Genomic DNA, 144,179 nt, shown 5'->3' with positions numbered 1-144,179 from the left:
GTCCGTGCATGAAAAACTAGATTCTTGGCCAACTGTATGCTGCTCATGTTGTCACAATGAATGACAACCTTGCCATCAATAGGCTCACCCAAATCAGCCAAGAGACTCTTTAACCATATTCCTTCACATGTAGCAATGGGTGCACCCCTGTATTCAGCCTCTGTACTGGATAAAGCAACAGTAGGTTGCTTCTTGCTACTCCAACTCACCATGGCACTTCCAAGTGTAAAGGCATAACCACTAGTAGACCTCCTATCATATGAGCTACCTGCCCAATCTGCTTCTGTGTAGCCATGTATATCCAAGCCTTTACCATGCTCATAAAGAAGACCATAATATGCAGTGGTCTTTACATATCGCATAATGTGTCTCACTGCATCCAAATGAGGTTTTTTGGGGCTCTGCATAAATTGGCTTACTAGTCCCACAGCATAACTCAAATTCGGGCATGTGATAGTCATGTAAATGAGACTACCAACCATCATTCTGTACATAGATGGATCATCCAACTCCGCAACTTCACATTCTGCTCCAAAGGTGTACTCATTGGCTTACACCCTGTCATCCCATATTTTTCCAACATATCCAATGTATATTGGCGTTGCACTAACCATGTACCTCCATGGTCTTTGATCACTTCAATTCCAAGAAAGTATCTCAATTCACCCAAGTCTTTCATGTCAAACTGCCCACTCAACGCTTTCTTGACATGTATCACATCTGTACCATGATCTCCTGTGATAATCAAGTCATCCACATAGATGACAAGTAAAACAATCCCATGATCTGTTTTCTTCACATAGAGTGAAGAATCTGCTGTAGAAACGTGAAATCCAAGGGAGATAAGATATCTGCTCATCTTATCACTCCAAGCGCGAGGTGCTTGCTTCAAACCATATGAGTGGGATACATATAATGCCTTCTTCAATCTGCATACATGAGTGGGATACTTTGGGTGTACATATCCTTCTGGCTGTGCCATATACACTTCTTCTTGTAGATCACCATTTAGAAATGCATTTTTCACATCCATTTGATGCATTTCCCAACCATTTGTTGCAGCCATAGCAATGACTGCTCTCACTATTCCCATCTTTGCCACTGGACTAAATGTTTCATCATAGTCCAAGCCTTGGGTTTGTGCATAACCCTTACCTACCAATCTTGCTTTATGTCGTTCAATGGAACCACTTGCATTTCACTTTGTAAACCCATTTACAACCAATAACATTTTTGTCCTATGGTAATGCAACCAAATCCCATGTGTCATTATGAACCAATGTGTCCATCTCAACATCCCTTGCTTTCTCCCATACACGCTTTCCAATAGCTTCTGTATAGCATGTAGGTTCCACATGCTTCACCAAAGAGGTCATATATGCATAATGCATAGCAAAATCATGATATATCAACCTGTCAACTGGATACGTGACCCTTTGGGATCTCCGCAATGCATGCGGATCACTCTGAACACCTGTCACTCTAGCATGTGGTGGCACATATCTATCCTGCCTAGCACCAGGTGTGCCTAAAACGGGTATGCCAAGCTCCTCATACAAACTCTCTGAACTTGACAACTCATAACCTGTAATTCCAATTCCTTCAACCTTCTTCTTTCCTTTATCCACAGCACTACTCCCAGTGCTCACACTCTCATGCCTCAAATGTCCTGACCATGGACGTACAGTGCTACTCTCTGACTCTGTTGGCCCAGACATAGAAGTAGAACTAGAACTTGCTTGTGGCAAGTTCACATGCACATCAGCATCAAGTGACTCAATGACACCCTCATCCTTTGCTTTGTACTACCAACTAGCAAGCTCATCAAACACCACATCTCGTACAGTGCTACTCTCTGACTCTGCTGGCCCAGACATAGAAGTAGAACTAGAACTTGCTTGTGGCAAGTTCACATGCACATCAGCATCAAGTGACTCAATGACACCCTCATCCTTTGCTTTGTACTACCAACTAGCAAGCTCATCAAACACCACATCTCGTGAGATAACCACTTGCCTAGTTTGTGGATTGTAACATTTGTATGCCTTGTGATCCTGTGCATATCCAACAAACACACGCTTTTCTACCTTAGGATCCAAATTTCTCCTTCTCTCATCAGGCACATGTACATAAGCTATGCAACCAAATACTTTGAGGTGTCCAATGTCTGGCCTAAAACCTGTAAGCCGCATCTCTGGCATACTTCTATGTATGGCTGTTGTGGGTGTCTTATTAAGTATATACACCACAGTGGCACATGCTTCTGCCCAATAATAATCTCGCATGCTCTTTTCATTGAGCATCACCCTAGCCACTTCACAAATGACTCTATTCTTTCTCTCAACAACACCATTTTGCTGAGGTGTATACCTGCAAATTAATTGTCTTCTTATGCCATGCTTTCTCAAGAAATGCTCAAAAGCATGTGAGGTGTATTCACCACCTCCATCTGTCCTCAAACATTTTATCCAAGAGCCATATTGCTTCTCTGCAAAAGCTTTGAAATCCATAAACTTTTCCAACACTTCACTTTTCTCTCTGAGAAAGTAAATCCATGTCATTCTACTGAAATCATCAATGAATGTCACAAAAATATAAACTGCCTTTAATGGATGGGTTTTGTGCAAGACCCCATACATCGCTATGTACTATCTCAAGTGGCCTGGTACTCATGTTGCCTTCTCTAGGAAACCGCAACCTTGCTTGCTTTCCAAACTGACAAGCTTCACAAACATGCATATTCCCATCATACTTGAATCTAGGCAACCCACTAACAATGCCTCTTGCCTGCATGTTCTTTAACCTTTGTATATTCACATGCCCAATCCTTTTATGCCACATGTCAATGTCCTGTACCACATTTTGGCTTTTAGAGAACATGGCTAACTTCAACTCAGGAATTGCAGCATCCAGCTTAAACAATCTGCCTTCTTTCTTGCCTTTGGTAATGACTCTACATCCATTTTTGAAATCCTCAACGAAGCAACCACAATGCTCGTTGAAACGAACCTGTAATCCGTGTTCCACCATTTGACCAACTGAGGCCAAACTTTTTGTAATAGAAGGCACATACAATACATCTGACATAGATTTTGTTTCACCATTGTGCATAACCAATGGTACACTTCCAACATGTGTAATGGCATGCTGGGTATCATCTCATGTCTCCACATAGCCTTTCACATCCATAGGCTTCATATGCTCAAACCATTCACCATGACAAGTCATATGGTTTGATGCTCCAGAGTCCATATACCAAGTGTCATCATTTTCAGCATTTGTCATCATAGATCCCACAACATGTTTCATGGCAAACAAGTGATTTACTCTGCCATCATTACTGCTTGATGCATAATTTCCACCATGTTGTGCATAATGTCCACCATGTTGTGCTCTACCCCCTCTCAAATCATTTTGTTTGCGGAAACAATCACGTGCCATCATATGACCAAATTTCCCACAGTAATGGCATTCCACATCATGCATAGATGTTTATTGACCTTGCCAACGTCCTCTACCACGAGGATTACCTCTGCCTCTCTGAGGTGTATATCCACGACCACCTCTAGCACCATATGAAGGCTGAAAATTCTGTTGTGGTGACCTGTCCTGCCATCCACGACCATTACCACGGCCACGTGATGCAAATCTCCCCCTGCCTCTAGATCCTCTTTGTGAATAGAAAGCCTGATTTCTGCCATTATCATCACTCATGGCTAGTAGATGCATCATAAAAAGTGTCACTGAGTTTGATTTCCTCAACAAGCAAGCGTGAAACCAACTCATCAAAGTCTGGTAAACTTGTACTCCAAACCGAGATGGATGTATCAAATGACTTATACTCCTTGCCAAGACCACGCAAGGTAATGTCTACCAAATCATCATCAGGCATGGGGGCATTGATTGTTGCCAATGCATCTGCATACTTCTTTATCTCTTGTACATAATCATGGATGCTGCTTCTATTCCGTTTCACATTATGAATCTATTGTCGCATAATTGAGACTTGCGAGCACTCGTCTGGTATCAAAGAGCTTTACCAATGTATCCCATGCATCCTTGGGATTCTCAGCATCATGTATATGTATGAGTATAGCATCCGAAATACATATAGACAGATAATGCAAGACTTTGTATGCTCTTTTCGACCATTGCTTATGAGCTATAACCTGCTGTGGCTGTGTAGGTTTTTGGGGTAGTTCTAGCTCTGGCTCTGCACCTGTAATAAGATTCCAAAAACCTTTTCCCTTCAGAAAACTTTTAATCCTGTACTTCCATGCCTGGAAGTTCTTCCTATCCAATTTTCACCCACAATTTGTACTGGATTATCCGACATATTTGCTCAATGCAAATGCACCTTCCGCACACGTCCAAATCTGTAAACGAGCCTTCCTCAGCTCAACCACACTCTAATGAGTGTTCTAGATACTCCAAAGTAGTCAACAAACTTCAATTTTGATGTAGAAAATCAAACTGTATGCATCCAAAATGAACTGGTTTATGCAGTCCAAGATACCTTGCTTTGATGCGCTTTCTAAGGCTCCAAATTGCAATGTAGTGGTTCAATCAAGTGTGGATAACTTGCACTGACACCTAAACAAGCTCAATGTTGAATATCAACACCAACCAACATGTGTACATACCAATTTTGTCAAACCCCCTTCTCTGTTTTGAGAAAAACCAAAAAAACCAAAAAAACCAGTAGTAAAATGGCTCTAATTTCTTCAATCCTTGTCCAAATTGAGAGACCAGGCATTCATTAGCTTAGCAATGATGTCCACTAACTCCATGTAAAAGGAATTAGACCAATTATTTAAGATGAGAGAGTAATTAGTCGATTAATCACACTCTATTACACTGCAACCAGTAGATAGCCTGTTTACTCAGCTCATTTCCAGCTCCATAGATCATAATTGCTCAAACCAATCATGTAGCCTCCTTCTCAGGTATATGTATCAACCAATTGCTAAGGCAATTTTGGAATTAATCAAGTAGATCTGCGCCGCCTGCTCCTGAGGGTTTTTGGGCTAATAAAAGTGTCAATTGATGGCATATAATGTTGCCTAACACTCCAATGCAAGTGTACAACCCATCAATGAATTGATTTTTGCAAAAAACCAAGTTTAATTTCATAAAAATTTGACCTCTTTTTCTCTGTTTTGTGAGAGCTCAAAAACCAGTAATTTTCCACTCATTCAAATGCATCAAATTTTCTCCAAAATCAGTGTAGGGCTTGCACATGAGTTGCCAATACATTCATCCTTGTCACATACATGTTTCTTTGCCAGATTTGCATCTATTTTCACCATACATCATCGCTTCCAAGCTCCAATGGAAAGCTTCCAAAAAACCAGAATTTTCCTTTGCTTTGGGCAACCCTAATTTGCTTTGGGCAACCCTAATTTGCTTTGTTTCTGCTTGAATCACCTGCAATCCGCTCAAGGGTGTTTAGTAGACCTTACCCGGTAGGCCAAGCTCTTAGATCTGATAGAAATCAGTGTGCTCCAAGCTTCACAGCATCAATAGCAAGCTTCACAGCTTCTTCTCAATCTTCTTTCACTCACTCATAAACCCTAATAGAGAGCACCAGGCTCTGATACCATTTTAAAAAATAGGTAGAGGGAGAGAAGACACACACACAGGAGCAAACCCTAATGTATATTGCAAACTCTAATCATAGAGGGAAGCCATCTCCCTTCTCACACAATGCATAAAGCCATAATCCATAATACACAAGACACACTATAAGTTGTGTCCACACACTACTAACCCTAGCTAATGTCCACACACTATGAACAGCTGGACACGGTCATTTATGTTTCACACATGCTACTACCTAACATGCCAGCACATAGCATAGCTCGCACACGCTGACATCGAGCTTGAATCTCAACAGATCTAAGGGATGACAAATTGAAAACCTGCATAACTGAAATTCTCGTGGATAAATATTCAGATAAAATTTTCGGTCTGATGGACCAATTATTGTGTTAAGAATATGAATGAATTATTCTTTGGTAATGAGTTTTGTATGTTCTTCTTGTAGAGGCGATCTTTATCCCAGGATTCTGTTGGGGGCTGACCAAACTATAAAGAACCCCAGAATCAGTTGGATCACCTGAGCGTCTTGGTTAATTTGGGAAAAAGGGACTTAACAAGAATTTTCGTATTGATAGGATCATGGATCGAGATCGTCGTGGTAGGAATGTTAACCCCCATCTCGAGATGAGAAAGAGCTCAACCCGGATGTTCATAAAACTCTTCATAGATCGTAGCCTAGACCTTTCAAGGTCAATGGGAAAACTTGGGTGAGGCTATGGGGAGAAGTGGGTCAAAGCAATGGAAGAATACTTCGATGTCACTCGGTACAATGACAAGAGTAAAATGGCTCTTGCAAGGTTGAAGATAGTAGAAACAGCTAGAGTGGCATAGAGAAACCACTGCGAGACAAACCATCTAGATCGGAACACCCAGACATGGAATGATCTCAAGATTTACCTAAGGAAGAGATTTTGTCCTCCTGGCTTTTTAGAAACCAATTCTTAGAGTTAACCCAGGGGAGCAGAACTATTGAAGTGTATCACCAAGCATTCGCTCTCCTCCTCAAGTACTCGCCAACTTATGGCCAGGTTCATTCGGGGACTGAACGAACCTTTGAATATCCTAGTGAAGGATTTCGCCAAGGCCTCTAATGTCAAGATCCCACCAAAGCCAACACCATCATCTTTCAAAAGATTTCTAGCTCTGCAAGAAGGTGATTCCAACTTTCCACCGCCTAAGAGACAACAAGGTCAAAATGGAAGAAAGGTGCTTTTCTCGGCTCTAACCAACCCTCAGTTTTAATCGAAAGTACAGCAAGACCTTCACCTAAGAATAGGGGAAGTCAAAGAGAGATGTTTCCAAATCGGCCGTCCACTTTCAAGGCAGTAAGGCTGGAAGTGATTAAAGAGGAAGAAGATGAAAGAGATTATACTCCACTTGCGAGATGATATCTCGCATTTTTTAAGTGGGGTAGGAGGTATTACTATGATGGAGGAAATGTTTAAGAGGGATCTCAAGAAGCGGTTTGCCATTGAAAGAACGCATGTTCCTTTGGATATGCATGCTTTTAAGATATAAAGGCGTAAAAACCTCCCCCTCTCTGAAATAGAAGAAAGATCTTGTTTTACCCTGTTTTGGCCTCCTAGAGAGGGAAAATGTCTAGAGAGAGATAATCCAAAATTAGGATATCTTTGGATATAAAAATCCTCCTAGTGTCTAAAATGGATTCCCCTATATAATAGAAGTTCAAAATGGATTTCCCTATATAATAGAAGTTCAAAATGAACTTTCCAATGTGCATTAGGAATTAATTGAAAATGGTATAAGGGAACTTAGCCTAAGGGTCTACATTTTTCAGAAATTTTTTGATTCTGGTCCAATTAAGGTTCCAATGGGCCAACTAGATTAATCCAAGTGTTGGGATGAGATAAATCTAAGAGAATAAAAGAAAATACCCAAAAATGAGTAAATTCTCACATAAGATGAAGAGTTAACTGAGTACAAGATTTATTAATTAAAAATTATGAGATATTACTAAAAAATGAGATATTTTAGAATAATGATGCATTTTTGACACCTTGGTAAGGAAAGGGGGACTCTTGAGGTGTGCACCTCTTTCACATGTGTGGAAGGGTTTTTGATTCAAAAAAATTGTGATATTTTTATCTCTCCTCTCTCCTGGATCAAACCAAATCAAAAAGGGAGCCAAACTAGTCCAAATCTTGTCCAAATTGAGTCAAACTGAACTTGGAAAATTCTAGAACCCAGTTGGACTTGGTTAGTGGCCTCCCTCACCTATAATATACCCTTAGTCATTTGTAATAAAATATGGAAGCTATACCATGCCAGTATTATATTGAAATAATCATATTTTCTTTTTATCCCTTAAATTTTCCTCTCTCTTGGGAGCTTGGAGCTCTCTCTCTCTACAACAACTCTTGGAGTTGCTCTTCTCCTCTTGGTGGACCAATTGATTAGTCGGGGGCTTCACTGGCAATTAGAGAATCAAGCCAAGCTTGGAGGTAAAATCAATTTTTATGGTTTTTTCAAATTTTCTCAATAACTTTCTTCTTCTCAACCCCTCTCAAGCTTGAGAAGCTTTCTAAATGATTGTTTTAATTCAAATCAAGCTTTCCCTTAAAGTCTTAATGTTTAATTAAGAGAAAGTTAATCTTTATGCTTATTTGTAATGCTTTCTTTAAGTAAATCTCTCTCTCTCTCTCTAAAAAATAGCCATCTTTATGGCTAAATCCCTTGAAAAAGGATGCTTCTCAATGATAGTCTCTTAAATCAAAGCTAAACTCTAGGCTTGATAAGCTAGAGATTAAGAAAATAATATTTTCATGATTTTGTGCGATTAAAATAATGGTAAATTCTTTTAGATTATTTATGAGTAGTCAAAAACTACTCTAATTCCTTCTAAATGAGAAATGGATTATCCTAACAAATTGGGAAAATAGAAATGTTGAAATTAGATCAATCTAGTGAGATAATCATAGTTATGTTTACTTTTAGGGTTAAAATTATGATTTAAATTCATAGTTTGATTTTAAGCATAAAAGAGGAACTACTATCATATTTTCATTACAAGCTTTTATTCTTTTAGAAAAAAATTGAGAATTATCAGTAATAGCAGCGAAGCTATGGCAAAATTTTTAAAAAATAATACATATCTTATTTTTATGCATAATGCTAAAAGAGGACTTCCTACCATATTCTAGGATTGGACATCCTATGCAAAAAGAATGATTTTCATCATATTCATGAGAAATAAATTTTTGTAATTATGCATAATTAATTGATTATGGTAAAAGAGAAATTTTTGGTAAACTTATTTTTATTCAAAAAGAGGAATTTCCATTTTATTTGAGATCCAAGTAATTAAATGGTAAAAGAGGAATTTTTGGCATAATTCAAATTATGAGTATTTATCAAAAGCAAAATTTTGAGTATTATTAAGTTTATTGGAAATTATGGGTAGAATTGAATTTTGTAAATCCCATGAATCTTTTACTCGAAAAGAAGAATATTGAATATATTTAACTTGAGAAATTTGAGAAAGAATATGAAAATATCCATCGAGAAAACTTGGATAATTCTTATTTAGAAAAGAGAATCTGGAATCCCTGGGAGGATCGAGGATCCAATGAGTAAACGAAAGTTTAGAATTAATTCTCATTAATGAAGCTTAAGGAATGAAAATACAATACTTAAATGCTCTTTCTGAATTTTTACTATTAATTTCTTATAAGGTTTATTTTCCCTTTTTAAACCTTCAACAACACTCTCATACGTAGATTCAATGGGATCGAGAGAAAGTACCTTTAACTAGGCCAAGCAATTGGCAGAAACTTAGAAAAGTCCTATCAATATCGAAAGTAGAAAACGGTACTAAAAGTGGATACGATAAGATGTGATGTGGATCTGAACGAATGTAAATGAATGTGAGAGGATGTAAATGGATGCGATGTGATTAGATAAGATGTGAATGTGATAAGAGGAGATGTAAATGTGATGTGATAAGATGTGATGTGGATATGAACGAATGTAAATGAATGTGAGGGGATGTAAATGGATGCGAGATGTGAATAGATAAGATGTGAATGTGATAAGAGCAGATGTAAATGTGATGCGATAAGATGTGAATGTAATGTGATAAGATGTGAGTGGATGTGATGAGATGTGGATGAGATGTGATGTGATGTAAATGGACATGTGATGTGATAAGATGTGAATGTAATATGATAAGATGTGAATGTAATGTGATAAGATGTGAGTGGATGTGATGAGATGTGGATGAGATGTGATGTGATGTAAATGGACGTGGATGTTAATGGATGTGATGTGATTATATGAGATGTGAATCTGATAAGAGGAGATGTAAATAAGATGTGATAAGATGTGAATGTAATGTGATAAGATATGAGTGGATGTGATGAGATATGGATGAGATGTGATGTGATGTAAATGGACGTGGATGTGAATGTGATGAGATGTGGATGAGATGTGATGTGATGTAAATGGATGTGGATGTGAATGTGATAAGATGTGATGGTATGTGAAAGGATGTGATGTGATGTAAATGGATGAGAATGAGATGTGATGTGATAGATGTGCATGTGAATGAATGAATAGATGTGGATGAATGTGGATGAGCTTTGAATGAATGGATGAATGGATGTGAAAGGATGTGATGAGCTGTGAATGGATGTGGTGTGATATGGATAGATGTGGATGTGATGTAATGAGGATGGAATGAATGTGATGTGATGTGGATCCTAATTAGATCCTAATCCTAATCTAATCCTACACTAATGACAACACTAATCTAAGGTGGAAAAAAATTTACAATACTCATGGTAATGAGTGTGTGCTTAAATTAAGTTTAGACTCATGTTCAGTTAGGTTACAAGATGGAAACTTGTACTCATAGAAAGACTTGAGATGTTGTGCTTGTATTTCAATGCTTCAAATGTCCTCCTTTTATATTAGGAAAGTACAACAAAGCTATGATAGCTCATGTGGGATAACTTGGCTAGGTGACTTGGCACTCTAGCATCACTCATTTCAACACCCCCCTTGATGCTAGACTGGGTACAATTTTTAGGCTTTCACTCTTCCTCTCTCTCTCCCCTTGTGCTAGGCTACTTTGGCCTTTATGCCACTTTGGTATTATAGCTACTTTGGCTATGAATTTCAGCTTGAGTGTATCATATGGCCTCAGAGGCTAATTACATCACACTTTTTGTAGAGACAAGAGGGATGAAAAGTACAATGGTTCTTTCTCTAGAAGAGTGCATCTTCAGTTGGGGGGGGCAGCTTTGACCTGGATGTAGTTTGCCTGCTTCTTTTTGTGATAGCAATCTTCTTCTAGGTGACCAATTTTTCCATAATAGTCACAAACAAGCTTTGGTTTATCTTTACGACATTCATTCTTGGTATGACCAAGTTTTCCACAATGTTATAGCATCTTAAAAGTTGATTAATTTGTCCTTTGAAATCTCCCACACTTTGTATACAGTGCTTGCTCACTTGAATGTGATTTGAATGACTTTGTATTTTTGAATTTGGATTCTTGTTCAAGTAGAGATGATTTTACATCTTGAAGTTTAGTGTTGGGCACTTTTTTAAGTGTAGCAACAATTGATTCATTAGTTCTTTGTCAACACTTTTTAGCAATACAGCAATAGATTCATCTTCCTCAATGACTTTCTTTAATGCACTAAGTTTTTGTTTGATACCTTTAAATTTACTGATGTGTTGTGCCATGGTCTCTGTCTCCTTCTTGTCGAGCTTGTAGAACTACATGAGAAGGTTGATCTTTGAGCTCTTTAAGTCGGTGCCAAAAATCTTGTTAAGTTCTTGCCATACGAACTTGGCATCCTTGATGCCAGCAATGTGACTAATCACATCATCACCAAGATTTTGAGCGATGAAGCCCAATGCTTTGTTGTTTTGAAGTTGCTCAACCTCCACTTCTTTATCCTTAATAAGGTGCCAAAGCCCCTTACGCATAAGCAAGTACATTGTCTTGCTTTGCCATATAAAAAACCATCAAAATTAAATCTTGAGACGACTTATACATGCTCCATGATTGGAAGGGGGTCAAGGGTGGGTAGAGAATAAAGAGTTCTAAAAGCTCTTCCTTGTTATCCAAGATTGTAGAGTTCATCACTACTCTACACCATGATCTAAAAATAAGAACTAAAAAATGCATAGCATATATATACATGGCCATATAATTGGCAAGATAGATATCATCATGAGAAGTGGCCCTTATTATAGTAGGGCCGATATCCCTATCAGAGTTCTATTGTATTAGGGCAAGGTCAACCCTGGTTAGGGTAAAATTTTGAGGAGGGCTCCTAGGAACCCATTGGCTGGCAGTGAAGCTAACTACGAGGTGTGCTCCATGAGGTTCTTCAACCGTATGCTAGGTTCTGAGTGGTTGTGGGGTTGAAGCTGTTGGCTTAACTACTATTAAAATGAGTGATGCTAGAGTGCTAATTCTCCTAGCCAAGTTATCCCACATGAGCTATCATAGCTTTGTTATACTTTCCTCATATATATAAAAGGAGGACATTTGAAGCATTGGAATACAAGCACAACATCTCAAGTCTTTCTACGAGTACAAGTTTCCATCTTGTAACTTAACTGAACTTGACTCTAAACTTACTATAGCACACACTTATCACCATGAGTATTGTTCATTTTTATCCACCTTAGATTAGTGTTATCATTAGTGTAGGATTAGATTAAGATTAGAATCTAATTAGGGGGCCAATAATATATATACTTACCTAAATCTTCATGAAAGTACTTTATACCACCCTTATGGTATGTCAAAACTCTATCCAAAAATCTATAAACATCTAGAACAAATGTTGATATTAGTGGTATATGACTTTTCACAATAGCATATTGAATATCCTACTTTTGTATCTCATGAAAGTACTTTATACCACCCTTATGGTATGTCAAAACTCTATCCAAAAATCTATAAACATCTAGAACAAATGTTGATATTAGTGGTATATGACTTTTCACAATAGCATATTGAATATCCTACTTTTGTATCTCATGAAGAACAATTAGAACTAAATACCACTAAATATATTTTTAAATACCACAAAACATTTTTAGATTCCTCCCTCTAGCTTTTGAGGTATAAAGGTGTAAGAACCTGCCCTTCTGTTCTTGTAATTATCCCCCTCTCTGAAATAGAAGAAAGATCTTGTTTTACCCTGTTTTGGCCTAGAGAGAGAAAATGTCTAAAGAGAGATGATCCAAAATTGAGATATCTTTGGATATAAAAATCCTCATAGTGTCTAAAATGGATTCCCCTGAAACAGAAGTTCAAAATGAACTTTCCAATGTGCATTGGGAATTAATTGAAAATGGTATAAGGGACCTTAGCCTAAGGTCCTACATTTTCAGAAATTTTTTGATTCTGGGTCCAATTAAGGTTCCAATGGGCCAACTAGATTAATCCAAGTGTTGGGATGAGATAAATCTAAGAGAATAAAAGAAAATACCCAAAAATGAGTAAATGCTCACATAAGATGAAGAGTTGACTGAATACAAGGTTTATTTGTTAAAAATTATGAGATATTACTAAAAAAATAAGATATTTTAGAATAATGATGCATTTTTTATACCTTGGTAAGGAAAGGGGGACTCTTGCAGTAGGCACCTCTTTCAAATGTGTGGAAGGGTTTTTAATTCAAAAAAATTGTGATATTTTTATCTCTCCTCTCTCTTGGATCAAACCAAATCAAAAAGGGAGCCAAACTAGTCCAAATCTTGTCCAAATTGAGTCAAACTGAACTTGGAAAATTCTAGAACCCAGTTGGACTTGGTTAGTGGCCTCCCTCGCCTATAAATATACCCTTAGTCATTTGTAATAAAATATGGGAGCTATACCATGCCAGTATTATATTAAAATAATCATATTTTCTATTATCTCTTATATTTTTCTCTCTCTTGGAAGCTTGGAGCTCTCTCTCTCTCTACAACAACTCTTGGAGTTGCTCTTCTCCTCTTGGTGGACCAATTGATTGGTCAAGGGCTTCACTGCAATTAGAGAGTCCAGCCAAACTTGGAGGTAAAATCAATTTTTATGGTTTTTTCAAATTTTCTCAATAACTTTCTTCTTCTCAACCCCTCTCAAGCTTCAGAAGCTTTCTAAATGATTATTTTAATTCAAATCAAGCTTTACCTTAAAGTTAGAAAGTTAATCTTTATGCTTATTTGTAATGCTTTCTTTAAGTAAATCTCTCTCTCTAAAAGAATAGCCATCTTTATGGCTAAATCCCTTGAAAAAGGATGCTTCTCAATGATAGTCTCTTAATTCAAGGCTAAACTCTAGACTTGATAAGCTAGAGATTAAGAAAATAATATTTTCGTGATTTTGTACTAATAAAATAATGGTAAATTCTTTTAGATTATTTATGAGTAGTCAAAAACTACTCTAATTCCTTCTAAATGGGAAATGGATTATCCTAACAAATTGGGAAAAGAGGAATGTTGAAATTAGATCAATCTAGTGGGATAATCATAGATATGTTTAATTTTATGGTTAAAATTATGATTTAAATTCATAGCTTGATTTTAAGCATAAAAGACGAACTACTATCATATTTTCATTACAAGCTATTATTCTTTTAGAAAAAAATTGAGAATTATCAGTAATAGCAGCAGCGAAGCTATGGTAAAATTTTTAGAAAATAATACATATCTTATTTTTATGCATAATGCTAAAAGAGGACTTCCTACCATATTCTAGGATTGGACATCCTATGCAAAAAGAATGATTTTCATCATATTCATGAGAAATAAATTTTTGTAATTATGCATAATTAATTGATTATGGTAAAAGAGAAATTTTTGGTAAATTTATTTTTATACAAAAAGAGGAATTCCCATGATATTTGAGATCCAAGTAATTAAATGGTAAAAGAGGAATATTTATCAAAAGTGAAATTTTGAGTATTATTAATTTTATTAAGAATAATGGGTAGAATTGAATTTTGTAAATCCCATGAATCTTTTACTCGAAAAGAAGAAGAATATTGAATATATTTAACTTGAGAAATTTGAGAAAGAATATGAAAATATCTATCGAGAAAACTTGGATAATTCTTATTTAGAAAAGAGAATCTAGAATCCCTGGGAGGATCGAGGATCCAATGAGTAAACGGAAGTTTAGAATTAATTCTAATTAATGAAGCTTAAGGAATGAAAATACCATACCTAAATGCTCTTTCTAAATTTTTACTATTCAATTCTTATAAGCTTTATTTTCCCTTTTTAAACCTTCAACAACACTCTAATACGTAGATTCAATGGGATCGAGAAAAAGTACCTTTAACTAGGCCAAGCAATTGGTAGAAACATAGAAAAGTCCTATCAATATATTGAAAGTAGAAAACGGTACTAAAAGTGGATGTGATAAGATGTGATGTGGATCTGAACGAATGTAAATGAATGTGAGAGGATGTAAATGGATGCGATGTGATTAGATGAGATGTGAATGTGATAAGAGGAGATGTAAATGTGATGTGATAAGATGTGAATGTGATGTGATAAGATGTGAGTATATGTGATGAGATGTGGATGAGATGTGATGTGATGTAAATGGATGTGGATGTGAATGTGATACGATGTGATGGTATGTGAAAGGATGTGATGCAATGTAAATGGATGAGAATGAGATGTGATGTGATAGATGTGATGGATGTGAAAAGATGTGATGGTATGTGAAAGGATGTGATGCAATGTAAATGGATAAGAATGAGATGTGATGTGATAGATGTGCATGTGAATGAATGAATGAATGTGAAAGTATGTGATGAGTTGTGAATGGATGTGGTGTGATATGGATAGATGTGGATGTGATGTAATGAGGATGGAATGAATGTGATGTGATGTGGATCCTAATTAGATCCTAATCCTAATCTAATCTTACACTAATGACAACACTAATCTAAGGTGGAAAAAAATTTACAATACTCATGGTAATGAGTGTGTGCTTAAATTAAGTTTAGACTCATGTTCAGTTAGGTTACAAGATGGAAACTTGTACTCATAGAAAGACTTGAGATGTTGTGCTTGTATTTCAATGCTTCAAATGTCCTCCTTTTATATTAGGAAAGTACAACAAAGCTATGATAGCTCATGTGGGATAACTTGGCTAGGTGACTTGGCACTCTAGCATCACTCATTTCAACACCCCCCTTGATGCTAGACTGGGTACAATTTTTAGGCTTTCACTCTTCCTCTCTCTCTCCCCTTGTGCTAGGCTACTTTGGCCTTTATGCCACTTTGGTATTATAGCTACTTTGGCTATGAATTTCAGCTTGAGTGTATCATATGGCCTCAGAGGCTAATTACATCACACTTTTTGTAGAGACAAGAGGGATGAAAAGTACAATGGTTCTTTCTCTAGAAGAGTGCATCTTCAGTTGGGGGGGGCAGCTTTGACCTGGATGTAGTTTGATGTAGTTTGCCTGCTTCTTTTTGTGATAGCAATCTTCTTCTAGGTGACCAATTTTTCCATAATAGTCACAAACAAGCTTTGGTTTATCTTTATTGTTGCGACATTCATTCTTGGTATGACCAAGTTTTCCACAATGCTAAAGCATCTTAGAAGTTGAGATGTTGATTGATTTGTCCTTTGAAATCTCCCACCCTTTGTATACAGTGCTTGCTCACTTGAATGTGATTTAAATGACTTTGTATTTTTGAATTTGGATTCTTGTTCAAGTAGAGATGATTCTACATCTTGAAGTTTAGTGTTGGGCACATTTTTTAAGTGTAGCAACAATTGATTCATTAGTTCTTTGTCAACACTTTTTAGCAATACAGCATAAGATTCATCTTCCTCAATGACTTTCTTTAATGCACTAAGTTTTTGTTTGATACCTTTAAATTTACTGATGTGTTGTGCCTAAAAAGATGCAGGGGGGAAGAGAGCTTGAGCTCTTGCAAGCACACACACACACTCACAAAACCCTAATAGAGAACACACAAGGTGAGAGGCTGAAATCTTCTTCTTCTCTACTCAACACTCAACACACCATATACAAGATAAGAGTACACATAATATGAAAGGTACTCAACCAATACATACACGGGTTCTCTATAGTGTGAACCCGACTAAATGAGCTGGCGCTATAACTATGCCAGTCTCTAGAATGGCTGTCATACAGCCTGTCATCCCACTAGCCGCATATCTCCCATGATCTCACCAACCATGCCAGTGGTGTAAGTGTGGGGCCTATCCCCCAGGCGGGTCATCATCAGTGGCCACCGCCTCACTAGACGAGCTCGATATCTCAACACTCCCCCTCGAGCTCAACTCCATCTCATGTACACCAAGCGAAGCCCTGAATCTGCGGAGCTTCTCTGTACCCAATGCTTTGGTGAAGATGTCAGCTACCTGATCCTCTGTGCTGACATAAACAAGGTCAAGATCTCCTGCCAAGACCTTCTCTCTGACAAAGTGGTAGTGGACCTCTATATGCTTCGTACGAGCATGAAAGACTGGGTTCCTGGCCAACTGTATACTGCTAATGTTGTCACAGAAAATGACAACTTGTCTATCCACTGATAGACCCAAATCTGCAAGTAGCTTTCTCAACCAAGCTACCTCACATGCTGCCATAGCAGCTCCTCTGTACTCGGCCTCTGTACTCGATAGAGCAACTGTAGGCTGCTTCTTGGCTGCTCCAAGTCACAGCAGCACTCCCCAAAGAAAACATGAATCCACTGGTAGACCGTCTATCTGAGATACTACCAGCCCAATCAGCATCTGTGTACCCATGTACACATATCTCTGTCCCAGTCTCATAGAATAGTCCACAATGCAAGGTAGACTTCACATACCGCAGTATGCGTCTCACTGCATCCAAATGCGGTTTCCGTGGAACCTGCATAAACTGACTCACCAACCCAACAGCATAGCTCAAATCTGGTCTAGTGATCGTCATATAGATCAAGCTTCCTACTATGCGCCTGTACATAGTAGGATCCTCCAAGATCTCTCCTGAATTTGCACTCAACTTGCCATTCTGATCCAATGGCACAGAAATAGGCTTACAGCCTATCATACCATACTTGGACAACATGTCCAAGCCATACTGTCTCTGCAGTAATCCAATACCATGTGGTGACCTAATCACCTCAATGCCCAAGAAATATCTAAGCTCCCCCAGATCCTTCATCTCGAACTTCTGTCTAAGCAAGATCTTTACATCAAAGATCTCTACATCATGGTCCCCCGTAATGATCAAGTCATCTACATAGATGACAACAAGCACAACCCCTCTATCACCATGTCTCACATACAATGAGAAATCTGCATTGGCTACATGAAAGCCAATAGTGACAAGATATTCAGAAATCTTGTCAGACCATGCTCTTGGTGCTTGCTTTAAGCCATACAAGGCTTTCTTCAACCTGCAAACATGCTCGGGGTGACCCACATCCTCATAACCAGGTGGCTGCAACATATACACCTCTTCTTGCAAATCCCCATGCAAGAATGCATTCTTTACATCCATCTGATGTAAAGACCATTGCTTTGACGCAGCCACTGCTATCACAACTCTCACCGTTGTCATCTTGGCAACTGGGCTGAAAGTTTCCTCATAATCAATCCCATATGTCTGCGTATATCCTTTGGCTACCAATCTAGCCTTGTACCTATTTATGCTTCCATCACTGTTATGTTTAACTTTGTACACCCACTTGCATCCAATGGCTTTCTTGCCTTCGGGCAATTGCACTAAATCCCAAGTTTCATTTCCATATAGTGCATCCATCTCCTCATCCATAGCTTTCTCCCAACACACATTTCTAAGAGCCTCATCAATGCATGTGGGTTCAACAACCTGCACAACCTTTGCCATATATGCATAGTGATGTGCCACATAACCATCATATGTAAATCTCTGCACAGGGTTCTTCACTCTCCCTGATCTTTGCAGCTTTTCATTCATGGCCTCCAGAGCCTTCTTTACACCAGGTGTTCTCATAGCTGGGATCCCAAGCTCCTCATCAAGGCTCATATCTGAGCCACTAGACTCTCCATCAACATGAGAATGCCCTGCAGAAATGTCGGGCATACCAAGGGGCTCAACCACTTTCTCTTTTCCTTTACGTGATGTACTAATCACATTTGCAGGACTGGTATTATGACGCAGCCTACCACTCCATGGTCTATCAATAGACCCACTAGATAAGAACTCTCCTGGTCCACTCAAGGACTGTGATTGCTGACCTGCATTCTGTGCAACCACACTTCCACTCACATCAGCCCCAACAGCTTCTTTTTTCAGCAGCATACTAGCTGCTCATCTCATCAAAGACAACATCCCTGCTTACCCTCAACTCACGTGTAGCAGGGTTATAACACCTGTATCCCTTTTGCTCAAGGGAATATCCAATAAACACACATTTTTCAGCTTTCGGATCCAGCTTAGTTCTCAGCTCATCTGGCACATGCACATATGCAATGTATCCAAAGACTTTCAGATGAGACAAATCTGGTTTTCTGCCAGTAAACCTCTCCTCTGGAGTTACATCATGTATGGCTGCAGTTGGAGTCCTGTTCATGATGTATACTGCTGTAGAAACAGCCTCAGCCCAATAGCAATGCGGCATATTCTTCTCTTCCATCAATGCTTGCGCAATCTCAGCAATGTGCCTGTTTTTTCGCTCAGCAACTCCATTTTGCTGCGGAGTGTATCTGCATGTGAACTGTCTCCGAATACCATTCTTCTTCAAAAATTCAGAGAACTCATTGGAGAAGTACTCTCCCCCTCCATCTGACCTTATGCACTTTACATATTTCCCTGTTTGCTTTTCAACCAAAACTCTGAAATTATGAAAGTGAGTGAACACCTCACTCTTCTCCTTCATGAAATATACCCACACTTTCCTCGTGTGGTCATCAATGAAAGTCACATAATACCTGCAACCTCCCATATATATGGTCTTCGTAGGACCCATACATCTGAATGCACAAGATCTAGTGCATTTTTGCTCACATATCTGTTACGTGGAAACACATGCTTTGTTTGCTTCCCAAATTGGCATGCTTCACATATTTTCTGCATACCTTCCACTTTAAATTTTGGCAGCCCTGTCACAATTCCTTTTGTCTACATAGACTTCAATCTCTGCACATTTACATGTCCAATTCTTTTATACCAAATGTCTGTGTCTGCAACAATTCCTGAACCATTTGCAAATATCGCAGCACTCATTTTAGGCATGTCTACATTCAACGTAAACATTCTGCCCACTCTGTTGCCTTTTGCAACCAACCTGCACTTGTCTCTAAAATCTTCAACATAACACCCATCAGGGTTAAGCCGAACCTGCAAACCCTGCTCAATCAACTGGCCAACTGAAACCAGATTCTTTGTTATGTTCGGTACATGAAGTACATCTGCAAGGTACTTCACTTTGCCATCCTGCATAGACAATGGCACATCTCCAACGTGGGCAATTGGATGAGCAGTGTCATCCCCTGTTTCCACAAAACCTGGTCTTTCTGGGTTTTTCATCTCCTTGAACCACTCCCCATGACTTGTCATGTGGTTCGAAGCGCCTGAATCCACATACCATACATTATCTTTTTGTGCTGCATCAACATTTTCAGACATGGCATTCATGACATGCTGCATAACAAACAACCTTTCATTATCCTCATTATTTCTGCTTGAGGATGCATAGTTGTTTTGCTGCACTTTCCCATTTTGCATGTCAGCCTGCTTCTTATAACATTCTGCCTGCACATGTCCAGGCTTACCACAATAATAGCATTCACGTGCATCATTATATTGCCTTTGCCAATTTCCATGGCCTCTTTGACTCCCCTTGCCTCTGAATTTGCCTCTTCCACCTGCGTGTTGTTGTTGTTGTTGATTCTGGGACTGTTGCTGCTGCTGCTGCTGACCATAATTCTGATTACCTGTTTGGCCACCTCCTTGACCGCGTCCATGGCCTCCTCTACCTCGTCCTCTTCCTGAACTCGTGTAGAAGGCTGTTGCTCTGAACTGTTTTTGCTTTGTGAAGACTGTTGGTCTTCACCCAAGTTCTTCTCTTCGATAAAATCAGCATCGACACCAAATCTGTAAAGTTGGGAATGTTTTCCCGAGTCTGAATAGACGTCTTAAACGCCTTGTATTGTGGCCCGAGACCACGTAGACAGACTTCCACCTTGTCATCATCATCTACTGACACACCAATAGATGCAAGGGATTCCACAATACCCTTTATCTTCAGCGCATAGTCATTCACAGACATGCTCTTTTTCTCCACAGTATGAAGTTCATTCTTCAACTGTATCTTACGTGCCTTGGTATTTGTTTCATAGAGCTTTACCAAGGTGTCCCACGCCTCCTTGGGGGACTTGGCATCCTGAATGTGCCCAATCAAGGTGTCCTGTATACTAATGGAAAGCCAATACATAACCTTCCTGGCTCCTTGGTTCCAGTCTTTAAACTCTTTCACATCTGCAGCAGTCGGATTTATATCCGGTATCTCTGGTGCCTCTTCATGCTCACCTTCTATGTAGTCCCAATAGCATTTTTCCATCAGGAAATTCGTCAACCTGAACCTCCAAGCATGGAAGTTATTCTTATCCAGCTTCTCAGCCACAATCTGTGTTATGCCATCATTAGACATCTTGCCAAACACACAATTTTACCAGAAACTGCACTCTGGTTTTTCCTGCACAAATGCTGTATTTTCTGCACAACGGTACTGTAGTACTCTCAAATGTCACAACCAGTGACTTCAATGTGCATACATACACCCAATGGCAACTGTAGACCTCTTTGCAGCACCCACAGTGTCTGCACAGTCAATCTATCTTCCTGCAGTTCTTAAAACAGAGTTCTGCAGAGAATCGATGACTTACCCGCAGTGCTCGAAATCGCCTGCTTTCTGAAAAATGGAGGTCCAGACGTGCCCGAAACGCGTTTTTGGCTCGAAAAATTAAGTCTGATAAAATTGTATAGTTGCCCTATAGCTTTACTCCTGCGAAAAAAGCTCCTCAATCAGAGATCGTTTGCCGGTGCCTCCCGTAGAGCTCCTGACAAGGGTGTAGTCACCAACACAATAGGGAAGAGTAGTTGAAGCTCTTACCCTCGTACCGCTTCCTGTGGTTCTCTTGCTTGCAGCTCAGCCCTTAGCACGAACCAGGCTCTGATACCATGAAAAGATGTAGGGGGGAAGAGAGCTTGAGCTCTTGCAAGCACACACACGCACTCACAAAACCCTAATAGAGAACACACAAGGTGAGAGGCTGAAATCTTCTTCTTCTCTACTCAACACTCAACACACCATATACAAGATAAGAGTACACATAATATGAAAGGTACTCAATCAATACATACACGGGTTCTCTATAGTGTGAACCCGACTAAATGAGCTGGCGCTATAACTATGCCAGTCTCTAGAATGGCTGTCATACAGCCTGTCATCCCACTGGCCGCATATCTCCCATGATCTCACCAAGCATGCCAATGGTGTAAGTGTGGGGCCTCTCCCCCAGGCGGGTCATCATCAGAGTGGCCACCGCCTCACTAGATGAGCTCGATATCTCAACAGTGCCATGGTCTCTGTCTCCTTCTTGTCGAGCTTGTAGAACTGCATGATGAGAAGGTTGATCTTTGAGCTCTTTGAGTCGGTGCCGAAAATCTTGTGAAGTTCTTGCCATACGAACGCATCCTTGATGCCAGCAATGTGACTAATCACATCATCACCAAGATTTTGAGCGATGAGGCCCAATGCTTTGTTGTTTTGACGTTGCTCAACCTCCACTTCTTCATCCTCAATAAGGTGCCAAAGCCCCTTACGCATAAGCAAGTACATTGTCTTGTTTTGCCATATATAAAAAACCATCAAAATTAAATCTTGAGATGACTTATACATGCTTGATGATTGGAAGGGGATCTTACCTTGAGCCTTGATTTTAGTGCTCAGGCAGTGTCTTACCCTTTTACAAGTGATTTGCAAAACTAGAGATAAACCCAATGCAGTGAAAATTCACTTAAGTTTGAGCAATGAAAATGATTGAGATGAATATTGATGCAACAAAAGTTTCCCACAATGGAATAGCACTCTAATTTTTTAATTTTGCCTTTGGTAGTTCAGCTCAATTTCTGGTAATACAACACTAATGATGGTAATTAGTGCTTAATCATGATGATTAGCAACCTGATTTTTTGGAGGCTTCAATTGAGCTTGTGGAAGCAACCATTGAAGGGGATTTTAAGCAAGGCTTATTTCCCTTAGCTAGAAGCAAAGATTTGACTAGGCCAATGAGCTCAAAAAACACACAAAAAAAGGCGGATTTATGCAGTTAGGTGGCAACTGGTTTGTGGGCTCTCCCGCGTCGTATAGTGCATCAATGCTCACAAGATTCAAGCTATAGGATGCTTATACTATGCTCTAAGCTTGTCTAAGAGAATTTGATTCAATTCGAAGCGTAGAGGTGCGGAATGGCACAAAAGACCAAGTTGTGAAAATGCACCGATTTCGGCCAGATTATAATGAAATCGATGAAACCCTCTCGGCCATGGTTTAGCCTAGGGTTTGGCAACACTCTCCTAAGAGGACTTGGCTAATGATTGAGATATTAAGGAGAACAAGCTTGAGCAAATTTGGACCACAAGTAGAAGAAGAACATAAGGATGGGATTAGTGACTAATGAGATGATTTGTGACGAGATTAGACTAATGTGGTGTTAGGGAAGATGGATGCTAAGCTATAGGGAGCTTAAACCAAGCTCTGATACCATGTTGAAATCATGGATCAAGCTCCCTAATCAACTACCTAATTAGATCCTAATCCTAATCTAATCCTACACTAATGATAACACTAATCTAAGGTGGATAAAAATGAATAATACTCATGGTGATAAGTGTGTGCTAATTAAGTCTAGAGTCAAGTTCAGTTAGGTTACAAGATGAAAACTTGTACTCATAGAAAAACTTGAGATGTTGTTCTTGTATTCCAATGCTTCAAATATCCTCCTTTTATATGAGGAAAGTATAACAAAGCTATGATAGCTCATGTGGGATAACTTGGCTAGGTGAATTGGCACTCTAGCATAACTCATTTCAATAGTAGTTAAGCCAACAGCTTCAACCCCACAACCATTAGAACCTAGCATACGGTTGAAGAACCTCATGGAGCACACCTCATAGTTAGCTTCACTGCTGCCAATGGGTTCCTAGGGGCCCTCCTTAAACTTTTACCCTTTTTTGCTACATTAACCATCTCCTTATTATAGTATGATATTAGCATTAATGAGAATCTAACCAGGGTTGACCTTGCCCTAATACAATAGAACTCTGATAGGGATGTCGGCCCTACTATAATAAGGGTCATTTTTCATGATGATATCTATATTGCCAATGATATGGCCATGTATATATATGCTTTGCATCTTATAGTTCTTATTTTCACATCATGGTCTTGGATGACAGGGAAGAGCTTTTAAAACTCTTTATGCCCCCTAACCTTTCCTCCACCCCTACTAATTTTGAAACCCTTTCTAACTCTTTTTCTTGGTTCCAAACCCAAGGGTGGGTAGAGGCCAATGATATATATACTTACCTAAATCTTCATGAAAGTACTTTATACCACCCTTATGGTATGTCAAAACTCTATCCAAAAATCTATAAACATCTAGAACAAATGTTGATATTGGTGGTATATGACTTTTCACAATAACATATTGAATATCCTACTTTTGTGTCTCATGAAGAACAATTAGAACTAAATACCACTAAATATATTTTTAAATACCACAAAACATTTTTAGATTCCTCCCTCCAGCTTTTGAGGTGTAAAGGTATAAGAACCTCCCCTTCTGTTCTTATAATTATCCCCCTCTATGAAATAGAAGAAAGATCTTGTTTTACCCTGTTTTGGCCTAGAGAGGGAAAATGATTAGAGAGAGATAATCCAAAATTGAGATATCTTTGGATATAAAAATCCTCCTAGTGTCTAAAATGGATTCCCCTAAAACAAAAGTTGAAAATGAACTTTCCAATGTGCATTAGGAATTAATTGAAAGTGGTATAAGGGACCTTAGCCTAAGGGTCTACATTTTCAGAAATTTTTTTATTATGGTCCAATTAAGGTTCCAACGGGCCAACTAGATTAATCCAAGTGTTGGGATGAGATAAATCCAAGAGAATAAAAGAAAATACCCAAAAATGAGTAAATGCCAGTATTATATTAAAATAATCATATTTTCTATTATCCCTTAAATTTTCCTCTCTCTTGGGAGCTTGGAGCTCTCTCTCTCTACAACAACTCTTGGAGTTGCTCTTATCCTCTTGGTGGGCCAATTGATTGGTCGAGGGCTTACTGCAATTAGAGAGTCAAGCCAAACTTGGAGGTAAAATCAAATTTTATGGTTTTTTTGAATTTTCTCAATAACTTTCTTCTTCTCAACACCTCTCAAGCTTGAGAAGCTTTCTAAATGATTTTTTTAATTCAAATCAAGCTTTCCCTTAAAGTCTTAATGTTTAATTAAGAGAAAGTTAATCTTTATGCTTAGTTGTAATGCTTTCTTTGAGTAAATCTCTCTCTCTAAAAGAATAGCCATCTTTATGGCTAAATCCCTTGAAAAAGGATGCTTCTCAATGATAGTCTCTTAATTCAAAGCTAAACTCTAGGCTTGATAAGCTAGAGATTAAGAAAATGATATTTTCATGATTTTGTGCTATTAAAATAATGGTAAATTCTTTTAGATTATTTATGAGTATTCAAAAACTACTCTAATTCCTTCTAAATGAGAAATGGATTATCCGAACAAATTGGGAAAAGAGGAATGTTGAAATTAGATCAATCTAGTGGGATAATCATAGTTATGTTTAATTTTATGGTGGTTAAAATTATGATTTAAATTCATAGTTTGATTTTTAGCATAAAAGGAAACTACTATCATATTTTCATTACAAGCTTTTATTCTTTTAGAAAAAAATTGAGAATTATCAATAAAAGTAGTGAAGCTATGGTAAAATTTTTAAAAAATAATACATATCTCATTTTTATGCATAATGCTAAAAGAGGACTTCCTACCATATTCTACGATTGGACATCCTATGCAAAAAGAATGATTTTTATCATATTCATGAGAAATAAATTTTTGTAATTATGCATAATTAATTGATTATGGTAAAAGAAAAAATTTTGGTAAATTTATTTTTATACAAAAAGAGGAATTCCCATGATATTTGAGATCCAAGTAATTAAATGGTAAAAGAGGAATTTTTGGCATAATTCAAATTATGAGTATTTATCAAAAGTGAAAATTTGAGTATTATTAATTTTATTAGAAAATATGGGTAGAATTGATTTTTGTAAATCCCATGAATCTTTTGCTTGAAAAGAAGAATATAGAATATATTTAACTTAAGAAATTTGAGAAAGAATATGAAAATATCCATCAAGAAAACCTGGATAATTCTTATTTAGAAAAGAGAATTTGGAATCCCTAGGAGGATCGAGGATCCAATGAGTAAACGGAAGTTTAGAATTAATTCTCATTAATGAAGCTTAAGGAATGAAAATACAATACTTAAATGCTCTTTCTAAATTTTTACTATTCAATTCTGATAAGGTTTATTTTCCCTTTTTAAACCTTCAACAACACTCTGATACAAAGATTTAATGGGATCAAGAGAAAGTACCTTTAACTAGGCCAAGCAATTGGCAGAAACTTAGAAAAGTCCTATCAGTATCGAAAGTAAAAAATGATACTAAAAGTGGATGTGATAAGATGTGATGTGGATTTGAAGGAATGTAAATGAATGTGAGGGGATGTAAATGGATGCGATTTGATTAGATGAGATGTGAATGTGATAAGATAAGAGGAGATGTAAATGTGATATGATAAGATGTGAATTAGATGAGATGTGAATGTGATAAGAGGAGATGTAAATGTGATATGATAAGATGTGAATTAGATGAGATGTGAATGTGATAAGAGGAGATGTAAATGTGATATGATAAGATGTGAATGTGATGTGATAAGATGTGAATGTGATATGATGAGATGTGAGTGGATGTGATGAGATGTGGATGAGATATGATGTGATGTGATGTAAATGGACGTGGATGTGAATGTGATGAGATGTGATGTGATGTAAATGAATGTAGATGTGAATCTGATGAGATGTGAATGAGATGTGATGGTATGTGAAAGGATGTGATGTGATGTAAATGGATGATAATGAGATGTGATGTGATAGATGTGCGTGTGAATGAATGAATGGATGTGGATGTGGTGTGATATGGATAGATGTGGATGTGATGTAATGAGGATGGAATGAATGTGATGTGATGTGGATGGATGTGAACGAGATGTGATAAGATGAGGATGGATGTGACGAGATGTGAATGAATGTGGGATGTGAATGGGTGTGATGGATGTGAATGGATGTGATGAGATGTGAGTGGATGTGGTGAGATGTGGTGAAATGCGAATGTAATGTAATGAGATGTGAATGGATGTGATGTGATGTGGATCTGGTTAGATATGAATGGATGAGATATGATATGGATAGATGTGATGTGAACTTTGGTTAAATGTGGAGTGATGTAAATAGATGTGAACGTGATGTGATGATATGTGGATGTGATGTGGATTTGAATGAATGTAGATGGAGGTGATGTGATATAAATGGATGAGATGTGATGTGGATATGTTGTGATGTGACGTGATGAGGATAGATGTGATGAGATGTAATATGATGTGATTAGATGGGAATGGATGAAGATGATGGGAATACATATGACTGGATGTGGAATAAGCAATGTGATAGATGTGGATAGATGTGATGAGATGTAATATGATGTGATTGGATGGGAATGGATGAAGATAATGGGAATACATATGACTGGATGTGGAATAAGCAATGTGAATTGATGTAGAAGAATGTGGATTCACGAGAAATGATGGGAATACATATGACTGGATGTGAAATAAGCAATGTGAATTGATGTAGAAGAATGTGGATTCACGAGAAATGATGGGAATACATATGACTGGATGTGAAATAAGCAATGTGAATTGATGTATAAGAATGTGGATTCACGAGAAATGATGTGGAACAATGTGGAAAGATGAGAGTTCATTTTAGAAACTGTATTTATGACCTGTTTTTAAATGACTGTTTTATGTCAAGAATGCTGGGGAAGCATTTTGACCATCTTGTGAATGAGGTCATTGAGACCTAAGTGATAAAGTTGCAACAGCTGAGGGAGAGTCAATGGAGAACGTCTCCCGTAGCAAGGTCGACGGAGGTCTTGACTAGCCTCTGTTCGATTTAAATGGTGAGCTTCCGAGTACTATGGATGAGGGACCGAGGAAGCGGCCTATGAGAGTGAAGCGCTAGGTGTGACCTACGCGAAGGAGCCTAGAGGGTGCTGACCATACGGTGCTCGGGCTCTAGGTCACCGAAGATACCCACGCGTGCGTCGGGGAAGAAAATGGAACAAGGAGTTAGAGTTGCTTTCTAAACTCGGGTATGGATATGGTTGATTGGCCTTGCTAGTCCTCAAACGGATGAGTCCATGACTCTTTTATATGGATCTGTTGGTTGATCTTGCTGATCTTCAACGGAGAGTCTATCTGGATTTTCTTAAGTGAATATATTTCCAGGTACTATGAGCTAGGAACTATTAAAAAGGCCCCTAAGTGAATAGGTGGTGAGCGTTCTGGTTACCAATGATGCCATAGGTACGCCGATGGAATGATTGCAAATTGGAACTCAAGCTAGATATTTTGGAGGATTATGATCAGTGATACTATGGTTTTCTTAAGTAAATATATTTCCAGGTACTATGAGCTAGGAACTATTGAAAAGGCCCCTAAGTGAACAGGTGGTGAGCGTTCTGGTTACCAATGATGCCATAGGTACACCGATGAAGGAATGATTGCAAATTGGAACTCAAGCTAGATATTTTGGAGGATTATGATCAGTGATACTATGGTTTCATTAAAAGATTGTTTTAAAGACAGCTGAATCTATGAAACATGCAATTTCATATTGGGTGTGTAAGTGGTGTGACTATCTTGAAGTTTGCTTGAAGCACCGGCGGCTACGGGGCCTGGGAACTCTTTTCCCTGGTACCCGGGGAAAAACATAACCAAATTTCAAAATGGATCCTATCACTACAGTGGTTGGGCGGTTGGCTAACCCATGGGATTGGATGGAGTTAGGCTAGACTAATAGATCCCTAAAATGAGACTCAAATCTGTTAAGTTACGATAGTTGAAGTAAATCCCAGATAACCCTTGTTCTATGGAAAAGAATCAACGGCTGTGCCTCTTGATGAGGAGAAAAGAATTGGACTCTATGATCCAAGTGCAAGTCTTTTCCTTGATCTGACCATGAGACTTACGGGTTCGGTCGGATTAGTTTGGTTAGTGAAGACCTTGACTATGTTAGAATAAAATTATCCTGGAAGAATTGCCCATGCTTTCTGGGTGAGGAAAGTTTTTCTGGATTCGGTTTTGGAAGAACCGAGGGATTAGTCTCCTGTTCGGATATCCATGGTGGTGGGCGAGGCCCCGAGTAAGGTGCTCTGCCCTATGCAAGAAGTGCTACTTTTGCTGCCAGTGAGAATTGATGAAATGATTTGGATTCTGATTGAAAGATAATGATTTCTGAATTCTGGTTAAAAGAAGATAAGTTGAACAAAGCCACAATGAGGATGAATGGGACAAATCCCAGTGATGATGTTAGTAACTGGAAGACGATTATGACTTCAGCAAATCACTATGAGATTAGTGGATTGTGTTGACAGATTGCTACTGTTTGACCTTTCACCTAGTGGATCTAATTAAGGGATGACAAATTAAAAACCTGCATAACTAAAATTCCCGTGGAGGAATGTTCAGATGAAATTTCCAATCTGATGGACCATTCTTGTAGAAGGGATCTTTATCCCAGGATTCTGTGGGGGGCTGACCAAACTATAAAGAACCCCAGAATCAGTTGGATCACCTGAGGGTCTTGGTTAATTTAAGAAAAAAGGACTCAACAAGAATTTTCATATTGATAGGATCATGGATCGAGATCGTCGTGGTAGGAATGTTAACCCCCAGCTCGATGAGAAAGAGCTCGGCTCGGATGTTCGTAAAACTCTTCATAGATCGCAGCCTGGACCTTTCAAGGGTCAAGGAAAAAACTTGGATGAGGCTATGGGGAGAAGTGGATTGAAGCAATGGAAGGATACTTCGATGTCACCGAGTACAATGAGAAGAGTAAAATGGCTCTTGCAAGGCTGAAGACAGTAGAAACAGCTAGAGTGGCATGAAAAACCACTACAAGACAAACTATCTGGATCGGAACACCCAGACATGGAATGATCTCAAGATTTACCAAAGGAAGAGATTTTGTCCTCCCGGCTTTTTAGAAACCAAGATGAATGAATTCTTAGAGTTAATCAAGGGAGCAGAACTATTGAAGTGTATCACCAAGCGTTTGCTCTCCTCCTCAAGTACTCGACACCGCTGGTGGGTGAAGAACAACTTATGGCTAGGTTCATTCGGGGACTGAACGAACCTTTAAATATCCTAGTGAAGAATGCCAAGCCAGTTTCCATGGCGAAAGCAGTGCTGATGGCGAAGGATTTCGCCAAGGCCTTTGATGTCAAGGTCCCGCCAAAGCCAACACCATCATCTTTCAAAAGATTTCTAGCTTCGAAAGGTGATTCCAACTTTCAACCGCCTAAGAGACAACAAGGTCAGAATGGAAGAAAGGTGCTTTTCCCGAAACTCAATCCCCTGGAATTCAACTTCAGAAGTTCCACCCTTGAACAAAGAAGTGAAATGCTATAACTGTCGAGGATTTGGACATCGCAGTATGGATTTCCCAACTCCTTTTGGATCAAGGTTTGCGGGCAGGGAAGTCATGGACCAAGATTCCAGACTCCAGCTCCTTCCTTCTAGAGTAATCAGGTTCCTTTCCATCAAAATCAGGGAAATCCTAGAGGTAGACCCTCTAACAATTGAACTTTCCAATGTGAATTAATTGAAAATGGTATAAGGGACCTAATTGATAAAAGAGCGAATTTTGGTAAATTTATTTTTATACACAAAGAGGAATTCCCATGATATTTGCGATCCAAGTAATTAAATAGTAAAAGAAGAATTTTTGGCATAATTTAAATTATGAGTATTTATCAAAAGTAAAATTTCGAGTATTATTAATTTTATTAGGAAATATGAGTAGAATTTATTTTTGTAAATCCCATGAATCTTTCTCGAAAAGAAGAATATTGAATATATTTTACTAAAATTTGAGAAAGAATACAAAAATATCCATCGAGAAAACTTGGATAAGTCTTATTTGAAAAAGAGAATCTGGAATCCCTGGGAGGATCGAGGATCCAATGAGTAAATGGAAGTTTAGAATTAATTCTCATTAATGAAGCTTAAGGAATGAAAATATAATACTTAAATGCTCTTTTTAAATTTTTACTATTCAATTCTGTTCTGATAAGGTTTATTTTTCCTTTTTAAACCTTCAACAACACTTTGATACGTAGATTCAATGGGATCGAGAAAAAGTACCTTTAACTAGACCAAGCAATTGGCAGAAACTTAGAAAAGTCCTATTAGTATCGACAGTAGAAAACGGTACTAAAAGTGGATGTCATAAGATGTGATGTGAATCTGAACGAATGTAAATGAATTTGAGGGGATGTAAATGGATGCGATGTGATTAGATGAGATGTGAATGTGATGTGATAAGATGTGAATGTGATGTGATAAGATGTGAATGTGATGTGATGAGATGTGAATGTGATGTGATGAGATGTGAGTGGATGTGATGAGATGTGATGTGATGTAAATGGACGTGGATGTGAATGTGATGAGATGTGGATGAGATATGATGTGATGTAAATGGATGTAAATGTGAATGTGATGAGATGTGAATAAGATGTGATGGTATGTGAAAGGATGTGATGCGATGTAAATGGATGAGAATGAGATGTGATGGTATGTGAAAGGATGTGATGCGATGTAAATGGATGAGAATGAGATGTGATGTGATAGATGTGCATGTGAATGAATGAATGGATGAGGATGAATGTGATGAGCTGTGAATGGGCTAATTAAGGTTATGGTCCAATTAAGGTTCCAATGGGCCAACTAGATTAATCCAAGTGTTGGTATGAGATAAATCCAAGAGAATAAAAGAAATTACTCAAAAATGAGTAAATGCTCACATAAGATGATGAGTTGACTGAGTACAAGGTTTATTAGTTAAAAATTATGAGATATTACTAAAAAAATAAGATATTTTAGAATAATAATGCATTTTTGACACCTTGGTAAGGAAAGGGGGACTCTTGAGGTAGGTGCCTCTTTCACATGTGTGGAAGGGTTTTTAATTCAAAAAAATTGTGATATTTTTATCTCTCCTCTCTCTTGGATCAAACCAAATCAAAAAGGGAGCCAAACTGGTCCAAATCTTGTCCAAATTGAGTCAAACGGAACCTGGAAAATTCTAGAACCTAGTTGGACTTGGTTGCTGGCCTCCCTCACCTATAAATAGACCCTCAGTCATTTGTAATAAAATATGGGAGCTATACCATGCCAGTATTATATTAAAATAATCATATTTTCTATTATCCCTTAAAGTTTCCTCTCTCTTGGGAGCTTGGAGCTCTCTCTCTCTCTACAACCAAGGTTGTTAGAGGCGTTAGAGGCGTTTGGTACGAGACGGGTATGGTACACACCTCGAAAGACTCGTATTTTTTCGAGACATTAGAGGCGTGTTAGAGGCGTCTCTTATATATATACATACATACACATGAATTATGATAGATAGATATATTATGAGAGAGAGAGAGAGAGAGAGAGAGAGAGAGAGAGAGAGAGAGAGAGAGAGAGAGAGAGAGAGAGAGAGACTAGAGTCAACTTTCAAGACCTTAGATGACGGTAGAGTCTAGACCATAGAGTGAGTCGTGGCGAGTCTAGATGATATCACCATTTAATTTTACAAATGATTAAATGTTTGACTCATTTCAAATTAAGAGGTGCAAGTAATTATATGTGCAATTCTCAATTGAGATAACCATATTATGAAATAATGATTAAAAACTTGGCTTGTTTAAAATTCAAATTAAATTCTTCAAATTCAATACCCTGATAATCACTTGAGCTTAAGAGGTGCAACCAATTATATGTGCGATTCTTAATTGAAACAATCAAGACCATATTCTTGTTAATATAGTCCTTTTCCATGATCTGTGTGCTTAGTTTATGTTAAGATTTTTTGGGAGTAAATTTAGTTCAAAATGAGATATATAATTTTATTCACTTGTTTAAATAGTAATATTTACGTGGTCTGGAAAATTTACTTTGAGTTGATTTTGATAGCAAGACCATCTTGTGGTTTGATCTCGCCTCTCCACTATTTTAGATTTTAGAACATATGTTTATTGATTACACCATCGCCATTAGATAAAATGTTTCCTCGTACAAAAAGTAACTATATACAATATCATAAAATGGGAGTATATCATCCAAAACACTTATACAATTTTAAGTCAAAGAAAAAAATGACTCTGTTTCATGCTATTAGCACGAGTTTCTATAATTCAAATGTTTTGATGGCTCTTCTTTCCACTAGCTTGCATCTCAAAAATTTCCATTATAAAATTTCAAAAATAAAAAGTTAGCCCAAGACCAAAGCTAACAATGAGCTCACAACCTATGATATATAAGACCTCTATATGGCATGCTCAGAAGTCCCCAACCCTAGCATTCTTTTCTTTAATAATGTCAAGTACTTAGTATAGTTGTTTTTTATCTCATATTTAACCCTTCATTTTGCTAAAGCAGGAGCTAAAACATAATAGAGACCTTATTAAGGTTTGTAGCAAACTTGCATAACAACTTACATAAAGACTGCTTATCAGGTTCACCACTATTAAGACCGAAATGATGGAAAATATGATGATTGTGGAAAAAAAGGTTTTACATTTCATTGCTGTACTACTTGAAATATTAATGAAAGAGACAAGATACTCTATAGGCCCTAGAACTATCACTAGAATTTATTATTGTAGTGATGCATCACATTGAATTTCAAAAATGAAACCTAGTTGAGATGTAGATATGTTTTGAAGAAGATAAATTTGTATAATTTACAAGAACACATTTTTAAAGTGCTAAAAATGACATTTTTAAATGGGTTATGAGAAAAAGATATATTACGAACATTGCAAGGGGCAAAGTACCAAGTTCCTATATAATGGTTTAACCAGAAAAAAATACTATTAGTTTGGTCACTAGTTAGTGGCATTCGAATGTGTGGCAACATTAATCTCTTTATTAATAAGCTATCATATAATCCTATGTTAGCCCTAGTTTCCTCACAATTATACAAGCAAGTGATTGAAGGAGCATTTATTGCTAGCTTGCAATATATTTTTCATGTTTATTTGAGAACGATTTTCTTTCTATCACACTTGGCTATAGGATTATAAGAAGGAACTTTTGCACTTAGCATAGACTTGCATATATTTCACAACCATTACTATAGAGACACCAACATGGTAGAAAGAGTTATTAGTAATAATTTTGCAAAATTTGTTACATTGACAATATCACTTTATTGACCCATGGAATCATTCATGCTTTCAAGAACACCTACATCAACCAAGGGCATCATTGAAAAAAAAAGTACAATATCACGTGCATGCATACGAGACCCATTTTTTATTAGGTCTACATGTAGAACTTATGTATATGAAGGTATCCCATTTATTAGTAGCATATGTATTTGACTTATAGTAGAGGTGCTAAATATTAGGGATCCAATTTTTAATACCCTTTGCTTGTATATGATATGGGGGGTTGTGTTAAAAGTAAGGCCCCCGAGCTACATCATCATTAAATTTATTTCTACTTTGACTCATATTAGGTCCTCAAAAGATTATTGGAGGTTGTTTAAGAGTGCTTGTTTGAAATGGTTGGCTAGATCAAGTTAAAGAACCAGAAATAAAATTCTCTTACTTAAGACCATTTAGAAAACACCTCTCTTTTTGAATCATATGAAACCTTGAGCGTACACCTTTTCTTAACTAGAATGCAAGTGAAGTCTTATGACAATGAATAAAAATTATGGTAAGGTAATGATTTCAAGAAGAAGCTTCATAAAAAACAAGCAATCTTCTAAACAACATGGGATGTTGAAGGGATTTTGCAAGTGGTTGTGTAAATTAGGTGAGCAGTACATTGCATGTGGAAAAAGTGGTAGCTAGGGATAATTGATTTTGAGGCTTTGTGAAAAAACCCTTGATATCAAAAAAATGTGTAGATCAATAAATAACTAAGGCAACTACTTTGATGCAAAGTTTAAAAGTACGCAAACCTTTTTTCCCTTAGTTGTATTAATTTTAGCAAAACATTCACACAAAATATTCACACAAAACATTCACACTAGTAGCCACAATATTCAACTACATTAACTCTATGACTTGTAGATAGCCGCTCAAATTTACAAGGATGACTTCAGCTGATGTATACTCTTGAGGGGTAACAAAGTCCTCTCTATTTTGCTTGTAATAGTTAACAATCCACTTTACATAAAGAACACTCTTCCATTTCATGCAAACTTTGAGCATCCAACTCTCTTCCTTTCATGAGAAATGTAGCTTAGAGCTATGTTTTATCCAAGTAATCTTTAGGAGGATGTCAATGGAAAGATTGACAAAGGTCACATGGGGTATTTTACATGAAGCTAGTGTACTTTGATTATTTCTCATTCCACTCTATACAACTTGCTCAATTTGAAGGTTTCTTTTAGCTTCTTGCATGTGACATTCAATGCAACATTTACTCTCAAGGTCCTCATTTTCATAAGGGATGTAGTTTAGACTACCACTTCCTCAAACTTCCTTGGTACAATCTCAAGGATAAGGCATTGCAAGGCACAAGGTCCCAAATGTGGACTCAACAACAATGAAGAGGGTGTTTACACACTTACATGCCTTGGGCATGTCTAGGCACTGTGCACTGGCTAGGTTGCTTTTAACCCACTTGCATGCTATATTTACACAAAGTTTCAAGCCTAAATTTTTACAAAGTGGAGAGTTGCTCCATGATTATTGCATAGACATACATGTAGTCATTCCACTCCTCTCGCCAAAAAGAAAACCCCAAGTGGAGGCTCCAATAGAGCCATGTGATTTGTGTAGGTGATCATGTGTTGACCCCCCATGCACATGGCATTAATGGCCAACCAACACCATGTAGAACATTTTAAAAATTACTATCTTTTAAAGAAAACCATATGAACACAGAGTTCAGGTAGTCATGGTGAGAAGAGTGGGACTCTCATATGCCAGGTATCAACAAACACCGAGTTTTCAAATAAAGGAATATATGAATATCAAGCACAAACATGTGTCACGTATAAGATACAACTTATTTTGGTGACGGCCACAAATCACATGGATGTTTGTCATAGATGAATGGATGACCTCTTTGCTCAAACTGCTAGATCCAAATGGCTTCTTTGCTACTACAATGGAATGTCGACATTGAATATTATGTATCATCAAACTATTATAGAATGACATACTATGAATGTATCATGAAACTACAAGAGAACGATGCATGAATCATGATCGACGATGAGAAGCTATGTATCATGAAACAACAAGGAAATGATGCATGGATCATGAGAGGCTATACATCACTAAACTAGGGAATACTAGATAATAAGAAACTACAAGGGGATGCCACATATCATGAAATTACAAGGAAATGTTATAAAGCCACAAAGGAAGGTGAGATGATGAAAATCACATATCATGAAACTTTAGAAGAATACAGATGATGCCATTTACAATGAAACTACAAGGGAATGATAGAGGATCAAATGTTACATATCCGAAAACTACAAATGAGTGGCATATTATCAGATGCTAAGCATCATGAACCTACAAGGAGATCACGAAACTGCACGAGAATGGTAGATGATTTGTTTTCCTTTGCATTTAAGGAAAGAATGAAGGCATAATAGTTCATCTTGGTATTTCGAGGATCTTGCCAAGTTTGTGTTAGATGGAGCAAAAGGGCATAGCTCAACAAGTGCCAAAAGCATCATAACCCATCTCTTCAAAATCAATCAAGGAAGGGCGGGAGAGATTTTGCATACACAAGTAGCGTGTGCTTGTGTTGTTTGACTATAAACTTGGAGTCAAAACAAAAACAAGCTTGCCAACAATGCAACCTGCAGAGAGAGAGAGAGAGAGAGAGAGAGAGAGAGAGAGAGAGAGAGAGAGAGAGAGAGAGAGAGAGAGAGAGGGACACACTTATTAATACTCGGTCACGGCGAGACGAGGGAGAGTGTAGGGACAGTCCCTTACGACCCGAGAGATAACAGTAAGGGAAAGAAGAAGGAGGGATGAACATCTTTCATTAATTGGCCTCCAATTAGGGAGTAAATCAATGAGCCTTCCAAGACGGAATCCTAGGGGGTGTGAACAGCCGATAATGGGAGTGACCTGGCAAGCTGTCCATGCTTAGGTGTAAAGTGACTTAGAGGGTAGGGTTTTCATGTTCGCACAAGCCTGCAGAGAGAGAGAGAGAGAGAGTGTTTTCTCATCGCTAGCAAAGGTCGACCCTGCTTCGCTATCGCCATAGCCGGAAAGCTCGGTTTCTTGACCCGCCGTCGTCATTTCCATCGTGAAGGCCAAGAAGCTCGACCGGCCCTGTCTTCTCCTTTGCGCTATAACCAGAGAATTCGGTTTCTTGGCCGCCTTCGCCATTGGACCTCTTCACGACGCTTGACAGGTCTCTTGGCCACAGCCACATCTTCTTAGCCCGCCAGAAAGTTTGCCATCGTCATTCGGTTCTTCTCTCGGCAGATCTTCACCTTCTGAGCCCACCGCTTGGCATTCCCTTTTGAAATGAGGTCTTCGCTTTCGGCCTTCATCTGAAAATGAGGTCTTCGCTTCATGACAAGGCTCCAGATAAGGCCAAATAGTAGGGTTCTGGATCCGTCTTTATGTTTCGGTTGAAGTAAGCCAAGATCAGGGTTTCTTTCCATTTCTCTAGTAGAGCAAGTGGGGTCTCTATCATGGGCCATTGGTGCTATTAACTTATGCAAATCGAAGAAAATACACGCTTGCATTTCTACCCTCGTTGTTGTGAAGAACCTCAGTCTCGTCAGAGATTCTTAAGGCCAGAGCCTAACCATCCGTGAGGCATTTGACACTGGCAGATCGGGCAGGCTTGACAAGAAATCGGCTGGTAAACAATTGATGCTGTAAGGATGTACGTGACGCCTAGTCCTCAACTCAGCAACTCTTTCCATGCTGATCCAGGCAAGAATGTGGCAGGCAAGCGAGTGTATCAAGTCTGGAAAGGCAGTAATGTAAGTGAGGATCTCTTTCTTTTGCCCATTGTCGGCTTTATATTTCCTGTTTTGCTAACCATGAATCACTGGAGGAAGGTCTCAGTAAAAAGGTGTTGACGCCATGCCATGAAATTTTTTTTGATAGATTAGAAAGTTCAACAATTAGTTTTATTTCCTTCTTCAGATCTGTATGACATAGGCATTGAGCAGTCTGTTAAGCACAGTTTTACCAAGTTTTGAGCCTCTTTTTTGAGTTTCAGAATGTTTACATTGTCACTCACTTAGTACATGTCTCTGCGCGTTCCATAAGTAGCCCACTAATTGATTCAAGTAGTTGTCGTTGAATGAGACCTTTTGTCAGCAAATGAGGACTTGTTGATGCTTTGATTGTTGATTGATTGCGTGACTTGTGTACACCTATGCACAAGTGCAGTTGGGACCCATTGGGGCTTCAGCAGCGTTATCATACAATTCATGTGCGTAACGATGCATGCACTTTTCTGTGTGTAATCACTGTTGCTTGTCTTAAACTCACCATTAAATTTCTTGCTTTTATGATTTGCATGATTCTGTCGTTTGCTTTCGCATTTGAATTTGTCAAGAGTAGTTGGAACAATGAATGTATAAGTGAGTGGGCAAGAGGATGTACTTCTATATTTTGTGGTTGATTCAATTATTGTAATCCATGTACTTTTCAATGAAAAAGGGTATACTTCTACATTTTGTGATTGATTTAATCCTTGTAACCGAATGCTTGTACGATGAATGTACGAGTGAAGTGGGAAAGAGGATATACTTCCATGTTTTATGTGGGTGATTTAATTTTTGTAAGCACCACAGTTCCTTCTAATGTTATTTTCATCTACCGTCTACATAAGTATCATAGAGCAGATGTGTGTAAGCATGTACATTTATTACTAGTAAATTCCATAAGCTGCATGTTTAGAGCATTAAGAAGACGCATATCAATCTGCAGCCTGCTCTGTGTACTAGCTTATGACACAAAAGTTGTACAGAACACATGCATGCCCGTACATATGTACATGTACATGCGGTATGTTCTTTCATATTGCATGTTATCCTGTGCAGATCAAGCATGTAAATATGCCATTATATTTGACACGTAAATTGAATTTAGTCTTTATGCTAACAAGTCATCGCTGTTTGTTGCCAAATTTATTGAAAAGTCTGAGGTTTTGACATGATGAGTTTGTGTGTTTTAAATCCAAACAATAACAAAGAAAAGTGACATGATACTGGTGGGCTATGTTGGTAAGACCAGATAAGCACCTGATAAGTAGAGGAAGAACACTGGTGCAGAGAATACATAGAAGTGAAAGGTAAGGGGAAGAGCTGGTATTTGGCTCTTACCTGCTAGTCAGGCATGTGCAGTGCCTGAAAATGTTACTCAACCAACCAGCCTTCTTCTCTGGAAGCAGTCCATTTGGTTGGTTAGTAGGGTTGTTTGGAATGATGTGTTCTCTACACATTGAGTACTAGAAACTGTTGTATGAACTGCAAATGCTAGGATATTGGAGACATAAAGTGCGCCCATTTTCATGCATTATGTCATGACATCTTAAATTGTGCGCTGAGGGATATCTCAATGGGACGTGCATATGATTTTTGATAGGAGATGTAGTGACTCTGATGTTTGGATTTGATTGGTTATGTTGTCAGCTCAGTCTTAGTCTTACATGCTTTCCTGGTTTTCCAGAGGTTTTTTCTTGGTGGAAGGTTGATATTTGGGCCAGACGTTCGATCACTCCTGGTGACTCTTGTCCTTATTATGGGTCCTATAGCAGTTTTCTGTGTTTTTGTGGCAAGACACCTTATGGAGGATTTTCCCAAGCATGCTGGCATTGCAATTATGGTGGTGGCTGTGGTTCATACATTTATTGTAAGGACCTGGTGCCTTACCTCAAATCTTTATAATTGTTGGGCTCTTGACTGACTCATGTCTTCACTCAGCTTGCACATTTGAGTTCATGTTTGTATTTTTATTAAATTGGACAATGGCACGCCGAAGGGCATCCACTGACTTGGGTTTTTTGAAAATCTTTGCATTTAGGTCTTGGTGCTTCTATTGCTGACATCTGGCAGAGACCCTGGTATCATTCCACGTAATGCACATCCACCAGAACCTGAAGAGGAAATCAACTCGCCATCTGATTGGAGTGGAGGGCAGACACCCAAATTGAGACTGCCACGAACAAAGGATGTTGTGGTTAACGGGGTTACGGTGAAAATAAAGTACTGTGACACTTGCATGTTGTACAGGCCTCCTCGCTGTTCACACTGCTCCATATGCAACAACTGTGTGGAGCGGTTTGATCATCATTGTCCATGGGTTGGACAATGTATTGGACGAGTATGTCCCTTTAATTCGTTGCAAGACATTTCTTAACATTTCTCTATGTGTGTGTGTGTGCAGTTCCTTATCATATGACTATATATCTTACATTGACTTTTTTTGCAGCGCAACTATCCATACTTTTTTATGTTCGTCTTTTCAACCACATTATTGTGCTTCTTTGTCTTTGCAATGTGTGTACTGCGAATAAAGAAGTTGATGGAAGGGGATCCTCCACATACTGTATGGAAAGCCTTGCAAAGGTCACCTGCCTCTGCGTTTCTCATGGCTTACGCATTTTTGGCTACCTGGTTTGTTGGTGGGCTCACTATGTTTCATATTTACTTGATAAGTACTAATCAAGTAAGCCCCCTTGCCACTGTTGACATCTTTTGGTATTTTATATCTCTACATTTTTTGTGTGTTTTTTGTCTTTGGATAAGAGTTTTGTGTGTGCATGTGTGTGTGTGTGTCACCTGTCTCTCCTTTTTTCATGGCGTTTGGCTACCTGGTTTGTTGGTGGGCTCGCTATGTTTCATATTTACTTGATATGTACTAATCAAGTAAGAAGCTATGCCCTCTCTTTGAGGATTCCATGTGTGCTTGGGGACATCACGTCTCTGGCTCGGGGTGTACTCCCTTGATGAGATGATGAACTGCCTCTTCCATGATCTATCTGTCCCCTCTGATGTTGTCTGGACTGAGCATAAGTAGTGGCAGTCTGATGAGTGCCAAAGAAGTTTGTAATAGGCGTCTGGTTTCTCGCTTCGTTGCATATAGCCTCACAAAATATTGGGTATAGTCCCAAGCTTTGTGTATCTTTGTAATGTGTCACCAGGTGGCAAGGGGCCAAACCCCTCTTTTAACAGAGTTTAATCTCCCTCCCTTGTATCCTGTAACAGACTGGGCATTTAAACACACACACACACACACACACACAGAGAGACAGACACAGAGAGACAGACACAGAGAGAGAGAGAGAGAGAGAGAGAGAGAGAGAGAGAGAGAGAGAGAGAGAGAGAGAGAGAATCAATGTTTTTGCTTGGGCAGACGACCTATGAAAACTTCCGGTATCGGTATGACAACAAGGTGAACCCATACAATCAAGGAGTAATTGACAATTTTAAGATGGTCCTTTGTAGTGGCATTCCACCTTCCAAGAACAAGTTTCGTGCTAAAGTCCAACAAGAAGTGCCAAGCACTGTGGTTCCCAATGTCCAGTCAAGGGAAAGTGTAGACATTCTAAGTCCCAACAGAAAGGCAATTGATGATATTGAGATGGGTGATAAATCTGCATGGACATCTATGGTTGGTGGTGAAGCTTATCAAGATCTTCATGCACGGAATAGTACGAATGGGGCTGGTAGTAAGATAGTGAAGCAAGGATATGAGGATGCCTTTGCTGAAGCTCTTGGTAAGCCCCTTCCTCATGAAAGCCGTGACATCCGAAGTGGGGTCAATGCACGGCGAAGCAGTTGGGGTCGCAATTGGGAGATTTCACCTGATATATTAGGTCTTTCTTCTAGCACTGGGGGAGAAGGCAGCCGTGGAGATGGCCTTTGCACTTCAGCTACAGGGACGAATAGGTAACCTGAGGAGGCATTGGCTGTGTTTGCTGGATATGAGAGATGATGCAAAGTTGCAGACCGTGGCATGCCTGTAATCGCGTTTTATGATCTCCAAGGAGGTATGTTCTTGCTTAGAGTGATGACATAGTAATGGGTGAGTCGCAGGAGATCCTTGTGTTGCAGCTGTGGCCACGATTGTTCTTTTAATAGAACAATACAGGACGAGGTCGATCATCAAGATATATTTGCTTCTGGACATTGGCTCTGGAAATCTGGCACCTTCCTGTAGCTTACCAGACCAAGCTCAGAGGAGGTTGATCTGCTGTGATATTTACAATCTCTGTCTCGTGTTGCTCTTGAGGCATGATTCTATCATTCTGTGCTGTTTTTGATTTGGTGACATAAAATAGCCTTACTTTTCCATTGGTCAAACTAGGAAGCAAATGAGTTGTGGACTGTATGACTCAATGATACATGATTCATATTTTTTTTATAGAAATCTTGGCTAACAGTGATCATTGCATATAATTGTGGAAGGTAGGAACACCTTCTCATGTTACATAGATTGGGAAAATGCAGTCCTTTTGACGAGCATAATTTTTCCAAATAGAATTGCACAAAGAAACTCTTGTTGCAACTTTTCTTGAAAATCATGGTGTTCTCTCATCACCAAAAAAAGAAAGAAAGTTGGTGTTAGATTTGAACCAAGGTTTAGGAGCTTGACTTTCTTCAGGAAATGCAATTTCTCTCGATATCTTGTGTTCATCAATTCATTGTTCATCTATCATGTGGTCCTTTGTCGAGACAGATGCTCTCATGTTAGCTCATTGGGTTTTGTTGGGTTAATGGCTGAGAAGGTGGATAGCCTTGGTTGATGGGTTTTTTAGAGGAAGGGTGTGTGTGTGTGTGTGCTTCTGTGTTCAAGTATGTAGTAAGTAACACTGAATGAGAGACCTCTGATGGGCCCGTTTAGATTTCCTGGCTGCCATCTGTTATGCTATTTTTGTGTTTGGAGGGTCTGTAAGTGTTTTCAAATTATTAAGTTTTGGCTAGACTTCTTAAATCAGAGGCTGTCTGTTGGTCTACTTCGTTTCTTGTTCCTCCGGTTAATGAATAGAATTATTGTCTTCCCATATCAATAAATGTAATTCAGAGTGTTCAATGATTCCGGAACATTTCGGTGATCTCCTGGCAGTGCATGCTCAAGTGTCTTCAGTTGTAGGTATTGAAAAAGAGGACTGGCTTCGGTTGTTGGTATTGAAAGAGAGAATAAACCTCTAGCCAGTGACATGAATGGAAGCAGTTTACATAATTGTAGTTGTGAGCATTCCGATGGTTAGCATCATTTTCCAGAAGGATTATTGATGCTCTTCTTCAATCCTTCACAGGTTTTTAGACTCGTGGGTAATTGACAGGTTGAGTACTAACAATAGATAATACAATCCTTAGTTGCTTGGCCTCACAACCAAGACGTGAGAGCATTCACTATGCAAGTTGCCAGATTTAGATTGCAGGAATGGTGCATCAAGGTTGAGTGCATATTGCGATAAAGCACTCTAATTTCATTCTGATGATTTATTTGTGATGGCGACGCATCAAGGGCGTGCTTTCATGCTTGCTGATCCTTAAGAGATAAGAGGGTTGAATCTAGTAAGGAACCTTCTGTAACTGACTGTCAATAAAGATAATGAGAGTGCTCAGCCAAACAAACCTTTGTGTATTTTACATTGGTGCAGGTGACTGACAGTTGGGGATGTTTTCTTGCCATTCTTCTTTTTCTTCTTCCTTGCCCTTCCACAATGAGTCGTGCTGCTTCTCCATATGAAGATGCTTCCATGCAACCAGAATTTCCTGTAGAGCACCATCAAATCAAGTATTGCAAAGGAGAGACAAATGTCATTGTTGACGCTCTCTGGAGGAAGTATAATATTTAAAAAGCTCAATTATACACTCATCCTCCTACAGTCACTGAACTAGCATCTCAACCTTTTGAACTTGCAGCTCTTCATATCAAAGACGACCAAATCTTGAACATAATCATTACTTTGACAATTAACTCCTCATCCTGCTCACAAAACTTCCACGGTCCAAAATGCTTTATTTCCAAAACCCACCTAGTCCGAGCCTAACCAGCAAGGTAATTTGTACTTTCACTCACGCCCATGCTGTCTTTGGCCATTTAGGGTTTTGCAAACTTTTGGATTTCTCAAAACGAAATACTATTGGCCTATAATGCACCCAACCGTCTCCAATAGATTACAACACTGTAGAACATGCCAATCATGCGAACAGCCAGTAGGAAAGCAGGTCAGGTACTTAGCTCTGATAGAGGTTTAGTTTGCTCTTCATTTGGTGGGTTGGGACTCTTTCCTCAGTTGCTTGTAGGTAATAGGTACATCATTGTATTGATAGAATACTTGACATAGTGGGGTGATGCCTACTCCATCTTGGATTGCTCTCCACCAATGGCCATAATTCTTGATGGAGGATCTCATTGTCTGCCATTCCCACCCTCATGTGTTGGTGCTGTCATATCAGAAAAAAGAGGTTATGTAGCAAAGTGATTTTAGGGTGCACGTGCACATGGGGCATGGGCCTAGGCATGTGGGGCTTGGGGCACATTTAGCATGTGAAATTTGGGCATACGGGGCTTTGGGGACTATAAAAGGCATCGGCTTTAGGATTATTGTATCCTTTTGACATGATATACTTTCTTGGAGCTATTAACTCTTATCCAAGCCTTCATGGCTTTCTTCATGAACCCATGGCTACTCTAGACATTGAGGAGCAACACTCTAGACATTGAGGAGCAACATGTGTGGACTCCAATCACATTGAGTCTAGTTGTGAGGATTCTAACCATTGAGTTCTAACCTATCCCTTGATACCTTTCTTGCATTGGAATTAGAGCTTTGTTTTGATTTTGGTAGCTTTTTGACTTTGCAACATTTTTAGATTAAGTTTTGCATAGTTTTTCAAGAATGCTTTTATCTTGAATTGAGTAGATTAGCAATCAGTGTAAGCCCAACATAGTGTGCAGTGATGACAGATGCAACCACGTGTAAGAGATAAAGATAGAGAGAGAGAAGGGGGAGAAAGATGGGAATAGAGGATTCACACGGTACACCACGTTGAGCGGGGAACATGCCTCATTCCCTCTTCAAGAATTTATTTTAGGAACAATCCACGGGCTTTTCCAAGCCAAGACCAATACAACAAATGAATACAAATCAAACAAAGTGTCGATGTCAAGATCTGGTTGAGGTCAATGTCGAGGCACAAGATAGCTGATGTTGGCCTTGCAACGAGAATGACCCACAAGAGTTTTACACCGGGCTAGTACCGAAATCCAAAGAATCCAATTGATGTTCTCAAGTATCCACAAAAAGCTCTTTCTTCTCAATCCAATCTTTTCATCACTAATAAAGGAGGAGGTTCTTCAAATGGAAGTAACCCCCCCTCCCAAAGAAGGCGGCTGAAAAGAGGTGCTGATGGAGGAGCAGCTGGGTTGGTGCTGCAAAGGGGACTGCCTGTAGAGGGGAGGTAGAAAGGTGATGAAGATAAGGCTCTTGCTTTTCCCAAGGGAGTTCTTCCTCGTTCTTCTTCTATGAGCCTCCAAGAGTTTTTCTATGATCCACCAAGAGGGTGCATGGTCCTCTATATACTTGAGGGGTTGCCTGCTTTTATCCATGCTTTGCTTTTGCCTTTATTCCCTAGCTTTTGTTTTATTCTTGTGCTTTTGCTTTAATAATAGTCAAAGTTCTTGATTTATGCTTTTACAACTTCAAGGCCTTGCTTTTTGGCCCTGGAGCTTATAGCTTTTTGACTCTGTTCGACGAGCTCTTTCCAACGGTGCCCTCAACTTTTTGGTCAACAAAATTTGACTTTTGCTTTTTCTTGCTTTTTGACTCGAACGAGTGCTTTTTTCGATTCCACCTTTAGGAATCGTGTTTCCATATGTCCATCATCTTGTCCATGTGTCCGGGCATGAGTTCTATTATGTGTAAAGAGCATGGAGGACCAAATAGTTACATTCCCTCCGTCTTATATCACAGTTGTCCTTAACTATGGCATAGATATGGTACTAGCCCCATCTGATGCTCTTGTGCATCTAATCTTTCCTGATATATGTGGTGCCTTATGCTCCTCTAGCTTTGATCGATGTCCTTGTTCTCGATGGTACATATTCTTCATAGCCTATAGCAGGTGTTGGAAAATAAATGCATACTCACCTTTTGCAAAAACTAGACATAAGCTGGTCAACAAACAAGTATGCATCATTCGCATCTTTTGGGTATTCTAGGTACTGGCCAGGTAGTCTCTAGAGCCCAGTGGACTATCACATGCCATAAATCCAAGCATTGTCCATGCACCAAAAACAGCACACAAAGTCGAAGAAATTCAGACATACATCAGTATGCAATGCACAAATATTGATTCTCCTGTTTATGGATTGTTTTGTCTGGTTTCATCGAAACCATGCTGAGCCATCTGGTCACTAGGGCCTCTCAGACTTCCCCTCAGGGCCATCTGGTCTCTTGGACCGCCCGAGAGTTATAAATAGTCATCTGGGCCATCCGGTGGCAAATGACTACTCGATTGTGAAATCCAATACAGTCATTTGGCCATCTAGTCACAAAAATGACCGCTCGACTGCAAAGTCCAATACATCTAGCATTGTTGCCGTCCAATGGGTATTCTAGCATCGTTGCCTCCCATATACAAATGTTGCTTATTGGGCCTTCTGGCATCGTTGCCACCCAAACTAGAGCATGTCCAATCAAAATCATTACATAAGCAAGATAATGATCAATTCCATTTTAGTATAAATATATATACAACGAAGAGGGTTAGGGCTACAATCCCTCCCTCTTAAATCTGTCTTGATCTCAAGACGCATCAAGCCTGTACTTTAAATACATCTGGACTAACTGCTTCCTCATATGCTCGAAGAATATCTGGATAGTCCTTGAAGTACTCTTTTGGCATCCATAGGCGAATAGTTCTTAAAATTCAAGAGGAATTTCCTAACCACACTGTTCTTCCTCTTTTTCTCACGGAATGGAATACAATATGTTCTGGCTGTAAGATTTCTTCTTGTTCTTCCACTTCTAGTGGATCCTCCAACACAGACTCCTCTGGGGGGCAGTCATGTATATGGCTTCAATAAACTGACATGGAAGGCATTATGAATCCTCCAATGATCTGGAAGGTCCAAACGATAATATACATTGTTGATGTTCTTGGTAACCTGAAAAGATCCATAATACCTAGGGGCAAGCTTGGGTTCCTTGAGCTCCTTAGCTTTTGACTTTCTAAGTCTTGCTTTTTCAAATCGCAATAACACCCAATCCCCTTCTTTAAAAGTGACCTTCCTTCTATGCTTGTCTACAACTTTCTTTTGTTTGGCTTGAGATGTCTCAATAGCCTTCCGAACATGTGGAAAGGCCATATCCAAATCTCGAAAACGAACTCGTCCACATGGAAAATCTTTTCTTTGGTCTTCAAAATAGGCAGCAATAATGGTATGCCATAAATAATCTCAAAAGGAGCTTTGCCTGTCGAAGAGTGAACAGTGTTGTTATAGGCAAACTCAACCAATGGCAAGTACTTCTCCCATTGATCCTTTGCTTTGAGAGCATAACACTTTAGCATATCCAATATAGTGAGGTTAGCAATCTCACTTTGCCCATGTGTTTGAGGATGATATGCCGAATAAAAATTCAGATTTGTCCCCATGTTGTCAAAAAGTGCTCTCCAAAAGAAACTGGTAGTCCGAGGGTCTCTATCCCCTACAATGGATTTGAGTAATCCATGATGCTTGAAGATCTGCCGAATAAACAATCTTGCCATATGATCTGCACAAATGGTCTTCTTCACTGGAATGAAGTGAACTTGCTTACTGAACTTGTCAATAATAGTCCATATTCCATCATTCCCAAATCCTGACTTTGGTAATCCAAAGATGAAGTCCATAGCAATACTTTCCCATGGAATGTTGGGAATTGGCAAAGGTTGTAATAATCCTGTGGGTTTTTGTCGATCAAACTTAACCTTCTGAGACAAATCAAACATTCTCGAACATATTGCTCAATATCCCTTCTCATACTAGGCCAAAAGAAATAACTTTCCAAAGCTTGAGTTGTTGTCATAATACCTCTATATCCCATATAAGGTGGGGCATGGCATTCTTCCATTACTTTGGGTCTCAAATCCTTGGTCACACATAAACGGGTTTGCATCATAAGAAACCCTTCCTTGATGGCATAAGAAGTCACCAAATCTCCATTCTGCAACCTGTCCCAAATGTCTTTGAAATCTTCATCTGTAGCATAAAGATCTTTCATCATGGTGAAGTCCAAATGATATCCCACGAAAACTGCATGGGTCATGGGTCTTCAAGATAGAGCATCTGCTACTTTGTTGTCTTTCCCATGAGCATGCATAATCTGAAAATGAAATTGGGCCAAATAACTAGCCCATCTTATATGCTTTTCGGAAGTCTTAGGTTGAGACATAAAATACCTAAGACTTTGATGATCTGTCTTAATGACAAACTCAACACCCATAAGATAATGCTTCCAAATCTTTAAAGCATGTATGATAGCCATCAATTCTTTCTCGTAAGTGAGTGGAGTCTTCTCGGCTCCTTGAAGTCTTCGACTCTCATAGGCCACGGCATGGCCTTCTTGGTTCAAGACTGCTCCAATGCAATCTCCTGAAGCATCACATTCTAACACGAATGGCTTCGACAGATCTGGAATAATTAATACTGGTCCTTTGCTAGCATAGAATTTTAGTGCTTCAAAGGATTCTTTTTTAGCTTTGGTCCACCAAAATTCCATGGCTTTCTTTGTCAAAGCATGAAGTGGACTTGCTACCATAGCAAACCACTTGACAAATTTCCTGTAATAAGAGCATACGCCAAGGAAACTTTAAACTGCATGCACACTAGTCAACTCTGGCCATTCCACAATAGCCTTGACCTTTTCTGGATCCATCCTGTCCCCTTCCTTGGATACTATAAGGCCCAAGTAGTGAATCTCTGACAAAAAGAACTCACTCTCCTTGCCATTCACATACAACTTGTTCTTCCACAATTCTTGGAATACCATATCCAAGTGCTTTCGATGCTCCTCTTCATTCTTTGAATGTACAATAATGTTCTCAAAGAAAGTGGCGCAAACTTTCTATGTGCTCGAAATATTCTTTCTAGGGCATTGGTAAGACCAAAGGGCATCACCAAATACTCATAGAGTCCAAAGGTAGTCCTGAATACAATCTTGTGAATGTCCTCTAGAACAATCTTGATCTTTCAGTCTCTCTGGAGGTAGCTCTCCTGGAAGAGTATCTGCAAACAATCCTCATACTTCCTTAAGAAGTCTTTCCTTTCATGACCAAGAGTTGAAAGTGATTCATCACCCTCAGATTCCTTTGGATCTCTTACAAATATCAAGTACAAGGAAATAGATTGCTTTATTGCTTTAGGAACTTGTACATGACTAATGAGTGAAATGAAGTTTCCCTCAACTCCTACATCAAAAGTTACATTCTTGCCTTAAAAGGAAACCTAATCTTATTTCCAACCCAATCAATGGCTGAATCTATCTTCCAAGGCATACCCAAATCACATCACAATGTCCAATTTTACTAACTACAAAGTTCTCATGATCCACATAATCCCCAATCTGTAAGCGGAGCTTTCCCAAAATAGGAGTCACTTCGGCTCACATTCCTTCAAAAGTGCCACCTGCTGTAAAAGGAGTTTCGAACCTATCCGGAGGGAGGTTCATGGCTTCAACCACTCATGGATGGATGTAGTGGTGGGTAGCACCGCTATCGAAGTGGATAAGTACGGGCTGGTTCGCCACTTTTCCCCACGATTTGAAGAGTTTCCTCTTCTCTAGTGGAGTATCATGTTGATTTTGAAGTTCTTTAGGTAAAGCATTACTTTGGGGCAGTTTGGCTACTTGGCTTGGTTTATCAAGACATTTTGTAGCCATATGTCCTTTCTTTCCACATTGGAAACATTTACCTTCTTTGACATAATCCTCAAGTTGCTTGCGGGATAGATTCTTTTGGTACAATGGGGGTTTATGCTCATTTTTAGTCTTCTTTTCCTGTGGCTCATTTCTTGCTTGAGATCCCCCTTTGAATTTCTTCTTTTGGAACAAGTCTCGAGTCTCACTCTTTGATTTGCCCACCATCCAAGGCACATATATAGAGCTTCGGCTTGCAAGGCTTTGTCTTGGGCTTCTTCCAAGGTTTTGGGTCCCATCATATAGACTGCTTGATAAAGCTTTGGTTGTAATCCATTTACACACTTTTGCATTTCCATCAATGGTGGAATAGGAGTATATAAGGTAAACTTTAATGAGACAGTTGAAAAGTTATTGAGATATGTTGCCACACTTTCTCCCGTTTTTTACTTTACCTCGTCCCATTCCTTCTGTACATTTGCTTCAGAGTTAGCGAGAAGAAAATTCTTATTGAACATGGTTTTGAAATCAATCCATGAGGTAGGCTCGGTCCCTTCTTGGACCACCTGTAGCCACCAATTCAAGGCGGCATCTTTCAAGTGCATACAAACCGTGCGGTTTTTGGAGAAGTCCTCTCCTCCAAAGGCAGCATCAAACTGTTTGATGAAGGATAGAGCTTTCTGAGTGTCCCGCTTTCCATAGAAGGCATCAAAATTTACGCTTTCTCTCCTAGCTTAAAGTCTGCTTTGCCGATTGAAGGCTCCTTTGCCTTCTTCTCTTTTGCTTGGTCGGAAGAAGCTATATCTGATAAAACGGGTCTAGGGGAAGCTTCTCTTTGTCCTCCATAATTGATGGATCGGGTGACTTTGGATTCTTCTCTAAAGGAAACCCCTTTACCTCGTAGGTAGGCTTTGGCGGCTTCCACACCTTCGGCTTCGGTGGTCTGATCTTTAATAAAGTCTTCGAACATCTGGGCTCTTGTGTAGTCTTGTTCCTTCTTGGCTCTCCAAGCTAGGAAATCTTCATCTTGAAGATACCTTTTGAACTTTTGAAATTCTTGATATTCGGCTGATGTCATACTACGGTCTCATGAGAGACAAACTGGTGGCCTTGGATCTCTTCTGGATGTCCTGGGGGGCTGTCTTCAAAATTGTTCCCTTCTTGAGGCCCTTGGTCTCCCTCAACTCTTGACATGTCTCTGTCACTCCAGAAAAGATTTCTTCAAGAGAAATTGTGCTTTGATACCACTGTAAGCCCAACGGATTGTGTAGTGATCAGATGCAACCATGTGTAAGAGAGATAAAGATATAGAGAGAGAAGGGGAAGAGAAAGATGGGAATAGGGGATTCACACGGTACACTAGGCTGAGTGGGGCACAGGGCCGCCCCCTCTTTAGGAATTTATTTCAAAAACAATCCACGAGCTTTTCCAAGCCAGGACCAATTAACAAATGAATACAATATCAAACAAAGTGTCGATGTTGATATTTGGCCGAGGTCGATGTCGAGGCACAAGATAGCTGATGCCGCGAGCTCACCACCACGAGAATGACCCATTGTCATGGGACCCGTTAATCTTCTTGAAGAAATAATTAAAAACTCATAAATTATATCAAAAATTAAAACAAAGACTTGAATTAAATTGAAATCAAATCACCTATGCATAAAATACAGGAAGAGAGAAAGAATAACATCACCATCAAGACAAGATTGGGTGCAATCTCCCCCCCCCCCCCCGACGTGTGTGGCTCCACTCCCACACGAGGTATTTAAATTATATTAATGAATTTAGCCCTTGGAGCAATAAATAGCATAGCTTTTTCAAAATTGGGCTTAAAAAAAAAACAAAATTGAACCTTAGTCCAATGATTTTAAAGCATTTTATTAAAAATAAACCTTGTCCAATATATAATTGCTAGTGGGCCTTGTTACATAAATGACTATGTGCACATTTACACCTATACATTAATCTCGTGCCAACTTGCACATTCCATTAAACTAAATCCTGCACAAATTAAATTAAACATATTTTTGTAAGATTAGAATATTTTATCATGGGAGTGAATCCAATTAATTATGTGTGATGCATGATTCATGTGTGAAGCATGGTTATAAATGATTTTCATTTGTTATAATTATTTTTGTGAGTGATTTCAAAGTAATTGTGATCTAACATTGTGGACTATGTTGAGTATAGATCATGGGTTCAAGACAACCAAGGTGGACATTGGACGAGATTATCTAGCATAAGCACATGTGTGCTAAATATTAAGTTTTGTATGATTTGGCCCATTGTACATATATTGGGCAAGGTTTATTTTTGATAAGATGCTTCAAAAGCATTGGACTAAGGTTCAATTTTGTAAAAAAAGCCCAATTTTGAAAAAGCTATGTTATTTATGGCTCCAAGGGCTAAATTTATTAATATGATTTAAATACCGCGTGTGGGAGTGGAGCCACACACGTTGGGGGGGAGATTGCACCCAGTCTTGTGTTCTTTGATTCTTATGTTCTTTTGATTCATGCTCTATGATAAAATATATACCTGTAGTAACACCCATAAGAGTTTTACATCGGGCTAGTACCGAAATCCAAAGAATCCAACTGATGTTCTCAAGTATCCAAAAAAATCTCTTTCTTCTCAATCCAATCTTTTCACTAATAAAGGAGGAGGTGGCGGTTCTTCAAATGGAAGTAACCCCCGGCTGAAAGGAGGTGCTGAGGGAGAGTCAAACAACAGCCAATAGGTGGTGGTGAGGGAGCAAACGGGCAACCAACAGGCGACAGAAATCTAATAAACACAGGAGAGGCAAAAATCCCGACTCTAGGGCAGTAGAGGCAGCGATGCCCGCCCCGCCGGCTGGTGGCGAAGGCAGCATCACTTTTTCATAGGGGGTGGAGCAACGAGGGTTGGTGCTGCAAAGGGGGCTGCCTGTAGAGGGGAGGTAGAAAGGTGATGAAGAAGATAAGGCTCTTGCTTTTCCCAAGGGAGTTCTTCCTCCTTCTTCTTCTATGAGTCTCCAAGAGTTTTTCTATGATCCACCAAGAGGAAGCATTGTCCTTTATATACTTGAGGGGCTGCCTGTTTTATCCATGCTCTGCTTTTGCCTTTATTCTCTAGCTTTTGTTTTATTCTTGTGCTTTTGCTTTAATAATAGTCAAAGTTCTTGATTTATGCTTTTACAACTTCAGGGCCTTGCTTTTTGGCCCTGGAGCTGCTTTTTGAAACAGCGACTTAAAGCTTTTTGAGCCAGTTCGACAAGCTCTTTCCAATGGTGCCCGGTCAACAAAATTTAACTTTTGCTTTTTCTTATTTTTTTTGTGCATGAGAGTTGTGATGAACACAAACTAATAGACCTTTTGTGTGCCATCATTGAGCTTGAGAGATCTAGGCTGTTGATGGCCATAGCTCTCACTTAGAGAGAGAAGAGGTAGCATCGTGAGAAGAAGACAAAGATGCAACCGTGCATGAGAAGGAGAAGAAGAAACCTCTTTTGCAATGTTCACAAGCTATAGGGTTTCCAACCCTTTTCACATCTTTTCCCTTTGACCACTTAAGTAATTGGGCTTTTCAAACTCTAGGCAGCCACATGTGTAGCAAGTTGACATTTGCAACAAGTGTGCAGTTCATGCATAGAGGCATGTAGGAGAGATTTCCATTGATTGTTTGGGCTTGTTCACACGGGTGTGAGATTTCATACACATTAGGCATTTGTTACCATTCTTAGTGCTTGCTCACACGCGACCATAGTCTATTATTTCTATCCTTATTATGATCGCCATGGTGCAAGCTTTGCTCATCATCGACATTACTTTGTTTCCATTTCAGATCTCGATCGTAGGAGATTCTCACCTTTGTTATCATGGCTCTACGCTCTTTATCGTGAATTGCCATTTCATGTCATGGATCACATTTCTTTTGCTGAGTTCAGACATACTTTGGTACTTTGAGGCTCAGACCTCTAGATTCTCATTCGCTGACTTCATGCTATGATGAGGTGGCTACTCATGTCATGGTTGGATGTTCAAGTTTGAGGGTTTGATGCCTAGCCACTTGAGGAACTTTTTTGATGAGAGGGATGAATGTGCCCGCCGATGGTCTGTATATGGTGACTTGATTCATTGCTTGGCTACCTCGACACGGATGGTATGATTCTTCTTTTTACGACTTGCATGAGTGTCCTGCACTCTTAAGCCATCATGATTATGTTCATGAAGATGTATACTCTGACAGAGATTCAGATGGTCATGATGATGCATTGCACACACATACACATGATGTTGTATAGCACATACACTCATGACGACTACACGTGCACATGATAATATTGAAACACATGCACATGATAATGACATTGACACATATGTACATGATGATGATGTATGTGGTATTGATGTGTGTGAGCTAGAGCATGTGGACATGATCTCGACGGAATTTATAGCATCAAGTATTATGGGTACCACTATGTCTATCTACCTTACTAGGGATCATGGAGATGCATTAGACGTTGATGAGGGTCTATTAGAGGATCATGAGCATTTGATTAATAATGCATTCTTTGTTACATATGGGGTTGATGATACATCACATGATGGATAATATAAGTGTGTGATGGACCATAAGGAGTATAAACCTGAATTATGTTAGTTGTGTCAGGCTATTCCTTTAGAGTTTTCATATGTGGAGACATTCCTGACTTGGCCACTACTCCTAGGTCTCATAGCTTTTCTGAAGCATTCACGTGGTGGATAGAGTTCATGTATATGAGCAATCAGGCATACTGCATGAGAGCAGTGATGACTTTGTTGAGGTGAGACCTTGTAGGAGAGACAAGACTATGCATTGAAGAGATCTTCAGTGGATTATATGATTTGGATTCACACTATGGTTGGATGGGGTTGCTAGTTTTTCATTCGACGTTAGATGGGATAATCAGACATTATTATTATTACCATGCGAGTGTAGACATTTGGGCCATGGATTTGATGGCATCTCTAGTGGCCATTTCACCTTGGATGAGGAGTATGGATACTATCCTTTCACTCTAGCGAGTCACACATTGTTTCATGGATAGGTATGTACTACGACTATCCATTTGACCCAAGAGGATTTATGGCTAGCCTCATCATTGACATTGATTTCTTATATTTACCATTCGACCTAGATGGCTGGAGAGCCATTCTCTTGGAGTTTGTATGGCTCGAACTCCCATTTGATTGAGGTCGTTACATGATTAGCATTCGATAACGTTCTACCTTTCTTTCCATTTGATCATCTGAGGGGTCATGCGACTTTGGCATCAATATTGCATGGCTTATGTTTTTGGCATCCATTTGCCTCGACATCGACACCTACTTATAATCGATTTTCGGCTTTTATGTATAGCCTTTTGTGTATGTTTATTTATGCACGACACCACCCTTTGATTTCAAGGACGAAATTATTGTAAGAGGGGATGGCTTGTAACAAAGTGATTTTAGGGTACACATGTAGATAGGGCATGGGCCTAGGCATATGGAGATTTAGGGTACATTTAGCATATGAGATTGGGGTATATAGGGCTTTGGAGACTATAAAAGGTATCAACCCTAGGAGTATTGTACCTTTTTAACATAATATACACTTTGCCTTTCTTGGAGCTATTAGCTTCTTACACAAGATTTTATGGCTTTTTTCATGAACCTATGGCTACTCTAGACATTGAGGAGCAACTTGTGTAGACTTAAGACATTGATTCTAGTTGTGAGGATTCCAACCATTGAGTTCTACCCTATCCCTAGATCCCTTTCTTGTAGTTTAAGTTAGAAGTGATGGAGTTGTCAAACAGATTTTCACCTCTCCCTACCCTCCCCAAACCAATGGCCTAACAAGAAGGTCCAACAAAACTACAAAGGAAATGATTTCCATGTAAGCAGAATGAAGAAATACTTCCGCGAAGACGCGACAACACCTTCTCCCGCAAATTGAAGCTCTCAACTTGCATCAGTAGAAGGTCAAGTCATCGCCCCTCTGAAGCCAGCAGGCCAGCAGACGAGAGAACCATCAAACAGAGCTCGGGCCTCATCATACCAGTGGATACTTCCCCAAAGTCTCTCTTTCCGGTTCCATAGCCCAGCACCGCTGCTATACCCCAGAAGGAACTCGTGGTTCGCCATTGACTCCTGCAGATATATCTTCTTCAGAGGTCGGTCCCCTTTGCAAAATTCGACTTGCTATGGCACCACGTACAATCACATGCAGAAAAATTGCACTTTCGAGTGTTGTCTACACACCACCCTTAATTATACATACATATACATATACATATACGCATACATACACACATTTATATACACATATACATATACACACATATATGGAAGACAATCACGACCCCACCATGACCACTGAAGCCACGCAAGCATTGTATCTCAATCATTATAGCCCAAGTCATTGACTTAGAAGAAGAAGAAGAAATCTTGATCTGCTTGAGAGAGACTTGCTTGAGAGAGACTGACATCGATGGAAAGGACCAAAAGATTGCACCATGTAGCTCATTCACTGCCGCTGTCCACAACTCATGCATGAAAGCACTCAATTATACAACTCTATACATAAAATTGGCAAAGTTGTCAGTTTCACCTAGCCATGCATGTTCTTTCACCTAGCCATACATGTTCCTTCACCTTGCCATGCATGTTCTTTCATGAAACTACGCACGTTCCTTCACCTAGCCATGTACGTTGTCATGCCACGGCACGTCTATGGTGTGAAACCATGTATGTGAGGCTATTAAATGCAAATCCAGATGCATGGGATTAAGTGCCTGTGTACATATGAGATGTATGGCGTGTGGAGGGTTTTGCTTTTAAGGGCGTCGCTAGGTGTTAAGGGTTGACGGTATTGGCTTGAGCTTGTTTGCAGCCTGTCGGTGAGAGGTCAGATGCTGGAGAAGATGTCAGCTGCTCAGTCATCTTGAATTGTGTGCGTGTCCAAATGATGTGGGCACTGAAGGTTGTGTTTGAAGGTTGTGGAAGCAAGGGCAATAAAAGATAAAGGGGGCCATGTGCCATGAGATTGGTGTGAAAAGGAAATAACATGGTGCTTTTTTTCTTCCAAATAAATAAAATAAAGTAAGAATTTACATGGCCTTCTTCTGGAAAGGTGGCGTGAAGGCCTTATGGGCTGCCAACTCGCCATCTAGAAGAAGGGGTGGAGAAGCGAGAGGGGAATAGGAAGCGGCAGCTGCTGCAGGCGATAACTGGGGGGGGCGCCAAACTGACTGCAACAAAGAGAAGCAGGTCCTTGTGAGAGCCTGGCTAAGGGTTTTGGAGAGTACAGGCGACAGCTGGCGAAGAGGGAGGACCAGCCGAAGGCGCTCTGATGCGTGGCTAGAAGCAGAAGTACTCGGGTGATCGAGTAGAGGAATGGTACAGCGTGGACAGAGCCGCGGGTGCAGTGAAGAGGACTGCTGAGGCGGCTCAGAGGCGTGAAGAAAAAGGTTGAAGGCTCTGATAGAAGGGCAAAGAAAAAGACGTGGGAAAGAGCGCTGCAGCAGCTGCTGCAGAGAAGAAGAGGTGTGTGTGCAGTTTTGGGGGAAGGTTGTCACAATCTTTGTGACTGAGAACAAGACGGCTGATATTGCAGGAAATCTTAACTTGCCTTCCAATGTTATACGCGTGAGGCACTGTAAGTCGCCTAGCAAAAACCCATAACATGCGTGCGAGCTTTTACATGTCTTAGCAGCAAGTCTGCTGGCAACATCCTTTTATGCTGGAATACTGTCTGTTTCTTCAGCATCATTAGCTGCAGCAGCTGGTGCACTTACAGCTGCAACAGTGGGATCCATTGTATCTGACCCATCGAGAAACCTGCTGGGTATGGCAGGGCATCTTCAGGTCTTCGCCTTTTCTCAATGGTTGGCTGACAGCTTGCCCATCGAATATTATGAAACAACTAGTGGACTACAAGGCTGATTCCGCACAAGATTTGGGTGTTCTCTAGATGATCCATGAACCTGGTTGGCTGATTTGGCAGTGTTGATTGACTGTATGTATGTTTCTTGACTGTTCAAGGTGGATTTTGTTGGTTCTTGTTCCCTTAGGCTGAGATGGATTGTTTCCTTCCTGGGACTAGTTCTTGTTCTTGGACAAGAAGCAGATTTTGATGCTATGTTGGCTAGGGTTTATGATATGTGCTGGGTGTTTGGGCCTTTGGAGCTCCATATTTGAGGATATAATTTCATGTGATTTTGGCAATAACTGGGTATTGAATCTATGATGGTTCCAGCTTCTGCTGGTGGTGTCTCTTGAAGAGTTATGTGTTTTTGATTCTTTGCTGGGATTTAAAAACTACTCTCACAGCAAGAAGCCCCGCGCTTTCCCAGCGACACCGCCCACGTCACGACAGCTTTTGGTGAACCCGACGTGAAACCGCTGGGGTGAGAGTACGTAGAGATGGCTAGCAAAATGGAGCATTTATATGCAGAGATGAAAGAGCTTGAAGAGCGGTTCAGGAAGATTGAAGAAGAAAAGAGAATCCAGGAAGCAGTGGAAATTGCAGTGCAATTGGTATATGACAGGGTCAATATATTTGATGGTTATGATCCAGAAAGCTATCTAAGGTGTTATGAGACAGAGATGAAGGATCAAGGGGTTCCAGAAAACATGATGATTGCATCTTTTGCATACCTTGTAAGTCCTGATTTAAAAGATGAAGTGCTGGAACTAGCAGAGTATCACTCCAAACGATGGAATGATTTTGCAGATGCACTTATTTATGTGAGTTCCAGGTATAATGTGAGCTGTGATAGTGTTCCAGCAACAATCCGAGCCAATTTAGAAGCGGTTGTCGATGCATGTCTTATGGAGGACAATCAACTGCTATTCAAGGCTGATACAGAGATTGTGGAGGCTGTTTATGCTAAATTGGGGCTACAAAAAGCCATTAGTGAGCAACAAGGCCTTCACAGTGCCAAAAGTGATGCTTTGCTACAGACTCATAAAGATGCAATGGGTGAACTCTGCACGTATAATCTGTCTTCCTTGTTTGAAGGTGCAGACATACAGGGTCCTATGATCATACCACATGATGTATGTATGCCTATGCTTGAGGAGACACTTGATTCAGAGAGCTTCAGGACAGGTGTTTCGAAGGGTATTCCTCATGTGTCGTATCATATGTGTGAAGAAGAGCAGGAACCAATGCTTCTTGTTGAAAGCATGATTGCAGAGTTTGAAGGTCTAAGACAAGAAGAAGATGCTATCATTACTGCATTCTTATCTGGTTATGATGCTTATAAGCAGGATGATGTACATGAATATGCAGACGGGCCACAAGTATGTGTGATTGATTTAGAGGGGGTGAGTGATATGGGTGATTCCAACAGTGATGTTGCTTCTGAAGCTGGTTGCCAAGGTTCTTTGGATTTGGGTTATTCTGGAATGCTAACAGGGTGTTCCAACAATAAACAGGGTGATGCTATGTCATCAGTGTCAGGGTTACCTTGCAACCACATTTGTGAGCAACAATCTCGAGCTTGGAAGCCTGTTTATGATGATGATTTGGAGAGGGAAATTGAATCTGTCTTTTTGGATCATGCAGGGTTCAATGATATACAGATTCAAGGGTACTTGGGTGAGGGACCCATAGTTCTAAGCCCATCTGCAGACATGTATCAAGAAATACTGGGAGATAACATGCAAGATATGCAAAGTGTGGTCACAGAGCCTCAAGAGGCTGCATATGAGCAACCAAATGGATATAGCTATGGGGGTATGAATGTTCATGATAATCAACATGTGGGATTGCAAGATGATAATGGCTTCAATGCGATTGATCCTGGATTGGATGCTATCTTAGATGATGCATTGGATGATTTCATGGTATATAATAGATCCCCATCAGCTTTGGGCTCTTCTATGCTTGATGCTAGTCAACTGTTGGTTGCAAGTGAGGATGTGCAGGTGTTATGTGAACCAAATGATTGTGATGAGATTGATTCAGATCTGGAGGCTATTCTCGATGATGCCTTGTTGGATTTTGTATGTGTTGATGCTTTTCCGTCTTTGGATGAGAAGAATGAATGTTTGTCAGTGGTGGGTAAGCTGGATCCGGGCACAGTAGATTTGGATGGGATGTTACAAAGTGTGTGTTCCATGCTATTAATGCAGTTGTTACTTGGTGTGGCCATACAATATGTGGTGCAAAGGCTTCAAACATGGCCTGAGGAAATTTTTGAAGCAAATCATTTTGAAGAGCATCCCACTTTGTATGATGAGGGTAATTATGCATATGCAGAGAATCTAAGTGAAGATAGGGCTTCATATGAGCAAAGGATATGGCACATATGCCAAAAGCGGTTGGTATTTGATCCAGGTGGGAAAGCAGAACCATTCAGATGTGATTGCTGATGCTTGTCCATATACCAATGTTGGTGTGTAAATAATGCCTGGGCAGTGAGTTCCAGGACCTGTGTGGCACATACCAGAGGATGTGCAGGTTTAGAGGGGGTGCATGTCGTGCCACGGCACGTCTATGGTGTGAAACCATGTATGTGAGGCTATTAAATGCAAATCCAGATGCATGGGATTAAGTGCCTGTGTACATATGAGATGTATGGCGTGTGGAGGGTTTTGCTTTTAAGGGCGTCGCCAGGTGTTAAGGGTTGACGGTATTGGCTTGAGCTTGTTGCAGCCTGTCGGTGAGAGGTCAGATGCTGGAGAAGATGTCAGCTGCTCAGTCATCTTGAATTGTGTGCGTGTCCAAATGATGTGGGCACTGAAGGTTGTGTTTGAAGGTTGTGGAAGCAAGGGCAATAAAAGATAAAGGGGGCCATGTGCCATGAGATTGGTGTGAAAAGGAAATAACATGGTGCTTTTTTTCTTCCAAATAAATAAAATAAAGTAAGAATTTACATGGCCTTCTTCTGGAAAGGTGGCGTGAAGGCCTTATGGGCTGCCAACTCGCCATCTAGAAGAAGGGGTGGAGAAGCGAGAGGGGAATAGGAAGCGGCAGCTGCTGTGCAGGCGATAACTGGGGGGGGCGCCAAACTGACTGCAACAAAGAGAAGCAGGTCCTTGTGACAGCCGGGGAGAGCCTGGCTAAGGGTTTTGGAGAGTACAGGCGACAGCTGGCGAAGAGGGAGGACCAGCCGAAGGCGCTCTGATGCGTGGCTAGAAGCAGAAGTACTCGGGTGATCGAGTAGAGGAATGGTACAGCGTGGACAGAGCCGCGGGTGCAGTGAAGAGGACTGCTGAGGCGGCTCAGAGGCGTGAAGAAAAAGGCTGAAGGCTCTGATAGAAGGGCAAAGAAAAAGACGTGGGAAAGAGCGCTGCAGCTGCTGCAGAGAAGAAGAGGTGTGTGTGCAGTTTTGGGGGAAGGTTGTCACAATCTTTGTGACTGAGAACAAGACGGCTGATATTGCAGGAAATCTTAACTTGCCTTCCAATGTTATACGCGTGAGGCACTGTAAGTCGCCTAGCAAAAACCCATAACATGCGTGCGAGCTTTTACATGTCTTATCAGCAAGTCTGCTGTCTGGCAACATCCTTTTATGCTGGAATACTGTCTGTTTCTTCAGCATCATTAGCTGCAGCAGCTGGTGCACTTACAGCTGCAACAGTGGGATCCATTGTATCTGACCCATCGAGAAACCTGCTGGGTATGGCAGGGCATCTTCAGGTCTTCGCCTTTTCTCAATGGTTGGCTGACAGCTTGCCCATCGAATATTATGAAACAACTAGTGGACTACAAGGCTGATTCCGCACAAGATTTGGGTGTTCTCTAGATGATCCATGAACCTGGTTGCTGATTTGGCAGTGTTGATTGACTGTATGTATGTTTCTTGACTGTTCAGGGTGGATTTTGTTGGTTCTTGTTCCCTTAGGCTGAGATGGATTGTTTCCTTCCTGGGACTAGTTCTTGTTCTTGGACAAGAAGCAGATTTTGATGCTATGTTGGCTAGGGTTTATGATATGTGCTGGGTGTTTGGGCCTTTGGAGCTCCATATTTGAGGATATAATTTCATGTGATTTTGGCAATAACTGGGTATTGAATCTATGATGGTTCCAGCTTCTGCTGCTGGTGGTGTCTCTTGAAGAGTTATGTGTTTTTGATTCTTTGCTGGGATTTAAAAACTACTCTCACAGCAAGAAGCCCCGCGCTTTCCCAGCGACACCGCCCACGTCACGACAACGTTCCCTCACTTGGCCACATGCACACTCTTTCACCTATGAATGCATGTCATTTGCACACACTTGTGGTTCACTTAGCCATGCACATTCCTTCACTTGACTACACACACTCATTCAGGTGGCTACACACATTCCTTCACCTAGCTTTTTGGTTGGACATCAGTGTAAAGGCCCAAAAGATTGTGCCACACAACTCATTCACCCAACCTATCATATTCACCCTGAGCTTTATATTGTTCCTCATGCATGAAATCATTTAATTACACTTGCCTAGGCTAGGAAACATCTCTATGCATAAAATTGACAAAATTATCAATTTCACCTAGCCACAAGCATTCTTTCACTTGGCCATGCATGTTCTTTCACTTGGCTATGCATGTTCCTTCACCTGGCCATGCTCACTCTTTCACCTGTGAATGCACATTTGCACGCGTGCTATCATGTAAACTCTATAACTCTCTCTCTAACTCTCTTTCTCTTTAACTTTGTACAACAAAATCCCATCAGGTGATCTCACCACCTCTATACCAAGATAATACCGTAATTCACCCAAATCATTCATTTGCACGCATGCTATCATGTAAACTCTATAACTCTCTAACTCTCTTTCTCTTTAACTTTGTACAACAAAATCCCATCAGGTGATCTCACCACCTCTATACCAAGATAATACCGCAATTCACCCAAATCATTCATTTCAATACAGAGCATTCTTTTTTCTACTTAAAGAGAATTAACCCTAACCTTAATTAACCATAATAATCCATAAACTTAGCATCACAAAACAATAATTACAACAATGATTACTCTACTCCTTGTTCTATTGAAAGAGAATCAAGCCTAATCCTAATTAACCACACTAATCCAAAAAGTCAGCATCGCAAAACAATACTTACAACAATGATTACTCTTTTTGAAGGGAATAAGAGGAGCTATATTATCTCTAATCTTCTTATAAACCACAAAGAAAAAATTTAAAGAGAGGATTAAGGTGCTTATTTTAAGAAAGCGTAAAGAAAGAAAAGAATTTCTATGAGATAAATTCAAAAGCAACCTAGACTTAGTAGGAAATTGATTAGAGGATAGCTTAATCACACGATTTCATTTCTCTAATGTCCTTAATCATTAAACACAATCATTAATCTTAATTAATTGAATTTCCTTGACTTAATTTAAGAGAAATAGCTCACTAATTTTAAAATCGAGAGCAAAAGAGAGAGAGAAGAGAATAAATCTCCATCATGAAATGGCCTCTCAAGGCACTATAACCAACACTCCATAGCACATTAGCAGTATAATTAAACCCTAAGGAAAGCTTAATTAAGTGTAATTATTAAAAATTAAGAGAAAAATAATAATTATGTGTAGTAGCATAATTAAATCCTAAGGAAAGCTTAATTAAGTTTAATTGCTAAAAATTAAGAGAAAAATGAGAATATTACTTACAATACACAACACAACTGGACATTAAGAGATAGGGATGTGGTCTTCTAGCTCTAGAAACTATTCCAAAAGAACTAGAGAGTGGAGGGAGGAGTAGTAGTAGGAGGTAATAGGTAGCAGCTACCCTTCGAAGCTTAGTAGAGGGGCCGATCCCATATTTCCAAGCAATATTTACTACACTCACATGGTGGGCAACCTCAACTACTTTACAAATTGCCAAGCTTAGCAGCTTGGGCAACTCTCCAAGCCCTCCTTCTCTTTCTAGCCACTTGTATACCACTAAAAACCTATAAGGCCCCCACTATCATATATGCCTTAACGACCAACTAAAGGTGCATGCATTGTGATATATGTCTTAATGACCCGGACCATAAACCTAGAAGGCCACCACTCCCATATATGGCTTAACGACCAACTAAAGGTGCACGCACTGCGGTATATGCCACCTAACCACTAGCTAAAAACCAAGAAGGCCACCACTCCCATATATGCCTTAACGACCAACTACAGGTGCATGCACTATGATATATGTCTTAACGACTAGCTAGAAACCTAGAAGGCCACCACCCCCAAATATGCCTCCCCGATGTGGGTATGCTAGCTCGTCCGTTGCATTGTCACTCCATTGTAGGCAAGAAGAGAATGTCCTTTGTGGTGGTTTTCTCTCACAAAAATGAAGAAGAAGCTAATGGGAGGAGGGAGAAACCTACAAGCTAATGAGGAGGGAGAAACCTACAAGCAAACCTATTCAAGCATAGGCAAACCATCTAGCATGTAGGAATTCAATAGAGAACATGTAAGAAAGAGTAGAGAAGAGAAGAGCTATAAATCTTAATATGTTGCTTCATGTCAAAATTGACTTGTGTATAAGTGACTACTTTTCACTCTACGTCAACCAAACTTAAAAATGTTCTAGCCACTATTACTAGTGTTAAGCAAGTATATGTACATAAAGTTCTAGACTTCATCTATTTGAAATTAATCTTCGGGTGGTAAGGCCACTTGATATCAAAGGATAAGTGCTCCCTTGAGAGGGTAAGATGGCAAAGTACCTTATGGTAGGAGGTAGGTCGAGTAGTTGAAACCATGCTAGCCTATAAATTTGTTAACATACCTGCTTTCTAATGTTGAGATTGCTTGTGTTATACTTGACTTGGTGATGAAGCTGCTACTAGGGTGAAGAGGTGGGAATGGTCTAGGATACAGTTGATGAAGGTAAGGGTATGGTTTGAGTCTAGTCCGCAACATAACCAAATGCAGGGCATATTGGTGATAAGCTTTTTGTAGCCCTGGTGGTTAGGCAACTTATCAAGACAACCTAGAAGGTAGATGCAAAGTAGAAGTTCTTCATATGAGTCCTCCTTCTGTTGTGGAAATGCCATTCAAGTTTAGGCAGTTGGTACAAGTGTCTCATGCCCTTTGATTGGCAAAATGAGCACCAAGACTACCGATGATGAATGATTGGAATAGGTAGATGGTGGTTTGGATCTTCTTGGTGCAACATGATATTATGCCTCGATCTCACAACATGATGCTTGGAGAGAGCAGGCTTCTTTGTGGAGGATACATTGGCTAGGGTGAGGTATGGGTGTATGGAATTGAAGTCAAAGAAGAGCTTAATTGCATTGAAGCTCTTGGAAGGTATCTGCAAGGTTGACGATTCTACCGGAAAATGATTATAATGGGCAGATGGTAGTCTGAATCTTCTTGATACAATATGATAGATGTCATCTAGGGTGAGGTGTGGGGTGTGAAAATAAAGTCCAAAAATGGTTGCTTGCATTGAAGCTCTTGGAGGTACCTGTAAGGTTTAATGATTCTCCAAGCGATGGGTCATACCATAGGCCAGAGGCTTGTGTGTAGAGAATACATGGCCGTACCTAGAGAAGTTTGCGTTGGCCCCAAGTGCATGCTAATCGAAAGAAGGTGGTCCTGGCACGTAAGTTCCTATGTATGGAAGGAAAAGGGTCAATCTATATCATCCCATACATTGGCCCCACACCCCTCTCATCACCATAGAGATGCATCTCTGCATGAAGAACTTTAATGACCAGTCCCTAACCCCACTATAGCAGCCATGGCGATCCTTCTAACTCATCATTCTCATCCTTGAGGAGGTGTCGTTTTTTAGGGCCACGTGACTATCTCCTAGATAGTCAAGTGTGAATTTCTTTAGAAAATCACGTCAAAAAACCTTATATTTTGGGAATGAAAAGGCAATTAAATAATAGAAACTACTATTTATTAAAGTCCTCTAGAAGTGATTTTGAACCCAAAAATAGTTTTTTTTGGGGCATGAAAAACCAGATGCGTGTAGAAAACTGTGTCAATTGTTTTTTAACTTTTTGAGATAATTAAGGTGTCTACACGATCTAGGCTATTCATTCAAGTCAATGCACTTAAAAGATTAAAAACTTTTGGCATAAAAAACTAGAGTTTTTCATAGGGTGACTCCCTCATAGATATTCACGCATTAAAAACTAGGGGGTAGAAAAAGAGAGTATAAAAAGTATCCCGATTTGTGGTCCATATCTCCCAAACCGTGAGGCCGGTGAACGTGTTCTCACCATTTTTGCCTTCGACCAACATCTATAAAAGTCAATCCGAAAATTGAGGCAAAAAAATGCGCTCAAATAGATAAAAACAAGCTTGTGGACCACTTTCAAAATACTATTTGAGAGAGATTAGACAAAAGAATTTTAACAGGCCAAGGGAACAAAGTTGTAGTATAAATAGTACAACTTTCTCATAGAACTTGTTTCCAAATTTTGTCTTTAACACATTCAAAAAAGGGCTGCTAAAACTAAAAAGTCATTTTGACATTTCTTGTAAAAACACACATGATTTGTTAGTAATGAAAATAAGGTTTTGAGACCTGCTCTATCATCTAGGAAACTACTAGAGTGTACATATTTTGGAATAATGACATGCCCTAGCACTTACGAGAGGAAACCCATGCAAATAAAAAAGACCCTCAGTTCATACATGAGGGGTAGACCAAGCACAAAACAAAACAAAAAATATAACAAAATCAAAAACAAAAACAATAGGAGAGTTAAATGTGCCAATGTTGAACCTTAATCCCAACAGCCAAAAGCTACTAGCTCTTAAAGCCATGCCTCAAGTACAACCCCCAATCACATCTTCCATGCATTGGACCAATCTTATACCTCCAATATTGTGCCACCGAGTTTTAAACCTTTTGGTGATTTTAATCATCCCTAGTCCTATGCTAACTATAACAACTAGTTTTACTTTCTTACAAATGCTCATATATGGTATCCCACAAACCTTGTAAACCCCTAGATGCCCAGACTCTAGAAATATTAAACAATCTAGAAGGGGGGCTGCACAAGGATTTCATGGTGCTTTAACCAAAGAAAGACCTACACATGACTTGAAGGAGTCATCTAGACTTCTAAGCTCATGGGAAAATATGATGGATCTATATATCCTATTCAATTCATGTAAATGTTCAATTAACGGTGTGAAGCATTTGGAAATCTAGATTGCCCCACCAAGGTGGGTGCAATCTATATTTAGTGGGCAAGGCTAGCAGATGGCGTTCATCACATTGATGCCTGTGATAAAGGTGAATTTCAAAACTTTGAAGACTGCCTTTATCTACCGATTCTCTAGACAAGGTCATAGATGGAGTGCTATAACAAAACTCTACGGGATAGAGTGGAGACTTGAAGAAACCATATGAGATTACATCTTATGCATGAAAACCCTAAGCTCACGATGTGAGGACTAGGAGAAACTAAATAGTACACAAATGGAGCGGTGTTTCCTCATGGGATTAAAGAAAAACACTTTGCACAATTTGATCATAGTCTCAAATCCAGATTCTATGTTGTAGAAAAGTAATCCGGTTAGACGATAAGATGATGGAATATCCCATTCATGAAAGCAAGGAGTACATGGACATTGATCTATAATTCCTTGCTTAAAAACTTTGGAAATCACTACAAGATAGGGGATGACCTAGATTATCAACAACCTTTACGACCCCTTTCTTTGGTAGACCTAATGTGTTGTGCAAATTACAAGCACCACAATCCCAATTCACATTGCATATACCCTAGCATTTTACCACAAAGATCTGGAAGAGGAGCCATTTTTACAGAGAAGGTTAGTGAATTTAGAGCTTAGAGGACATAATCACTCTTGTTTCCAAGGGTTCCACTGTTCCTCCGCTCGCATCATTGGCATTTCATTGGCTCATTTCTTCCTAAATCTCCTTGCTTGAGGTGGATCCAAAGGAGTTTAGCCTTATTAACATGGGACCTATTTGTTGAGTGCTAATCATTTACTAGGATGGAAGGCTTAGCAGGTTTGAGGAAGTGTGGTTTATTGATAGGCCACAATCAACTGTATTATTAGTTCCATAATAATTAGTTTTTCAGAATAGTTTTGCATCAAAGGTCTTTAATGCTCTTGAAGAAGTTTTGAAACTAGTTTCATACCTAAAACTAGTTTAATACTCCCGAAGCAGGTCTAAAATTGGTTTCAAACATGTCTATTCTGCTCAAGCTATAAATAAGTTTATTTATTTTTTGGGTAGGCTCATGTCTGCAGGTTCACGTCTACATGCACATGTCTCTAGGTTCACGCCTCTAAACTCACATTTATAAGCTCATGTATGCAAGTTCTCAGGTATGTAGGTTCACATGTTATATGCTTACATATGTAGGTTCACATGTCCAGGTTCACAACCATATGGCTCACGTCTACAAGCTTATATATATAAGTTTACATGTTTTTATATGAACTAGGCTCATGTATTTAATTTTTATAAAATAGATCATACTTGGGGCACAAACTTTTAGAAACTAGAACTATGATAGGAATGGTGTGTAATTATTAAGCAATAATTATTCTTTAATCTCTCAATAATTATAAACGACCAGAATTTTCCTTAGACTTTATCGAGTACATATTGTACGAGGAGAAATTCCTCAAAGAATATGAGTAGGTGTGTCCTTATGTCTTCTTCAAGGTAGTATTAATTGATCGGTATAATATTAGTTGCTTCAAGATAGTAATACTTGGTTGGAATAATATTAGGTATACCTACTTCTAGACTCATATTTAGGCTCACATCTACGTTGAGATTTGAGATACATGAGAGCTAGAGAATTATCCCACATGCAAGAGAAAAGCCAAATTATACTCTCCTCATATAAAAGGGAGACATTTCAAGCAATGAAAGATATCTCTTGTACTTATCTCAAGTCTCTTTAATCTATCCTACACCACTGGTAATAACAGAGGGCGTGTCTCAATGCCAATAACAACACTCCATCATATAGTACCAAAATAGGTGGTTGGTCTCGTCAAGATTATCCTTAGTGGAAAGCATCCCACAAATACATCTGTGCTTGCCATTTTAGCCTATAAATAACAACAACTTCCAAGTAACTCCATGCTTGGACATGGTGAGGAAACTGAGGGGTTTTAGGATGTCTCCATGCTTTCCACGATGAGGAAAATAGGGTTTTAGGAAGTCTCTAGCTTTTTCCTATTGCTTAAGTGGTCCAGAACCATTGCAGTATTGACGATTGGGAATCAACAATGGTATATGGTAAAGAGATCATTAGTCAACAACTCAATAGTTCCAAGCATGCTCTCTTGATAAGTGACCTAGTCAATGGTTCAAAAATTCTAGCATGCTCTCTTGAGCTTTCTTATTGTGTTCTTTCAAGATCTTGACATGGATTTTGTTCTCAACTTGGGGTGGTGGACTTTAGTGCATGGATTAGATGTCCAAATGCACTAGATGAGATGCTAAACACTATTTTATATCCAATCCTCCTTCAATCACACTACATCCTAATTGTACTACTTGCAAGGACAAACTTTCTTTTAGCTACTTAAAGCAAGTGCCTCGTTTTTAAAGCAAGTGCCTCGTTTTTAAGGAGGTTAATACTTGTGCATCATGTGTAGTCTTTACCTCTTTAAACCTTCTTCAGTCTTCTTTTAGCTACTTAAAGCAAGTGCCTCGTTTTTAAGGAGGTTAATACTTGTGCATCATGTGTAGTCTTTACCTCTTTAAACCTTCTTCAGTCTTCTTTCCCCCCTTGTTTGGTGTGTGTAGTTTTCACTTCTTTCATTTGTTTGTTTTGGTTTCCGAAGCTTGTGAGTTATTTTTAGGTTTTTGTTAAATGAAATTTTCCTTCTCTTCCCATTGTGTAGAGTTATATGTTTTCTTTTTGGCCTTTGATCTTAGCTTACAAGCAACATGTAAGTATGTTCAAAGGCATGGTCTGCCCTATCTACACACTACTTAAGATATTGAGTGCTTAGTATTGCAAGACATCTTGCATTAAAGAAACTCTCCTCAGATAGTCTATGAACATGTGATCAATTGGACATTGTTCAAGGTGTCACAAATTGCAAGTGTTGAAGTATTCCATGTTGGGTAGTTTGCCACCTTGTGTGAAAGCAATGATTGTCTAATTGCTTCCTTGATAGTTTCTACCCCTTGGTTTGTTTTTGTTTAGATCAAGTGTTTATGCATAGGGTCTTGGATTTGAGGTAACACTTATGTAATTGCTACACGACATGAATGAAGACATTGTGAGGTGTTGTGACCCAAAGTTTCATAATGCTTATAGTATATAGAAATACTAGCTCAAGGTGGATAATGTGAGTAGAGGTGGTAGGTGATGGTGGCGATTGACACATCACATTTGGTCCAAAAATTGAAAGGGCTTAAATGATTATTTTCAATTGAGCTCATCCCATTTTTGGATTTTATTATCAAAGATTTTAAGCAAGACCATATGAAACTTTGTGATTAACATTTCACAGATCAATTTATCTTTAGCCCTTGGTTTTCTATTGGTTTAGATGAGAAAGATTTTATTTCACAATAATCTTCCATCAGGTTGTTGCTAAGAAAATTGCCTATTTGTAAAGATAATTAAATGAATCTAGATTTGAGACTATGCTATCATTGTGCAAAGTTTTTCTCTTCAATCCTATGAGAAAACATCTCTTTAGTTGTGCTTTTACCAGTCTTGACATCACGAGTTTAAAGTTTTCATGCATAAGATGTAGTCCCATATAGTTGCTACACTCATGGTTCTGAATTTTCTCCTAGTTGTAGGTATGAAAGTGATGAGCCTTCTACTAGCCTATCCACTAAGAATCTACAGGCCTTTCCCACTAAGCATAAGTTTAATGCATGTACCTTGGTGAGGCAATCTAGATTTCTAAAAGCTTCGCATCTATGTTCACACAAAGAATTGAATAGGATTGGTGGATCCATTATATTTCACTATGAGCACGGAGATATTTATGGCCATGGTTCTAGATGATTCCCTTGGGCCATGTGCAACTCTTTCTTGGTTTACATCCCCATTCATTCCTTGTGCAATTGCCCTTCCTAGATTTTTTAGTATTACTAAAGTTTGGGAATCTAGGGGCTACAAGGGTGGTTGAGTGTTGCGCTTGAGCATCTACAAGTGATTAGGTTTTGCAAAGGATTAGGGAAAATGCACAAAGGGTACAAACCTTGCTGACACATTCAGAGGAATAAAGTGGGTCCAATGCATGGCATAAATGACTGGAAATTGGTAGATTTCAACTAGTGGATTTAGTTTTATCTTAATCTCCCTAGGGCTAGTAGATTTCAACAATTGGATTTAGTTTTTTCAAGGACACATTTAATCTCCCTTTAGCCAAAAACATACTACCTTGCACAAGAGAGGGAGAGAAGAAGAGAAGGATGCCATGCAAGGGTTGATTCGGAGACTAGCACTTAGCCAACCCTAATGAGGGAGAGAAGAAGAGAAGGATGCCATGCAAGGGTTGATTCGGAGACTAGCACTTAGCCAACCCTAATGAGGGTTAACTCCCCAATGTGAGGCCACTAGTAGGGGCTTACTCCACCTTCACTTGTGTCACTCAAATGCAGCCTCACAAGGTAGGTAGTGAGCAAAGAGGAAGGGAGCTATGGAAAGCTCTACCTCAACTCAATGCCAATGTGTATGCAAGAGGGATCTTGAGAAGGAAGCAAGAAGAGGGAGAAGAGAAGACAAGACAAGACAAGAATCATCCACTCCATGCATAGACCACAATCAAAAGCAAGCATTCACCAATACAAGCTTACCACCATAGCCACAAGAGAGTGAGTGAGAGAGAGAAGGTAAGACTCAATTGTGATAATGGGATTGTCCCTTTTTCATATTTTATAAATCCCTTACATACATGAGCTCACTTTTTACAATGGCCAGCCGCCCATTTATAATTGGGGGGCCCAAAACTAACTTTCTAGCTCTATGTACATCTAGGCTCATTCCTATGTGACCGGCATTACACAAGTCGAAAGCTCGGTCATCCCATATATCTTTTTCATTAAGTGCTTACCGTGGTTACATAAAAATGGATTACAAGAAACGTAACCATGCTTGAAAAATGATGTTAATCAGTGTGGTTAACATATCCCCTCTCGAATTCAGATCCGCCCTCGGAGCTGGCAAGAGGACTTAGCGCGGTAGTAGTAGATGGAGTCGACCCGTGACCTGGGATGTGGGGGGATCGATGGAAGACCTTGTAGCTCGTCCAAAAAGTTTCTCCATCATGTCTTCAAACGTCTGCAGGTGCTAGGCGAGGCATCCATTGGATGCGCTCGTAGTATCCGAATAGCTACTTCAGAGTAGGAACTTTGTTGAGGTCGAAGGCGAGGCCTTTGCTGCCCTCGTGGTAGTGGTTCCATTCCAAGAAGACTTCCAAAGAGTAATGATGAGGTGGAAGAAGTGAATGGTAGCCACTATTGCGAGATCAGGCACTTGCTCATAATGAAGGTGTGGATATTCTTAAGCATGGTGGCCTCAATGATGCAGGGGTTTTGGGTTATCGCTGGCACGAACCATGGAAAATTGTAGCCAAGTTTGGGTTCATGGCTTGCTCTTTGTGGAAGAGGTCCCAAGCCTAGCGGCGTCGACAGATGGGTAGATAGGCGAGATCGATCCGAAGTTGACATGACACCTTGCAATACTTCTCCTAGATAACGGCTTGAGAAGAAAGGGCCAATGCTAGGTAGGCTTCTCACCCATGAGTTCGAACGTGATGGGGCAAGTAGTGTGGAGGGGGGTCATAGGTACGCCGCTTTGATGAGGGGGGTGCCGATGCTTCCATGCGCTATGTTTTGCATTGAGGTAGGGCCGCAGGACATGGATGTCCATACGGTCGGTCACCTTGGTGATGGGGACTAAGGGATCGTGCCAATTGAGGGGTTAAGGGGTGGATCCACCTCTTCATTCTCCTATCAATGGGGGTGGGAGGATTTCGCCTTCCTCTAGAGGTGTGGGGAAAGGGATGTCAAGGTGAGGTTGTGATGAGGGGGGAGGAGTGGTCGATGGAGAGGGTACCATGGCGAGGGTCATGGTGAGGAGAAATGGAGGCCTTGCCGATGTCAAAGGAATGTCCTTTGGGTGAAGGGGGAGTCCCAAATGGAGCGTCAGGTGGGGGGTGAAGGGGGTGTTGGTGATGGAGGCGGAGTGGGTATGTGAGAGGGTAGTGGTGGTTGGGAGCTTGTGCTGGTGGGGTGGGATATATTAGGAGGAGATGAGGGTGGGGGTGGCTTGTTTGGGGGGTTGCCAACAAGTGCCTCTCCTTTGTTGTGTTCATCATCGTCGTCGTCGTCGTCGTCAGAGTTGTTGTTCAGGCACTTGGAGTGGAAGAAGCAGCGAGCCTCGTCGGCTTTGTTGAGGGAGAAATCCATGGGAAAGGCCACATGGGAGTCATTGAATTGCATGATCCCCATGGCGTGGGTAACTTCAAGCTGAAGGTGACATCTGTGATATAGAATGAGAAGGCCTTTAAGGGTGTAAGGTGTTAGAAAATATGTGATCTAGCAACCATTCTTAGTGTGATTTCCTTAGTGATACCTTAGAGTATCTTATTCTAAGGTTAGAAGGCTCATTTACTAGAGTAACTAGGTGTAGGTCTAGTAGATACCTTCTTATGATTGGGGCATCACCTTTTAAGTGAGTCTGACGAGAAATCTAAGGGAGGTGGAGAGATTCAAGGGCCCTAGGTGCCTCCTTCTCTTGAGCCTATATAATTAGGGTTTACTACTCACACTATAGAGCTACAAGAGAGATAAGTGGAGAGTATAATACCCATGCTTTGTGTACTTGCTTAGTGATCAATATACTAAGTGGTCCTTTGTGGAAATACTCTCCTCTTTGCATTTTCCATTAGCATATGTCTATGTGATACTTTGTGGTGACCTTGAGTATACTCTATTGTTCATTGGTTACATCTCATTATTATCTAAGTGGTGGCATGTGTTGCTTTAGTGATTTGTCTATGTGATGATCTTGTTCATTGCTTGATTCATCTAATAACTAGGCTCACACCATGTCTTTTAACATGGTATTAGAGCTCCTTTCCATGGGAGTGTAATCCTTCATGAGTTGATAGAAACATCTTAGTGATTGTTGGTGTATGTATGATCCTCATTGAGTTGATAGGTACATTCTCTATTCTTATTGTGTAGTATTCTTTGTGAGAAACTTATTATTGCATTTGGAGGCTGATTCTTGCTTCTTAGAGTTGCACTTTAAAGCATCAAGAAGGCCAACAACTCTAACTTCTTAGTGAAGCATTGCTTTGTGACATTGCATTTCCTTCATGCTTGTATAAGTGGCATACATAGGAGTGAGGGAGAGAAAGCATTATTTTACATGCTTGAGTAGCAAAGAGTAAAGCATTCCTTAAGTAAGCTCCTAGTAGTGTTCATTGCTTTGTGTAAGCTTAATCCCATCATTATCTAGCTTATAAGAAAGTGGCATTGTTAAGATTTTCATGACTGAAGGAGAATCAGCTCTCCCCCCATTTTCTCACCTTCCTCCTTATTTTTAAGAGGGAAGATTCAAACTTTGTGATATAAGGGTTATTCAAACCTTGGATATCTTTGTGATTTGGAGAGCTCTAGTGTGAGCACACACAGTACATAATGTGTAACCCATGTGTGAGGGATGGAAACACAGCCTTCTTGGTGGTTTTTATCTTTGTGAAAGACATGGTGACCTCATTCTTTCCATGTGTGAGATGGAAGCAACATTGTCATCATCTTATCTACTTTGTGAGTATCATGGTAGCTCTAGACACTTATTGTGTGAGACGGAAGTGGTTTTGTCATCACCATGTGAACCCTTTGAACAACACTTTGTAATGTCCTCATGTTATAAAGGACTTGGATCAATCTTTGTGATAATGCATGTGATATTCTCCATGTGTGAGATGGAGGTCACCGACATACCTTGTGAGTTCTACTTAGTGGTTATGTCTATGTTACCTTTATGGTACATTCTCTATGTGAGCACATGTATTGTGCATAAATCCTTGGTAATAAATAATCCTTTATGGTCTCTATGTGAGCCATAATCCTTTGTGGTGGTGAAATTCATTGACTTCTTGATGGAGATCGAATCTTGGTGGTGGTTCCATTTCCATGTACTAGATGGGACTTAATTCATGATGACTACCTTGGTGGTGCCCACGTCGACTTAGTGACTTCTTTGTGATGGTTTTCTCTTGAAGATGCATGAGTGGCAACATGCTCCTATTCAAAACCTTTGTGGACTTCTTCATTAGATAAGCATGAGTGGCATCATGTTCCATTTGTTAGTGACATTACATTTGTATGACATTTTATAGCCCGTGGGGCATTTCTTATCTTAGTGATGTCTTAGTGAATCTTTATCTTAGTGGTAGATCTGATCCAAGCACACCTTGCATGGTATGGATGCTTGATCAAGGGAGGGTGTTAGAAAATATGTAATCTAGCATCCATTATTAGTGTGATTTCCTTAGTGATACCTTACATTATCTTGTTCTAAGGTTAGAAGGCTCATTCGCTAGGGTGATTGGGTGTAGGTCTAGTAGATACATTTCTATGATTGGCACATCACCTTTTAGGTGAGTCTGGTGAGAAAACTAAGGGAGGTGGAGAGATTCAAGGGTCCTAGGTGCCTCCTTCTCTTGAGCCTATATAATCAAGGTTTACTACTCACATTATAGAGCTACAAGAGAGCTAAGTGGAGAGTATAATGCCCATGCTTTGTGTACTTGCTTAGTGATCAATATACTAAGTGGTCCTTTGTGGAAATACTCTCCTCGTTGCATTTTCCATTAGCATATGTCTATGTGATACTTTGTGGTGACCTTGATTATACTCTATTGTTCATTGGTTACATCTCATTATTATCTAAGTGGTGGCATGTGTTTCTTTGGTAGTGTGAGTTTGTCTATGTGATGATATTGTTCATTGCTTGATTCATCCAATAACTAAGCTCACACCATGTCTTTTAACATAAGGGGGGAGTGAGTACTGGCGAAGGGCCCTGTAGGCGACGATCCAGGGGATGCTGACCATACGGGACCAAAACGCGTCTAGAAGATTGCTAGAACACTACAAGAATAGGGCCTGGCATGCCCTATGCTAACTTTAAGTGAAGAGGGGTGACGCGTGAAAGGCCTTTTTTTTCAACGATCTGCCCAATTTGTAAGAGGTAAACCACAAATTTAAAATTGAATATTGACTTATTATTTGATAAGCAATGGTTGATTGTTAAAATGAGAAATGAGAGGAAGATCCATTGTAAGTCTAAAGATTGGGTCAAAGAACCAATTGAATATGATGGGGTCAGCAACCCATTGGCGAATCTCAAACCAATGAGAACCTGCTTATCATTGGGCAATTTGGAGTTCACTTTCGGTCCCTCTCTTGTGGCCGCCTCACATTGACAGTCGGAATAATCTTCTCAGGCTGGAGAAACTGGGCACGTCAAATTCATCAGACAGGGTTTACCTTACAATTAATTTGGAGTTCGCTTCATGAGCCACTGACGAAAATACGATTGCATTCGGTCCCTCTCTTGTGGCTGCCTCACATTGACAGTCGGAATAATCTTCTCAGGCTGGAGAAACTGGGCACGTCAAATTCATCAGACAGGGCTTACTTTACAAACAAACAAATAAACACAGCTTAATTGATTTCTTGAAGTCACTTGAACAAAGAGCATTACCTGTACAAACTCTTGGAGCTCACTGAAGCTAGAATGTTCACTATAAGGAACACCTAAACAAAAAACCCAAGGCTTGTTACATGGACAAAAAGCCATTTTGAGGTGGAATAACTCACATCACATATAATATTCTTTCTTTCTCTTTGGAGAATAACTCACATACATTCTCACTTTGATAAAAACGAATATTCCTAAAAGGTCTTACTTAGTAATCCCTAGTTAAATGAAGATACCATTTAGTGGCATTGTAAGAAGCCATACCATACACGGTGACAGTCCCACTAATTATGGGCTTGAGTAGGTGAAGCTGATTGCCGATCTTTTCAGAGTACGTCCAGCCTACATGCAAGCAGAAAAGAAGGCCTGATAGGATCACATTATGTTCAACTACCAACAAGATCCCAAACACAAACTCTGATAAAAAAAACTGGGCTGAAACGGAGAAATACCAAGCTCAGCAAGCCTGATAAAAGCACCGGGGATGGGAGGAGGAGAAGAGAAAATGAAAAGGAATGAAGAGGAAAGTGTGAGAATAAAAGGAAACAAAGCTAGTTGAACTTAAAGTCTAAGGGTGCAAGTGAAAACAGCAGATGTTGTTGGAGAAACAGCAAAGGGGAGATGGAAAACCACAAGGATTCAAAAATGAAACGATGAATGGCTGAAACATGTTCAGACATAAGGAACCCCTGGACCTGGAGACCCCTCATCTTGGGGTGTTTTCCATAACTACGTCCCCAGAGAGCATTTGGGTTAACAAGGAGTCTTCTGCGGGAAAAAAAAAGTGTTATGGAGCCTAAGGTTCTAAAGTACCAGTGGGACGAAAAGCTAGTACGGAGTTGAACCTTGGATACGCTTGCAAGTAAGCTTTCAATTTCTGCAAAACAAGCCAGCATCTTATTAGCTATGTGTGTGTGCCAAGAAGGCTTAGTAAACAATGCATTCATTAGCCACCTGTTGGCATAAATGAGGCTTAGTACACAGTGCATTTATAGCCACTTATTAGCATAAATGAGCTTTCAAACTTTTTGCCAAGCATGCCATAGCTTGACCTGAGGCCGCAGAAATCCAATAGGCAAAACATGTAGCGAAGTGCTGCCGGCATCTGCACTAAGCTTACGGACAAGCTCGGGCCAGTCAAGAGCCTGCAAGATCCTTCTTCTTCGCCTTTCTGCAAAAATCGGAACCTGCAACAACTTGAAAAATTAACCAGTAAGTGTCTAAGAAACCAAGTGCACAAAGCACATACAGATGTGAGAAAGCTACATACATTTAGAGCTTCTGCAATGCCAAGATAGACACGTTCCTTGCCTATGCTATAGGCTCCCACAACTACCAAAGTCCTGCTATTCTTCTTGAGTGCAGCCTGTGTTACTTGAATGACAAAATCTATTACCTCTTTTTGTAAGGGAAACCTGCATCAAAACAGTATAGTCACCTACTTTACAAGTTTATGAAAACAAATCCTAGGAAGCCCATCAAGAAATTCCAAGTAAGACCTACCGATATCTCTGATTACAATACGTGGTATCTAGATAAAGTGTGTGCACATGAGACTCTCTAAGTTCAGGGTAGCTTTGCATCGCTTTGCAAGCTCTAAAGTCTCCAGTATGCAAGATGGCTTGACCGTTCTTCAGTCGGAATAGGATGATAGCTGCTCCAGGGCAGTGATTGGCGTCCAACATCTTCACCTCTACCCCATCTACAGATTGAGTTGTTCCAAGTGGCACAGGATGAATCCATCTATCAAATGCCAAAGAAAAGGAAATGGTAAGAAGCATCACCGTAGGTTCTATAAGTGCAAGCTGCAACCACTTGTAGAAGCACACTGCACAGAAACCTACCTTTCATCCACATACAAACAAAGAGCCAACAACCTAGCTGTAACAGGAGTGCAATAAATTGGCCCATGTGCCCATGACTTCCTCAGCCCACCATAATGATCCGAATGGAAATGAGTGAGAAAATAGGCTGTACAACCCTTGACTGCTCCAAAGCAAAAGGCATCCACAGTAAAACTTGTACCTGATAGTCACATGAAATGAAATAGACTGTTATCTTCTCAACATAATGAACGAATACATGTCCTCCAACGTGCAAAGTAAAGAGATGTGTATGGACACATGCCGAGGGTGTCAGGACTGTAGAACAGGAAAAATTTCAGCATAGAGAAGAGTATGCATGTTCGAGAGCATGATTTGAGGGCTTTTCAGCCGATTGGGAAGTCCCCCATTCAGGCACCCATGGTGCAGCCAGGAGCTATATGAGCCCTTATTTAAGGGAGCTTTCCTCGTTGATGTCCTCTACACCAAGCTGGCAGCCTGATCTACTGTGGAAAGAAAGAAAGAAAAAAAGATATATTAAGTGTCTAATAAAGACCCAATGGGCCTATGAGACCAAAGTGATACAATAATGTCCATGTCATGGAATGGAAAATAAAACAGAAACAAAATATAAACATAGCTACCTCACTGGGGTGATGCAAAACTGTCCATGGAATACTAGGAACATAGAAACATGAGAGCAGCATCAGCCCCCAGTAGATGGTATACTACTCTCCAAAATATCAAGCATGGGGTTCATGAGTATGGCCAAGAGGTCTCCCTCAACTATGTCACATGGAAGGTATCTCAATGGTGGTGGAGCATGTCCTAGATGATAGATTTGGAGCTAATGAGGGGATCATGGCCGACGGCCGGGGGGCTAGGGGTGTCGGGCACACTAGAGTGAGGAAGCCCGGTCCGAGGTAACTCCTCTCGGGCCAAGTGGGTCCAGAGCAACTTGAGGTGGGTCCACAAGATTCACTGTATCGACTTGACAGGTTTGGAGAGGGCATGGATGCTGAAATGAGGGGGGAAAACGCTCTTTCATTGGGAACTTCCTCTCCAACCATGTCAACTTATCCCCTCCTGCTAAACTTGATGATGGGGTGGACACGCTGTCATCCTTCCTTGCTCCCTAAACTTGCGACTTTGACTTAATGCTTGACTTAGACACTTTGCTTGAATACCTTCCACTTTTGATCTCCACTTCCAAGTCTTGCTGAAGAACTGAGCATCTATTCCACTGCTATCCCCATGCTTGCTATCCCTTTCCCTTAACACAACGGTGGGTCACCTACGGGAACAAATCATGCCTAATGCTAGACCTTTGGAACTGATCTGAGAGCTAATGATGTATGTACATACTCCAGGAGAATGCTTTCCTCCAGCTTTGCTTGTTGTTGCAGACCACTCCATATGCTACCCTAGCTGCATTCTTCTGATGGATCTGTGCACCTCCTTGGGACTATGCTTAGTAGCTGAGCCTCCTCTAATACCAATGTTGCATGTGCGGAAGCTTTACTACCTAAACCATAGCCCCAAGAACAAAATGTTGATTGATGAAAATGATCAGGATACGAGGAGAGGAGAGAGAGTGTTGGTGTAGAGTTTTCTTCATATTATGGTACAAAAAGGTGACATAAATGTATGTACATCTGCCAGGCCCTTGGTCTACCCAATGGGGTGACCTCTGGCCTTCTACATGACTTCTACTGACTTTTAAGCTTCTTCAAAGGTTGTCCTATAATGCAAATGATGACTTCTGCTTATATATGGACTAAAGGTACAGGTGGGTTCACTCTACTGCTGCAGGCCTGCGGATATTGCATAAAAATATTATTTAACTGCTGCACTTATTCCAATGTTTGTTCAATCTGCTGGCCGACTGGTTGGAGTTTGGCCAATGCAGGACTGCCTGCTTGGGTGCCCTATGTGGCTGCCGACTGGGTGCCCATGCCCTCCAGGATGCTTTATGATGCTGCCCTAAACAGGGATTTACTGTAGATACGCTGAGATTATGCCATGTCCATTGTTGTGCACGTGACATTGGACACCAAACAAGGGCAGTGGATTTCTGTAACAAACTCAGCAGAAGGGAGGGAGAAGCTTCAAAGCTTCCAAATCAGCAAAGTGAACTACAGATTTGAGATCAGACCTACTCCTCTGTTCTTAGCCTGGTTCGCACACAGAGACGAGGTGGCGTTTCAAATTTTAGCCAAGCTTCTGCATTTTCATATCGAGAAGCAAATACTTGCCCTGCCCGGCAACAAAAGGAAGGGGGAGGGGAGAGAAGGAGAGAAAGAGAGGGAGGGTTTCCTCCCAGGTGTCCAGTCATAAGTGTGGAAGGGGCCGACCAAGTGTGGATGAATCTCTTCATGTCTAAGTATTTCCTACCTGGCTAAGATAACCTATAGCATCAATTCCTTATTTATTGATGTGATCACTTCTGGAAGAGTGCCTGATATTGGTATCACAGCAAGGGTTAAACAGTAGAAATACATGCTAAAGCTAAAATTCTTTAACGTGCAGGAAAATAATTGCGTGTTGTTTTTCAAGCAATGTATGGTCATGTTGTGCTCAGGACCCATCCAGACCAGCAGCCTCCTCAAATCGATAAGATCTTGTAGCCTCTCAATGTAATACCACCAGTTAGGTGTGAACACTCTTGGGCACCGTCTCGTGAACAAGAAGCGCATCAACACTTAAATATGAACCAGCAACAATGCAAGTGGTAATTGAAAGTACACCACACTAGCGCATCAACACTTAAATATGAACCAGCAACAATGCAAGTGGTAATTGAAAGTACACCACACTACACAAGATAACTTTCAAAGATAGAGACTGGACAGTACACCACCACTGGGGCCGTGAATGGGCCAGCGGGCCCCCCTCAATCCTGTTGTATATTGTTGGAGTATTTAATCTATGTACAAAGTTCCAAGGGCTTTCCAACCAAATAATCCAATGCAATCCTAATATGAAGACAAGTTACCCAAACAAAAGTGTGTCTGAATAGGCTGTCAATGCAGGATTCATTGAAGGAATCAAAGTAGCCTCGCCACTAGTCTCATACACCTAGAGGAAAAGTGAACACGAAACTGTCATTCCGAGACCATGCAGGAACAGGCACCCTCATACTAGAGCCTGGCTCACTCCACTCCCTCGTAGAGACCGTGGTTTAGGCCTTTGAGGTAAGAGTACACGAGCAAGTACAGGTACACAAACAGGGTACAAGTACACGAACAGATTCAAGTACACGATAACCAATAGCAGGTATTCAAAGAGGTACTCTCGGAGCTGAATCACCACAAGTACAATTGGTACAGTAGGTATAGTGGGATATTTAGCAGGTACCATTGTATACAGCCAGTACACATGGTACAACAAGTACAATAGGATATTCAGCAGATACCAGTGTACAAGTGGTAGAGCAGGTACAGTAGGATATTCAGCTGATGCCACAGTGTGTACAGCCGGTACAAGAGGTACAACTGGTGCCAAGGCAAGTACAGCAGGTACTGAGGCAAGAACAGCTCATGAAGAAGGTACAGCAAGTATGGCTGGTGCAGAAAGTACAACATGCAGATGAGGAGCTGTACGGCCTGGTACAGATCTGCAACAGCTGGTACAGTAGACTGTGCAGCCAAGTACAGTATGGCAGAGGTGCAGGTATGGCTGTGTATGGCTGGGCAGCAGGAAGCACTACGGGCAGGTGCAGTTGATGCAGAACGTCAGCTGGGAGCTGTACAGCAGACGTACGGCAACCTGGATGTGAGATCCCTCTAGGATTCAACCTAATACACAAGCATAAACAACGATAAAGAAACCAAGTAAAAGGGGTGCAGGCAAGCTCACCACCCAATTGTAGGTTCGTGTCCACAAACGTCCCTTGAACCAATGGCTAAGGTTCCACTCCCACAGGCCAAGCCACTCGGCCGCCCTAGCATCCCGTACCACCAAAGCCTGTCCTAAGGGACCCGCAAGACCGCCTATGATCTGCCACATCCATGGCAAGAGTACACCTCTTGGTCTAGTTCCAAACCACAATGAATCAATAATAACCCAAGACTCACTTATATAGTGCTTATAAATAGCAATTCAGTCATAATAGCCAATAACCTTGGATTTGAACCTTAGCCACCCATCCAAGCCTACTTTCCCTAATCCCAGGGCTCCCCTAACCCTACTCAATTCTTCCCTAACCTCTAGGGTTAGTACTAGACACATAACATTCCTCCCCACTGGACATTTCCACTCTTGGAAAAAATGAAGAAGAAACCAGCCACTTGCATCAATTGTCTTTGAAATCAAGTTTACACCTGACTATCAAATCCACATAGCGACGTATCAAGGAACCAGCTCAACTGAAGCTGTTGTTTCTCCAACATATGACCGTGGAAATAAGACAAAAACGGAACCTTTCTAGGTCCTTGAAGAATATAAACCATCCTTCAATCCTCCAACTCTTCATGGAATTGGAAACCTGAAATTGTCGAGACAACTATCTACTAGCTGCAACATAATACCCATGCTATTCAAGATCTAATAAATTCTTGTACCTAGGGGATATCATACCTCCCTCTCAAAGGCTCCTAACTATCAAGCACCACAACTTTGTATCCTTCAAGCTATCGAAGTCTAAGGGGCTCAGGGGTTTTAACCCAATTCCTACCAAACATATTCTAGCTACTGCCAAAACCGTATGCTCAATAGTACCATATGCAAACTTGACCATAGAGATGTACCTCTCTAAGTAAAATGGTCGCCTGGAGCCATATGCACAAAGCATAACCTTCAAAACTTGATCCCACCCTCTCCATCTACCCATCGAACTGAGGATGATAAAAAAAACATAAGTCCGTCAAGTCTCTAGATGAGCATCGCGACATAAGAAATTTCTTCTCTAATCTCGGCACAATCTAGTACACAGGCTCTATCACCACTATACAAAACCAGAAGTACCGAATACCTTACACTCTAACAAGTGGAATGATCCATGAGTCTTGGTCTAGATCAATGGAACTTGGACCATACACACCAGAAACATTTCGGGGTTTTTGAGGTTTCGAGACAAACCGTTTCGTCTTTTGGCTAAGAAACGCGGAGGTTTGTAAATTTTTCTATATAAATACAATAAAATGGTTTAAACTTGTAGTTTGTAAAATTATTTGTAGGCCTTCCTAGTGCTAGCTAGGCACTAGGAAGGCCTTCCTAGTGCTAGCTTGGCACTAGTTTGTAAAATTATTTGTAGGCCTTCCTAGTGCTAGCTAGGCACTTAATATATGGTAAAAGCTTAGGTAATTGTGGTCACAATTGGGCAATTGGGAAGTTGTGGAATTGACTCGTGAGAAATTGGGCAATTGTGTGAAATAAGGGATTTATGAGAAATTCGGCAATTGAGAATTTAGGGAAGTGGGAATATTGGGGAATTTGTGAGAAATTGGAGGAGAGAGAAGGAGGAGGAGGAGAAGGAGAAGAAGAGGTGACTGCAGATCGCGTGCGAGAGAGAGAGAGAGAGAGAGAGAGAGAGAGAGAGCCCAAAATTTAAAAAAAAACACTTGGATAAAATTTTTTAAAAAAGACAATTTTTTTTTTGAAACGAAAAAAAATTCCTGTTTCTGAAACGCCATTTCGACTGTTTCGGGGTTTCGGAGTTTCTCAGCCTAGAAACACGTTTCTATATGACTATTGTCCCTAATGGGACCTACTGTCAATATTGAATGAAATACCCATCGGCTCGACATAGCCCTAGGGCTCAAGGAATCATATAAGTCAGCACAAAACTGGGTAAAAGATTCACCCACACAATCCTAGCAACCCCATCCACGTTACCCTTTTGATTTCCTTGTCAAGTATTGCGTAACTCTGTCTACCTTAGGGTAACTACCCTCCATAAGGATAGAACATAGCAAGGCTAGAAAACACACACACCCAAAAACTCTACATGCTACAGATCCTATCGTCCCATACCACTAGGATACACACCATATAAAATTTCCTTGAGACTTGTAAAGTTAGGTCAGGGTGATCAATCCTTTCCCAACTAAGGCTTGGTGCACTACACCTCCATGGTCCACCCTAATAATATGTTTCAACTTATTCTTCTCGGATATACCTAACTGCTATGCTAATGTGATTACTTTATTAGAGTATGTCAGTACAGGTGAGTCGTGACCCATTTTGGGAGAGTCTGTAAAACTCATCCTCAAGGTTGGTCATGTATTGTGGAGGTGAGGATCTGAAACAAAAACTCGTAACCTTCTCACCGCCTGCACAAGTAGACAAAAGTGAGCTCAGTTTCCCACATTCTACAATTTGATGAATGAATTGCATGACTGCAGCATAATCCCAATTACCATCATACTTTACTAAAGTTCGGTTGAGCTCGCATGATGGTGGTGGCAGGGCGCATGTAACACTTAGAGATTGACTTATTTTCAGGCAGCTGCCCTCCGAGGCCCCGGAGACGAGCCTCACTGGGATACGAGGTAGGGATAGACTTAACCTTCACATCGACAACTCCATCCACACCCCCCCCCCCCCCCGGGCGGCCCCCGCGGCGGCGGTGGGCCTTGCAGTGGTTCGGAGTGTTCACCAAGCATGACATTCCTTTGGCAATCATGGCATTGATGGAGCTCCGCCGTACTCGCCTTTTCTATCGGACCACATGGCAAACTTGAGAGAGCAAAGCCCCCTTTGGAGGATTTCAATGGATGCACCTTACAGAGGGTGAGGGTGATTGGTTTTCATGCACATGAGTGGCACATAGACCCTCCTCCGGCCAAGGTGTCTAGAGAGATTCTAGCGATTATGGATTTGGGAGGGACATCCTCTCACGCGACTCCAGTAGGACCCGAGGGAGTGGACTTGGCAGGATCCCTGTGACAATGGGAAGGCTCTCAGCACCCCTTTCATTGCTTACATTGCACAGCTCAGCCACAGGATTCAGATGCCAGAGATCAAGGGCACTCCAACAGCAATAGGGCACTGGCACTCTCAAGGCCTCCCTCAATTTCTCTCAGATTTCTAGAAGGGGCTGTGGGATAGTTTTCGACCGTGAAAGATCATTCTCTTTTTGTGGCAACTGGCCCATCGGAACCTGGCGGTTGGCACTTGGCTAGCCATAGGAGGTACACTATCGGCTATTCGAGGTGTGGCATCTACAGGAGTCCCAGCGGCACTGCCTTTTGGATTTTGCCCAAAGGCTCAACAAGTTTGGCAACTTCTCTGCATTTTCACTATGGACCGGACCACCTCCCACAATTACTTCTAGGGCACAATTGCTTGGGCCACTGAGGCCAAGGCTGCCATGGCTGTTAGCAGTCATCTCCTATCTGTACCATATTACTCAGTAGGGAGTGAGGGCCTCTATTGTGGGCGTGCCCACCCAGTTATTAGGAGTAGTCTCCATTTTTTCCTCATTTCCCATGTTTTTTCCCCAGTTTTGCTAGTCGTCGGCGATCCTGAGAGCTGCCCGTCTGTTTTCTCTTATGGCTGACCTGTTGTATTGTTGGCCGACCTGATATGGTCCTCGCCAACTGGAGGTTTGGTGCTGGCCGACTGGAGGTTTTTCAATCGTGGGCCTCTTCAGTGGCTATCAACTGTTTTTGGGCTGGCCGACCAACAGCCTGGGGTGGTATAAACACCACCCTTGCCCCACACACTCCATTTGTACCAGATCTTGTTGTATATAGTAGAGTTTATACAACTTCTCTCTCTCTATACTTCTGCATATTCTTTCTCACAACAGTTGTCTCATTTTCCACTATGCATTCCAACATGGTATCAGAGCCCGAGGTGGCTTGAAGCTTGGAGACGGTAAGAGGTTGAGGGTTTGTTGTTTTTTGGTGCTGATTGGAGAATTCTTGGGCTGTTCGAAACTTGGAGAATGGGTAGAAGGCGGCCATCACTGTTGGACAGCCACCTTGCATTGTGTTTGCAACCTCTTCTCTGCAATTTTTTTCCCACCCACCCCCCCTTCACAAGACCTTGTGAACCCTTGAGATAGCAGATTTGCTTGAGATGGCTGAGAAGCATGTGAAGATCCCCACTCCCCACATTCACGGTGGATCTACAGTATGATGGGACCAAATACGGCATATGGAAGGTAATGATGGAGTCTGTCTTGGAGTCTTATGACTTGGCTGATTTCATTGTGGTTAGTGTTCCACGGAAGAGTTGGAGGACGGGGCGCTTTTACCTTCTACTAGGAAAGAAGGGGAGGCTCAAGCACAGTTATGGGATTGTGTCAATGCCCGTGTGCGTTCTTTCATCTTCCTTAATTGCACACCCTAGGTGATTAATCATATCAAACACATGACGCTGGCTCGAGGGATCTGGCAACACTTGGCTTCTCTGCATAACAAGGTATCCATGAAGTAGATTTCCTCGTTAGTGCAGATGCGAGTGATGAATCCTGCAAAGTCTTCGACGATGTGGGAGCACATCAACAAACTCCATGCTCTTCAGGAGGTTCTTCAGGCTGCGAAGGAGATATCTTCAGAGGACATGGCCATCAATTTGCTGTCTCATCCGACCTCTCAGTACTCAGCTTTCTATTCCTCTTTGATCACCAATGGGAGGCTCAGCACCATCACGTGGGAGGAGCTTGTGCCTATGGTCTTGGACCAAGCAGAGCGGTTTATGAACCCTCCACAGGGAGGAGGTTATGAGGCCTTGACTGGCCAGTGGTCGAAAGGCCGCAACAAGGGCAAAGGAAAGTCTTCAAAGGTGAAGTCTTCTAAGCAGAAGCCAGACTCAGATCGTGACGCCTTGAAGGCAGCGGACCTGTTAACCATTGTGGTGAGAAAGGTCACTATTGGAGAAAATGTCCTCAACGAAGCACGGAGAAAGGTGCGGATTCCTTAGCTTGTCACGATTGTGACTAACTCTCTTAATCTCTCCCTAATCCTTAATCTCTCATTACCTGTAAAGACACCTGTGAAGGGTCACACCCTTGCACATGGGTCACTATATCAAAGGACATGCCTATTCATTAAAGACACACCCTAAATCCTAAGGACATAACTATTGATTCAAGAGCCACACCCCTTCACAGGGATGTAGCTCTTCAATTATACCTTTTCGACCTCTATTTAAGAAAGGCCCCTATCTCAATGCAATCATTCAATCTTTTCTTGCAAGCATTTGTCTTATGTTCATTAAATCAAGTCTTAATCATATTAATAAAGCTATAAAAGCTTCACAGTGGTATCAGAGCAAACTTTTTCCACCCTGTGACATGTCCAAACCCTAACCCTAACCCTAAAATCAATCAGCCCAAACCCTAAAATTGGATGTAGCAAGTATTGAATGGAAGAGTAGGAGGGAATGCCCCATCAAATTCAGCCCCAAACTCCCAATTTTTGCCGATTAATGCTAGGCCAACCATATGCAGAAAACTCTTGAACAGAGGCAAGACAGCATGCAACCCCTCAATACGGAAGCTTACCTCTTCAGCCGGTACCCTTTCATGGAAAGGCACCCCTCCATCGAATAGCCGCATCCCTTCGTGGATTTCCCCCAGCCGACTGCTTGTTGAGAAGCAAACGACGACTTGCTGTTTTTTTTATATTAAAAAAACAAACAAACACAACACAACCAAACCCAAAGGTTACGGGTCTAAGGTTTTAAATTGCCACGCATACAAGACAATTTAAAAAAAACAACTATACAGGAGCCATAACGAACCGGCACCAACTGTTCGTGCGGTTTTCAACGTGCGCCAACCTACAGCCGGTTTTCGACGTGTGCCAACCTGCAGCCGCCTCCTTTCTTGACAGCTTCAGCCCGCCTCAGCCCCTTCGCCGTGTGCTTCCTGCTGTCCACTCCCTTTGCTTGGACCAGCCGCTTTCTGTTGAAGACTTTCGTATGATTGCCGGCCACCATCTTCTTGGTGCTTCTCCTACAGCACCAGCATTATTTATGGCAATCTTTTTGAAGTGTGATTTTTCCATTTTCTTGGGCATTAAAATCTAACATAATGTGGCGCATTAGAATATCGGAAACCCGTCACTTCATTCTTTTGCGTGCTCTCCACTCATCAGGGGCCAATATCACTTTTTACGGGTTTAAAAGCATCTCCCAGATCACGTGGACTCACATTACCCTCTTCTCCGACGGCTTATGGCAGAGGAAACCTATGAATTCAGTTATTTCAGGATACAACCTCACAATCCATAGTGCCCTCTCCTACCCATGTTTCTCCACCGGTCTCTGCCCTTGTTCCAGTGAGTGTGCCCCCCTCTTTACAGCCCACTCATCACCGTGTTCACATAGCCACACCGACTTCTCACCTCCGAGAGTTTGATGTGTGGGTGATCCGTGTTCGTACTTTCACATAGGATCTGGATCATTACTGTTTTATACTCAGGCATCATCCTTATCTGGGCACTATCCTTCCTAAGTGCAGCATCATTTTCCATGAATATTGCACCTATTTTGAGAACATTTATCCATCTTCGTTCACAGTGCGCCCTTCTACACCAGATTATACACCTTTGACACCAGCAGCTGCCCTTACCCCTATACCTTCTTCTCCAATAGCAGACTCTCGTGCGAGCCCAGTCCCAGAGGATCGCCCTCATTATACCGGATGGTCCATAGCCGCTTCACCAACACGTAGCCTCTCCTCACGGGATTTACAAATGCCGCACCCTTCTTACTAGAGCCCAACGGCGTCATCAACAGAAAAAACCCGCAGCCTCGTCACCCTGCAACCTCTACATCAACATCTTCTCTCATGGCTGAACTTGTTGACACACTGGCTCCTCCAGAATGGCAACAAGCTTTGCAACAACTTAGCAGCAGTTCCAATAGCAACTCCAGGAGTCCATGGCATCCTTGGCTTCACAGATCCAACAGCTCCACACAGATTGCCACTCCCACACGAGTTCAGTACCAACAGCAGATGTTTCAGCAACAGTACCAGTAGACGACGACGTCATTCCTTCCGAGGTAGAAGGCGACGACCTTAAAACTCTGTATTGTCTTTTACAAGCCAGTAAAACAAAGAAATTGGAAATTAAACCCCCTGAATCTTATGGTGGTCAGCGCAATAAACGCATCTTAGACCAATGGCTCTACAAACTACGGTTATACTTTGAAACCATGACCCTTTCTAATTCCAAAAAGGTGATCTGCTTCCAATGGCTCTACAAACTACATGCTTCGGTGATCACCGTTACCGCCTCAGCTCAATTTACCTCTTCACTGTTACCCCAACGGTCTACTCAGGTTTTGGTTCTTCAAGGTTCTATTTCCAATCACCCTATTCATGTGCTCATCAACAGTGCGTGTTCTCATAACTTTGTGGAAACCACCTTGATCCAGAGATTGAAGATTCGGACTTCTCAAAGTGCTGTTATTTATGAAGTAGAGCTTACCGATGGTTCCACATCCTTGTGTAATACCGTTGCCAAACACCTCTCCTTTCGAATTCAGCACTATCGTGACAAATTGGATTTCCAAGTCATGTCTTTGACACATTATGATATGATTCTTGGTCAAGAATGGTTGTATCAATATGATCCCCTCATCAGTTTTCGGAACCATTGCATACAATTTGCTCAAAATGATAAGCTTGTGGCACTCGAAGGCATCAGAGACCAACCCTCCATACCAACCCTTTCAGCTCTTCAAGCAAAACGGTGGGTCCGCAAGAGTGGTTGTTCCTCAACACTTTTAATGGTCTATTTAGCCAAAGATCCTCCCGAGGACATGGATACGAAGATGATGTACCTCAAGTAACTTGGATCTTTTTCCTCAGGAGCTTCCTACGGTTCTCCCACCTCGGCGACCAGTCGACCATGCTATTGATCTCCTTCTTGGCAGTGCTTCACCTACTCGTGCTCCGTATCGAGTTTCTTTTACGGAATCTTAGGAGATGCAGCAACAACTTACTGAAATTTTGAAAAAAGGACATATTTGACCAAGCAAAAGCCCTTTTGGAGCTCCAGTACTTTTGGTGAAAAAGAAGGATAAGTCTATGTGCCTTTGCATCGACTATCATGCCCTTAATAAGTTGACTATCAAGAATAAGTATCCTCTTCTGCGCATTGATGAATTGTTTGATCAATTGCTCCATGCAAAGGTTTTCTCCAAAATTGATCTTAAGTTTAGATATCATCAAATTTGCATTCGCGAAGATGATGAATATAAGACAACTTTTCGCACAAAATATGGTCATTATGAGTACGTGGTTATGCCATTTGGATTAACCAATGCCCCTGCAACATTTATGAGTCTGATGAATGATCTTTTTCGTCTTTTTCTGGACAAGTTCGTTATTATCTATCTTGATGATATCCTGGTGTTCAGTTGTAATATGAAAGAACACAAGGCACATCTTAAGATCGTTTTCCAGGTGCTTCATGACAATGCTCTTTACATTAATCCAGGCAAAAGTGAATTCTTCAAGACATCCTTGGAGTACCTCGGACATGTTGTTTCAGCAGACAGTATTTCTGTGGATCCGAAGAAAATACAGGTTATTGTCAATTGGCCAACTCCCACAAACATCAATGATGTTCGTTCTTTCTCGGGACTTGCCAACTTCTATCACACAAAGGTTCATCAATTTTCAGAAATAGCTGCTCCTCTCACATAACTTTTAAAGTCCATTCTTGCATTCAAGTGGATTGAAGCCGCAACTCAAGCTTTTGAAAGTTTAAAGACAGCTTTAACCACAACTCCTGTCATGGCACGTGCTATTGCATTTGACAGTCATAAACACTCTACGATTCAAGTAAGATACCCAGTATATGACAAGGAATTTTTGGCCATTGTTAATGCCTATCGTGCATGGAAACATTATCTCCTTGGTGTGGATTCAGTGGTGAAAACAGATCATCATTCTTTGAAATACATCTTCACGCAGCCAATTATGAATGCTAGGCAAGCGCGTTGGGTCGAATTCTTAGCTAGTATATCTTCAAACTTCATGGGTTGCCAAAATCTATAGTTTCTGATCGAGATCCAAAGTTTACAGGACATTTTTGGACTTCGATATTCAAGTCTCTTGGTACGAATTTACTCTTTAGCTCTGCTTATCATCCACAGACAGATGGACAAACGGAACGAGTTAATCAGATTCTAGAAGAAATGTTGTGTCATTATGTTCAATCTCGATTAGCTTCATGGGAAGAATATTTACCTTTGGCAGAATTTGCTTATAATAATTCTTATTATTCACCTATTGGAATGACACCTTTTCAAGCAGCTTATGGTCATACTCTCCTTGTTCCTGCCAACTTTGTTCTTCAACATAAAGTGGCTTTAGCAGACCAACTCATTCAAGAGATGCAAGATATTATGTTTACAAATTAAGGATAAGATGGTCAGCGTACAAGCGCAATATCAACGCACAGCTAATTAGTATCGTCGTCACATTGAATTTCAAGGAGACTTGGTATTATTATATATTGCCTCTCATCGATACAAGACAGCGAAATCAATCTTTCCAAAGCTTCGCCCAAGATATTATGGACCTTTTCATATTATTAAGAAGAACTCATCTCTCAGTTATAAGTTGGAGTTACCGTCTTCTTGGAATAGAATTCATCCAACTTTCCATATTTCTTGGCTCAAGAAGTTTGTGGATGGTGATTTTCTAGTTTTAGATGTTTTGGATTATGTTCCAGAAATCGAAGATGAACACATACTCTTAATCCCAAAGACAATTCTTGATGTCAGACAGAAAGAAACATGACATAAGCTCACTACAGAATTTTTGGTTAAATGGAGAGATCTTGATGATTCTGACTCTACTTGGCAAAGTGATGAAGACTTACAAGATTATCTAGAACTTCTTCGGAAATTCTTTCAAAGACAACCATCTCTTCTTTAGCCGGAGTCTTATTTTAAGTGGGAGGGAATGTCACGATTGTGACTAACTCTCTTAATCTCTCCCTAATTACTCCTTAATCTCTCATTAACTGTAAAGACACCTGTGAAGGATCACACCCTTGCACATGGGTCACTATCAAAGGACATGCCTATTCATTAAAGACACACTCCTTCATTAAAGACACTCCTAAGTCCTAAGGACATAACTATTGATTCAAGAGCCATACCCCTTCACAGGGATGTGTCTCCTCAATTGTACCTTTTCGGCCTCTATTTAAGAAAGGCCCTTGTCTCAATGCAATCATTCAGTCTTTTCCTGCAAGCATTTGTCTTATGTTCATTAATCAAGTCTTAATCACGTTAATAAAGCTATAAAAGCTTCACACAACTGTAACCGTGAAGACTCCAACTTTTGTGCACTTGGAGATTATGGATACCAGAGTTTCATCTTCTTCGAGCAGGAAGGCGGTTGGACTCACTACTAGGGATACTCGGGAGTGGATTCTAGACAGTGGTACTTCCAAGCACACGACTCCTTCCCAAGAGTTATTACAGGATCTTCACAAGCAAACAAGTCAAATCCTTATTGGTGACAAGTCCCTATTCACAGTGAGGGCAAGTTGGAGAACGTTCCCGATGGCAGAGGGAAGCATTCCTCCCAGATTCTTTTCATCTTTTGTCAGTGCATGAGATTTGCAAGACTGGCATACGGATGGAGTTTGATGAGCATTTTGTTGCTCTCTAGGACAAAGCAACAAGCCAGGTTGTTTGGGAAGGCGGAGTGGAGAATGGGATTTACAGACTCTCAACACTCTCTCTTACAAGTTCTCAGTTAGGTGACTTGTGGCAGTTTCGTCATGGCCGCTTGAATGTGGATACGTTGCGGCACGCTTTCCGAGACTAGATGGTGGATGGCTTGCTAGATGTTGGCAGCACGCAAGAACATTCCAGTTCTTGCATTCGTCAGTCAGAGGAGCCTTTACAGGTAAATTATGCTTTGATGTCTCGTATCATTCGAGACAAAGAGCCCACTTCCGTTAAGGAAGCTCTTTCCCAAGAGACTTGGAGAAAAGCCATGCAAGTGAAACTTGAAGCCATTGAGAAGAATAATACTTGGGAGTTGGTTCCGACCTCCAAGGTTGTCAAAACGGCCAGTCATTGGTGTCAAGTGAGTCTTTAAGACCAAGTATATGTCTAATGGGTCAATGGACAAGCACAAGGCCAAACTTGTGGCTAAGGGCTATGCTCAGCGGCCTCGCATCGACTTTGAGAATACCTTTGCACCAATAGCGAGGATGACCACGATTCGGACAGTTCTTGCCCTTGCCTCTTCTCAACGATGGCCGGTATATCAAATGGATATAAAATATGTGTTCCTTAATGGTGACTTGCAGGAGGAGATGTATCTAGGCTTTGAGGTTCCGGGATCAAAGGGGATGGTTTACAGGTTACGGCGGAAGGCCTTGTATGGTCTTAAGCAAAAGATTGATTTCTTCTTTCTACAGAAAGGTTTTCAAAGATCAATTGTTGTAACTTGGTTGAACAAAATGCTAATCAATACACTTAAATACACCAAGATTTAATGGACAACATGCTCAATACAAGAAGTAATTTACTGAATTGACAAGAGACGCACAATGAGCCGGAATGGCCGGCCCCTCCCTCAAATAAAGTATATTGATCTTCGGAGAATCAAGTACTACACAGGGTATGTGATCGTGGAGTCCGGTTCCTCCCTCTTGCTACTTGCTTCCATTTTTAAACATAAAAGCTTACCAATTGCAAGTAGAGTCGAAGATAGCATAAGTCTTCGTCGCGATGAAAGTGCTTGGAGTGTTGAAATCTTCGATTTGTCGCAATCCTTCGCGACAAAAATCTTCAAGAGAATGAAGGGAACCCTGGGAAAGTTCCCCCTATGGTTTAACTTGAGAAAGGAAGGCTGAAATTAGGATTTTCAACAAAAAGACCAGAAATTACAACAAAAATGAGAGCTGTTTTGCTGAATTTCAGTCATTAGTGTGTGGGAGAGTGTATAGCACCTGAAAACACTCTAGGAAGCTTGGAAAACATCCTAGCCAGCTTGGATATGAAGTTGGGAAGGAGAAAATACAACCAAAGAGGCCTCATGAAGGAGGCGCCTACTTCTAGAGAGAGGGAAGAGTGAGGTGGTGAGTTGTCCACTCTAGGTGTCAAGTAGGTGCTTTGTGGTACAAGCTAGAACGGACACATGGCTAGTTACTCCCTTTGGTAGTGGGCAATGGGTTTTATGCACCTCAGGACATCAATGCGTGCGAACACAAGACTGGTCATAATTTATAAGTGAGTTTTGGTCGCCCAAAACTTAATGAAGTGTGTACACATTCACTTATAAATTAGTGCTAATTCCTAAGACTAGGTTTATGACCAATACTTGCCACCTGTCACATGCCACATAACCATGTCAGCAGACAGTTTCACACGCACGGTTCTAGGCAGGCGTCCCCTTACCCGGAACTACACATTGGTCAAGCAAGCATGAAAACAGCATGCAATTTCAATTGCAAGCAAGCACATAAAGATGCTATGCAATGCAGCATTGGTATGGATAATCCCCGTTCATGAGACTATACCAAAATAGATGTGCTCCAAGCAAGTACACGAGGTACCAAACCCAATGGAGCACCAATCCACAAGGCATTTTTGAGTATGTACACAAAGGCACAAGTCCCAAGGGAAAGCCAATTCCACAATATCACATGAGTGGCATCAATCCCTGGCATATACAACTGCCATGGACACCAGTTCAATGTACATACATGATGAGAAAGCATGGGTGGATCAATTGGAAGACCAAATAGTGACATGGACCAATTGCGTGGCCAAATGGTGACATTCCCCCGGCTTCTAAGCAGTTGTCCGGTCCAGTGGCACAACGTATCCCATGTGATAGGTATGCATCCATGTAAGCATAAAATCATCTGGTGAGAGGTGTAGAAAATGGCTCTTGTAATTAATGAGCCATTTTCGTGCCTAAGGACTCAAGGGGACTAGTCCATGTCCTCTTTGTATCCACTTTGACGATATGCATCCTAATCACGCGGTTTTGCTCTGAGCGGGTGAGGTCCAAAAATGGACAATCCAAGCTGTACTGAAAGGTTGGGAGTGCCTCTATCCGCAAACCATGTAGGTCAAACCATGATCTCATCTGAGCATACCAGCAATGAGTATGTGAAGAACAGCACTTTTGCAGCCCTAAAAAGGGATTTTTCTGGAGATTGGCAGAAAATAGAGAGAGAAGGGGGAGACGGAGAGGACACAGTATTGGGTCCCAATTACCCTCTGTAGGGCCCCCACCACGGATGGTGTATTTGCTTTATTAGAATGATGTAAATCTGAAAACAAATACAGAAAACTTGACCTTTTCTTGGCTGGGAATTCCCTGCCCTTGACCTTCAGAAGTCCACCCCTTTGCTTGGCAATCTCCTTGGCTTGATTGGCCCTTGATTGGCTTGAGCAGTTGGTGAAAACTGAGATGAATGATGGGATTATGGCTCTCTTCTATTTATACTACCCTTCAGGGACAGTCGGCCACCATAAGGGCAGGCGGCCAGCATTAGATATGTCCCACGACTGGATATTCAGCATTTAATGCTGGAAAAATTCCCATAAATCCTGCGCATCACTTCCTAGCTGGCTGGCATCAGGCGCCTGCTTCTTAAGGGCTGGGCACACCTTTTGCCCACAATCCCAAAGCTGGGCAGCCTGTATGGGCTGCCCCATACATGCCCTACAGCCATTTAAAGGCTGTATGCTCTTGAAAATAGCCTTATCTTTGCCCAAGGGCTGTCCCACAGCCCTTCCATGGCTGGTGGGTCCAGCTTGGGCCTTCTTGGCCCTCATGGGGATGGTTTCACACCATTCCCATGCCCGTACTAAGCTCGGGGGTAGCCCTATGGGCTGGCCCCTTGTCCTTTACATAATCTACTCAGTGATCTGGCATCCGCTACCATACCAGATACACAGAACCACTGACATCATTCTAGAGGGAGACTCACAGCGTGGACTGGCACTGTTTCATGTGCAGGACAGTGCACACCTGACCTTGGACTCATGTGCAGGACAATGCACACCTGACCTCGGACGACTTCACCCCTGCACCTTCTGTACAGAAATGTCTACATGGCATCCAAGTGCGGGATGCACGTGGCATCCCCTTCTGCTTAACTTGACGGAAGCTGCATAGCCTCCAAATAATCCGTCAATAATGCCGGATAGTCTTCGAAAAATTCTTTGTCGAGCCATACCGCTTCATGAGTTCCTCGGTCCTGAAACTTCGTGAGGAACTGTCGTAATCTTCGGCCTGAGCCATGCTTGAAACGGTGCAGAAGGATCTGTTCTGGAACCATTACTTCTGCTTCGTCAACAATGTCTGGTTCCGCTTCGTCTTTGACCTCTGAAGGGGATGGACCTGCATATGGCTTTAGCCAACTGACATGAAATACATCGTGCATAGTCCAACTCGGAGGTAGCTTTAACTCCATAGACACCTCATTAATCTTTTTCCGGATGGGAAATGGTCCGAAGCTCCTGAAAGACAACTTTGGGCATCGCTTGCCCACCTGCTTCAATCTTTGCTTCATAATCCGAAGATACACCCAATCCCCTTCCGAAAACTTCATATCCCTTCGGTCTTTATTGGCCTGTCGAGTGTAGGCATCTTGTGCTTTAGCCAATCTGTCTTTAACTGACTCTAGGATCTCCTGGTAAGACTCCGTCACTCTGTTCGCCTCCGGTACTGTGACGAAGTCCTGGTTAACAACGACTGGAAAGGTCTTCCAAACGCTGCCTCATATGGAGTCCTGCCAATCGCTGAAGAAAAAGAGTCATTCAAAACAGCTTGAACTAAAGGCAAAAACGATTCCCACTTACCTTGCTTGAACTTGGTGGTACCCACTCTTTAAATCCAGTTTGGAGAACACCTTAGCTCCATTCAGCCTCTCGAGAATATAGTCAATTCGAGGCATCGGGAATCTGCTCTTGATAGTCAGCTTGTTGAGTGCACGATAATCGACACACAACCGAGAAGACCCATCTTTCTTCTTGACAAACAAGATCGGTGCTGCAAATGGCGACACGCTGGGGCGGATGAAGCCAGCTTGCAACAATTCTTGGAGTTGGCGGTCCAACTCCGATTCCATTGCCTTAGAAAGGCGATACGGAAACTTGCTCGGGGGTTCCGAGCCTGGGAGGAGGTCAATCCTATGATCCTCCGGTTTGGACGGAGGGAGTTGGGGAGGGAGACTGTCTCGAAGAAAAATCTTCTGGAACTTTTCATGGAGAACCAAGTACTTCTCGGAAGCACTGGCCACCGTCTGGGCTCTCTAGATGTAAATCATCGCACACTGTGCGCCTTTCCTGACTGCTCGCTTAGCCTGCAAGTGGCTTATGAGCGGAAAGTTTGGAATACCTGGCTCACACTTAATGGTCACCGGGGTGTTTGACACATTCCGATCGATCTGGAACGTGTGCTTGTCCCACTTGACATCAGGAAGAAACTTGTGAAACCACTGGATACCCAAAATTATGTCTGCTCCTACAAGAGGGGCAACCATAAAGTCACGCACAAACTCTATGCCCTGAATCACTAACTTAGCACACCTAGAGCTTCATACTTGACGCTCATTGACATACCTGTGCTAAAACCCTCAACCTGTTTGTCCACCGGAGTCAGCTCGAAACGGACACGCCTAGCGGCCTGTTCCGTGACCACATCCTCCGTGCTGCCGCTGTCAAACAAGACAACAACTCTCTGGCCACCTATGTAGCCAAAGGACTTCAGCAATTCGTTGCGCTCATACTCCTGGTCATGGGCGCCCTTCTGCTTATCTTCGAGCTCCCGGCTAATAATTGCTCAAACTGAAGCACCGGGGGTTGAAGAACTAGGGGTAGCCGTTGGGGTCTGTGTGGGAGTTGTGCTCACCACGGAAGCTGTGGAGGCGGCGGCGGCCTTTGGAGGCTTCTTCGGACAATCCCGAGAAGTATATCCTTTTGTGTGACAAAAGAAACATCTACCCTCCTTGTACTGAGAAAGCTCCTCCGCACTCAACTTGCCACCTGTCTTGCTTGCCTTCGCTTTCTGGTCTGGAGTAAGCTTAGACACATTGTTCGAGTTCTTGGAGCCAGAGGCTCCCGGGCTCTGTCCTGGGGAAGACCCCATCTAGTTCTGGCTTTTGCCCCCCAAGGTGTTAGCCTTGGGAGAAGCCGGCTGGGAAGTCTTGGACTTGCCACCATTGTGTTTCATTTCTGCACTCTGCGCAAGCGAGAGTGCGTCCTCAAAGGTGGCTGGCCTAAACACACGCACCTCCCATTGGATTTGCATGTCCAGGCCATACAAAAACTGCCCTTTCTTGTCCGTATCAGATAAGCCTAATTGCAAACATAAGGTCGAAATCTTATTGGCAAACTAAAGGACTAGTTGCGCGTTCTGACGTGCTCTCCTGAACTCGTCTTCGAGTCGCTCAAGGTAGTGGGGCGGTAAAAAACGCTGCTTAAGGTCGCGGACGAACTCGTCCCACACATAAGCTGCCATACCTACTCTGGTGTGGGCATGAGCCCACTGAGTCCACCAAGGAATGGCCTCACCTTCCAAGTACCAACTAGCTAAGATCACTTTGTCAGTATCTGTTTTCCTAACTGTGGCAACGTAAGCTTCAAATTGATGTAACCATGAATAAAGAGTTGTGGGGTCGAGTTTACCATTATACTTATTGAAATTTTCTCGGGAAAATGATTCGAGGGCGCCGTCGGTGTCAATCTGGCGTCCAAAGCTCTGAGGTAACGCTCGTGTTCCACGCGTCGCATGGCGTCATCTTCTCGTTGTCGAATCTCCAATGCACGCATCTGCAACTCAAGCAAGGAGCTTGGCTGCGCGATAGGGTCCCTGTGTGACGAGGATCTGGTATCTGGGAAACGGAAGGAGAGGGAGGAGGAGATGGAAAACGCGACGCTGGAGAGCGAGAACACTCCTCCAGAGCCAAGATCCGCGCCTTCTGCTCATCCAACTTGGCAGTCTGGTCTGCAGTTGCTCGCATCATCTACTGGAACATGTCTGTGACACTCAAGCCGGCGGGTGCCCTAGCTGGGCTGCCTGGTGCACTCTGGTCCCATGGTTTTGGTTCTCTCTCGTCGCCATAGCGGGAAAATGCAATTCCTTTCCGCAACGCAATCTGACTATCCACTAGCTTGCAGAGCCTTTGACGCTTATTTGTCAAAGGGTTTGGGATGAGGAATATATGCCTGCCGATTGGAAGTTGGGCATACTTCGTTTGTTGCCCAAAGTCCCTTCGCCTACTTCTTTGGCTCAATGGCGCCCGATCTCACTTATGGGTATTATGTATAAAATCTTTACAAAGATTTTTGCCAATCACTTGCAGAAGGTGCTTCCTACTCTTATTCATAGTTCTCATGCGTGGAAAGCAAGAGGGGAAGAAGTCGACTGAAAGAAGGTGTGCTGCTGCTGTTTTCTCTGTGCAAACCAGCCGTACAGCTTTGTACGGACAGGCTGCTGCAAGTTCTCCATCTGGTACAGGCTACGCACGGGTGTTGCTACGAGTATCTCTGCTGGAACAGGCTGCGCATAGGTTCTGAACTACTGCTGCAGATTCTGTTGCAGGTACAACTGTACGAACGGCTGTACGGACAGGACAGAAACAGGCAGCGCTGGACAGTACTGCTGCTGGCGGCGCTGGACAGATTTGGTACAGGCTGGCTGCGCAGGTACAGTCCTCGTATGCAAGGACAACTTCTGGCACGTGTTCCGAGGCAGTACAGACTGGTACAGTGCTGTTTTTCAGGACTGTACAGCCAGGTACAGCACTGAGGTGGATACAAGGAGGAGGGTAAAGACAAGTACATACACACGTGTGAAGCAGGGTTGTGGAAACAAGTGCCTGCAAGTACAGATTGGTATCATTACTTCCTCCAGTGCAGATCCATGGGCTGATTTTGGTAAGCTCCGCATCTGTTCATCTATCTCTCTTTCTACTGCTTTATGTCTATTGCAGATTTGAGCTATCTGGCCCCTTGTGAGAGGAGGGGTATGGCAGATTGACAAGGGTGGAGACAGAGGTTGAACAGTACATGTATGTATGAGCTGAGATGTTGAATCATGTGCTTGAGTTATGCCAGATGTATGCTCATGGCTGCCCTGCTTAGTGGTCTTGGCTGATCAGAGGGAGGCACAGTGTGTTGCTTTGAGACACAGATCTGTGTGCGTGGATCCTCTGTGCTAAGAGGTATTGTGGGCCGTCAGATTGGACATACAGGTGTAATCTCTTGGCTGATTTTGGTTGTACTCAGCCTTTCATACTTTTGGAATTGAATAAAGAAATACCGCAAGGGGCGCCAAGCTTTGGGGCCAACAGGTGTCGCTTTGTTTTTAGATTGGGGCACTCTAGCCCCAATCTTTTCTGTTTTCATATCTAGACTACAAGTGGACGGGTGACTGCTAGTCTGCACTCTGGTTTCTGTCAGAGGCCGGTTTCAAGGTTTCGTTGCCGGGACCAATCATCAACTTTCTGAAGGGGGTGAGCTTGTGGTTGCCTCGAAGAAAGCCATCGCTGAAAATTCAGCAAACATGTCTGATACAAAGGATGAGTACTTCTATCATGAAGAAGAAGAGCAAGAGACTTCTCCTGAGAGAGATGTATCTGAGGATATTCATGCAGGAGAACAGGCTGTAGATGCTGAGCCTTATGAGGATGTAACAAAGCCAGAGGATGTACATGGTAAAGAGGATGATGATGCTCGGTTCAAAGATCGTTTGGCTAGTGTTATGGATGTATTTATGCAGCTCACACAGAGTGAGATTTGTTGAATTTATGAGATCCCGCACAAAGCCCAAGAAAAAGAAGAAGAAGGTTCGTTCTAAGAATCTTCCACAGGGTCATAGTGGTGCCATCCCACAGGAACCATCTTTTGGCCAGTTTCCGAACATGCAGCATGTTTATGGTGCAAACTCTCAGAGTTCCTTCTATGGACAGCCACCTATTCCTCAGCAGAATATGCATCCAGGTTATTTTGGTGGTGGCTCGGTGTTCCAATCTATGACTGGGGGCTACCCTCCGGGAGGCATGGGTATGCACAGGCCTTTTGGAGCTAATTTGCAGCCTAGTATGCAGGGGAATATGTATGGTGGTATGCAGTCCGGTATGCAAGGAAATATGTTTGGGGGCATGCAACCTGGAATGCAAGGCAATATGTTTGGTGGTATGCAGCCAGGTATGCATAACGGAATGTTTGGAAACATGGCTGGAATGTATGGTATGCCTGGTGTGGGAATGGGAAATGTTGACCCACTGATGGGCATGAATGTTGGGGGCAGCAATCTTGCGAAACCACTTCCATATGACAATCTAACGCCTATGGAAAAGGCGAAGGATTACAAGGAAGGGGGAGCTGCAATGAAGTTTGATACATTCAGTGGGGCCAAAGATAAATTGAAAGCACTTACCTTTTTACAGCAGTTTGATGCTGCTTTTTCTGGTGGGAATTACACAGAGTCCTCTAAGGTGAGGAAAGCTGCCACTTTTCTCAAGGGCAATGCTTTGCAGTGGTGGTCTACTCTTCTATTGCAGGGCATAGCACCCACTTTTCTCAAGGGCAATGCTTTGCAGTGGTGGTCTACTCTTCTATTGCAGGGCATAGCACCCACTACATGGGTACAATTCAAACAGGTTTTCTCTTCCGTATGGCTCATATCTACATTTGAGGTGGATGTTATGACTGCATGGCACAAATTGGATGCTTCAAAGTGTGAGAATTTGGAGGATTATAACAAGAAGTTTTGGGAAGCTTTACTCCCAGTGACTTCTTATCGTGCAGTGCCATTGTCTGAGCAGGTAGAGAAGTATTGTTGTGGGCTGCCCAAAGAGGTGCGAGATTATTGTATCAAAACAAGAGTAACGAACATGTCACAGATGATTGAAAATGCTATGACAGCTAATGCGTTACTCACTGGAGGATTATCTGGGTTTAAAGGCAGTAAGAACTTGAGCAAGAAAGCTAAAAAATCTGGGCATGCTTCTCGTGATGCTAAAGGGTCTTCAGAGACAAAGTATAAGAAGTTGCCAATGCCCAAGAGGACTTCTGAGGAAAGACAGGCTTTGAGAGATGCTCGGAAGTGTTTTTGCTGTACAGAAGAGGGACATATGTCATTCAATTGTCCCAAGAGGAAGTCCCAAAAGGACTCTGACAATAAAGGAGAGCCCAAGTCAAACAAACCAAAACCTTTTGCAGGCTTAGTTCCTGATCTTGTGGGAAAACAGCCAAGTGGTGAAGCAACAGAGTTGTGCAAGGCATGGGGCAAAGTGAGAGATCAGAATGCTTTGATATTCTTTGACACAGGTGCTAGAGCCAACTTCATTTCACCAGATTTGGCTGGCCGATTGGGGATTCGCGCAGAGGAGATGGGGCCGTTACATGAGGCTAATATGGCTTGTCCAGGGTATGGAGAACCCGTTACTCCTATCATTGGGAAGCTTCGGCTTCATTTGCAGGGTTATGTGGACAGCGAAGAGTTCTTCATCATGCCTTTGGATGGCTGTGATGTTTTGTTGGGGATGCCATGGTGCCACAGGGTACATGCGGTGGTGGATACTTACAATAGGAAAATCACTCTGACTCATAGAGGGAAAGAACATGTATTGGATGTGAAACTCAAAGGGGAATCTGTTCCTATTGTATCCGCTTCGGCGATTTCATCGGTAATGAAAAAGCATCTTTCCGCGTACTTGATTTATGTAAAGGATGCACAGGATGATGAGTCTAAGTCTAATTTGTCTATGTTAGATAAGGACAGGACTGATTTCTTATGTGGGTTTCAAGATTGTTTTTCTGAGTCATTGCCAGGAGAACTTCCTCCTGAGAGGCCAGAAGATCATGCCATTGATCTGATTCCTGGTAGTACTCCACCGAATAGACCGCCGTACCGTGTTAGTGCAGCCCAGCAGGAAGAGATTATGAGTCACGTGCACGAGCTTTTGAATAAGGGGTTGATACAGCCTAGCTCATCACCCTTTTGCTCACCTGTACTCTTGGTGCAGAAGAAGGATGGTTCTTGGCGCATGTGTATTGATTACAGGGCGCTGAACAAGAATACCATCAAGAATCGATTCCCCATACCGAGGATCGATGACATTTTGGACCGCTTATAGGGCTCCACAGTCTTTAGTCGTATTGACTTGAAAAGCGGGTATCATCAGATACGCATTAGACCCGAGGATGTGCATAAGACAGCATTCTGAACCACGTTTGGATTGTATGAGTTCTTGGTTATGCCCTTTGGTTTGACAAATGCGCCTGCCACATTTAACAGAATGATGGACAGGATTTTCAGGCCTCATAGAGAGTTTGTGGGCACATTCTTTGATGATATGATTGTGCATTCACAAACTGAGGAAGAGCATAAAAGGCATTTGGCCATTCTGTTTGCAAAACTCAGAAACCATAGGCTGGTTGTTAATGGCAAGAAGAGTGAGTTTTTCTTGCAGGAGATACATTTCTTGGGGCATATTGTGTCTGCGCATGGAGTCCGTATGGATCCAGCAAAGGTGGAAGCAATACTTACTTGGCCAGCTTTGAGGACCGTGCATGATGTACGCTGCTTTCTAGGATTGTGTTCCTATTACAGGCGATACATACGGTACTTTGCTGAAATTGCTTCACCTCTTCATGCCTTGACAAAGAAGGCAACTCCGTTTAGATGGGCTAATCGGGAAATTACAACATTCAAAAAGCTCAAAGAAAAGCTTACTTCGGACCCAGTATTGGTGTTATCGGACCTCCGAAAGGCTTTTGTTGTCCAGTGTGATGCATGTGGAAGTAGCATTGGTGCGGTTCTCATGCAAGAGGGACATGTCATAGCCTATGAGAGTAGAATATTGCAAGATGCCGAGAAGCATTTACAGGTTTATGAGAAAGAGATGTTGGCTATAATTCACGCTCTTTCTACATGGAAACACTACTTGCTTGGGGCTGATTTCACTGTGCAGACAGATCATCAGACCTTGCGCTATTTCCTCATGCAGACTAAGCTTTCAGAGAAGCATATGCGTTGGGCAAACTTTTTGTCTATGTTTCACTTCCAGATTGTGCATGTGGAAGGCAAAAAGAATGTAGTGGCAGATGCTTTGTCACGCAAGCCACAGGTCTCTGCAGTTTCACTTGCTTATCATCATGAGCTTGATGAAATGAAAGAGCAGTATGCCCATGATAAGGACTTTGAAAGGTTGTATGATCAGATGTCTGAGGGTCAGGCGGCATGAAAGCATGAGGGTATAAATACCCATGCCCACCATTGTAATAATCTATCTATTCATTGCTAAAGCAGTTCAAGCATTATTCGCCAACCTCTCTCTCTCTCTCTCTGCGTCAACTTCTCTCTCTCTCTCACAACGTGTATTCAAGCTTCCGCATGCACGACTTTGACATGGTATCAGAGCTTTGAAGTGCGCATCTCTCCTCCAGCGCTACTCTCCCTTTCCCTGCTGCGTTTTTGGCTGGCGTTAGTGTTCAGTGAATCTCAGTAGCATTTCAGCCCTGCGTTTTGTGTTTCCAGGCGGCATTTCCTGGCTGCCCATGCACGTGTGAAGACCTGCCTCTGTAGTGCAGTAGGCGATCAACAGAGCAGTCTTTTTTGCTGCGTTTTGTGGGCCAAGTACAGTGTGGACAACAGACCGTTTCTTTGCTGCGTTTTCAGGCCAGGAGGGCACCGGTGACGCAAGGGTGGAGCCTTGGGAGTGGAATCCAGGACGCGGCCAAGACTTGCAGGTCAAAGTGCTCGAGGACTCGGGACGAGATTTCAACTGTGTTAACTGTTACAAGAGGAGGAACGAGAAGTGCGTCGGCTACGGAGAGGAGGTTTGGATCGACTGAGAAGATCTTGGACGGAGTTTATGAGATGGGTCTCCCGTGTTCAAGCAAGGACGACAAACTGAATGGCGACAACTATGCGCATTGGAACTTGATCATGAGGCTGTGGTTTAGCAGAAAAGGCTTATGGGACATTGTTGATGGCTCGGAGGAACGTCCCCGAAGGGATAGCAATCGGTTCACACGTCTTCAGGAGGAGGAGTTTCTCAAATCTCTTGTGGATTGGGAAGCTCACAATGCGAAGGCGATGTCGGCAATTGCAGAATCTCTCACCAAGGAAATTTCCCCTGCCATTCAGACTTTATAGACTGCCAAGGAAATGTGGTCAAAGCTTGCAGGAATGTTTGATCGAGACTCAACAATGCGAGCAGTAACCCTTCTCGGCCAGTTGTTTTCCATCAAGTTTGAAACCGGGACCTCTATGCAGTCACTTCTAATGAAGGCAAAGGTTATCCATGATCAGTTATCGGCTATGAATAGTGCATTAACTAGTACCCAGTTAGCTGCCTTGGTTCTTACGAAGTTGCCTGAGGAGTACGAGATGGTCTCGAGGGCATTACGCTTACAAGTCACGAAGGAAAAGCTGGAATTTGATGATCTTAGCTCTTTTCTCATTGAGGAGGAAGCAGTGCTCATTTCCCAAGGCAAGATTCGAGTTCCGAAGGATGTAGAATCGGCACATGCTGCATCGGAATCCAATAAGAAGTCTAGGAGCCGTTGTTATAAGTGCGGAAAGCGAGGGCATTTGGCTCGGGATTGCAAATCCAAAGCTAAAGCTCAAGGCTCGACGAATGACAAAGGCAAAGGCAAAGCTGACGAGGATGACAGTGAGACAGGGATGCTACGGCGTCTGCCGGTGTGGCGAGGACTACACTGGCACATGCTCCAGCATTCTAGCTTGGTGGATGGATGCTACCACGTGCTTCAGCCAGAGAGAGGCATGTGAGTGGCAGAGAGGGGCAGTCTGTGCTCCCATTTTGGTGATTTGGACCCGTGTGTCGGAGTTCAAGACACATGCATCTGGCATGGAACAGCTTGACAAATCTATGGACGTGATGTGTTCGTAGTTCATTGATAGCAGACTATGGATGGGATGAGTTCCTGGTTCATTGTGTAGCAGAATTTTGGGCGTCGTGTGTGACAGTTCAAGCATTCAGAGATTTTTGGACATGATGTGTTCTCAGTTCAACGAATGGGGGATCATGGACGTGGAGTCATCTGCAGTTCATTATTCTATGTGGCAGCTGAAGCTCAAGATGGCATTTTCTTGTGGAGACAGGATGATTGGTGCATTATCCGAGGTGTACCTAGCAAAGGCCACGCTAGGGTGTCCATGGTTGCATCTGCATCGACTTGGTTTCTTCATCTATGCCCACTATGAGCTACAGAGAGGGTGTTAAAATGTAGTATCTCATGTGGAAACGAGTCGTAACAAAGGGCATAAGTTATTATGCTACATGAGTCGGCCATTCACAGCATGAGGGTATAAATACCCATGCCCACCATTGTAATAATCTATTCATTGCTAAAGCAGTTCAAGCATTGTTCGCCAACCTCTCTCTCTCTCTGCGTCAACTTCTCTCTCTCTCTCACAGCGTGTATTCAAGCTTCCGCATGCACGACTTTGACAGCATCTTGACTATCATATGCAAGTTCAGTAAGCAGGCACATTTCATTCCCGTGCGTAAGACGATCAAAGTGGATCATATGGTGAAGTTGTTCATGGCGAACATCTTCAAGTATCATGGCTTGCCTACGTCTATCATTAGTGACCGTGATCCACGGATGACGAGTTTGTTTTGGAGAGGGTTGTTTGACAACATGGGTACAACTCTCAAGTTTTCATCGTCATTTCATCCGCAAACAGATGGTCAGTCAGAAGAGGCTAACTCTACATTGTTGGATCTTCTCGAGGGTTATGTGTCAAAGCACAAGCAACAATGGGAAAGGTATCTTCCTTTGGTGGAGTTTGCATATAACAACACTGTGCATACCTCGACAGGCAAGGCGCCTTTTGAGATTGTGGAAGGAGGAAAGAAGGTACCACCCATTTTGCATACAAAGGATAAGATCTTTGAGGCTGATCAGTATGTGGAGCGTCTGGATGAAGCTTATCGAAGAGTTAAGTTGGCACTCCAGAAAACTCAATAGAAGCAAAAGAAAGCCGCAAACCGTCACAGACGTGATGTACAGTTTGCATTGGGTGATTGGGTTCTTTTGCGCTTTGAAAAGGCTAGACTCAAGAAAATGAAGGATAAAGAGCGCTTATTCCCTAAATTGAGCATGCGTTATTATGGGCCTTTTCAGGTTTTGGAAAAGATTGGTGAGGTAGCCTATCGTTTGAAGCTACCAGATCACTGGAGGATTCACAATGCTTTTCACGTGAGTCTCCTTAGACCTTTCCGTGGGGATGTGCCTGAGGATGTATCAGATGAGGCTCAGCCGGAAGTTGAGGAACTTGATGAGGTTCTGATTCCAGAGCAGATACTGGCACATAAAGAAAGGAAGGGACGAGGTAAAGTTTCCCGTCGCTATCTTGTGAAGTTCAAGAACTATTCACCGATGGATGCGAAGTGGATGGAGGAAGGTGACTTAACAGATTCACCTCAGGTTTTGCAGCTTTATCTCGATGCCTTTGAGTTAGAGCCGACTCTGGTTGTGGCTCATTCAAGTTCAGCAGAGCATGGGTCTGGAGCATTACCTGATGCTCAAGAGGGGGGTAGCACCTCCACTCCCTTGATACAGACAGGCTCAGATGACATCTAGAGGTCGCTTGGTGCAGTTTTTATCTCACCCGAAGGTACTGAGGCTGACAGTACATCTATTTATGGGACTTCTATGATATATGTGTACTAGTCACATGGGATTTTGTGGATATGTATGGTTCACAGTGGTATACAACTTGGACTATTACTACGCCATTGATTTGCAGTGAATGATGTTACATGTGCATGGCTTAGAGAGATTGGGACGCTGATCTTGCCATATTGTATATTTCACTTTGGATATTTTGCTGTATCACCAGAATGCAATCGAGGACGCTTGCCATTTTTCAAGAGGGAGGTATGTCATGGCCCTGTGAAAATGGAACAGCACAAGTGTGGGCATGGTGGTTGCTGAGTCAAAATATTGAATGATTCACATGGGGGGGTGCCCGGACAGAGTTAATGATGTGTGGACATCCCTAGGTGTGAAGGGGGGGAACTAGAACATTAGAATTCTAATGTTTTATTAAAAGTTGCCCCTAGGCCTTAGTGGCCCCTAGGGAACTTTAATAACTTTTAAAGTTGGGGCCCTAGGATTATTATGGGAAGGGGGCAACTCCACTTTTGGAGTGCATGCTCTCTCTCCTCTCTCTCTCTCTAGCTTTTGGAGAAACGTGGAGCATACATGCTAGCTCTCATGCGTGGAAAGCAAGAGGAGAAGAAGTCGACTGAAAGAAGGTGTGCTGCTGTTGTTGTTTTCTCTGTGCAAACCAGCCGTACAGCTCTGTACGGACAGGCTGCTCTGCAAGTTCTCCATCTGGTACAGGCTACGCACAGGTGTTGCTGCAAGTATCTCTGCTGGAACAGGCTACGCACAGGTTCTGAACTACTGCTGCAGATTCTGTTGCAGGTACAGCTGTACGGACAGCTGTATGGACAGGACAGAAACATGCGGCGCTGGACAATACTGTTGCTGGCGGCGCTGGACAGATCTGGTACAGGCTAGCTGCGCAGGTACAGTCGTGTACAGATACTGGCTGCAGGCAGCGTATGCAAGGACAGCTTCTGGCACGTGTTCCAAGGCAGTACAGACTGGTACAGTGCTGTTTTTCAAGACTGTACAGATAGGTACAACACTGAGGTGGATACAAGGAGGAGGGTACAGACAAGTACATACACACGTGTGAAGCAAGGTTGTGGAAACAAGTGCCTGCAAGTACAGATTGGTATCGTTACTTCCTCCAGTGTAGATCCACGGGCTGATTTTGGTAAGCTCCGCATCTGTTCATCTGTCTTTCTTTCTACTGCTTTATGTCTGTTGCAGATTTGAGCTATCTGTGAGATGTTGAATCATGTGCTTGAGTTATGCCAGATGTATGCTCATGGCTGCCCTGCTTAGTGGTCTTGGCTGATCAGAGGGAGGCACAATGTGTTGCTTTGAGACACACATCTGTGTGCGTGGATCCTCTATGCTAAGAGGTATTGTGGGCCGTCGGATTGGACATACAGGTGTAATCTCTTGGCTGATTTTGGTTGTACTCAGCCTTTCATACTTTTGGAATTGAATAAAGAAATACCGCAAGGGGCACCAAGCTTTGGGGCCAACAGGTGTCGCTTTGTTTTCAGATTTGGGCACTCTAGCCCCAATCTTTTCTGTTTTCATATCTAGACTACAAGTGGACGGGTGACTGCTAGTCTACCGCACTCTGGTTTCTATCAGAGGCCGGTTTCAGGTGGGGTAGTAGGTGGAATGGAGAGTGTGGGGCAGCCAAGAGGAAGGGTGGAGTGGTAGGGAGAGCACTCAAGCAGCAGGCTCAGCCAACAAAACAGGCGCAGCAGCGAATAGAAGCTGTACGCTGGATAAAAACTGCCGCCGCCAACTTAGCAAAAATGCGCTTTTTTCGGAACGCCAGAACGTGCGTTCCGCCCTAGCGTTCCGGCGTTCCGACAAACGTTCCGCCACGTTCCCCGGCAACTGCGCCGTTCCGTCTCCCGTTTCCACCTTCCTTCCCACGCCTTGAGCTTCGGAGCGGCGCTCTGGCGTTCCAGGAAGGCGGAACGCCGTTCCGCGGTAACTATGGTGGCAAGGCCATGTGGTGCATACAGGAGACATTGTTCGTCATCTTGTGTATCCGGTGGGTATGGATGTGGACCCCCAAGCACTTCTTGCTTGGATTTCTGCTCGGATCGCGGATAAATTTGTGTATTGGAAAGCTCAAGGGTGGCCTATGCACGTGAGGGTTAAGGTAGCTCAGATTATTATGCTTAGCATGATTTCCTATTTTTTGCCTTTGCTACCTTGGACGCACAAATCTCTTCTCCGTTTGGTTGCTCCCATTCGGTTTATGTTGTGGAAGAGGCAAGGAAATATTATGGGTCAAACATGGATAGCTTGGAATCACATTACGACGCCCAAAAGAATGGGTGGGGCTGCTTTACTGGATGTCCGCTTGCATATGGTGGCGCGTAGGTGGGCGCTTTTTCAGGATATGTGTTTGCAGGAGCAGCCTTGGGTATTCATGGCTCGTGACTTGATTGAGTTGGAGGGATTCTCTCATGGACAGACACGTGTGCAGTCTTCATGGTGGGACATTGTGAATGCGGCTCATCCTGTCCGTATTCGCTCATCTCACATTTAATCGCATATTCTCCTTTCTTGGCATGAAGTTCTACTATTGACTCGGTGGGATCCTGGTCATGAAAGACTACTTTTGAACTCTTTGCAGTTCGAAACATTTGTGGAGTCGCCTGTCATTGTTTGGCCAGACAGAGATGCTTCACGCATACGACTCAACCGCATGGTCAGGTTAGGCTTGGTTAGAATCCGAGATGCTGTGATACCTGGTCGTGACAGGCCATATTCGTTTCGTCGTATTCGGCAGCACTTTAGGGTTCCTCGAACATTTCAGCCACTATGGGTTGACATCATGCATGCAGTTGAGCCTTTTACTCCAGGGTAGCCCTAAGGGCTGGGCCCCTTCTACATGCAACCTACATGCTCCCTATACAGATGCTTGGTGTCTGGCTGCTGCAACCCCAACACTCAGAACACCTGACATCATTCCAAAGGGAGACTCACAATACGGACTGGCACTTCTTCATGTGCAAGACAATGCACATCTGACCAAGACCATGTACGGGACTTGTACACTTGACCTTGGATGTTTATAGTAGAACCCTGGCTGAGACTCGTCCCGGACTGGGGCTCACATGGGACCAGTTTCCACTCCAAGTCGTGCACCTTCTGTCCAGATATGTCCACGTGGCATGCAAGTGCGGGATGCACATGACACATCCATTTGCAAATTCGAGCACTTCTCTGTGATCAGCATCATAAAAATGCAATGCTACATCCCTCTGCGTCGGCTTTCCCGCTACTTTATCAGGGCAGCCTGTGTGGGCACCACGTCATCATCAAGCGGCTAGTTTTGCTGTTGTTCGGCTTTTGTGTGTTGCTCCGATCTGCCCATGCTGTTGGCCAGCCTATTTTGAGCTGGTCAAGCCATTTCGGGGCTAGTTGTGTTGATTTGGGGCTATTTCGAGCGTCCATAGTGCTTGTTTGTTGTGCCCGTGGTGGGCGGTGCCAATGACCAATCCTTAGAAGTTTACACGACAAAAATTCATTAACAACGTCACCATTGCTTGAAATCATGTACCAGGAGTGTCCGCCGGTGCTAGTTCTCCATTTCAACATTCTCACATTGTGAGACGGCAAGCTGGGTGCTATTACGGACACCGTGTTGTGTGTGGACCCATAACACTAGGGACATGTTTGCTTCTCTCCATAGCACTAGTGACATGGAATTGTTGAAAGTATTCGTCAATGGAATTCTTCTTCGACAAACACTGTTTAGTATTTGTATTCATTTCTTTGTTTAAGGCAAATATGGCTATCATAGCCCATGGAACATTGTACAAATAAAATACTTAAATAATATACTTGGTATTGAAGGAGGGGCTCAAGTTTCGGCCCCAATGTGTGGTGTACATGTGCAATGTCTAGTTTTCAGATTTTTTATGCTGTGTCCATTTCATTAAGTGTTGAAGTGATTGTTATTTATGAGACGGTGCCCAATACATGCTCACACCCAGTTGTGTGAATTACATTGGTATCAAAGGACACACTTGTTTCTCTCTCCTTAGTGGGGAAACGATCTTGTGGGGTTGGATACAACCAACAAGGCGTGAAGTGCCCAACTCTAGAAGGAACTCTAGTGCTACTCATGCTCTAGATGCATCTCATGGCAAGTATGTTGCAGGCACTCATGAACCTCATATGGTTTTTGTGGGATAGCCATCCTGTGGCAAAGAGAAGATACAAGATGAGGAGCCCAATGCTTTGATGGCTGAACTTGATCAGGTGAAGAGGCAATTGCAGGCAAAGGAAGAGGAGCTAAGGCTTTTGCACGAGAATCCATAAGTTCACAACCTTATTCTCCTCCTAAACTCCTAAATGACCTGAAAATGGTGAAAATAAGGCATAAATGCCATAAAAAGGGGGTGGGCAACCCACATCAAAGGCACAATAAAATAGGGAAAAAATAGGGGGGTGCTTGAGCATGGGAAGGACCCCTATAGACCTAGAATAGCTACCAATAGGAGATGATATATGCTAATAAGACCTGCAAGGCAAGTCCCCCACCCTCCTCATATGCCATTGTCGGAATGCACAGTGGAAAATGAGACAAAGAGGTCCACGATTGAAAAATCTCCAGTCGGCCAGCACAAAACTAGTTGGCCAAGACCATATCAGGTCGGCCAACAATACAATAGGTCGGCCAGGAGCGAAAACAGTCGGGTGGCTCTTAGGATCCCCCACGACTAGCAAAACTGGGAAAAAAACATGGAAAATGAGGAAAAAATGGAGACTACTCCTAACTGGGCGGGCACACCCACAACAGAGGCCCTCATTCCCTACTGAGTAATATGGTATAGATAGAAGATGACTGCTAACATCCCCCTCTCAGCTCCTGGATGTGAAACCACAGTGAGTTGGAGTGCTGTCGGAGCATCGCGTGAGGTAGAGACTTCGTGAAGAGGTTTGTTGCATTGTCTTGCGTTGAACAATAAACAAGCAAGATGTCACCACCCAAATCTTCTCACGAACAAAGTGATATTGTATCTCTATGTGCTTGATCAGGGCATGGAAGATCGGGTTCCGAGCAATAGCTATACAGCTTTGGTTATCACACTGGATGACCATGGGTTCCTTCTGTGGAAACCCAATCTCGCCAAGTAACCTCCACAGCCACACAACCTTGCAAGCAACACCGCAAGCAGCACGATACTCTGCCTCTATAGAAGACAAGGCAATAGTTGGTTGCCTCTTGCTGCCCCAAGAAATAGCTCTTGAGCCAAGTGTAAATCCGTAGCCTGATGTAGATCTAGATCTCCTCTCCAATCCGAGTTACTCCAACCTTGGAGTCTGACTCGATCCTTCGTTCCTCCTCCAGTAACATAGAAGAGTCCAAGATCTTTCGTACCTTGCAGATACCACAAGATCCACAACCCTACATCCTAATGAATCTTTAAAGGTGTATGCATGAAAGAGCTCAACAGTCCCATTGGAAATCTCAAGTCCAATCTCGTGTTTAGCAACCAAATCAATGAACCAACAAGCTTCCGATACAAGGAGGCATTAACCTACTCACAAGGATCATTAACTCTAAGTTTGCTATTTGGGTCCATCGGTGAAGAAATAGGCTTGCAATTCTCTATCCCAAAGGTCTCCAGCAACTCATGAACATACCGTTGCTGAGAAACAAAGAACCCCCTCTGGGTCTGCCAAATCTCCAATTCCAAAAAGAAATGGAGTAAGCCTAAGTCGGTCATCTCAAACTCCTTTGACAAGGCAGCCTTCGTCACAACTATGTGCTCCACATGACCGCCAGTGAGAATAAGATCATCCACATAAAGGATAATCAAAGTGACCATACCGCGTTCCTGAAAGCGATACAAGTTAGGATCTGCAACTGTCACCATTTGGCCACCCAATTAGTCCACCCATGCTTTCTCATCATGTATGTACATTGGACTGTTGTATATGCTAGGGATTGATGCCACTCATGTGATATTGTGGAATTGGCTTTCCGTGGGGGACTTGTGCCTTTGTGTACATGCCCGGAAACGCCTGGTGGATTGGTGTTCCATTGGGTCTGGTACCTAGTGTACTTGCTTGGAGCACATCTATTTTGGTATAGTCTCATAAATGGAGATTGTCCATACCAATGCTACATTGCATAGCATCTTTATGTGCTTGCTTGCAATTGAAATTACATGTTGTTTTCATGCTTGCTTGACCAGTGCGTAGTTCCGGGTAAGGGGACACCCGCCCATGAACCGTGTGTGAAATTGTCTGTTGACATGGTTTCTGCAAAAATCCTAAATTCTACCCTAAAGAGATATCGAAATGCAGAGGTTAAGGGCTCGTTGGGTAGCTCTAAGGAAGCACTAAGAGCTCATATGGTCCCTTTTAAGTCAGTCCAAAAGGGTTGGGATTGAATTAGGTTTTTTGGAAACCTGCAGATTCTTGCCAAAGTGACCCTTTTTGTACCCAATTGATCCTTGTTTGCTCCCAAACCAATGTCAACACCTTCCGCACCTCATTGGCATCCCAAGGTCAATGGCATGCCGGAAGCTTCAATGGTTGGAAATTTGCTTGATGGAGCATTCAATTAGTCCAATGCTTGAAGATTTTCCCTCTTTTTGATGATTGTTGTGGGCTGCTCATACCTCCTCTTCTCCCTCTCCAATAGCCATGAAAAACTCTCCAAAATCCACCAAAAAGAGGCCAAACACCTTAGCTAACAACCAAATGGTATGGAATGGCATGGAATGGAGCCATCTCTTGTGAATATTGGCCGTGAGGAAGCGTGGAAAAAAAACGCAGCTATGCCCATCCTCATGAGTAGAAAAGCACAAAATCAACTCCAATGTTAGCTCTCAATAGCCATAGCATACACTTGCAGCCATTTAGAGTGAGTGGGGAAGGATAATGGTGAGCTATGTGAGAGAGATTAGGGTTTGGAGCAAAGGAAAGGAAGAGGGAAAAAAATTTCAGAAATTTTCAGAAATTTGCATGTAAATTGGTACTCTATGTGTTCCTCTCCTCAAGCTCAACAAAAGCCCTAGCAAATGGAAGCAAAACGGGGCAAAGAGGAGAAGTAATGGCTATGGAAAGCTTGGAAAAGAAGCACAAAAGATAAACGTGATTAACAGAGAGATTAAAAGATGATTAATTCAAATTTTTTCCAATTTTTGTACCCCGCCCTAAAAATTTGGTCCAGAGTATCCAAATTAGGTCCAAATGAGCTAAATCTCCATGAAATCACATGAAATCACATGAAATGATGCCTCCCCTCCACTAATCTCCAAAGATTAAGTAGGAATTAAGCAAGATTAAGCCAAAACTCCAAGAAATCAAGAGAAAATTCAGAAAATTATCAAGAAAATGACTAATCTCATGCCCAAAATCTTGAAAATGGATCAAAATCAAGGCTCTGATACCAAATGAAATGGATCTAGAGCAAAATATGGAATCAAACACATCAAAGCAAGAATCTAGCATCCATTAATCATGAGATTAGTGATCCAATGGCTCATCACATGAATATACAAGAAAGAGAGAAAATCTATAAGTGCATGTAGCAAGAGAAGATGCACAAATAGCCTAAGTGTGTTTAACCTCTCACCAAGAGAATGACCATGGAAGGCCAAATCTCCATAGATGGAGCCCAAAGGTACAAGATGACCAAAATTAGTAAAAGTGTCAAAAGGTCCTACCAAAGTATCCCAAGCCCTATTTATAGTCACTATCTCCTTTTGCCCATGGGCCCCTATGTACATGTGGAAATCAAGCTCTATGGTTCATGACATGAAGAAAAAAGCAGCAACCTATGTGCGGCTGCCCTTGTTGAAAACGCAAAAACGCATGTCTGTCCAGGGGCGGAAAAATCGCAGATACGAAGAGGTATAGGAGGGAGCATTCAACGCTGAAAATCACCGGCGCTTTGATACCATGATAGAATGTGCAGTGGAAGAAGGGAAACTGGAAACACAGGAGAGAGAGTGAGAGAGAAAGATGGAGAGGAAACACAGGTGAGAACTTGCTCTCAATATCATCATCAAAAGGAATACATGTCCCGAGCAAGAGGGGAGAACCTCGTAAGTGAGGGACTGCAGCTAGACAAGCTAGGCAAGCAATGCAAGCCGTAAAATATGAGGGAAGGGGAGGCATGCCGGCTATATATACCTCTACATGAAGGCAGCCGACTAGTGATAAATACCTCCACAACTGGGGAAAATCCCAAGACCATAAAATGGGGAATAAATATGGGTAAAATATGAGTGAGGGGTGACCAGCCCCTCTGACTAACATGGTCAATCCTAGAGGCTAAAATAGGACACCACAAATACGAAGCCAGCAAGTAGGGGATGATGTCTAACACCCCCTCTCAGCACCAGATGCTGAGCAAACTCCAAGAAGCCAGAGACGCTGTCCTCGATCAAAGATGAAAGACTGCAGAAACAGGTACCAAGAAAGCTCCACAAGCAATCTCCTCAGCAACTCAGCTACAAAAGCAACAGAACAAGTTGCCAGGTACACCGTTCCTCTGGAAGAAAACAACCATATAGGCTGCGACGTGCTGCTCCAAATAATGGTTCCAAACCGAAGTGTAAGAACACTCCCCGAAGTTGAATGTCGTGTATCCAACCTGGAGAAGGTATGAAAAACCTCATAACTAACCAAGATCAGATCCTGTATATAATCAATCCTGGGAGAAGCAAATTGCTCCTCACTGGAATCCTCAAAAGAAATAGAGTCAATCTGCTCCAACTCTGTACCAAGAGTAGCCAAATGCTGTATAAAAGCATCCTCTGAAAAGGTCGGCATCGCAAGATGTAAAGACTCTGTAGAAAATATAGGGTCCATCTGCTCAAACTCCATAACATGAGTTGCCTAATGCTGTACATAAGTACACGCCACTGAGGTGGGCTCGCAAGATGAAAGGACTCCAGATCCTCCTCTGAAAACTGATATTGTCGGACTGGTACAAGCCCAACCTGATTCGATCACTGCTCTCCTCCAAATAACTGTAAACTCCTGTCAAAGAAGAATGTCTCCACAGATACAACACAGCTCCCGAAACTGATCCTCAAGTGAACTAGCTAGAGAAGGGACCCCTCTGAGTGTAGAAAACTCTTGTGGGAAGCAAAACGTAGCCAAAACACTGCTATCCAGCAAAAATAGCACTCCACTGCCAACAGAAGGCAAGGAACATGTAGAAACTGGGAAACTGTGTAGGCCAAGAACAAAACACAGGTCAAAATCGGCAAAACGCTGACTGAAATCAGAAATTCAAAATCCTCCTCAAGTAGCAAACTGCCTCCAAAGCCACAATCCAATCAAGAAACGCCCTCTGCAAGTGATCTGTGTCCACTGGAGAAGAAAACGCAGCCAAACAAGGGCTACAAGTCATAGGGGTTTGAAGATCTTCTAGATCTAATTACATAGGCTTGTAGTACTCATCTCGGGCTTCGATTTGAGCTAGAAAGTTTTGCATTTGGATATCTCTAGCTCAAGTTATACCCAAAATACCGTTTCAGCCTATAACCCTGTAAACCCTAAAACAGAGAATAGTAGCACACCTCATCTCTTACAAGTCTTTGCATAGTGGTCTAGTACACTTCATTAGCTCTCCAACAAGCTTTAGATCACTTCAATCGGACATTTCTACCTCAATTTAGAGCCAAATTTCTAAAACCGTTTCCATGGGGCCGAAGCCAAAAGGGCGATCGAGGCGCAACACTTTGGCTTCCGATGAGGTAGAGGATGAAGAGACAATGATGGAACAAGGAATTTTGGATGCTCCGGAGGATACTCTTGGGCACACTTCAAGAGAAGGGGATACTTTTGGGCATACTTCAAGAGAAGGGAATGAGGAGTTGAATGTCGGAAGTGCCCATAAGCACACCCCACAATCTTCATATACCATCCCCATCGATTCGATCATGCAAATGCTGATGGAAATGAATGCTAAGATGGACACGATGGCTACAAGGGTGGAAGTCAATGGTAGGCTTGACACTATGGCTACAAGGATGGAAGTTTTGGAAGAAAGGGTCGCTCGGCCAATGAGCCAACCTTCCTATGATAGTGGTCATGGTGCTTTACATGAAGGCAAGCAATTTGGAATAGCTTTTGAAGGCCGTAGGGAAGGCAAGCTACCCATGGTACAAGAGGTTGCTCCCAAGGTAACACATGAGCATTCTACCAAGAATGTCACTTTTGGATTCATGGCGGATGCTAGAAAGCCTTCTATGCGGGAGATGAAGCCTATTACATTCCAAGCGGGTTCTTCTCAATTGGATGGAAAGCAACATGCACCTACATTCAAGCATGAGGAGTCAAATTTTGGGGATCCAAGGAGAGTACCTTTGAAACCCAAAGCAAATCAGTTCTCCATGCTTGAAGAGGAGGTGTATGATATGGATGATGTGGTTGAGCTTGATTGGGAACATATGTCATTCATTGAGAGACAAAGAGAAGCTCATGATAGGTGGATGGAAATGCCAAATTTCCTCAAGAGGGAGTACAAAGATTTTGCACAATTCCTTGGATCTTTTGTGCAAATGCAAAAGCACAAGCCCTTGCACCATCATGAGAATGCATCGTCAACCGTGTCAAAGGATGTAAAGGACAAGATTTCACACTAAGTTCAAGGGTGATGGTTCAGCCCCACATGAGTTGGAAGAATGGATGAATAAGTTGGATACATACTTTCAGCTCTATCCGAAGAGTGAAAGGGACAAAGTGCATTTTGCATCCTTGCATTTGGAAGACTATGCACATCAATGGTGGAGACATATGCTCAAGGAAGGAGTTATGCCACATACTTGGGAAGAACTCAAGCATGAAATGAATTTGACATTTGTGTCGCCTTTGGTTCTTGACCGATACCATGAAGAATGGTATGAACTCACACAAAAGAGCATGTCGGTTAGGGAGTACATCAAGAGGTTCATGAAGCTCTCTATGTTTGTGGATGGACTCAATGAAGGCATGCGATTGAAGAAGTTTGTGCATGGTCTAGATTCATACATCAAAGCGGATGTCTCGGCACAAAGACCAAGCACTATCAAAGAGGCTATGAGATTGGCGGAGCTATATGAGCCAAAGTATAAGAGAGTTCAGCCCAATGTACCTTTTCATAAGCCATTTCACACTTCTTCAAATGTGGAGAGAAGTCTACCTTCTTCTACATCCACTTACACTTCCGAATTCCATACATCTTTTGGAAGTGGACAGTCCACAAGTGGAGTTCATAATGATGCTAAGAAGAGCAATGGATTTGTCAAGGAGTCTCCTCAACCATTCATGAAGACTCAACGGATGGATGATCCTAAGATTGAGGAATTGAGGAACAAAGGCCTATGTTTTAAATGCAAAGAGAAATGGTCACCCGGACACATTTGCAAATCAAAGAAAGTGGTGGCTACTATGATCATTATGGATGCGGATTATGATTCCAAGTCATCTCATGATGTGAAAGAGTTTGATGATTGCAGCGAGGAGACACATGAAGTAGACTTAGAGGGTCATTCTTTTGTCAAAGAAGAGGATGAGTTTCCTTTCGACCCCGGTGGAAGGAATCATGCATGCATTTTGAGGGACAATATGCCAAAATAGAGTGCTAACCATATTTACAGAAAATTACAGCAAGGAGATGGTGAAGAATTTCCTCATTATAAGCTTCGGAATGGTCTACTATGGCACAAGGATAAGGTGTATTTGGTTCCAACCTCATCCTACAAATTCCAAGTTGGCACATAGATACTATGGACCATATTTGGTAGTCAAGAAAGTGGGAGATTTGGCTTATAAGCTTGACCTACCTCCTTCTACAAGGATTCATAATATGTTTCATGTATCCAATCTTAAGAGGTTTGTGGGATCTCTTCCTCAAGAGATTGAAGAGTTACCACCGATGGATGAAGAGGGAGAGATTATCTATGAGCCGGAGAGGATTGTGGACAAGAGGACAAGGGTTTTGAGGAACCGGAACATTGATGAATTCCTTGTGAAATGGAAGCGCTTGCCCATAGATGAGGCTACTTGGCAATCAATGGAGTATGTTCAACAATATGGTTTACTTGATGGAAGTATTCCTTGATCAAGTGGCATGATTATTATGTGAAGAATGGGCATAACATGAGGTTTCATATGTGCTGTAATTTCTGGACAGCTTTGGTTGGATCTATTGTTGGGGTTACCAATCTACTCCAACACACTTGGAAGATCGTTTGGTTTGATGACACATATGTGGGACTTTTTTGGGTGCGGCTACGCATCATTTGCAGCTCATTTTATGGAGGTTACATGAAGAATTTCAAGGGATCCTGATCGACAACATGGCTGCCATAACAGTCCTACATGCTATTTGTTTGGAGGAGGAGTTTGCCGGCTTCACTACATTTGGTTTTCCTATTCCAAATGTATTCGAGGCGCATTTTTGAAGACCTCTCTACTTCCCATGGGTTTACATTGAGTTTGTGATTCAATTGTAAATATCCTGTATGATTTTGAGGACAAAATCTTTGGGAAGGGATGGTTTGTCATGAACCATAGAGCTTGATTTCCACATGTACATAGGGGCCCATGGGCAAAAGGAGATAGTGACTATAAATAGGACTTGGGATACTTTGGTAGGACCTTTTGACACTTTTACTAATTTTGGTCATCTTGTACCTTTGGGCTCCATCTATGGAGATTTGGCCTTCCATGGTCATCCTCTTGGTGAGAGGTTAAACACACTTAGGCTATTTGTGCATCTTCTCTTGCTACATGCACTTATAGATTTTCTCTCTTTCTTGTATATTCATGTGATGAGCCATTGGATCACTAATCTCATGATTAATGGATGCTAGATTCTTGCTTTGATGTGTTTGATTCCATATTTTGCTCTAGATCCATTTCACTTCAGGTGGCTGTCTATAGCAGTTTTCAGCAGTTCTCGGCATTCGTACCCCCCCCCCTAGTGCTGGTCGCCTGTTTTGTACAGGTGAGTAGGAGCATGTTTGCTGTTTCTTTTCTTCTACAAGTGTTTGATGCTGATTTGCTGATTTGAGGCTTGGGTGTACCTATTTCTTCAGCGTTTCAGCCCCTTGTACCTCTGCGTTTTCAGATTTGCAGCCATGGTTGCTACGTTTTTTCTGAACCGATCTTGCTGGTAGCTCTACCTTCAACTGGGCTTCATCTATTGGACCCGAAGGTACCTTCTCTTCAACGTTTTTCCTCATAGGAGGTGTGGACACTAGTTGGCCTGAATTTTCAGGTTTGTAGCCCTTGTTTGGCTGCGTTTTCTTCTCCAGTGGACACAGATCACTTGTAGAGGGGGTTTCTTGATTGGATTGTGGCTTTGGAGGCAGTTTGCTACTTGAGGAGGATTCTGAATTTCTGATTTCAGTCAGCGTTTTGCTGATTTTGAAGCATCTATACCTGTGTTTTGTTCCTGGCCTACACAGTTTCCCAGTTTCTACATGTTCCTTGCCTTCTGTTGGCAGTGGAGTGCTATTTTTGCTGGATAGCAGTGTTTTGGCTACGTTTTGCTTCCCACAAGAGTTTTCTACACTCAGAGGGGGCCCTTCTCTAGCTAGTTCACTTGAGGATCAGTTTCGGGAGCTGTGTTGTATCTGTGGAGACATTCTTCTTTGACAATAGTTTACAGTTATTTGGAGGAGAGCAGTGATCGAATCGGGTTGGGCTTGTACCAGTCCGACGATATCATTTTTCAAAGGAGGATGTGGAGTCCTTTCATCTTGCGAGCCCACCTCAGTGGCGTGTACTTATGTACAGCATTGGGCAACTCATGTTATGGAGTTTGAGCAGATGGACCCTATATTTTCTACAGAGTCTTTACATCTTGCGATGCCGACCTTTTCAGAGGATGCTTTTATACAGCATTTGGCTACTCTTGGTACAGAGTTGGAGCAGATTGACTCTATTTCTTTTGAGGATTCCAGTGAGGAGCAATTTGCTTCTCCCAGGATTGATTATATACAGGATCTGATCTTGGTTAGTTATGAGGTTTTTCATACCTTCTCCAGGCTGGATACACGACATTCGACTTCGGGGAGTGTTCTTACACTTCGGTTTGGAACCATTATTTGGAGCAGCACGTCGCAGCCTATATGGTTGTTTTCTTCCAGAGGAACGGTGTACCTGGCAACTTGTTCTGTTGCTTTTGTAGCTGAGTTGCTGAGGAGATTGCTTGTGGAGCTTTCTTGGTACCTGTTTCTACAGTCTTTCATCTTTGATCGAGGACAGTGTCTCTGGCTTCTTGGAGTTTGCTCAGCATCTGGTGCTGAGAGGGGGTGTTAGACATCATCCCCTACTTGCTGGCTTCGTATTTGTGGTGTCCTATTTTAGCCTCTAGGATTGACCATGTTAGTCAGAGGGGCTGGTCACCCCTCACTCATATTTTACCCATATTTATTCCCCATTTTATGGTCTTGGGATTTTCCCCAATCGTGGAGGTATTTATCACTAGTCGGCTGCCTTCATGTAGAGGTATATATAGCCAACATGCCTCCCTCATATTTTACGGCTTGCATTGCTTGCCTAGCTTGTCTAGCTGCAGTCCCTCACTTACGAGGTTCTCCCCTCTTGCTCGGGACATGTATTCCTTTTGATGATGATATTGAGAGCAAGTTCTCACCTATGTTTCCTCTCCATCTTTCTCTCTCACTCTCTCTCCTGTGTTTCCACTTTCCCTTCTTCCACTGCACATTCTATCATGGTATCAAAGCGCCGGTGATTTTCAGCGTTGAATGCTCCCTCCTATACCTCTTCGTATCTGCGATTTTTCCGCCCCTGGACAGACATGCGTTTTTGCGTTTTCAACAAGGGCAGCCGCACATAGGTTGCTGCTTTTTTCTTCAGGTGGCTGTCTATAGCAGTTTTCAGCAGTTCTCGGCATTCGTACCCCCCCCCTAGTGCTGGTCGCCTGTTTTGTACAGGTGAGTAGGAGCATGTTTGCTGTTTCTTTTCTTCTACAAGTTTTTGATGCTGATTTGCTGATTTGAGGCTTGGGTGTACCTATTTCTTCAGCGTTTCCATATTCAGCCCCTTGTACCTCTGCGTTTTCAGATTTGCAGCCATGGTTGCTACGTTTTTTCTGAACCGATCTTGCTGGTAGCTCTACCTTCAACTGGGCTTCTTCTATTGGACCCGAAGGTACCTTCTCTTCAACGTTTTTCCTCATAGGAGGTGTGGACACTAGTTGGCCTGAATTTTCAGGTTTGTAGCCCTTGTTTGGCTGCGTTTTCTTCTCCATTGGACACAGATCACTTGCAAAGGGGGTTTCTTGATTGGATTGTGTCTTTGGAGGCACTTTGCTAGTTGAGGAGGATTCTGAATTTCTGATTTCAGTCAGCGTTTTGCCGATTTTGAAGCATCTATACCTGTGTTTTGTTCCTGGCCTACGCAGTTTCCCAGTTTCTACATGTTCCTTGCCTTCTGTTGGCAATGGAGTGCTATTTTTGCTGGATAGCAGTGTTTTGGCTACGTTTTGCTTCCCACAAGAGTTTTCTACACTCAGAGGGGGCCCTTCTCTAGCTAGTTCACTTGAGGATCAGTTTCGGGAGCTGTGTTGTATATGTGGAGACATTCTTCTTTGACAGGAGTTTACAGTTATTTGGAGGAGAGCAGTGATCGAATCAGGTTGGGCTTGTACCAGTCCGACGATATCATTTTTCAAAGGAGGATGTGGAGTCCTTTCATCTTGCGAGCCCACCTCAGTGGCGTGTACTTATGTACAGCATTGGGCAACTCATGTTATGGAGTTTGAGCAGATGGACCCTATAGTTTCTACAGAGTCTTTACATCTTGCGATGCTGACCTTTTCAGAGGATGCTTTTATACAGCATTTGGCTACTCTTGGTACAGAGTTGGAGCAGATTGACTCTATTTCTTTTGAGGATTCCAGTGAGGAGCAATTTGCTTCTCCCAGGATTGATTATATACAGGATCTGATCTTGGTTAGTTATGAGGTTTTTCATACCTTCTCCAGGCTGGATACACGACATTCGACTTCGGGGAGTGTTCTTACACTTCGGTTTGGAACCATTATTTGGAGCAGCACGTCGCAGCCTATATGGTTGTTTTCTTCCAGAGGAACGGTGTACCTGGCAACTTGTTCTGTTGCTTTTGTAGCTGAGTTGCTGAGGAGATTGCTTGTGGAGCTTTCTTGGTACCTGTTTCTGCAGTCTTTCATCTTTGATCGAGGACAGCGTCTCTGGCTTCTTGGAGTTTGCTCAGCATCTGGTGCTGAGAGGGGGTGTTAGACATCATCTCCTACTTGCTGGCTTCGTATATGTGGTGTCCTATTTTAGCCTCTAGGATTGACCATGTTAGTCAGAGGGGCTGGTCACCCCTCACTCATATTTTATCCATATTTATTCCCCATTTTATGGTCTTGGGATTTTCCCCAGTCGTGGAGGTATTTATCACTAGTCGGTTGCCTTCATGTAGAGGTATATATAGACGGCATGCCTCCCTCATATTTTACTGCTTGCATTGCTTGCCTAGCTTGTCTAGCTGCAGTCCCTCACTTACGAGGTTCTCCCCTCTTGCTCGGGACATGTATTCCTTTTGATGATGATATTGAGAGCAGGTTCTCACCTGTGTTTCCTCTCCATCTTTCTCTCTCACTCTCTCTCGTGTTTCCACTTTCCCTTCTTCCACTGCTTATTCTATCAGGGCCGGTAGTTCCGGCTCTTGTGTGTCTCTTGTCAATTCAGCAAATTACTTCTTGTATTGAGCATGTTGTCCATTAAATCTTGGTGTATTTAAGTGTATTGATTAGCATTGTGTTCAACCAAGTTACATTGGTATCAGAGCATATGGTTCTCTTTCACTTCTATCGTGAAAGACGATCACCGTGAACACTAGCTATCTCTACACTTAGAACACTATGGACAACAATGTTGGAGATGCTAACACAAGAGGCGGAGACAATGAAATGCATGCCTCCAATGATTTACAGGATGAGCAAACTCATGCCGTGCACATTAGGGAACATGAATATGTGGGACAATCGTCCTGTGGCAAAGAGAAAATGAAGGAAGAAGAGTCCATAGTCTTAAGGGCTGAACTTACTCGTATGCATGCTCTTCTCCATGCACAACAAGAAGAATTGAAGCTCTACCGCCATGAGGATCCATTGGTACATGACCGTTTGAAAGCCAAGAAAGCTGAATCTTATATGAATTATACAATGGCAATGATTGCTTAAGAGTTGCACATGCAACCAAGGGATGCAGCACGTGCATACTTGACAAGTACCGAGGATGTCTATGCAGAAAAAGCAACCATCCCACATGTCTTGGTGCATCATATTCTCCATGATATGCGTCAAACTTCACAAATCCGTTTCCGACTTTGAAGTCACAAGACTTTGATGCATGAGCTTGCATCTCAACATGTTTTCCACCATGTTTGTACATTGGAGCAGCCCCTGTGATGACTGGTATCATTTTAGGAACAAAACGTGATGCATTAGACATAAATACATGTGCCCTGTAAGCATGAGACATGACTGCCCCCTCAACATGCATTGGTGCATTTTCACACATAGCTTCTCCCTCACGAGCACACTCGAAGGCATGAGTGGCATGAGAGATACACAGAATACCTGCACCAACAGAAAATTGCAGCCCATGTTGCATGTGTTGTGCATGCACATTTTCAACCGGCAATGGCATTTGATATACATTTTTTCCATTGCCATAAACATTGCATCCTTCACGGGCTACATAAGGTACTCTTGCATGGCGTGAAGTTGTCAATGGTTCCTCTCCCACAACATGGAGATTCATCCTCTTAGATATAAGTTCTTGTTCATGCACCACCCAGCAAACACATTCACTTTTTTGCTTTGGCAGGATAGCCAATGATTCTGGTATTTTGGCCATGATATTTACTATGAGATATTCTTGTATTTTGCTAGCCGCACACTTTTGTTATACATGGGCATGGCCCTATTAATTTGGTTGCACGTAAATTAGCCCTTCGAGGTTTATAGGAAGGACTTATTTAAGCTTTTGGTAAAAAGCAACTCCTATTTTATGTAAAGGGCAAGTACATGCAAGAGCGTGCAACTAGTTTTTGCATGTGGGCTATTTTTGTGAATAAAGACATAAATACTGAAGAAGTGGGAGGACGACAACACTTCTTGGGGGAGGGGAGATTGCACCCAATAGTGTGTTGAAGGTGATGTCTACTCTATCTCTTGTTTTTATTTTATTTTATGCTCAGTATTTTTAATTTGATTCAATTCTATGGTTAGTTCTTGATGTTTATCTAGACCCAACTCAAAAGGAGTTGAATGAGTAAAACAATGAGCAAAACCTGCCTTTTATAGGCCTTGGACAACTAGAGATTTGGTCGGCCAGCCAACTGGACCCAAACACAATAAATGCCACCCCGACCTGCTTGATGCAGCCGACACAGTCTTTTCTTGTTCTCCATGCAACCGACAGGTCCCTGAGTCCACTCCAGTCCATCCCTTGCCTAAACTTGCACTCCATGCTCCAAAACATCTGGTTCTAGTGAGTCTTTATCATGTTGCCTCCAGGATTAGCCCTTGAGATTAGCATGTACATGTGTGTGCACATGACAAGGAGACACAGAGAGACCCTTTTGGCAAACAAGAGACCGAGCCATGATGTACCTAGACAGAGGATCCTGACATATTTCTTCAGCACCAGCACCAACAACCCAACCCACACACCTCCTGATACCTCCTCCATCGGGCCATCAGGGCACACCAGCCACGCTCCTAGGGAGTCACCACTGATAGAGCAATCGTCTTATGTCGTGCTCGTCGGCCACGCCCACCAGGATCCCGACCACGACATCCTCACCATCGCCAAATCAAAGTCATTATTGCTCGGCATTGGAGGCGCCTACCTCGATTCTACGACCTCTCCATTCTAGACAGCCCCATGGCAGAGATACTTGATCTAAGGAGAGGCCAGCACTTCAACTGATCAACATACATGGATCTACTTGATATACATTTTCCAGTATTTTCTACTCAGTATCATCTAGGAGTCCATGGCGGAGATACTTGATCTAAGGAGAGGGCAACACTTCAACTAATCGGCATACATGGATCTACCTGATATACATTTTTCAGTATTTTCTAGTATTTTCTACTCAATATCATCTCGGAGTCTTACAGTTCTATTCTTATAATAGTAGGACAATCAGTTTATTGTACTTTTTAGTCTCATTTAGTTGTTCTCTTTGATGAGACACCAACTTCAGATGTACTCTCATTTTTGGTCTCATAGGACACTATGGCCTCTAGAGACGTTAATATATCATTTCATTTTATTTCATCTCTCTCTCTCTCTCTCTCTCTCTCTCTCTCTCTCTCTCTCTCTCTCTATATATATATATATATATATATATATATATATATATATGTGTGTATATATATTTTATTTTATTTTTTATTTTTTTTTTATTTTTGCTGCACATCTTTTTCTATGTTGTGCGTTATATTCGTCACACGAATGATTGCTGAATTCTCATCATTGAAGTTACCGATTCTTCCACCGAGCTTCCGCATGTTACACCAAGCCACTCAACAAGGGGAGTTCTCCAAAGCTTCACCTCCAACTCTTGCTATGGATCTCAGGGTCACACCCAATCTCACAGCAAGTGAAGGATTGCTTCACACTTATCTTGGTTGATGAAGAGAACATGCCTCTTGTGTTTCCTTGAAAGAAGATATCGCCAAGAAGATCTGCATGCAGCAGAATAATGACCTAAAAAGCTAGTGTACAAGCTTATGTTGTAGAAAGGAGCTATATCAATGACCTAGATCCATAAAACAAATGGTAACAAGATGAAGAAGCTCTGAAAATAGGTAGGGCTGCTGTAACATGCGGAAGCTCTGGGGGTCTTCTTTCAGCCCTAAACACTCTTGAAAACATGCTGATGCAAAACGCAGATATGGAGAGAGAGTAGAGAGAGAGAGAGATGTGCTGGAAATTCAGTATATTATTATGGTACAAAAAGGTACCTCCACTACAGCCATAGGCTGCCTTATACAAAAGGTGGTAAACACCCAAAATCTTGTCCTACTCTAGGACCCTAAGGACCCAATCCCTAGAGGATTGAATGAGTACAATAATGAGCACATGGTCCCTTTTATAGGACTTCTCTAAGGCTTGGCCAACTGGCCGACTGCTGGTTGGCCAGTCCACATTCCCTAAAATCACTTCAGCGCTGCCCGACCTGTTGACTTTCCCCTTGATCATGATGTGCCGGCTGCTGCCTTGTCCTCTGGTTCAACCGACCAGCGCTGGTTCAGCCGACCAATTGTCCTGGCTTCTATTGCACTGTCAAGAAGCCCTCCAGGCCTTGCTCTGAGTCCACACTTGTCCTCTTGTGCTCCAATTCCTAACTCTATCTGGTTCATTCTCTTTATCTGGCTGCCTTTTCTGGACCAGCACCTGAGAATGTCCATGGCATCTTTGATGCACATGACAGCTGCACTGTATGGCTTCAGTTACAGCAGATTACGGTTAGGTTTTGCAGATTACACGGGCTACAGTGCTGCCTGTAACCTACCACCCACATTTAACCTTTGCATTTCGCTACAAGGTAGCTTTCTTTCGCATGGGTCAGTTTGGCCTTCCATAGACGTTAATATAACTCACTCTCTCTCTCTCTCTCTCTCTCTCTCTCTCTCTCTCTCTCTCTCTCTCTCTGTTTTAAGGGCTGCGGTTTTATAACATCTCTTGCTGTTTCATGCTCAACAGATAGGTGGCATCCAGAAGCACAAGCATGATGGGGTGTTGCTTCGAATGTAACCTAGTGCTAATAAACAAAAACGCAGAGTGCACACACTGGGGTGGCTTGCAAGCATTTTGCAAGGAAGCAGAAGCCTATGCAACTCTGCTGGTCAATATGCCAGGTTACGGGGTGCAGCTTGTGGGGGGCATATTCATCTTTAAAAGAGCTCTCAGGGAAGAAGACAAGAAGAAGCTGCCACTATCCGGCACCAACCTATGGGTTTGATCTCTAAGCCATTGACGCCGTCCACCCTTAACCTCCATGCCATTGCCATCATCCACCCTCCATTTCCCCCTTTATCAATTGAACGAAGATTGGAGCCCCTCTCCGTTACTTCTAAAAGTTATCATTGAGATAGACAACTAAACCAGCTACAATTTCACTTGTAAGAAACTAGTGACTCTTCAAATAAAGCTTACCTGGAATCTTCTTATAGAAGGGGCAGCTTCTGCTCATTGATGTATCACCTTGTTTTGCTACAGCCCCTCTAGAATCAGTATGTTTTGCAATAACTGGGCGTGCTATTGCAACAACAGGTGATGCAGAAGGACGCCTGAATTTCGCCCAAATGTCTGGATCTGGAACTTTCTTCAGCTCCACAATGGTGCCCTCATTGCTAACCTTCTGAGACTTGAAACCCCAACATGCAGACAGGGTGCTCTGCACGAGCTTTCCCTGTGGTGCTTCTTGCCCGGACTTCCCAAACCCAAACCCTGTTTTCCCCTTCAGTGCTTCATGCCCTGACTTCCCAAACCCTAACCCTAATGATTCTTGCCCTGACCTCCCAAACCCTAAACCTGACTCTCCTTCATTGCTGGTTTTGCAGAGGTTCATCTCTGCCATTTCAATGCTTTCGCAGGGCATACCATAGTCGTCCACCGAGTAAAGGCGGCTCCAATCTGTCCCACTTCTGTAAAACGATTCTCTGAAGCTCTGCTCAGAGCAATCTTTCTCGTCCTTCTCCCCGCCATCACACTCTGAAGCTTCTGCAGAATTGGCTATGGAGACATTACTCATAAAGCTCGGATCAATCGGCAGATCAATGGACGGTCTCTTTTGACTAGGGGGATGCAAAAGAAATTCATCGTCGTCGAGATCAAAGATGTGCTTCTCGCCGGGGAAGGAGCATTCTGCATTCATGGAAAGGGAGCATGAGCAATAATTTCCTAGGCAACTGTGTGAAGAAGGCAAGGAAGCCTCCATTAGAAATCATCAAGATAGTCCCTTCGGAGACATCTGAGAAATCATCAAGATGACGATGACGACACACATGGAAGGGCTGGCTTTCTTTCCCGCGTTCCCTTCTCTTCTGAAAAATCAAAATCAAAATCAAAATTGTAAGGGAATGGGCATAGCGTTGGACTTCTAAGGCTTGGTTCACACGGGTTGGAGGTCCGATGTGGAAAAAAAAAGGGGTTTCTCTTCTAAGTTGCATAAAGATTCTTTGCCACGGATTTAAGCCCGCCAAAGAGGACACATTCCCACACATCCAGTAGTTTCTTTGGTTTAAAGATACTTCTTCGCCTTTTTACGCAACTCGTGCTTTGCACGTCTTTTGAGACTCCAAATTCAAATTCTCCCAAACCTTCTCCTCCCCTTCCCAACCATCAAATTCTTGCCACGTGGCAGCTTTGTGAAACTCTTCCTTAAGATAATATAGAGAAGAGAAGAGATGCTTCTCATAGAGTGAGAAAGTGTTTCTGCCTTTGATAGATGTGGTGGTAGCTCTGTTCTTATAGGAAAGGAAAAAGGGAAATGGGAAGAGCTTAGAAGGGGGCTAGGGCTCAAGGATAGTTGGTATTTGGGCTACTGGAGAGCATACTTACTTCAGTCTTCAATATATGTCTTCCTCTTCAAGAATTGATAGAATTTTTTTTAGCCAACAAGTCTCTTGGGTGCCCCATACCTTAAGAGTTTTAGTTGATTGTTGTTATACACTCTCTGATCACCTTCCTTTGAAGTGGAGCTGGTCCAGTAATGATGGGGCTGACATAGATCTTTCTCATTTTCCAACAAGGAAATTGAGAGTGGATAACTTGCTCCTAAAGGACCCTCTCTTTGTGGAGTACACAGAAGAAGTAATTAAAAAACTTAAAAGGAAAAAGGGGGCTGATGGCTCTTGGAGGTAGTTTGCTAATGAAATGCAAGGGATCATTAGAGCTGTGGGTAAATTGAGGGCTGATGAAAGGAGATAAGAGAGAAGGAAGTGGGCTGCATTGTTAGAGGATCTTTTGTTAAAGAGGCAAACCATGTTGGAATTAGGGTTGCAGGAATGCACACACAACTTCAAGAAGATGAGGAAGCTTGAGCACAACACAGTAGTGTATTATATGAGTGCCAAAAAGAAAAGATAACAAGCCCTAGAAGATAATGGGCGTATATACAATGCACGGGGGAAAAAACCTCCTAGTGAGGGAAAAAGTGCCCCGGCGGTCCTAAGTGTGTTCACACACATCACTACTATAATATGGTAACAAATCCCCCCTGGAGTGATGCGGTGAACAAGAGCTAGCACTCATGTATAGGGAAGTGTCTAGCTATGTGGACGAATCCACAAAAGGGAGTAAGCCCAAAGCTTTGCGAAAAGCTTCGAACTTCTCACGAGGCAGAGCCTTTGTGAAAAGGTCTGCAAGGTTATCCTGTGTTGGCACATAAGCCAAACTGATCTCTCCTGCAGAGAGTCTCTCCCTGACATAATGGTAGTGCACCTCAATGTGCTTCGTACGAGCATGGAACACTGGGTTCCGCGCAACTGCCAATGCGCTCTGACTGTCAGTGAAGATGGTGGTGGCAGATGGCTGCCCAACACCCAAATCAGCCATAAGGCGTCTGAGCCACACACACTCAACCGTAGCTGTGAAAGCTGCCCTGTACTCAGCTTCACAACTAGAAGTGGCCACAGTAGGCTGCTTCTTGCTCAACCATGATATGCATGAGCTTCCAAGCATGAAGCAAAAACCACTCGTGGACACGCGTGTGTCATAACAACCAGCCCAGTCAGAATCTGAAAAAGCATGTAAATCTGGCGGCAATGATCCCCCCTTGGGATAAAACAACCCAAGATGCCGAGTACCACTCAAATAGCGAAAGATACGCTTCACTGCCTGCCAATGCTTAATGCCTGGGCTATGCATAAATCTGCTCACCTGTGAGACTGCAAACTGAATGTCTGGCCTCGTAATGCATACATAAATGAGGCAACCAACAGCTGTCTGATAGAGTGTGACATCAAAGTGATCTCCAGCATCATGAAGACTCAACTTCAAACCTGTCTCCATTGGAGTAGCAATAGGCTTGCAGTCTTCAAGGCCAAATCTCCGCAACAATGTTTCAATATACTTTGTCTGACACAAAGCAATACCTCCATCACACTGCTTAAATTGTATCCCCAAATAATGATGCAAATGCCCCAAATCTGACATCTCAAAAGAGGCATTCAAATCAGCCTTAAAATCAGCAATATGACTCTCATTTGGTCCTGTGAGCAGCATGTCATCGACATAGAGAGCAATGATTAGATGTACACCATCCACACGTTTAGCATACAAAGTGCTTTCTGTTGGACTATTCTGAAACCCATGTGCAGTCAAATATGCATGTATTTTTTCATACCAAGCTCGTGGAGCTTGCTTTAAACCATATAAAGCCTTTTTTAACCTGCACACTTTGTTTTCCTGCCCTCTTTGAACAAAACCACGAGGCTGCGATACATACACCTCCTCATGCAAATCTCCATTTAAGAACGCAGTCTTTATGTCCAGCTGATGTACAGTCCAACCATTATGAGCTGCTAATGCACAGATGCTACGAACAGTGGTCATACGACATGTGGGAGCAAAAGTCTCATCAAAATCAATGCCCTTCTCTTGAGCATAACCTTTTGCAACAAGCCTAGCCTTATGGCGATCCACTGTGCCATCAGGCTTACGCTTCAATTTGTATACCCACTTAGTGCCAATGGCCTTCTTGCCAGGGGGCAAGTCACATAAAGACCATGTACCATTCTTCATAATAGCATCGTATTCTGCTTGCATAGCAGCCATCCAATTTTCTGAACTTTGTGCCTCATCAAATGAAACAGGCTCACTTTCATCGCACATACTAGAAACAGCCAATGCATAACAATCTGACGCATAAGAGGCACCATGAGAGCCAGAACGAGTGCGACTAGACAAAGGGGAATCCAACTTGCTGTCACGCAAAGTCTGCACCAGCCATCTAGGCATATTCCTAGAGCCCTCAATCTCTTGTCTCTCATCCTCAAGTGCATCATGCACATCTGCATCAGATATAGGCTGATCTGTGCCATCATTTAAAACCTGCATAGGCTGAAAAACTGCCTCATGAGGTATTGCACTTGACTGTGCACCACTGAAAAGAGGCAACAATGTATCATAGACATCACGTGAGCTGATATCTGTCTCCTTAGTACATGAAACCAAGGGCTGAACTGCATCTTCCACAAATACAACATCACGGCTAACCAAAATGCGCTTTGTCTGTGGATGATACAAACGATAGCCTTTGCTCTCAGCACTATATCCAACAAAAATACATTTGACAGCTTTGTCATCCAATTTTCTGCGATGTTGCACAGGCACTAATGCATATGCCAGGCAACCAAAAACACATAAATGGCCAACAGATGGCTTGCGGCCATGCCAAGCCTCATATGGAGTGACAACCTGTAATGCTTTGGTGGGACACCTGTTTAGTACATAAGTGGCACACATGACAGCCTCAAGCCAAAAACCATGTGGTAGACTTTGACTCTTAACCATACATCTTGCCATTTCCATGAGAGACCTGTTTTTTCTCTCAGCCACACCATTTTGCTGTGGTGTATACGGCACTGTACATTGGTGTTTTATCCCACGCTCAGCCAGAAATGCATTAAATTCTGAAGACATATACTCCCCCCCTCGATCTGAACGGAGGGTGCCCATCTTACTTTCTGACACATTTTCAGCCATAACCAAAAACTGTTTGAAGCACAAAAACACTTCGGACTTTGCCTTCAAAGGATATACCCATGCATGCCTGGTAAAATCATCAATGAAAGTCACAAAGTAAAGGTAGTTTCCAAATGATGGAGTTTGCATGGGACCACAAACATCACTGTGAACAAGCTGCAATCTGCGTTCAGCTCTCACTGATCCATCTTTGGGAAAGGAAGCACGCTGCATTTTACCCAATATGCAGCCCTCACAAACATGCTTGACAGGTGCCTCAAGCTTAGGCAAAGAAGACACCATTTCAGATTTCTGCAGGCGCAGCAAACTTGCAAAATTCAGATGACCAAAACGTGCATGCCACAGTTTTGCATTTGAAATAGCCTGCGTATCCATAATAGCACATGCTGAATCCTCTACACATTTGCCATCCATATTGAGCTTATACAGCCCTCGACATAGTGAACCAGATGCTACAATGATGTCACCACAAGAGAGATCATGAACAGTACATCTGTCATCCACAAATTTTACAACCAAACCTGTTTTGGCAAATGCGGAAACTGACAGCAGATTCTTTTTGATCCCTGGCACATACAATGCATCAAAAAGTGTAAAGGTGTTGCCATTTGCAACATTCAGCACAATCTGTCCAACTCCTTTAACGGGATAAGAGGAGTTATTGGCACAAGTGACAGTATTCCCTGTGGGAGCAGACTCAAGGAAAGTGAATAAACTGCGCTGCGAGGTGATATGCTTAGTGGCACCACTGTCAAAGTACCATACATCTGAATCTACTGCAGACATACATGTGTCATGCAAAGATGGGTCATAACTGCATTGCGCATTGAATGCCCATTCTGTATCTAGCACAACATTAGCAGATTCATTGTTAGAAGGAGAGGCATCTGCAACAGCCATACCAGCCTCTTTCTTCTTAGCCTCTTTCGCAGCCAGCTTAGGACACGCTTTGATGACATGATCATTTCCCTTACAGTACTTGCAAAATGTTTTCTGTTTGTCACCCTTCTTCTCATCTTTGTCTTCCTTCTTTGGTTGCGCAGCATTTGCAGATTTCTGCTTACTAGAAGAAAAGCCAGCTTTACCTTTCCCGCTTCTCTGACCAGCAACGAAAGCTTGATCTGCGACACGCATAATATTCCTGTTTTGCCTTGACTGGTCTTCTTGCAGCAAAACAGAAACTAACTCCTCAAATGATAAGGCATTGGGATTGCCTTTCATCATCAAGCGAAGAGTGGAAGCAAAACCCTGATAAGAATCTGGTAGACCATTCAAAACAGTCTGCACAAGTGAACTGTCTGACAGGATTTCATCTGCAGAAATGAGCTGCTCTTTGAAATCCTTGATCTTTGTCAAAAAGCTATCCATAGAATCACCTTCGGTCATATGCTCACTCTCCAACTGTTTTCGGAGGTAAGCAACACGAGCCTCATTTCTTGCCTGATACAATGTGGCAAGTACATCCCAAGCATCCTTAGAAGTCCTGCAGGAGCGAATATGTGGGATAATGGTACGTTTGACAGACAGCGCAATCAAGGCATGAGCCTGCGCATCTCTACCATCCCAACGAATCTGCTCTGCTGAAAGTGGTGGTTCTCGAACAGCTGCTACAGCACTTGTGCCTGCACCATCATCAACAGTACCTGTTTCTGATGTGTTTGCAGCATTCCCAGCCACAATAGGACGTGCATCAATACCCTGCACAATGTTCCATAACCCCTTTGCTACCAATACATGTCGCATCATATATGCCCACAATGGATAGTTGGTGCCATCCAACTTATCCTCAGCAGTCAACATGCGGAATACATCATTGTTGTCAGCCATGGCCAATGACTGTACTACTAGATGTAAATGCTGTCTGTAAGAGGAAAACCTGTATAAAATCGACCTGTGCTATGTAGCACAGCCCAAAACAGACGAATGGGCACCTGTCCTGCAGATTTTAATTTTGACAGAAAATCTGCACAGTAGGACGATTTTGCCTGCGCAGTACTTGGAATGCAAAAACGGAGGGCGAAATGACTTCAGATCAAAATTCTGAAACGAACAAGTCCTATGGGCTCTCCCACGGCATATACTAACCTGCAGACGCTCGTGAAACCTCGTCGCAATCGGAGGAGATGAAGCGGCAGGTGCCGGTGATGCTGCCCGGGAGGAGGAAGCCTGCTCTGATACCAATTGTTGGAATTAGGGTTGCAGGAATGCACACACAACTTCAAGAAGATGAGGAAGCTTGAGCACAACACAGTAGTGTATTATATGAGTGCCAAAAAGAAAAGATAACAAGCCCTAGAAGATAATGGGCGTATATACAATGCACGGGGGAAAAAACCTCCTAGTGAGGGAAAAAGTGCCCCGGCGGTCCTAAGTGTGTTCACACACATCACTACTATAATATGGTAACAAACCATAGGGTTGGATGCTGCTGACACAGCTTTGTACTTTAAGTGCCCGGCTAGTATTATAAAGAAGAGGAGAATATATGTTATAGAGAACATGAGAATTGGGCTAAATGGAATCAATTCAGTAACAAAAGAAAACCAGACAATAGGCTTTTTAAACTCCCAAGGAAAAAGTGTGATAGTGAGATTGTGGGAAGCATTCTGGATGAGGATGGCACCCCGTGAATGATTTTAACATACTAGCTTTGAAATGGGTGAAATTTTTGGGTTCAACCCTTAGTCTCAAGGAGGACTACTTTTTGAGGAGGTTTCAAGCTGAAGATAGGCTGTTGGGTCTAAAACAAATGGTGGACCCTGATAAAGCTAAATGGTTAGAAAGAGATATTGAGGTAGATGAATGCTAGTGTGCCTTGCTAAAGCTAGGAAGGGAGAAAGCCGCGGGTTGGGATGGCCTATCAATAGAATTCTTTATAGCCTTTTGGCCTTCCTTGAAAGAGGTGGTGGGTGACGTGTGTAAGAAAGCCTTCAATTCAGGGCTTTGGGCAAGGTTTTTAAAGAAGGGCTTGTAAAGCTCATCCTAAAACAAACTGCTTGCAAACAGGTTTGGTCATTGGAGGCCTATCACCTTGTTAATAGTGATGTACAAAAGAAGGGCTTGTAAAGCTCATCCTAAAACAAACTGCTTGCAACAAGTTTGGTCATTGGAGGCCTATCACCTTGTTAATAGTGATGTACAAAATTCTGGCCAAAGTAGAATCATCCCTGTGCTGCAAAATGCTATCTCCAGAAAACAACATGGTTTTATTAAAGGTAGGTCAATCTATGATAACATCTTCGCAGCTTTATTGGGAAGGGATGTGGCTATTAAAACTCAGCAAAAATGCATCATGTTGCAATTGGACTTAGAGAAAGCTTATGATAGGATTTAGTAGTCATTTGTAGCCAGAGTTTTGGAAAAACTAGGTTTTGGAACCAAAATGGCAACATACATTTACACCTTATCCTGGGGTGGATACTCTGAAGTGTTGCTTAATGGAAGAGTAGTAAGGGGATTTGAGATTAACAGAAAGATGTGAACTAGTTATCTATGGAATATCAGCTAGTTAGGAGGGAAAGAGATCTGATGGCTCAGGTTTAGGAGTTACTTCATAGGGAATTATGCTCAACAGCTACTACTGACACCTCTGTTTGGATCAAGGATTAGACTTGGCTCAATGGTGTCAAACTTAAGGATGGAAAAACCAGAGACATATATGCATTAATGAGAAATGGGGATGCCAATGTGTTGTATTGCAATAAAATCTGGAATGTAAAGTGGAGTCCCTCCAATTGGAAAAAGGGATTGAATTTGATATGGGATTGCCAAATCCCTAGGAAGTTCCCAAGTCTTTTTATGGAAGGTTTGCATGTGGGCATTACCTATTGGCTCTAAACTCCAAAGGATAAATATTTATAGTGGCATCTGTCCCCCAAGTGTAGGTCATCACTTAAAGATGGCAAACATGTATTTTGGGAATGTCCAGCAATTAGGGGTACCTGGTTCAAAAATGTCTAAATGGATAGAGAAGAGTCTGGGTATGCAAACATATTGGGGGGACTAGATCCTTGGTAAATGGACAGTTAGTAAAATGAACACATTAGGCTGGTGTTTAATATTATCAGAGCTTGCATCTAATGGTAAATCTCGTCTAGCAGAGGAATGCAATTGTATTTATGAGGGCAATATGTACAGGCTTGCAAGATTCAGATCTGATGCATAAATGTGTGTGCATGTGCTAGTCTGTGTGTAATGTGAATAAAATTAGATGTCCTAAGATGGATTTGTTGATTTAGAATCTCTAAAGGAATATGCTCTGAATGTTGCCCTAATTCTTGGTGAGCTTCAAACATACTAGGGATATACCCCTAACTCTGGATTGTATGATGCAGGTGATGTTGGGATGGGAAGAAAAGGCCTCCTAAGTTTGGTCCAAAAACTTTGAGGTGGTACCATAAAGACAAAAAACTGATCATACATTTGTTGCTTTCATTGAAAACCCAGTTGGAACCAGACCCACTGTTAAAGTGTGGTCCAAGAAGCTGGAAAAACAGTCCCCCCGTGGTTGCACAATAGAAGCTATGATGGAGGCTTGCCTACTTTTGGGGTATCAGATTTCTTGGGAACAATCTTGCTTTTTGTTAGAAGAGGAAAGATGGGAGTTCTTGTGTAAAATTTTGAATGAGGCGGAGAAAGAGTAGTAAGTTGTAACCTGGTCTTGATTGTATGACAGCTTTTGTGAATAGTTATAGTTAGTATAAATAATTATTATTGATCCAAAAAAAAAGTGTTTCTGCCTTTGGTGCATAAATGTGAGAATGCATTTCCACCTTTGATGTTAGTAGACCATGCTTTGGGCACTCAAGGAGAGTAAGGAATTGATGTGTAAACACCTTAATGTTCTCTCTAGGTAGGTTAGGGTAATGCATCCAATATAAGAGCATCTAACAAAAATCAGCAGGGGAAAGTCTAGTGTTAATTCACAAATCAAAGAAAAGTCTAGTGTGAATCACAAAGATCATTCTTTTGCAAGAGTTGGAAGAAAAACTCTTTTATCAATTACTATTGAAATCTCCATTGAGTTGGTTGCTACTGTGGAGGGCGATTCTAGGGAGAGAAAACATGCAAGAGAGAACTCAATGGAGATTTCAATTACTATTGAAATCTCCATTGAGTTGGTTACTACTGTGGAGGGCAATTCTAGGGAGAGAAAACATGCAAGAGAGAAACTTCTAAATAAGCATAAATTGGCCAATCAAAAGTACTTTTACTATTCAAAAAACCTTGGATAAGCGTAGGTTAAGACATGTGAGGTAGCTTAGTTATATAAGCTACTTGCAGACATGGGTAAGGCCACATGAATAGGAGAGTTGCCATCTATTATGATAACATGAACATCATATAGTTGGCTACAGTTGGTTAATAACCTAATGCATCATGCTAGGATGAAGCACATTGAGGTGCATTATCATTTTGTGAAGGGAGAAGATTCTACTAGTAGGTGATGTGGAATTGGTTTATGTCAGCACACAGAGGATCAAAAGGCTGAAGGCATTTGGTGCAGAGAAGCTTTGCAGGTTTAGAAGCTTACTTAGAGTGCAGGTATAGAGCTAAACTTGTTTTGCGGGGAGTGTTGAGATATCGAGCTCAGCTAGTGTGGATATGAATGACAACACACCAGGATGAATCCTTTGCACTTATGCCACTAGCATGGTTGGTGAGGCTATTGTTGATATGTCGCTAGCGGTTTGCAAAGTTTTGTGATAGGGGTTATGAGAGTTATGGCATAGTTATAGTGCTATCTCGGATGGTCAGGTTCACACTATGGACCGTGTATATTTTACTAGTAGAGTACTTTCCCTTATAGTATGCAACTCTTATCTTTATGTTATAGATGTAGAGAAGTGAAGAAGATAGAAGAAAATTTAGCCATCCATCTCGCTTGTGTATGCTTGTCTAGTCTTGGGTGTGTGTGAAGAAGTTTGCTTGCATGAAGCTCAAGCTCACCCTCTTCCCTTCATTCTTTATGTTATAGATGTAGAGAAGTGAAGAAGATAGTAGAAAATTTAGCCATCCATCTCGCTTGTGTATGCTTGTCTAGTCTTGGGTGTGTGAAGAAGTTTGCTTGCATGGAGCTCAAGCTCACCCTCTCCCCTACATTCTTCTTAGTCATATCCCTAGTGAAATTTATCATAGTGTTTGACAATTTCAATTGTGTCCCTAAATTGTGTAGACTACCATAGTTTGACACGGAGAACCTTGAAGGCTATCGTGTCCTTGGCAAAGTTTCCTCCACTTATACCAAAATGGGGTTGCACAAGAATAGCAATAAAGTGATCTGATGAATGCATTTCCTCAATATGATGTCATCTTGACTATGTGTGTGCAATCATTGAAGGGGATTTTTGCACAAGCTTATTATCCTTGAGGAGGTTCAAAGTCCTAAGTAGGAGGAACCGGCTCATAATCCCAAAATTGGACGAATTTGCGTCGTTTGCAATGCGATTAGTTTTTAGCTTGGTATATGGCAAAGCGTGCAAATTTTGCCGTGAGCTTTGAGTTGTGGAATCCTTGTAAGGTTAGGAACAAGCCTACCAAAGAGCTTAGGCCAATTTGAAGCACACAAGATGGATGGTGAAAAAGACCAGTAAGTAGCTCAGCACGCTTTTGGATAGCTGGCGGTGAAATTGAACGATTCCCTTGGTAAAGGCCAACACCTTGATGTGATGGAGGTCTCCCTTGAATGGAGGTTATGAGAGTGATGCATACTGAGAATTTGTGTGCAGATTACGAAAAGCCTTGTATGGATTGAAGCAAGCACCTAGACCATGGTTAAACAAGATCAAGGAGTATCTTGTCATCATTGGATTTTAGATATCCAATGCAGATTTTTCACTTTATGTGAAAAAGACAAATAGACGGATCATGCTATTAGTTATTTATGTGGATAACTTGATTATCAGTGGTGGTGATAGTGATGCTGACATATATGATGTCAGGAGACTTTTAAAGGAGAAGTATGGGATGAAGGATTTGGGTGTTATGGCTCACCCTAACCCACCCTGAAACATATCCAACAAGAGATTACTTGATGAACCACAACTGTCATGAGGATCTTTCCAATGGCCGAGCTTGTAACCCTTGAGGTCTCCAAGCTATACAATTCCTTGAGAAGTAATTCCATCGCGCCTCCCATGAGTGTTGTCACACCACCGCGTTGCACTATGTGTACTCGTCCCTCCACTCACCTCACTTCACTCACACACACTCATTAGCATGCATTAGAGAGAGAGAGAGAGAGAGAGAGAGAGAGAGAGAGAGAGAGAGAGAGAGAGCACCACCGTGTTGCACTATGTGTACTCGTCCCTCCACTCACCTCACTTCACTCACACACACTCATTAGCATGCATTAGAGAGAGAGAGAGAGAGAGAGAGAGAGAGAGAGAGAGAGAGAGAGAGAGAGAGAGATTAGAAAGAGGATTAGCAAGAGCAAGACTCTATCACACAATAGGAGAGTCCCTTGTATTTTGAGAGATTTTCACTTATATACATGGTCATAATTGTTCACTCTCACTTAAACTGTGGTCGATCGGGCACTTTAGGCTCATAAGAGACCTAATGCTATTACAGTGACTCATCTCATAATATATCCATGAAGGAAATCACTTGGGACTTTATCCTAACTTACTACCACACGCATAAGTATTCCATATAGGACCATTACGGGTGCCCATCCAAGTTGTAGATTTGGACACCATTGCTTCATATCTTGAATGTATGACCTTTTGGTGTATTTACCTTGACTCCTTGATGTAAGATAATGGTGATAGCTCTTGTTAACCCTAGGAATGGGTTAACATTTTTCCCTTCCTGATGCTGATCACGTCCTCATGATCGCGTTGAAGACCTTTGTGTGGGGAGAATTGGCAAGCTTTGTGAGATGGCTTTCGATGTTGAGTGAAGTTCAATGGTCATTGTTCCTTTGGAAGGAATAAGAAAGGCTAGTGAGTGAGTAAATGAAAAGCTTAGAGATTATAGCGGGAGTTCCTAACGGGTGGGGGTGGTGGAGTTTTTGCGAATGATTGCATTTTTATATTTTTGTGAGCTTTTTTTTTGTTCACTTTGTTTTTTGGCAACAATCATAAGCAGAGTTACATGGGATCTGTGTTAGTTGGGAAATTAAGAGATGTTAATAATGGGAGAGAAGAGAAGGAAGGATCTGTGTTAGTTGGGAAATTAGGAGATGTTAATAATGGGAGAGAAGAGAAGGAAGGATCCAGAGGATGTAGACAAAATCATCAGAATGAGGTTATGATTCTTAGTTTCTCATCTGATTCATTGAAGTGACATTCATCATTTGAAGAAATTGGCCTTTGATGATGTCCCTTTTTGTGGTAGGATTCTTATCAATTGTTGTTGAGTAGGATCTGTTCTTGCATGTTTCTTTCCATGTGATTTTATGCTTTTATGTATATTTAAGTGCTCTATGAAGCAGATATACATGAAGTACAAGAATCGAGTCACATAGACTCTTATATTGAGCTGCTCTTGTTGAAGTAGCCACTTGTTGGTGAGGCATTAAAGAAGTATGTCAATTTGCGAGGCTAATTTAGATATCTTCACCAAGGATTAGAGTTCAATGTGTTGTGAAGATTCTAGCTTCGTTTGGAGAGGTTTGCAATTTGAAGGAAAATTCCAGGCGATGGTTGTACCATTTCGCTCATCATGGACCCCCCATCTACAGATGTACTTGGAAGGATCGATATGCTTAACAAAAATGTATTGGCTAGTGAAGAGAGTTTCTTGTGATATTCTACCATTTTGTAGGTAGGCCATCCTGTGACTCCCTTTTATTTTTTATGTTTTTTTAAATTTATTTTTGGTCGAGCAATAGGTTTTTGTGGCTACTCTCCTTTTCGAGAGAATAGGTTCTTATGTCTGACGTGTGGCTTCTGCACTCATGCTTCTCATCCAGAAGGGTGAAAAGAGCATTGTTAGTTTGTCCTTAATGTGCTCATAAGTCTCTGTTGGGGACGTGCAAATTAATTTGTGAATTTGTGGCTCAATTGTTGTCAAGGCAGTAGGGACAACTTTTGGTTGGTTACCATTGGGGTTGATTGAACACACAAGCTCTGGTGTAGGTGCTGAATGCACGAGAGAGGGGTTGAGTTGCTTTCTTGGAGTTGCTTGGGTCTCCATTGTTGTCGAACTTTAGGTGAAGCACTTGGGGTTGAAATTGTTGGTGAAACATTTCTCCCTTTGTTCGATCTTGGCAACCATATGATGGAATTTCCATCATAGTACCCTTGTTATTGAAGCACGTTCATAGGCACCCATCTTTGATGACATTAGGAGTTAATGGTTGATGCCCTTGAGGCTTCTTTCTTTGAGCAATCTTGGGTGACTTCTTGATGTGCTTGGGAATCTAAGCTTTGGTATTACTTTAGTAGTACCCTTGTACTTGCAATAATTTTTTTGGTACCCACACTTGTTAAGTTGCCGGAGTTCTTTGAGGACGGTGTTGTGGAGTACTTTTATTCTTCCTTGGCCTGAGGAAGAGGAAGAGGCTTTGATGATCGAGGCACCCAAATTGGATTAGCAATGTTGTAGTAACCTTGAGCTATAAGTAGCTGCTTTTGTACCCACATTTTGATACCATTAAGATACCTTAATATTGTCTGGCATGGTGGAGTTTTTTTGGTTGCAGTGGAAGTTTTTGGGCCCACCTTCACATTGGTTTGCGGTGAGGTTGCGGGTTTGAGACTCGTGGGCATTGTTGACGATGAGACTGAAGTCTCTTGTGGAGTGGCTATCCATGATGAGGCTTTTGAGCATGCAACCATCTCCTTTAGTGAGGTTGGTCAATGAAGAGTTATTGGCTCTGGGGCTTTTCCTTTGAGTTCCTTTTTAGAGATAGATGGTTGCGTTTGGGGAATTTTTTCAGGAATAGTTGATGATTGCAAGGTTTTGGTATTGGACTTTGTTGGTGGTGAGGATGGGGTTGATGGAGTAGATGCTTTATTGGAGTCGTTCATAGATGCAGATGGTAGGCCATGGTGTAGAGGGGGGCTTTCATGGAAGAGACTTGTAACTTTTTGTGTTCAGCACCATAGAAATCCATTAGGGTTGGATCCTCTTCTTGGAAATATGGTATTGTCAACTTTATGTCGTTGACCATCATAATGAACCTATCACCACAGCAAAGCACAGTGGTGCTTGGGTAGCAATAGTCCATTTATGTCCTAAGGTCAAATCTGGTTCCAATACATACTCAACCCACAAAAAAATTATAAGTAAGGACGTTAGTGTGTCAATATACATTGTATGTTCAAAGTATCCCAAACATGGCATGTTCGAGTATTTTGTAAATGGATTTCTTTCAGGATGAGCCGTGGTGTTGGTTGACCTAACAAATCCCATAACTCGAGGGTCATAAGATTTTTCTCTGGATAAAGTTGTGCTTGAATTGTGGTGAGTTTAGTGGAAAGTTCTAATCCAACCATAATTCTTGGGATATTCTCAGTAAGATATGTTGGAAGTTTTAGCTCCTCCAAGGTCTCTTCCTCCCGTAATAGCAATTGCACAAT

General features: G+C 42.0%; 2 protein-coding genes across 3 annotated transcripts; one reads left to right on the top strand and one right to left on the bottom strand.

Moving 5' to 3' along the window:
* Positions 1 to 37,136: 37,136 nt before the first annotated feature.
* LOC147629490 (putative protein S-acyltransferase 7) lies at positions 37,137 to 42,650 on the top strand. The gene is made up of 5 exons (XM_086812749.1): positions 37,137 to 37,982; positions 39,682 to 39,864; positions 40,036 to 40,335; positions 40,444 to 40,680; positions 41,368 to 42,650. Exons 1-5 carry the CDS (start codon positions 37,881 to 37,883, stop codon positions 41,905 to 41,907), a joined length of 1,362 nt encoding a protein of 453 aa, XP_086668875.1. The 5' UTR covers positions 37,137 to 37,880; the 3' UTR covers positions 41,908 to 42,650.
* Positions 42,651 to 76,127: 33,477 nt separating this feature from the next.
* Positions 76,128 to 130,004, bottom strand: SNM1 (DNA repair metallo-beta-lactamase family protein). 2 transcript variants are annotated; one of them, XM_086812747.1, is made up of 9 exons: positions 129,097 to 130,004; positions 78,368 to 78,548; positions 78,027 to 78,266; positions 77,794 to 77,938; positions 77,576 to 77,710; positions 77,337 to 77,400; positions 76,788 to 76,865; positions 76,527 to 76,579; positions 76,128 to 76,427 (listed from the first exon to the last, which is right to left on the bottom strand). In XM_086812747.1, the coding sequence occupies exons 1-9, from the start codon at positions 129,878 to 129,880 to the stop codon at positions 76,317 to 76,319; spliced, it is 1,791 nt and encodes a 596-aa protein (XP_086668873.1). In that variant the 5' UTR covers positions 129,881 to 130,004; the 3' UTR covers positions 76,128 to 76,316. The 2 variants fall into 2 exon arrangements, with proteins under 2 accessions (XP_086668873.1, XP_086668874.1); XM_086812748.1 differs by having other exon boundaries at positions 76,128 to 76,418.
* Positions 130,005 to 144,179: the final 14,175 nt, after the last annotated feature.

This window comes from Cibotium barometz, chromosome 18 (genome assembly GCF_041138505.1).
Source record: "Cibotium barometz isolate CiBa-2024 chromosome 18, ASM4113850v1, whole genome shotgun sequence".
NCBI lineage: Eukaryota > Viridiplantae > Streptophyta > Polypodiopsida > Cyatheales > Cibotiaceae > Cibotium > Cibotium barometz.
Note: the sequence above shows the minus strand (reverse complement) of the source record. Positions and strands in the feature narration are given on the sequence as shown.

Coding starts and splice junctions, on each gene's coding strand:
- LOC147629490 (XM_086812749.1), top strand. CDS start 37,881: ATGTACGTGACGCCTAGTCCTCAACTCAGCAACTCTTTCCATGCTGAT. Junction 39,865..40,035: donor CTGTGGTTCATACATTTATT/GTAAGGACCTGG, acceptor CTTTGCATTTAG/GTCTTGGTGCTTCTATTGCT. Junction 40,681..41,367: donor ACTTGATAAGTACTAATCAA/GTAAGCCCCCTT, acceptor TTGCTTGGGCAG/ACGACCTATGAAAACTTCCG.
- SNM1 (XM_086812747.1), bottom strand. CDS start 129,880: ATGGAGGCTTCCTTGCCTTCTTCACACAGTTGCCTAGGAAATTATTGC. Junction 78,267..78,367: donor TGTTTGTATGTGGATGAAAG/GTAGGTTTCTGT, acceptor GGCATTTGATAG/ATGGATTCATCCTGTGCCAC. Junction 76,866..77,336: donor ACTAGCTTTTCGTCCCACTG/GTACTTTAGAAC, acceptor GCTTGCATGTAG/GCTGGACGTACTCTGAAAAG.